Source organism: Uranotaenia lowii, chromosome 2 (assembly GCF_029784155.1).
Source record: "Uranotaenia lowii strain MFRU-FL chromosome 2, ASM2978415v1, whole genome shotgun sequence".
Lineage (NCBI taxonomy): Eukaryota > Metazoa > Arthropoda > Insecta > Diptera > Culicidae > Uranotaenia > Uranotaenia lowii.
Window position 1 is genome coordinate 336,233,680 of NC_073692.1, and position 144,179 is coordinate 336,377,858.

A 144,179-nucleotide genomic window follows, 5' to 3' on the forward strand; every position below is an offset into this window, starting at 1 on the left:
AAAAAAAGAAATGTTCAATTTAAAAAAACTTTTTCCGATCTTTTACACACCGGAAAATTTTCGTAAATGCAACGAAATTTTCATATGTATTTGCTTTCAATATATCGTATTTGTTAAACTGTTCTGAATGTACACCCCTTTCAGAGAAGAATCTTAACCTCAAAGAAAATGACAAAGGTTTAAGAAAAAATACAAAGCAATTTTTTGCTTCGAAACAAAATAAGCGTTTATGGTTCACTTTACGAGTTTTCGTTGGATCGGGAGGACCAACATGAGGAGTGTTCTGAAGGTTCACTTTATGAGTTTTCGTTGGATCGGGAGGACCAACATGAAGAGTGTTCTGAAGGTTCACTTTATGAGTTTTCGTTGGATCGGGAGGACCAACATGAAGAGTGTTCTGAAGGTTCACTTTATGAGTTTTCGTTGGATCGGGAGGACCAACATGAAGAGTGTTCTGAAGGTTCACTTTATGAGTTTTCGTTGGACCGGGAGGACCAACATGAAGAGTGTTCTGAAGGTTCACTTTGTGAGTTTTCGTTGGATCGGGAGGGCCAACATGAAGAGTGTTCTGAAGGTTCACTTTATGAGTTTTCGTTGGATCGGGAGGACCAACATGAAGAGTGTTCTGAAGGTTCACTTTACGAGTTTTCGTTGGATCGGGAAGACCAACATGAAGAGTGTTCTGAAGGTTCACTTTATGAGTTTTCGTTGGATCGGGAGGACCAACATGAAGAGTGTTCTGAAGGTTCACTTTATGAGTTTTCGTTGGATCGGGAGGACCAACATGAAGAGTGTTCTGAAGGTTCACTTTATGAGTTTTCGTTGGATCGGGAGGACCAACATGAAAAGTGTTCTGAAGGTTCACTTTACGAGTTTTCGTTGGATCGGGAGGTCCAACATGAAGAGTGTTCTGAAGGTTCACTTTATGAGTTTTCGTTGGATCGGGAGGACCAACATGAAGAGTGTTCTGAAGGTGAGTTTTCGTTTGATTGGAAGGATCAATTTAAAAAATGTTGAGAAGGGTTCACTCGAAGAATTCACTGAGATGAACAGTAATTTCTTTCTGTTTGTAACAAGATGTCTTATGCTAAAAGTCGTCGCCAAAGTTCCAGGTCGGTCATTTCTTTCGGATTCCGTAACAATTTCAAGATGTCTTATACCGGAGGAAGTAAAGAATCAGCAAATGTCTTTTGTCAAAGGTACAGAATGATGGAGAGGACAGCTCTTGCAGCTTGGTTGGTTTGACGAAAATACGTTTCGTTAGTATTAATCCCTGATGAAAATAGCGATTTGGAATAAAAAAAACTCGTTGAATAGAGTTCACGAATGCCAAGATAATTAAAATTACGAAGATATTTGAGTATTAATGCTGTGCCATTAATCAAACATTGGAACGGAAGGTTAAACAGAAAGAGTTTAACCGGAAGGTCCAGCAAAAAAAGTTACGACGGAAGGTCCAGTATAGGCAAGTTGAGAAGGAATGTTCAGAAATAAAATATTCAGTTCATATAGAAGTAAGTTGGACGAAATAGTTGAACCAAGCCAAATAAATAATATAGGTCGAAATTGACCGTGATATTCAGAGAATGGTTAAGGAGACTTTTAAGAATGGAAAAGATGGGGACTGAATAATTTATAAAAAGTAAAAATACTATTGGAAGATGGAGGAATATCCATTGACAAATTATTAGAGGAAATTAATACTTCTTTATCTCATTAAACAAATGAGTCTATAGGGAATGGGTAGAACAGAGGTCAATTTGGGGCCTTCCTTAACCTTTGGAGGTGTCCATGAGAAAATATCCAGACTTTTTCAAACGATTTAGTAAACCGTATGCGTGAACAATCGTACGTGTTTATTTTGCCGATTTGTTATTGTGCATCCTTGGTTATCCTGGCTCAAACATTGTTAGATGACGACTCCAAGAAATTGTGAGAGCTGCAAGACTCCGTCCAAGCTTGCAAAAACCAAACTGTTGGTTTTCATATTTGGAGGTGTAAAGATTAACATTAAGTTCGTCCTGGACCCTGGACTGGTCCCTGGACTAGCGAGACAACTCAATAATTTATTAAAAGAGATACTTCTTGTTTTTGGTGTGGAGGGGAGATGTGTAGCCGATTATTGCGATTGTGACACTATCTCGGCCAATAGGCCTTTCTGAAAGGATAATCTTCCTTTACTGTCCTTTGCACACGCACACACACGACGGCTGAGCTGTCGTGTCGTGAGCGGTCGTCAGTCAAGCTACAATCTTTAGCTAGGAAAGATGCAAGTCTCCCGTTCAGCCAGTGCAGCACGCAGCTTATGTTTGCACAATTGTCAGAGATTTTGGCCTAATAGTTAAAAATTCAGATCATCTACGCAAAAGTTCATGAAATCTATTTTTAAAGTTGTTTTCTTATCTTATTTTGTTCGCCTCAGAGATATTCGGATTCAATTAATAAAATATCGGCAAAGTTATGTACTTTGAAATGGGGCGATACGAGAAAATTTCCGTATTTTTTCTGTCAAATGCTGTTTTCTTAGCAACTGATTTGTTTTAGATGGTGTTTCTGTTGACCTGAATCAAACTTGACCAAAGAAAAAAAGTCGACAACGTTTTTCCTATAATTTTTTAACAGTAACACCCACCCAAGTGGGGTAAACAGGGACAGTTGGTTTTATAGACTTGTGTACTTAGGAACGAAAATAAACAAATTTAAATTCTAAAATATTACTCAAACGCGGTATTGTGGTTTGATAATAGAAACGTTGAATGAAATGAACTTATTTTTCACTTTTCTCATCGATTAGATTAACCCAGATGTTGGTCAGAATTGCTTTGATTTTTTCATTTTTTTGGGAAAGTTTCCCGACTTGAATACTAACTGGACAAATCCAGGAGTGCTAAACCTAACGACAGATTCATTAATGACATACAATGTCACTATGCATTTTGATGTGTTGTTATTTTTGAAAAATTGTTTGAATTATTCACTATGAATTTTTATAGACCATAGATTGCTAGCGAAATACTGCAGTAGTTTTGAGACACATTGTTTTTTTTCCTACAAGTTTTTTCTTCACATCGTAAAAATCTGAAAGAATGGTCTTTAAAATATTGCCCTCATATGAAACCTGTGCATTTAGTCACACTTGAAAAGAATTAAGTTGTCTTTCGATCACCACATGGATAGTGTTTTTTTCAAAATACCTATTTGATGATGTATTTTGTTCAGCGTCCAACACTGATGGTGTATTTGGATCGAAGTTGCATGCCAATAAAAAGAACCAAATTAAATTTAATTTTTCATTTAAGACTTAAAGAAATTTGTCATTATTCAATATACATATACAGTTTTTACAATTGGAGCGCAGCTCTCTCGCTTATGACTATTGTCAGAACGTGCCATAATGGATACAACAGAATGTACGCGTTTCAAATGTCTTTAAAATTTGACAGTTGCACTAGAAAGGTGAGTTTATCTTATAGTATTTTCGTTTATTAGCAGTGGAAACCTAGTTATCCACGAGTTTTGCCCTTACTGATGTTATTGTGTTCGTTTAATTATTCAGAAGTCCACTAGTTTTGCTCGAGATTTGAACCTCAAGCAGACGGTTGCACCCCGTAAAAGTTGTCAGTGTTGGGGGTAAACATAAGGGTGAGTATAGCAACCATATATTTGCATCGTCTCGGGTGACGATTCTGTTTGTTTATTCAGAGAAAGTTTTGCCCCGCGCCAGTGGAGGAAAACGAAAACGGCATTATTTTGATATAGTGATTTCCAACATAATTGCCTTCTATGCAGATCGAAAAAAAAACAACTACTCTAATAAACAATAATAAATCAAAAAATCGGTATGCCAAGTTTTCAAACAATTTTTCCCCTTCGCAATTAAAATGTATACAAAATTGTTGAGCTCAATTTGGATCTGATAACATGAAAAAGCATGTTGACATGTCAAGAAAGGAATCATGCCATCATAGGGCTTACTTAACCTAAACAGCAGATTTCTGCTGGGTGTTCTTGGAAAAGCGCAAAAAAAATCATGCACAAATGATGTACTTTCTCCCACATTTCTTTTACTCATTGGCAAAAATGGAAAAAGTAATCATTGGAACGGTCTAAATTTTGATTGCGAAAGTAGCTTCGTGGACAAAAAATATGGGTAGAAACCGGGTCCGGTGGACTAAACTTAGGACCGGAAAGTCATGCGTGCTTACGCCAGTAAGAAAACTACCTCAATTGAAAATGTGACCAAAAACGTGGAGAACTGTCCATCGTATCAAGGTTGGGTCTAAAGACATATAAGAAGCAGAAGAAGCCGAAATCGAGTCAAAAGAAGCTGCTTCCGTCAATCCAAGGGCTCGTCAATTATATGATCAAGTGCTGTGTTTTGTGAATAAACCTATTGCAAATTTGATTACAAATTACGCTTCCGGGGACCAGTATTACAATGTTCGCGATGGCCGAATCAAGACCGTTCAAACGGGGTTTTTTAGGGGTTTAACTCCACCCCTCACCCCCACCTTCTCCCTTTGGGAAATATTTTCCAAGTAATGTTTTCAGATCATGAAAAGAATTTACTACAGCAAAGAAATTTCTTGAACCCAATGGGTGTCCTAAAATAAGTGTATATAAACATGTCAGAAAATTGGCTCGCCTTCAGTATCTAGTCCTAAATCACTCTAGAGTTAGAGTCTATACCAAAGACATTTCATGTTACGACTCAAAGTATATGACTTTCTGAAAATTAAACTTATTTTTGATTGTAAGTTTAGGATTGCAATTCCGTAAACCTTTTGTATTGAAACTGAAATCTTGACACACAAAAATACAATCTTGAGAATGTTGTTTTATTAAGTGTAACTAAATAAGTTCAGAATTTGATACCAAACAACTTCAAAGTTCATGCATCGAATACAAGTTTTATACATCAACAAATTTGAAGCCATGTGATAGGTGTTAAATACTCACAAAATTACAAAAATAGCAAAAAAATTCTAAATTCTAGTATCCATTACTTTATTCCTAATCTTTAAGATTATAAAAAAATCGTTTTTGTCATAACAAATTGTCATGCAAAGACATGATGCAAGACACGTTAAAATATTTTTGCACAATCGCCTCAGAAATTCTTCAAATGAAAATTAAATAGTCTTCAAGAAACCAATTTTTGCTTGAATTTGAAAGTTTTTCTTGTTCTTCTCAATGCTCAAATTCACATATTGATAAAAGGGTTTTGATAAATTACACAAGGCCACTAAATGCACATTATTTCAAGGTGCAAAGAATTAAAGAACTTATTATAACTAATTAATTTGGTGCACTTAATTCAAATATGCAATTAGTTTTTTTTATCTATCAGCTTTTGTTTTTTAAAAAACTGTTGAAAATAGATGAAAATCATATAAGAAATCTCAGCATTTGTTGAAAAAACCTTAAAAATTTCAAATGAAGGTTTTAGCTAATCATAAAATTTCTTCGACACCGCAAGTACTTTTAACTTGCTAAAAAGCTATAAAAGATTTCTATTTGTTTCCTTTACCTCATTTTTTTCAAAAATTTTTAACAAATAGAAATAAAAGATTTCAGCAAAAACGTGTGAAAAGGGAATAAAAGACAAAGTAAGCAAATGCCGTTTTCAGTGAATTCAAGTAGCCCGTTTTAAGCTCTACTTATCTCAAAATCCGTTTTTAGTTTATCAGTTTCAGTTAACTTTAAATGCAATTTTAGCAAAGGATCTAAAAGAAATATAGCCAAGAGATGACATTTCCCCCACACAAATTGCTTTATAGGGGAAAGGTTTCCTAAATGGGCCTATCGGGTTAAATGACCCTACGGCTGTTTGATGAAATGGCTGACTAGACAGCTTATCTGACCAATGCATTTTGAGGGTGATACGCTTAAAACATAAGGCAAGAAAGAATTTTATGAATTTACAAACTCAAAAAAATTTAAAAAATCATACAAGGTTTTGATACATTTTGATGTAATATTTCGACTTTTAAAAATTATACGGAAAGAAGCTTAAAACAAAAACTAGGATGGTTTTTGTTTCTTACTCAAATGAACTTAAGAAATTAAACATATTTCAGCTTTTGCGGAGGTTTAATAATGATTATATAGCGGAATTACAGAGTGTTTTTGTATGCCCCCATCATGTTTGTAAAATGCCTCCATCCTAAAATAACAGGTTAAATAGAATAAATAAATGATTTTTATCAGTGAACCTTCAAATCTAAGCTCTGAATAACATCTTAAGAGAGAATTGAAGATCTAAAAACAGATTTGATAAAGTTTTTCTCATGGATGGACTGCCTCCATAGTATGGCAGCCCTAACTTTTGTTTTAGTCCATAAAATTATAATATACATAGATTTTTATAAAACTTCAGCTTTGTCGTACGGAAATTGTTACTTTCTAGCAGTTTATACGAAATTATACGGAAATATTGCCCAAAAAACAGAAATTTTGTTCAAAACATAAATAGGCGCATTTTGCCCGCACGGTTTGAGGTTCGGCATTTTAAACAACACTTGCAAAAAAATCGTTTTCTTGGAAACAGAAGAAAATTTTAACATAAGAATTACTCCATTGTATAGAAAACAGATGCCTGCACACGTGTATATAGTTTTTGTACACATATTCGATGTGATATTTGATTAAATCAGTGTTCTGCTTAATAGGCGCATATAGCCCGCTCCTCCCCTACACCCTTTACTCCACGAAAAGCAAACGGTCTAGATGTAAAACATTAAAAGGGGGAAAACGCAAAGGGCTTTTCACTCACTCTTATAGAGAGAACCTTAAGCGTTTGTTTTCGGGATTGTGATATAGCTCAGTGTGCAAGTCAGTTGCTTTCTGAGCAGATGTCCGTGAGTTCGAGCCCAAGAGTAAACATCGATCACAGTTGTACCGGATTAGTTTTTCAATGACTTGTCCGCCAACTTCATCGTTGATATAAGTCGCGAATGACATAAAGATGTTAAAACGACTATAATCGAAACAAAAAAAAAAGTTTGTAAAAAAAAGTGAAATTTTATCTCCATCTCACTCACACACATGAGACATACATTACAAAACAATGAATGGGTGTATAAACCATTTAAACGAAATTAACACTCCAGCAAAGTTCTATAAACAATTGCGAGCTATTCTTTCATGCAAATACCCTCTTATCGATAAAAACGTATAAAGAACGATCCTACGCACCGTTTTGGTTATATAGACTTGAAAGATTTCACGTGAATTCAAATAAGCAGTTTAAAAAAGGTTGCAAAATTCTCAAAGTCGTTTTTCTCAAAACGTCATAAATGAACATAGACCCTTTTCACGTGTTGGTGCTGATATTTTCAAAAGCAAACATAAAATCGTTTTTTTTTGTTTCTTTGAGTAATAAGTTAAATTAATTAAAGAAGTTTTTTGAACGGTAAGATATTTTTATTGAAAAAATTTCCTTCTAAATTGTTAAAAGCTCATTTTTTTCATCTTCATCTTTTGTTTTCAATTTTCAAATAAATCAACCAAATATTATAAAATCGTATCTTTAGTCAAATTTTTAAATTTTTCCACTTTAAATATTTTAATAAGTTTGTCATTGATTTTCAATACTCACAACCAAGTTTGTATACTTTCCAGGATTCAATATTTCAAGAGACGGTGACAAAATATGCACAGCTTGAAATTTTAAATTACAAAACCTGCGCTCGAAAATTAAAAATGTTTCTCTTTTTTTATTATTTCAAATCATTTTTCTTGCATTGATCACATATTTTTAAAATTAATCTATTCCTAGAATTGATACTAAGTAGAGGCTTTGAAGCCAAATTTAAATGGGCAATTTCAACTAAGAAAGTATATTTAAAAACACGATTTAAATACTTACAGCAATACTGGGAATTCATCATTTTTATTTCTATCAGTTTCTTAATGATCATTCAAGAAATCATTCATCAATTATCCAAACTGTACATTGACAGTTTAAGCTTTCTATGATGAATTGATCAATTGAAACTGAAGAAAAGAAATTCAAATTAAACTGTTCATTAATCAACAATGTTTATCATTATGCTGAAATGTGTTTTAATCATTGTTAATTTCTAAAATTTAGTTTTTTAATTGGTGTTAAATTTCATTTTTTCTATTCCTGTGCATTGATTCTTAAGTTCGAAGTTTTAATGTTTTTTACTATTTGAAATTTTAATTCTATTTCTGATGTACTTGAAATATTGATTTCAATGTAAACTAAACTGCTTTAAATTTATTCTAAGTTCAGAATAAAGATCATCTTTTCAAATAATTAATTCACCGAAAACAATAATTCTGATTTTTAATCTTACATTAAAATCCATCATTTTCTAAAGCATGTGTATATGAGTATGAAAATGGTTTAAGAATTAAATTTGCTTGTCTAAAAGTTTCGCTAAAATGGCAAAATAAAACATGATGTCGAATGATTAAAATAGCAAATATAACATAAAAAACTAAAATTCTAAACAAAACAAGAAAAGTACTAGATGCATCAACATGATAAATATTAAAAAAAATGACCAAAAATGCTCGAAAAGAACTTAAAATGACAATAATAACAGTTTTTTGTAGTAATAAGTGAAAAACAATGTTGAGAAAAAAACCGTTCGATTTTGGCAACACAAAAATTCGGGCGTGTTGCCAAAATCGAAAGGGACCTGTATTCATCATTTATTTGGACATGGGCTTTGAAAAAAAGATTTGTTAAGTTAGCAATGACGTTATCTACTTCAGGGTTAATATTCATAATAACCCTTCGTTTTATGAAGTATTAGATTTGAAACAGATTTTGAATGAAAAGTAATAAACCGTTTTTTATTTGAATTTTTTTTCTTGATGTGCACATAATTTTTAGCTGCTTGAAATGATTTGAAAAAAAAAAAAACAAATGATAAAATGGAAGATTAAGGCTACAGCTTTTTAAGGCAAGCAAGTAGAAACTTTGATAGATACATGCTTAAGGAGATAACGAATGAAACTACAAAGCTAATGCAAACAGGTAGCATCAATCAACGCTTTGGTTGTTATCAAGAAAATAACTGTGGCCTTTAACGTATCATTTTCTAAACTGTGTTCCATTCCAGGTCAAGTTTGAATCTTGATTCAAATACATAGACGTTCCCGAGATAATCTGTCTCAAAAAGGTTCTGGCATAAAAAGAAACTTGACAAAAAGCATCCTGTCATTGAAATTTCAACTCCTAGGGACAACCTGCTACTGCATACAGCTACAGTAACCGTGACCTTCCGGCCATAATTTTGGTCCTGTTTATGCATTGGCACCCATAAAACCATTTTTCTGTAACCATATTTCAAATATGGCCGTCAACCAAGAAAGTCTCCAGCTAAATTTCCCGACGATGGTCATCGGATGCTTATCATTCCATTCTATTGAAAGGTAGCCTCCCTTGAGCTGTCCGCGAGCACGTGCCTTCTCTGATATTGATTCGAATCGACGCGACCTTGCCGCTGGGTGATCTGGTGCGCGCAGCGCACGCGTTTGCAACTTCCCAAATCGTCTGCCCCGATCGCGTGCGCCTAATCCCCCTAGAAAGGAAAATACGATCCATCCGAAAGCGGATGGAGATCAGATAGCGGCTAGCCGATGAGCGCCACGCGTCCTACCCAAAATTTATGGTCACATCTTATTTTGAAGCAACGACGATTTGGAAGATGATCCGCGTCGGTCGTCCGCACGCGCCAAGACCAAAAGTTTTGGTCAGAAAGTGCTTCTGGGCTTTGTGGATCGAATCGGGATGGATTGTTTGTTCTTGAATGTTGGATCGGGATGGCTTTGGGAAAGAAGTTTGAGGTTAGTTGAGGAGGGTTGGTAATTTATGCTGAAAATAGGCGTAGCCACACGTTAATGGTAAGTTAACACCTTGCTAGGGGTATGTTGATCACATTTGTCCAGCAGTGGGGCTAACAGATGGAGTACAGTAGATTCAGGTGGAGTATGAGTTGTCTCATTCTCTCTTGGAAGGCTTATGTGAAGATCACTCTTCAGTGGAGCCTTTTGATGGTATTGGGCTCGTAGAAGGAGATCGCTGATCATTTAGCTCTTTTAGTCACTGGTCAAAGGGGGGCTTTTATAAAAACACGCATACAGTGGCAGCTATATTTGGTACGAGCACGTGGATCGTTCATGTTGTATAGATGGGAAGCCGTCTCGTCGTATAGACAATGCGAAACCCGAAGACGCCCGAAGTGAGCGAACATGCGAGCGTGTTGGGGCTCGCGTTTGTGATATCGCCGTTTAGTGTACGCGAAGACACAGCACGATCAAGTACGACGGAACACGAAGCGCACACGCATACACCGAACTCAGCCAGCTAGCTCGCGATCGCCTGGATCGGTTTTATATTATTTTATTTTCGTAATTTTATTATATCGACAGTGGTCAGCTGGAGCCATATGTAGAACGTTCCTCGTGCAAGCGCCAAGAGAGTTTTGTTGGTAGACGCGAATCCTACACGCAGCAAGTCGTTTTCGTGCTTCGCGCGCAGAGTTTTTTCAGAGTTGTGCGATCGCGGCGGCAACGAACGAACGTTCGAAAAAAAAGTAAAACAAAACACCTCAGCTGGAGTCAGTTTTTTTGGAGACGGATCGTCCCCGGGTGACAGCCGAAATTTGAAGGACGTCGTTTGTCCAGAAGGAGCGGCCGGTTGATAAAATCGGTGACGGGAACGTGTTCGAATTACGAGAAAAAAAAAGGTTTTTGTCGAAGTCGGATCGATTTTGGACCTCGACCGGTGAATTACATCAGAAAAGCAACAAGTGGCACGTTGTTTCTGTGGAAAACAAACAAAGTCTGTGTTTTAACAGTTGATGTTGTGAGTTAAGTGATGTCTTAAAACGGAGAATTTGATTGTTCAGTGGATGATTGAAAACCTTGAAAAACCCTAAAAAAAGTGTAACTGTTTCTCGCTAATTTGCAACATTGTAGAACCTTGTGCCAAACGCAACCTGTAGATTAGCAGAAGTTCAACTAACTGTCAAGTCAAGTAGTGCAACAGAAAAAGTCTTGTCTCGTCTTAGAGATCCCAGATCAGCCAATCAGTGGCTGTTTGCAAAATCCTGGGCGCGTAGTTCGATAGAACGCAGTCTGACACAATTGCAAACCCCAACAAATTATCCGTCTAAAAGCTACCGTTTTGGTACGATCAAAATCGAGACTCAGCGTCCGTCCCCCCATCGAAGTTGAAATCTACCGCGCGAGGCGGTGAACAGAAACGACGACGACCAAATTAAAAGATAAAAATAATCTCGAAAAGGGGATCAAAACATTAGAAAAGTCCCAAAAAAAGAAGCAGCTAGCGGCAGCAGAATCTAGGCCGGTGAGCAGAAACGCAACCTGGAGGAAGGCGAAAGCGAAGAACGGGTAGTTGGAGTGTAAAATTTATACCAAAACGTCGGCAGCGTGTTTTTCGACGTTTGCCGTTTCCTGGTGTGGTTTTTTTTGGGAGCAGCAAAACAACGTGGGACTACGAGGGAGTCATCAACCAGCGCACGCATCGGACTACGCTTCGTTCGGATCGAGTGAGTGACCCTTCGAAGGAAGATAAACAGCGTGCTGAAGCAGGGAAGAAGCTGTTGCATATCAGAAGCTGTCGTGTACCGGTAGCAACAACGAGAGTTCATCCATCTGTCAAAACACCCAACCCAAACACCCCATAAGTGAGAGAGCGTGAGTGACCCCCGGCACCATACCAAAATACAAGAATTCCTCAGTTTGCTCGGGCTAGCGTGTTTTGCGGTTGCGAATTTTCCCGGCTCGTGGAAATTCGGTAAGAACGCGGGTGCCAGTGAAAGTGAAAAACACCGAAAAATATACACCAGACACGGCCCTTTTCCCATTAAACTTGTCCGGAAGTTTGAGTGTGTCCCACCGCAAAATCTGTGTGCTACGTAGTGCGATTCCCCCAAGAAGTGCAAAGTGCTCTAGAACCCGAGGTTCCCGTTGAACCTGTCGCCGCGAAACCGCGAGTGTGAATCTTCCTCTGGTTCCGGTTCCGATAAAAGCCGCAAAAATTTGGGAAATAATGGATCCGAATGCGGCGCGTGACTCGCGCTACAATCTGAACTACAGCATGAGTATGATGAGCGAAACGCCGGAAATTTACGGTAATCCGAACGTTTCGCTGGCTCGACCCCCGAGCGGCGGGCTGGTCGGTCAGGTCATGTCCCGCGGGGGCAGCCTGATGAGTGCCGGTAACGGGCCACAGTGCGGTTCTGGTGGCGGTGGAGGCGGCGGCGGAGGTGGTGGTGGCGGTCTATCACGCGGTATCAAACGCACCAACTCGGACTGTTACGACGATGGCCGGCAGCTGGTCGGGTCCCAGGGACTGACCGGCCTCGAAGGTTGCCAAGTGGGGTCCGATGTGGTAGACGAAAGCTACACCTCGTTGCAGCCGAAGAAATCGCCACCGAGCAATGGGAAGAAAACCAAGGGCCGTGTCAAGATTAAGATGGAATACATCGATAATAAGTTGCGACGGTACACGACCTTCTCGAAACGCAAAACCGGAATCATGAAAAAGGTAAGGATTATGCACTTTTCCAGGCCGGGTTCCCGAAAGCATAACAAGTTCAATGTTTTGATTGTGCGGAACTGTCAAAATCATATGGTGAGTGCCTGTCGCTCTTAATTGGCTGGCCGTGTACCATCTGATCAGTTACCCCAAAATATTCGCGTTCCTTCTTGTTCGATTCAAACTCCCGCAAAGATAATTATATCTGTTGGCCAAAACGCTTGTAAAATGGTTGACCAGTTGTGATAAGAAATGTATTTTATTCAAAATCCAAACGAAAAGTGTAGCACTCACCATTTATACGAGGAATCAGTGTTGCTAGTGTTCAGTTCAAGCACCTCATTATCTTATCGGTGTTTTCGGTATCTGTTATCTAAAATTGCGCAGCATTTGTTGGCGATAAGATGTGCGCCTTCGGTTGTGATTCATGTGTGCGACAAATTTTAGTTTTTTTTTTGCCTTTTATGGCTTACCTTCGAGAAAAGTTGGCATTATTGAAACTTTAGCTTGACTGATGCAATCCTGTGAAAAAGTTTTGTTTTGGTTTCGTGCATTTTCATCATCAAACACATAACTTCCCGAACCACTATTGAAAATCGAAACTAAGCATGAGCAAGCAATTTCAATCTTGGGATAACATCTACACAAAATAAAACAACCAATTTTCAATCAACAGAACCTGGCAACCCTGCTACAATGTTTTGGTTCACTCGTCAACCCGAATGCCGCTCAATACTCTCAACTTGCATGCAAGCCGGCAAGCTTCTCTCATTCCGGGTGCTCTCATTCTCATTTTAAGGGATCTCACCGCAGCGAGTTCCCTCTCGATTCGAGAGTTCCCCATCCCGATTAGTTCATTTTCATGCTTCTGTACCGATGATGGTCCGAATCGGTGGACCAAGTGCGGGATGATGGGATGCATCTTTTTATTATTATGCTTCGAATTTTGCTTCAATTTTCTTTACGTGCTTTTGCTTATTCCCGTTCGCTCTTTGGTCATGTGGACCCAGATATTGACGACCCGGATGGGACACCAAGGGGAGAGTGCAGTGCAATGTTTTGAATTCTTTGTGTGATTTTATTTCTCGTTGGCTGCTGACTGTGTCGGCCCAGGTTGCCTACACATCGTAGCAGCGAATCATCTGCTCATGTGGCTGGCTACCGAACTGTGGAGCTTCGGAGTCGATCCGGTGCAATGGCAACCGACTGAACGCTCTTCTTGTTTCAACTCAATGAGCACCGGCTATGCAGGTTCGGTTTGACTTTAATTTTTTTTCGGTGGAGTTTTATTTTTTTTTGGTTTACCTACTACCTTTTCCCGTTTTTTTTCGTATGGTGTGTGCGTTTATGGGTGCCCTTCGTTTTTATTTTATTCGGGTACCCTCTACCATGCGTTCTTTTTTCCGTTTTTTTTTTTACCGGGAAGCAAAATGCAGCTTATTTAAAAAATTAACCACAAATTGGAAAGCACGAAAATCGTTTGGTTGATATTATTTTTCACAATACTACGTGATACTGATGCTACGTATGTGCGACCAACCTTGCCGTTTTCTACCCATATCCAACAGAGAGGTCATGAACAGAAATTTCAACAGAACATTATAAGTGTCGAATGTTTATGGCCATCAGTGTAAATAGCTATTTTGATAATGTGAAGTTCAAGACAATCAATTGCTCAAAATTTAACAAATGCGTTTTGATAAGTGGTCGGCAGTGTATCTTTAATTGATCCGAAAGAAAAACCAATGGATCAAAGCGAGCTTTTGTTCGTCGATATTCGCACGTGTGTTCCAAACTTTTTTGTTATTATGCTTTGAACTTTACCTTCATTTTGCGTGCGCTAAGATATTTTCGACATATACAATAAAAATTTGAGCGTATTCGTTTAGTTGCTCAATAACTTTAGAGCTATACATTTGCAAGTTCAACTAGGGCTTGGCTCTATCACTTTGCGATTGTGTAGCAATGCCTAGTGGGTCGGCGCTTGAGATGGCGCTTATTTGATTTATTCGTTGCAGTGTTTAGGGGTCAGGGCTGACTAAAGCTTTGTTCTTTTAGAAATGAGACACTTTCTTTTGCTGATAGCTCATTTACTAGTAATCGAACATTGACGAAACCGTTGATTATTCAAAGAGTTACTGTGTGTGAGTGGTGGGAAAGTATGCAAACACTATCAAAAATGCATACAAAGTTCAAATCAAGCATTGGAGTGATGCACATGATCAGCAACTACGGTTACTGGTCATCAGGGAAGTCAAGTATCATACCAGAATTTCAAATTCTTAATAAGCGAAAAACTAAGTGTCTAAATCGCTGGAAAGTCCAACATTTTTCTCCAATAAGCTGAAAGTGTTGCCTAGCTGTGATAAGTCATTTAAACCTAACCTCGAACAACACATTTTTGCTAGTTCCTGAGCTCGTAAGCTGAATATCCGGTACCAAGCCTAAGAAACAAATGATTTCTGAGGGACAACAAAACTTATGAAAAACCCTATTTCAAACAAATTTAGCGTTTGAATCCTATAACATGTCTGCTCGTGGCAAGGTCCCTAGCATAATAAAATATGTATTTGCTGGTTTTTCCATTTAAAACGCTGGCTCAAAAATAATCAAGTTTTGTTATTTCGAAATAGCTGTATTCACTAAATTGGCTGCTGTGTCTTTTAAAAGAGAAATATTGGACCGAAAAGTAACTAAAATTGAAGGAGGAGGTTTCAGCCTCCTAAAATACAGATTGGACGAAGTGTAAATTGGAAAAAACTGATCAATATTATAACTGAAAAAAGTGTGCGCTGGCCGATGGAAGATACCAAGAATCAACAAAGAAGTTTTCTAACAAAAATCGATAAGTTATTTTTTCCAATTTTTTCATGAATTATCATAAGATTACCTTCATTTCCTTCATAAAAAGTATTTCGATCAAATGAATGATTTTTGAGATACACGCATTCGTAACTGTCCCATTTCAAAATTAACTAAGCTTTAGAAACGGCACAAGCTATAACAAGAAAAAATATAAAAGTCAAAATTATTCAAATTAAAAAAGTTCATAAGAATAATTTATTAAGATTTTGTGAAATGGAAAATGATGCCATAATTCTACGTAAATCTTGTGGCTGTGTATGATATACAACCTTTTAAAACTTTGTACGTAAAAATTATGTTTTTCATCCGCATGCATTGAAAATACTTTGGTTAACATTTCTATATTTTTTGCACAATTTTAAAATCAGTAGTTTTTCTAAAAAACAAATATTTTAAAAATTTCCATACATTTCTGTGGAATTGGCATACTTATACATATGCAAGCAACGAAGTAGTATACCTAAGGAATCTAGCTATCCTGTAATGGAAATTGCAATTTCTGATTCATCTGCATTTTCAGTCCAACTTCTGAATACATGATTCCAGACTTAACACAGAAGACTCGATTCGACATTTTTAACCTTCTTCTGAATCAAATCTGGATGTATTCAGAATCTCAATTTAAAATATCATTTTGAGCCTGAATTTTTAATCAAATTTTTCTATATCAATTCTGAATCCAAAAAACTTTTTAGCGCATTTTCGGCACACAGATTTGCTAAATAGGCATTGGATTTTTGCAACCCTTTCTATGGGTGTATGAGAAGTTTAATATTGTATGCGAAGTGATTGTTCTATTCTTCAATTTCATCATGTTTTCACATTTTACTGCAAAAAAGGAATGAAAGATTCCTTCTTCTCAACGAAATTTGTACTACGTTTTTAAAAATATCTTCAAGAAAACAAAATATACTAATCACATATGTTTTGTTTTTGTTTAAACCCTACAAAAACGAACCAAAATTGACATAATAAAAGTTCTAATTTTGATTCATCATGCCGTAGAGTAACGAACCAATCAATGTCCCACTTCAGCGATCGCAACGAAACCCTCCCGTTTAATCCCAATCGAAGACGACGGCAGACGCTCCAATCAATTAATTGAAAAAGTGTTAATTATGTCCGCCAAGTTGGACCAACTAACATGAATTAGATAGATGGGGAGGCAGGGTTCAGTCTCGTGCGAAAATGAAGTTATGCCCACTCGTTTTTCTCTACTTATTTTGTTTTCGGGGGACCATCTTCTATTAAAAGATTCGGCAGCAACACCAAAGCTTTTCGGCAACTGACGTCTGATCTGTTTTAAAGATGCCTGAATCTGAAGATAAGAGTCTGCCCTATGCGTTAAACTGTTTCCATTCGCTTTTCCTCTTATGCCGGCACCATGAGTCGCAGAGTGTTCCAGCTTTTGGACTGATCGCGATTGGAGCCCCCTTTTCTTTTTCGTATAAAATTCACTCTCATTTAACGCCTGTTCCAATAGGTTTTTGTCCGGTTGACTTAAGCCGGGATGGGGCAGAGATCTCCTCGATAGATCAATTGGATAGTTGAGGAGCTCGATTGGATTTTCTTCATTATTGCCGTGAGGGGACCCGAAAACGATTCAAAGTGGGCCCCACTCTTGATCGATTGATGGCTATCTCTCCGCTGCTCTACGCTTCTTTTAGACCAATGATCCGCACGGTATTGACAGTTGTTTCGAGTCAATCGAAAATTTATTGTTATAATTTTATGGTCAGTTTGATAAATTGGTAAAAAACAGAGGAGTTTGAGGGGTGAAAGACACACAAATCATAACTACAGTTTCCCGCATTGAAAGCTCCTAAAAACATAAATTCCTGAAATTTTAATCTAAGATTTTCCAATGAGAGTAGGAAAAGGACAGAAACACAGCAACTTGCTCTCGTTTGGCAGTGCACTAATTAATTTAAATTTCAACATCACATATACACTCATATCAATTAAGTGGACCGCAAAAAGTCCCACCTTCACCTCATTTCCTGTTTGCGGTTTCCGAAAAGCTCGCTCGCGCCAATGCGTTGTGATCATGCCGCGTTATGTTTGCTGCGCCCGGTTAATGTTTGTTATCACTTACTCCCGGGAGAATCGGAGTGAACTAAATGCAATAAAAAATAAGACGATTTAAGGCTCGCGCGCCACATGCCAAAACAGATAATTAACGCAAAACGTGGTGGCGAAATTTTGTTCACCGCTTGTTGCCATTTTTTTTGTTGTGGTTTCTCCTGTCCAGAGATCGTCAGACAGTGGTGAAGAAAAACTTAAATTTTCGGCTAATTTTGGGCTCCCGCTGTTCCGTTTTGTGTATGGGTCATAAAGATTTTACGTTTATGTTCTTGGTCTGCTGGCGCATCGGAGCTGACCCATCAAAAGGAACCTGACGCCGGCCGCCACCTACATAAGGGTCAAACCTTCGAGTTTTGGGTAACAAATTGATTTTTTCTTCTCCTGGACGTATATTATCGCAGGTTGTGAGTGAGCAACTTTTAATTTAAATTGTAAAATGAGCCAATTACTGTTCCTTTCTCTTTTTAAACTTTTTTTTTTCTCAAAAGAAATACTACTGAAGCCCTTATGAGATTGTTAGGGTTAATAACAGTATTTTACAAATTAATTGAGAATTTCAGTAAGTACACCCATAGGAGATGTTGCCAAAATCCAATGCCTATTTAGCTAAACTCTGTGCCGAAAATGCGCTGAAAAGTGTACTGTACCAAAGATTATATGATTAGAAAAGCACTTATAAAGATTCGAGCTTCCGAGTAAAATGATGTATGATCACTTCATTTAAGCGAAACAAGAAAAATATTGTACGAGATTGTCAACCTTTTGAATAATTCATCAAAAAAAATAGTGAGAATCGAACTCACTGCACATCTCGGCTTGCCAATCCGGTATGTTACCCATTGCTCCATCTGAGTCGGTTAGCAATCGGAAATTTATTGGCATAGTGTGCCACCGCCGATTACCTAGAAAAGGCGGCTGCCGTTCGGCCGGTGTATTTTTTTCATCCTCCTTTGTCTTGTGATAAGATATGGGATATGTTTTATTTTGTTTCTTTCAGAAATTTGCGCTAAGAGAACCATGTCTAATATTGGAAGGCTTGTTTATGCCGGTCCGGCATATAATCTTATACCGATAATTCCACCTCCAAGGAAGTTAATAATTGGAGTAGAGTTTGAGTTGTAGGTGAAGATAAATAGAATAATCAAAAAATGCCATCCAAACCTATTACAAAACCAAAAACTCTTCAAGAACTTTTAATTTTTTGTGTTTTTGAGGTTTTTATCGAAAACGTAAAGCGAAGATTCTTTTAGCAAGTTGATAAGCCATTTCAAACATCTCCAAATATCCCATTAAAATTTTGAATACAGGAAAAAAACTAAATGGTGAGCTCAATTCAAAAATATGATTCCACATATGAGGAAATATTTCTAAGTTGGGGTATTTAAATAAATGTTACTAACCTCTTACTTAAGCTTCTCTATGCAACAAAACCCGACTGGATTCCCACAGTCTAAGCTCACTTAATCGCGATTGATAAAGTTTTAAACATCAAACAAGAATATCTTGATAAATTGTCTTTTTCGGAAATCAGAGGTCCAATGTAAACTAGTTTTTTTTCCTTCTCCATCTCTCTCCTTCTCATTTCATCTTTTCAAATACCGCCCAGGGGACTTTCTTCATCAATTATCAAGATTCGTGTCTATTTGGTGATACGAAACCGATTAGCCATTCAATAAAAGCGGGAGAAGAGATTGATCTGTTGAATCACTTGAACCTTTGGATCGAATCGACCAAACAGAAAAAAAAAAACTAGCCCCAAAATACACCGGTTTAATTCCGCTGAATCGCAACCTCACAGCAGGGATTCACAGGTTGTTCAACATTTGTGGATTGATACAAAACATTCAAATCTATTGTAATCCCCCCCCCCCCCCCCCCCATTCCATTTGAATTTGAACGGCGCAGCACCATGAGCTGTTCGGTTTTGTGACTGTAAACAAAGATTATGATGATCGAACTGAGATGGCTGATGGTTTTTTTTTCTCAATTCATTCCCTCTTTTAATTTGTTGATCGTTGTTGTTTGCCTTTACGCAGCAATGGGGCGAAGTGCGTATCGCATGCAAACAAAAATACCGATGTAATGCTGATCTCAGGGATTTGCTCTTTTCTAGCCAGTCATTCGGTCAAGCCGAAACCGACCCACTTTGATTTCCCTGTGTTCAGTATTAAAAGATTTAGAATAAAAAAAACAGGATAGTCTATTTTTTTATAAGCTTTACAAATTGCATTAAATTTTCTAATTTCATACAAGACCAAAATAAGACTCTTCAAAGTAGACGCCTTAATATGGCCTTCTTACGAAGGAAAGAATACAAATTCGTTACTATTTACTGAAGAAACCCATTTGATGATGTTTACAACCATAGGATGTTTTATTTTGTCGCTAAAACCTTGTTTAGGTATAATATGTTCAAAAAAGATTTTTTTCATCACCTTCATATTTTTTTAAAAGTATTTTTTAACAATTTTTGAAAAGTTTGATAATACAACATTCAGTTCTGATCAAGGACAAAAAGTATGAATATAATATGGACATTAGAGTGCCCCAAATGACCCAACATTTGAAAAAGTTATGCGCTGCAGGCTTAAATTGATCCTAGGCCTAGAACAAGGTCCCATACCAAATTTGGACCAGATCGGATCACGGGAAAGGGTCGCTCAACGAGCCTAAAGTTTGTATGAGGTTTTGAGACATTTTGTTCGGGAGGAACATGAAAATTCAGTTTTTCATTGATAACTTTTGTCCCCTTCGGCCGATTTCTTTTGAAAATGGTTTTTCTTAAAGCCTAAACTATGACCAATATTTCACCCGAAGACTGCATTTCGATGAGAGTTAAGGATACAAAAGTTATTAGGCTTCAAAAAATAGCTATCTTTTTTTAAGAGTGATGTTCATCACTATTAATTAAAGACACTGCTTCAAACATTTTGACGCAGCAGTAACAGTGATGAATATCACTCTGAAAAAAGTTACCCCATTTTTGAAGTCTAATAACTTTTTTATCATAAGTCGAATTGGATGCAGTCTTGGGATGAAATATTTGTCATAGTTTAGGCTTTCAGAAAAACCGTTTTCAAAAGAAATCAGCCGAAGAGGACCAAAGTTATTCATGAAAAACTGGATTTTCATGATCCTACAATTTTTAGGCTCGTTGAGCGACCCCTTCCCGTGGTCCGATCTGGCCCAAATTTGGCATGAGATCTTGTACTAGGCATAGGATCTATTTAAGCCTGCAGCGCACAACATTTCACAAGCTTGAAATTTCCCAAACAAGTTTGGGGCAGTCTAATAGACATCTATTAGGCGAAAGCAATTGAGATACAAGTATTGATTTATTCAAACTTGTCATAAAACAAAATAAACACAACCAAGTTGTTCCAATGTGTTGGTTGTTTAAAAAAAAAATATTGTTAAGATAGTAAACCATACTTCACAATGTGCTTGAGATATAATTCAGCCCATTCGCTTTTCACTTTAGAAATTGGTACCTAATATTTATTCTTCAAAGATGAGAAACTCCATAGCAATTAAGTTCAATTGAGCCAATTCTCATCATGAAATCTTAAAAAACATGATTTTATCATATATGATAGAATAGGGTGCCAGATTTTTTCCCGCACTTATCCAGGCCGGACAAATCCGGGAAATTTTATCTTAAAACCAGGCAAAAACCGGGCATTTGCTTCCAAAATTTTCAATTCTAAATTCTGGCAATATCTGGGCAAATTTAACCGAAACCCAGCAATCATTCAACAAAAGACAAAAAAAAACACTTTAAACTTTTTTGTTTTCATCGAAACGGATCAGCGGAGTTTGCATGAAAAATTTCATTTTTAGCCGAAAATATAAAAAATTATGATAACCCAATATAAATTTTTTGTTTTTTTTGCCAATAAAGAGTATAAATCCGGGCAAATACGGGCATTTCTCCATGAAATACGAGCAACTGGGACAGACCGTATCTTTCCCTTATTTAGAACATCCGGGCAAGTCCGGTTAAATCCGCGCAATCAGGCAAGCTTATGATAGAATATTAAAGATTGAGAATAACTTGCATTAACACTTTTACTGAATACCTAGAATCAATTATGCTTGCGATGATGAACCTTAAACTGTTGTATATTTTACCTATGTATGTATAATATTTGAAAAAAAAAATCAGTTTAGTTTGGTGAAAGTCAGTTTGAATTAACTCGACAGCATGAAAAATGAATGTTGACAAACACATCAAGAATGAATTCAATTTCTAGTATGGCATTTTTAAACTTATAATACAAATTTTTTTGTTCCTTCAGTCGCAGTACAGAGTTTTTTTTTTATTCTCCTCGAGATGTTCTGCGGGAATCATCAGAAAAAAAGCACAACATGAAATTTTGAAGTTTGAAATATCTTGTATTTCAAATGAAAAAAATTTCTCTTTGCAATATTGAAAAATAATGTAGTTTAAAGTGATTTTACGGAACATTGTACAGTTTTGACAAAAATTGAAATTAAAATACTTGTATTATTAAAATGTGTTAAATTCCATCCGATTCATTTTAAGTTGAAAACAGATTAACTTAAAAAAGTTCAGTCGCTTTGTTAAAAACATCTAAAGAACATTTCAACATATCTCTTGATGCAGAGTGGATAAAAATCTATGATTTTTTTCAAAAAAAAAAATCTGATTTTTCTTATTCAATTTTTTTTTATTTATATCACTTTTTTTTATTTCAATTGGATTTTTTCTAAAAAATTGCACTTAAGGGAAATATTTTAGCATCCGAAGGTTCTTCCATCATGTGATAAAGATGAGTCGCTTAACTCAGCTTTATAAAGGCTGTATAAGTGTGACATTCATGATTCATGATTTTTAACATTCATCAGAGACCAATGCTTTTCAAACTAAATTTACATCGATTCGACTTTGTATCTAACGACTCGAAACGATTGACGTTTTTCTTGGAAAATTTCCCTGTTCCCTGTCTAATTTAATAATTTGAATACATTTTTTTATTTTTTTTAAATTTATATGGCTTATGGCTGAAAGAAAAAATTATCGAAATTCACCAAACACTTTTTATAGACGGACCACGAGTTGGCTTTTATGACTCAATCAGCCTTCTTCTTATCTTGTTTCAGAGAAATAAAAAGATCAAACATATAGGATAAATTCTATTTCACAACTTTTAAACACTTTTTTTTTGTTTCGATTATAGTCGTTTTACCATCTTTATGGCATTCGCGACTTTATCAACGGTGCAGTTGGCGGATCGTTATGGAAAAGCTCTCCGGTACAACTGTGTTCGATGTTTGCTCTTGGGCTCGAACTCGCGGACATCGGCTCAGGAGACAACAGACTTGCCAACTGAGCTATATCACAAGCCCACTTTTAAAAACGTTAATACGATTTTTGCACTGCTGCTGTGATTCGATGATATCTTTAAATTTTAAGTATTTTTTCTTTTTTCTTTAGTATGTTTGACAATAATTGCTTGTTTCTGTTAAGATTTGCCTTTTTTTAAAAGTTTTTTCAAAAAATCTTCCAGACTCGGCCGTGTGGATAAATGTGGTAGAATGTGATGTATACCTACTTAGGGTTAAAGATTTTCTGACAGCGTGTTATTTCAAGTTTAAGGTTGGCCACTCAATTCCAATTTGGAATTTCCCGCATTTTCCCGACTTTTTTCCGCATGGACTTACGGAATACACGATTCTCATGAACTGAAAGAAATCCATTACAAGAGCTTTATTTTACCTTTCTCTTTTTAATTTTAAATTAGTGATTTTATTATCTGGCCAAAAATCATAGCTCATTTAAAAACTCTTAAATATGCTTTGATACAAAGGTCTAGTGAAGGAATTGTCATAAAATACTAAGATTTCATATATTAAACCCCACAGTGACCGGCTCCAATTCTGCGCATATTTATATCTTCACAATTAAACGAGTTCCTAAATCATTCAAAAAAGCCAATCCAAAATAAGAAAATGCACAAATTTTGGAATCAATAAGAATTTACAGAGATTTCTCAAAGCAGTGATAGAATTAGATACAAATAGGTCATTTCCCATCTGATGCTTATTGTTTTTTTTAATAACTAAGTTATTAAAACAAAGCAGAAAGAAGAAAAGATACATGGTAGTAATATTGGTTCTATTAAAATGGCACATTTCTAATAAAGAATGTATAACGATTCAAAACATTCGCAAATAAGTGAATTTAAGCGACAAACAAAGGTGAATTGAGTAGTGTGTTTCTCGTTGATTTGATTCATACAAACACAATGATACCAACATTTGGAATGCTTTCCCATCATATGCCATCTAAAAATGTATCCTTACTTTATATTTTATACCGCATACAAATATGTGTGAAAAAGTTCACTGAAGTTCAAAATATTAAATTCAAACATAAATTTAAGTATTCAAAGCCCCAAAACTTAATGCGCATTTTTTGAAAGTACTTAATAGTGAACAGTCTTATTAAAGATTCAACGATTCAAGAAATCTGCGTCAGAAAAATTTTATTAGATAAAATGTAAACTGAACCTACTTAACCGTGAATTTTTCATACTCCAAAATAGTCCAATGTCGATTTTGCATCACTATTTTGCTATAATGAAAACATAAAGGGTGATACGGTCAAAGTTTGGTCAATATCAACTTGACGTATTTTTTTCAATTTTGCATTTATAAAACCTGAACACCCCTCATTTTGAAGGTGTGTGTAGAATGTTGCTCCTAGTTTGATTTTGGAATTCACTCTTCAGTTGTCAAAATGCCGTTCAAGGAAGAAGAGTAGCGTATCAAAATCTTGCTCGTGCTTCGCGAAAATCCAAGCAACTCGCAAGAAAAGCTGGCAAAATCGCTAAAAGTTACCAAATCAACCGTTACAAATGTAATTAAAGTGTTTGGGGAACTTTTGTCGACAGCCAGGAGGTCTGGATCCGGGGGAAATCGAAAACCGGAAGCCGCTGAGACGACAAAGAGAGTTGCTGGTAGTTTCAAGCGAAACCCTAACCTCTCTCTCCGAGATGCCGCAAATAAGCTGGGTGTATCGTCTACAACCGTGCATCGAGCCAAATAACGAGCCAGACTATCGACTTACAAGAAGGTAGTGACTCCAAATCGCGATGACAAACAAAATACGACGGCCAAAGCGCGATCCCGGAGGCTGTACACGACGATGCTGACGAAGTTTGACTGCGTGGTAATGGACGACGAATCCTACGTCAAAGCCGACTACAAGCAGCTTCCGGGACAGGAGTTTTATTCGGCAAAAGGAAGGGGAAAGGTAGCAGATACTTTTAAGCACATGAAACTGTCAAAGTTCGCGAAGAAATATTTGGTTTGGCAAGCCATCTGTACCTGTGGCTTGAAAAGCAGCATTTTCATAGCTGCCGGGACTGTCAACCAAGGAATTTACGTGAAAGAGTATTTGAATAAACGTCTACTGCCTTTCCTGAAAAAACACGGTTGTTCCGTACTGTTTTGGCCGGATTTGGTATTTTGCCATTACGGTAAAAAGACCATGGAGTGGTACGCCGCCAGCAATGTGCAGGCGGTTCCCAAGGACAAGAACCCTCCCAACACGCCAGAGCTCCGCAAAATTAAAAAATACTGAGCTATTGTCAAGCGGAACCTAAAGAAAACCAAAAAAACTGCTAAGGACGAGCCGCAGTTTAAGGCGAACTGGCTTTCTGCGGCAAAGAAGGTGGACAAGGTGGCTGTACAAAATCTGATGGCAGGGGTTAAGCGTAAGGCCCGGCAATTCGGATTTGGGAAAGCGGAAGCCTAACTGAATATTTTTCCTGAATTTTATACTAATTAAACTTGAAAAATAAATTTAATTTGATTTTTTAAATAAACGATTTCACCGATTTACACACGTTTTCCCTTTACCAAATTTTGACCGTATCACCCTTTATGAGCTTTCCTTTTACAAATTTCTCCTAAGTTAACGACGAACCTCTCGGAGTCAAGTACTATTTTTAAATATTGACCCGTAATCAGAGTTACAATTCTTAATACTATATCAATTGTATGTAACTTGTAATATCAAAAAGGACAAACAAAAAGGAGATTCAAGCTGAACAGGATTCAACATATTTGAGATCGCAAAAAATCCAGGCAAATTTTCTTGTTTCTACCTGCTATTTAACAGAAATAACTGGACTGAATTTGAAAGTATTTTTTAAATCGTAATTTCGAGTTTAATTTTTAAAACAAAGGTTGATTGTAAATTTTAAATTTTTCCAGTTTGTCTGGAGCATTTCAAGGCTGTGAGAAAAATATTCCTGATTTCTTGGAGGAATTTCCGACTTTTTCCCGCATTTTTCCAATGGATTTGAAATCCTGTCTTTTTCCCGCATTTCCCGAATAAGCGGCCACCCTGAAGTTTAAAAGGCTCCGAAAGTTAGAACGATATATGAACTTATAGATGAAATAGAAGTGTTTTCGTGGGACGAAAAATTGTGATATTTTGAATGTTTAAGGAATTTTGATCCTTTATTCAGAGTGCCCTAATCTTTGGCAAAAATAAAGCAAAATCTAAAGAAGAATGGTTCATTGCTCATTACTACTTTTTAGAGTGAACGTATTTTATAATATACGACCAATGTATAATAAACACCAAGAAGGTTTAACACTGAATTTAACGTTCTAGATCTAGATTTTCTACAAATTATTTTTTTTTTCAAACTTTGATTTTGTAAGCATGGAAAAATTTGACTATTGAGGACTTTTTCAATCACAAATCCACCAATTTATTGCCACTATGTTTCACTTTGAGACGAAATTTGATGCGAAACTAGGCTAACAATTTTAAAATTTTTGTTTGTTTTGCTTATATCGTTTTCTTATATCAAGGGTGTACATAGTTCCACCCACAACTCCTCCGTTGTAGATTCTCCATTGATCTAACTGCTGCTGTTTAAGATGTTGGACCTATTAGCTGCCATGAAATGATAGCAACCGTATAATATAGACTAACTAGTTGCCTAGTAGTAAAGCGAACTTGCCTACTAGATTGACGTTACAATAGCCCCCGGGATGGCAAAAAGGCAAAATAATAAAAATAAATTAAATTATTCAAACCCGATTGGGCGGCAGATGACTGTGTGTATCTGTTAGTTTGGTTTGGTTTCAGTTTGCTTCAGATTTCGTTTGGCGGTGGTCTCAGCAGGGTAAAACCCCCTTTTTCCACCATCGGCAAACGCAAATCGAAAATGTCATTTCAATAGTTTCTCTATGGTTTTTTTTTCTCAATGTAATGGATGTGCGTAGGATTTCGTTATAAAAGAAGTTACAATTGCAAATGAATGGGCTTTGAGGTGGATCCCGCATTGATGGCGGAATGGCGGCTCTAATGAACGACGGATCAGCTAAAAAGCGTTTCCAAAGCCTTTGCCCGGGGTTTATCACTTGCCGGGCGATTAAATCTTTACCACGAAACCTAGGGAGGAAATATCACACACAGAAAACTTCACGGGACTGTGTAATTTTGCTCCCATTATCGTGACCCGCAGCTTCACGGGTTCGAGTTAGAGGGAATCGGATCATGCAGGTTGTTTGGCCACCGACAATCAGACAGAGCTTTGATAGATGACTGTCCTTGCTGTGGCGCGTCGAGAAAGAGCCAAAATTGACGAGGGCGGCGGGGAAATTACCGGTCTTGGGAAGGCTGCCTGACACAAGTTCATCATCAGCAGGTACGGAGCGCCCAGGTCGGTCAAGATGGCACCCGAGGGCAGAGACCCGGTGATGAAGACATCGATTCAGAGGAGGAAAAATTATTCAAACTGAATGACTCTCGAATGAAAGGCTTTGCGTCAGAGCAGCCGTCTCGATATGGACAAAATGTGACTGGGGCAATGTTTTTCTTGTTAATTATAGATTAATTAAAGAAGTTGGGCATTTTGCTAGGCAAGCTCTAGCAACGGCTCCGAGGGTCGATTTGAATCTTGATTGATCGTCAATTATTGCGAGATTGAAGCACTTTGCACCTGTACCTTCTGTAGGCGTCTATGCTGCATTTTGCGATTTAAAAACCTTCGAATGATTTCTGAAGATGTCATTTCGTGTCTGAGTGAGAGTACATTTTTTCAGTATCTTCAACGACCGTCTTTAATATGTTTCAAGCTGAGAACTTTCTTAGTTTTTCAATTTTAACACTTGTATTTTTCAGTCTTCTGAGAGAAGACGATGAATACATCACAAATTTGAATGGAACTAAAATGCTTTAAATTTTTTTAAAAATATAAAAAACATTTCTGTAATACTTGGATGGCTCCAAAAAAAAACAGCCAAATAACTTTTCACTCTTACTAACGATTTCATTATTTTTCATACATTTTTTTCAAACTCAAAAACGGAAATCAACTTAAAACAATACCATCTGCAGTTTTTTTTTCTGAACTCCATTGGAAAAAGAAATTACCCAATGATTATTCGACTATACATTCCTCGACTTTTTTTGCAACATAAACTAAAGGCTTACCAAAAAGCCCTTGGGCTTTATAAGTGAATTTAAGGGGGGGGGGGGGTGGTTGGGGGCCGTTCGTTGCTAGGTCATCAAGAGGTGGCTCGCACAGGTCTAAGGGTGGTGTTTGCTTGACTGGCAATAAATTGTAGACCGTTTGACCACCATGCGTTAGCGTTTTTTGTATCAGTAAACCTGTATGTTTGGCTGAAGTTATTAAATTGGGCTGTGTTGAGGTAACCGAAAGTAATGTTTTACCTTTAATTTCATACCGGATCGTGACTCGGGCGTTTCCCACGAATTGTCACTTTCAAACTGTCATTGTGAATATCACGACGAATAGCTGGTTTAATTAAAAAAAAACTCAGAATCTGCATTTGACAAATCAACCTTTTTTTTAAAGAATTTTGACCAAACAGTGATACTCAAAAGTTTAAACAAGTCTGATAAAACTTTTACCATTTCTGGATTTCTGGATTTCTGGAACAATCCGCAACGTCATTCATCTTTTTTTCTAAATTCCAATAAGGTCGGAACCAATTTGATTTTTGAAAATTTAATCCAAGTTTTTAAGAAATTGTAACGAACCTGACACAATCTTGCATGCAACATACTTGTATACAATCTACCATGCAGAAAGTCGAAAGTTATTTTAGAACGAAATATTGAAAAAGCCTCTAGGTGATACAAGTCCCATCTTCAAAAATTTAACTTTTGCTATTTAAAATGTTTCAGTTTCCGAATAATTTATCAAATTTTGTGATAAAATACTTTAAATTAATTTATTTTCTCCTTGAGGATTTTTTAAAAATCGAAGGGAGGGGGTTGGGAGGAAGGGTTTGACAAAAGAAGAATTTTCCGGCCTAAATTTATCCAACAAATTGTTATCAAAAACTCGTTCCGTAAAAAAGCTATGTTTAAACGTATTTGGCATGCTTAAGAAATCAAATAAAAATTACAAATTCTTGAAACTTTCATGATATTTCTGTCATTATCCGTAAAAACAACTTTTAACGAAACCCTAATTACGCTGATTTTATTTGGGATATATCTAGTCAAATTTCATAATTGAAAAGAATCTTTTCAACTCGTGAAGTTTCGAAATTCCTGAACAAGGTTACAAACCGAAATACTTTTTTCATCAAATTACTCAGAATTTGTTGTTAAAGTCCTTTTCAATCGTCTTCTTGTGAAATCTTATATGAAGTTTACAGTATAAAAATATGAAGGATCTAGTTTGAGCTTGTTAGCTTGTCCGATTGTCCGGTTTCACCCGGAATTGTCCGGATATTTAATTCAAAACTTGAGAGGTTTGAGAGGACTAAAAAAGAATGTTTTTGAGGAAGTTTTATCAATATACTAATGAACGGCAAGCCTAATATACGATTCAAAATGTGGTGATGTGTTAGAAAAAAACAAAAATGTGTCAAGTGTTTTTTTTTCTAAATTGTTGTTGAATAATTCTTACATTTTGACAAAATTTGCCCGGAATTTGCTGGATTTTAGATTAAGGATTTTAAAATCAAAGTCCATATTTTTCCAGATTTTGGATAAATTGGTTCAGATTTGCCACATCCGAATACGTGCGAAAGAAAATCTTGCAACCTTAGTTTGGGGTTAAATATAAGGATGCCAGATATCCCGGGTTTATCCGGGTTTGCTCTGATATTTAGTACAAAATTTCGGAAAAGTCTGGCCCGGCCCGGTTGATCAGGGGCGAGATTATGGAACTCGAAACAATCGAGTTTTGTTCGAATCGACCGACTTCGGAATTACCGATCTTGAACGAGCTCGATTCGAATGGAACGTTTCGAGATGATCTACTACCCGGTTTACTCGAAATCTAGTACGTTAAAATTTAGAACTCGAACAGATACGTAAAACGATTCTAATTCGATTCGAGTCGAAACTCGAAAAAAAGTGTCTTCAAATCTTCGGAGTTGTCAATTCGTATTCGAAATATCTTCAAAATTATCTCGTTATAAGTGACCAAGCTAAGGTAGAATTTTCCCGGGAATTTTGATCGGGGTTTTTTTTAAAGTCCTCAAATTTTGAATACTAACTTTTTGAAAAATATATTGTGAACTTTGACAACTTTTACAAAATAAATAATTAGAAATATATCAATTGAAACCAACAATTACTGCTATATTGCGTAGAAAAAGAGAATTTGTTTATATTCAATGGAGTCGTTTTAAAAACCGATCAAAACAGTCGCAAATGTGTGAATTTATGTAAAACAATAAAAAACTTTTCAATTTTGCGTGGAAACTTTTACATAGAAACAAGAATAAAGATCTTCTTTGAAAATGACGCGACGATTCAGAAACACCAAATTTTATAGAAATATAGCTGAGTTACAACAAAGCGATTGAGTGAATGCCAAAAAAATTGATTTTTGTTACAAATTTCTATGGTAAAAATGCTCTGAAAGCTGTCTTGAATCTGCTGATGGTCGGATATTTACAAATCAAACATATTAGGTAATCTTTTTTGAATAATTTATAGTTTATTAAAAATCAAATTTATTGGGAAAAATAAAAAAACTGAATTGATATGTGAATTTTTAAATGTAGATTGTGACAATCAGTTGTAATTTTAACGCATGATTCCTCAATATGTTGATGATGATGATTCCTCAATAATGTTGTTAGTGCGAGTCAAAATAGGAAAAAGTAAAAAAAAAATACTTAAAATAATAACATTATATCAATTTAAGAGTGTACACAAAATTTGAAGCCTGTAAAAAATGGTTCAGAACAACATTAAATTTCGATACGTGGATTCAGTTCACAACCCTAATGTGTTTGAACTGAGTGAATTCACATCACAATTTAAAAAAAGGCATAACTTTGTTTGTTGTTGTTCAACCAGGAAGCTAAGTATATCAAATTCGTTTTCAACTTCTCCTAAGACATGAACATTCTATTTCTTTAGGAAGAACAAACGGGATTGTTTTGGCTTGATCAGCTCTCGAGTTGTGTAAAAAATTGTATGAGGCCCCCTTCCTTTTTTCCATTCTCCCAATGGAAGATTGGTAGAGGGGAGAACAAACATCCATAAAATCATTGCTCGTTTTCAAATCTTTACCGTTCCATTGCAAATTTGGTTTATTTTACAATTTTTTTTCGAGGACTTTCATCCGGTTGATTTATTAATCAAGTTATGCATAAAAATACATGAGAGTTCATCTCCTCCCCTATTCCTATCTCCTTTTAGAAGAAGGGAGGTATCTCACATCAACAAAGAAATATTTCTCGTATGCATATAATATCCTTTGTCGAGTGATATAAAGATAAAGAAATAAAGAAGAAAATTTGCAGGTGTGTTAACTCTATTATTAATCAAACTGATGAGAAATAGAGGCTATTGAGAATGCAATTTTTCGGTGAAAACAGGTGGAAATCGGATGTTCTCTACACTCATTTTTGGATGCTTGATTTTTTGGGAAACTGTCTAGACATTGCCGAATTGTATTGGAACAAAGCTAAATAATCGAAATGGGTCATGATAAACTTTGAGTTTTGATTCCGAAATCGGTTTTTAAAAGTTATTTTATTCTTAAATACAATGCATTTGCAACTTTAAATATGGTTTTTGTAACTAATATTTATGTGCTTAGTGTAGTTGGAAGCAGTTTTCATTCAACTTTCCCTTGGCTTTTTTTCTAATAAGGTTTGAATCTGTTTAGATTTGCTCAGATACTGTCCGGATATTGCGTGGTGGTTGAATTTCAAAATTCATAATCAAAGGTTCGGTTTGGTCAGATTCAAAAAGAAATCTCTCGACCAAGAAACTTACAAGATAAATTGTGAAATGTTGATGCTAGATGAATGGTTTAAAAACACATGAGAGTAGAGCTACTCAAGCTTTTTTCCCGTTTTCTAAAGTGTCAGTAATATCTTAGATTTTGGGTTGAAAAGATTAAGCTCATGGTATTGATTGATCGAATTGTTTAATTTTTTTAAGAACCTTTGGTTGCTAAGGTTATACTTCCAATGTTGCCGAAATCACAGAAAAATTCTATAATTTCGAAGAATTTGAGCTCATTTTCATCACAGATTCTGTGTTACAGAACACAGAAGTTTGTAAATATTTACATATTTCACAGATTTTTTCAATTTTGTATGTTTTTCCAAAATTGTTATTTTTATGTCAACAGGAATTTTGGATTTTTCACTTAGTTCAGGAAAAACATAATAAGATTGATGTTTATGAATTTATCCCAAGTAAAATTAAAAAAAAGGTTAGTTTTTCATGTCTTTTCAAGCTATTTCCATTACAGAATACCGTCACATAATTTTGGAAAAAATCACAGAAAGTCATATTTTTTTTGGCAACTTTGGATACTACTTGTCTGTAACTTTCAACCGCACGTTCTAGTGGCTCTTAAATAGTTTAACATAAGGTTGCTAGATTGCCCCATTTTATTCGAGTTTGCCCAGAAATTTAGGAACAGTCCGATCCGGCCTGGATTGCCCGGATTTCATTGGAAAAGACCGGATTTCCCCGGGTTTATTCTCATTTTAACTCTCAAATCAAAGTTAAGAAAAAATTCAAACAAATTGTGTTGCAATTTATTTTTCGTAAAAATAATCATGTAAAGTTTTTTTAAAAGCCCAAGCTGTTGATAAATTTTGATGAAATTTTTTTTCATGATTTTTTGAGTGTAATTCCTAGGCTTTGATCAAATTTGACCTGCATATTCCCCGGATTTTGGTGGAAAATTTTGAAATAAAATGCTCGGATTATGCCAGGTTTTTAAATAAAATAGCCCGGATTATGCAACCTTAGTCTATTACTTCAAAAGATGATTTGTTGTACTAACTTTTTTAACTCAGATATAAGATGTGTTTGTGTGTTTTTTTTATTTTATGGCTGTCAACAAGTATTCTACCAAAAGAAGATTAACGATTAACTTAAATGTTGCAAATTTGAACACGAAAACCATACTACCAAATTAAACATAAAAACATATTTAAAAATAATACGTTTGTTGTCCAGTCGATGTCGAGATCTCCGAATGTTGAAGTCAACTTTGAATAGTCCTGGATGATTTTTCTAGTGCTTTCTTTTGAACTGGATGATGAATATTACCTAATCAAACTTTAAATTAAAGGTAACTAAACTAAATATCCAAACTACAGAGCTTTCAATAGTCTCCGTCGCAGGTAAAAAGACCAAACTGCTGCACCAAAATTGAGTATTTTGACCAAGCTTTATTGCGACTTTTCAAAACACAAGGACATTTTGTAACCATTTTTAAGGCAGTCCACTTTTAAGCATGAGTGTTATATTTTTTTGAGAAAATAGTTTCTTGAATTGGCTTTTTATTAAAAGAAATGTAAAAAATGTACATTTTAACTTTCAAAGAAAGCTCATTTTCATCAATTATGAGCACCTCTTGTTTGGAGAAAGTTCCCAAATTAGAATCTGTAGAGTGAACTTTTACCATACCTCCGTCAAGTTCGGCTACCAGAAATCCATTTCATTTGGAACAATTTAAAACGTTTTCTCGTGAACCCCTAGGAGGGAGAGAGTAGCCTTTTGTCGCCATAGCTACTGCTAAGCCCCATGTGGACAACAAACATCCCGAACGATTAAGGCTCATTTGTGACCAAACCGTACATACGTCGTCGTCGTCCATTGCCGGCTGCCCGGTTGCCTTAAGCTAGTGTCCTCTCCCGAGGGCAATTGGCCACCGTTGCTTGCTTTGGTTGTCGCGGTTTGGCAGCAGCGCTTGTTTTTACTTTATTATGTCCGCTTAATGGGCTTTGAACTTTTCGATTCAAACCTCCGACTTCCCTCCGCTCCTTTTGAACATCCTAAAAGCACAATTTACCGACAATTGCCACATATGCGGCCGATTGAGGAGCGACGCGCCGCTAGAGTTTGCTTGTACCCGTTTTTCCTTCGGACAAACGGACCTGTTCTCCCCACGGGGTCTCGTCCCTCGACCTACTGTCGTCGTCATCGTCGTAGTCGGTCGTGTGCCCTATACAAATGAGCTCGGGCGTGTGCTTTTCCCATTAGCCACTCTTTTAAATCCGAAACGACCGTCGTCGTTGTCGCGTTCCACAAAAACCCTGCCGCCGCCATTTGCTCGGTGCCAACGATTTTCGCAACTTTTAACAAACTTAAATATCGGCTGCTTTTCGGAAGCCGAAATGCTTTTATTGTCTCATTGTAAGAAGTGTTTCGTTTTTTCGTCGTTAAACTTCGTGGTCGTCGCCTCAAAGGCGTTCTGCGGAAGCCGGAATTTTGGGGGGAGGGCTGCGGCGCGTGTAGCTTGTCAACATTTTGTGTGTGCAAATGTCGGCTTAAATTGGGCAAATTCCGACGGACTATTCGAGGATTTTTTTTCTTCCAGGGACTACCAGCTTGCGTTAAACTCCAATCGGCATGTGAATGCGTCCCCCATTATCAAGGAATTGAACGATTAGTGCTTTCCCTGGTTCAGAGGCTTAATGGTTGAGTTGTATTGTTAGTGAAATGGAAGTTCTTTTCGTATGAAATTCAATTAGGTTGTTTTGTTTTCAAGTCTAACAATAATTTTTTTTAATATTCAGATCGTTTTAATATTACAGCATGTATTAAATACAACGAATCATAATTTTAAATATTGAAGACCAAAAATCAGAGGTTTTATTTCATGATTTTTAATATGCTTTCTAATTATCTTCAAAATTCCATAATGGTTGATGAAATATAGTAAATTTATAAAGTGACTATCATGGTTGGTCGGCTCCTCTCAAACAACAAAGAGTCGGGAGAAAACAATACTATTTTCAATTCGGCTACCGAGTGTAATCCTCTTTCGCTGATCGTGCTTTACTCGTTTTCCGAGTTTACACGAGCTGTAAGCGACTCGGGCGGCAAGTGTGAGAGTTTTCGCATCTAAGTGAGAGAAAGACAGTTCTAGCCAAGATCGCCCAGTGTTTCAGTCATACACATACAAATTCAATTATAATTTATATTTTTTTAATCAGGACAAATCATGATATTCTTAAGACCCATTTTCAAAAATCAGAAGAATTCGAGAGGTTTTGAATAATCAGGACTGCCTCTCGAAAGTCAGGACAAATTCTGAAAAATCAGTACACGTCTGTCACCTTTGGTTCGGAGAGCAACGTCTCTTTTCATAAACGTACCAATAAAAAACTGTATTAGCTCTTAGATTTCTCCTCAACACCATGCGGAATTTTCTTCATCAGTGGATGTGAATGCTCTCGCTCATTTTTATGAGTTGACAACAGTGTTACCACATCTAAATCTGTACTTTCAAGCAAAAAAATCTTTTTATTTGTACTTTTTTGACAAAAATCTGTACCAAAATCTGTACCAAAATCTGTACCAACAATATATGAAAACTCAGTGCAATCAACACATTTTTCCAATTTTACAACTCCATTGTTTCTTATAGATACAATTTCGAATATTTTTACCATTTATAGTCTCTGAAACCAATCTTTATAATAAACTATGAATATTTCATTAAGTCAGTATCACTTACATGGTTTATTTAAAGCTGCACTGCTATACATTACATTAAATGCCAAAAATCTGTTCAAATCTGTACCAAATTAAAAAAAAATGTCATCTGCACGTACAGAATCTGTACCAAAAATGAGTCCAAAAATCAAATTTCTAGATAAATATGTACATGTGGCAACCATGGTTGACAATCCTACTCTCGATCGCAGTGCGATTTATCTCTTCTCGGGGCTGCAGCTTGCGGGGTGCAGACGAAAAAAAATGGCACTCTTTCACTGGGCTAGCCGATCTGAGGAGTTTTGCCATCCTTCATGACCACTTGTTTGAAAATCAACGTTTTTTTCTAGTCTAAATTTTTTAAAAAAATGCTTCTTAATATTTTACAAACTATTCAATTAAATATAATCAAATTTGGCATGAGAGGGTTTTTGAATACGTGAACTTCTCCCTTCTTTAATTAGAAAAAAGGAAAGGGAGGAATGGACTCGAGAACTATTCGAGCAAATGGAATCAAATTTGGCATGCAAGTACGAAAAAGGTTTTTGTTGCTATCTGGTACCACTCCCGGCTTCCTATCCAATGTTTTTGCACAACCCTAGAATTTATATAATTATCATTTGGTTGTATAGCTTCTCAACTTATCAACCAATGGAACCAAATTTTCAATAAGAAGCTTTATGGATACAAAAAAAGAATGATTTATTAGAAACGTCTACCGCCTTCAAGCAGTGAAGGATGGATAGGAGAAAAAGGAAGGGGACTCCCATATATCTATGTTTTATTTTGCATAAATTGATAACTTATCAACCGAAAGGTAACATAACTCGGAAAATTTTCAAACAAATAAAGCTAAATGGGACATGTGACGTTAATTAGATACAAAAATTTTTATGGTAGTTCGTGAGCCCTTTCCCCTTAGGAAAAGGAGAGTGTGAAAAATTCATAGCTCATGATGCTTTAACACAGAGTAAAAATTTTATATCTTGGAAAACGAATTCAGATATCAAGTATCACAAAATAACATGATATCATCTTTGAATTAAAATTCGAAACTCCAGCTGCAACCCTCATTTTAATGTTGTTGCTTCTGAGTAGTGTTAAATTTTGATTGAAATAATGCAAACAAAAAATCAAAATTCAAATTATTTTTTAAATTTCATTTATTTTTGAAATGTGTAGCAAAGAACACCGGATCAACTAGTCTATATATATAAAAATGAATGTTTGTCTGTCTGTCTGTTCCCTATAGACTCGGGACAGATGGTGTGGGGGTGCATTTCTTGGGGTGGGGTTGGCAATTTGGTAAAAATTGACGAAATCATGACAGCTGAGTCATATTGCAACATCCTGCGGGAAAACCTCGAGGTATCCCTCATCAACACGGGCCTCGAAGAGCGCTTCGTTTTACAGCAGGATAACGATCCGTAGCATACGGCCAATCTGACGAAGTTATTTTTCCATTTCTGCCGCATCAAACCCCTTGAATGGTCCTCACAAAGTTCTGAACTGAACCCCATCGAAAATCTGTGGGCCATCCTCGATGCTCTGATTGATAAGACTGGTGTGACAAATAAAAGTACTTGTTTTGATGCCCTGGAGCATGCGTGGGAAGAACTCGACCCACAACACTTACACAACCTTGTTGAAAGTGTGCCGAAGCGCTTGCAGGAGGTGTTGGAGGCTGAAGGAGGCAATACCCATTATTAAATCGTTCTTGTTTGCCTTCAGTTTGAATTATTTGAAGCTGTACTGATCTGGACACTTTATTTTGCCCCGGTTTTTTTTTGGAATATCAACTGTTATTTATCTATCAGAAAAACTTTCTTTTTTTTCCAGCGCAACAATAACAAAAATTGAAAAGAACATAATAAACAATATTTAAAAAATGATAACGATGTGTTTTCGTTGAATTTTAACCAGAAAAATAAAAGAAATTGAAAAAAAATAATTTGGACACTTTATTTTGCCCCTCACTGTATGTACATTCTGAAATTGAAAAGTCATGATATCCATTTTAAGAGATTTTCTTTTCTTTGAAGGGTTTGTTTTTCGTCTCTATAGTCAAGCAAACGTTATCGCAAGTGGATAGTAACCAAAGCATACTGTTCATTGATCGCTGGAAAAATTTAACAATCAGGCGCCTGTTTCTCAACCAAGTCCCTATATTTCGTATGCACGTGGGGGCGATATGCACCTAGGTTTTTTTCTTTTTTAATTGTACACAGCACGTGGAAATAAATTACGCCTAGATGTGACACGGATTTTATCAATCGAATCAAAAGCAATTGAAAGATTTGCAAAAATACTTCCATATTTGTTGTCTATATAGCATTTGTTGTCTAAAAAATATAAATTTAGTTCTGATGCTAATAAAATAATGGTATGACACTTTGCGGACAATTGAAAAAAAAGTAAAGAATTTACACACAATTTTTCAACCCATTTTGCCTTCAAGGGTAAAATGTTTTCTACAAAGGTAGATCGTAAACATTTTGTTGAACATGTAAAAATATACTTAACTGAAAAAGAAGATCAAAATATGCGATCCGACACATGAACTGATCAAGAGCCTTTTCTTTAAATTAGATAAGATAGGACTGACGTGTTCATTAGTGAAAGGTATAATTGAAATAAACTGATTTTTATTGACCAAAAATGAGGGAATTCATTTTCTGAAAGAATTTTCATTCAAGGAACACTAGAGCATGTTCAAACGTTCAACTTTTCTCTGTAACAAAAAAATAAAAAAAAATGTTTTCTTCCAAAAACTGTTACTTCGGCCCAAATACACAACTGAAACGAATTTAGAAATAAATTATTCTGAAAAAAACATCGTACTTTTTGCTTACATACCAATTCAAGTACGTACTTAACATGAATAGCGTTTTTGTGTTACATGGCTGCATAAAAGAGACTTTTGATCCGCTTCTTTTTTGAAACGTGAGACTTTAAAACTGATTAAAGTGTTAAAAACAATATTCCCTACTGTCAACTTACACGGCGGGGCAAGGGCAAACGTCGAACTTTTAATAAATTAATCATCAAAATGATTCAATATGTTGGAAAGACCAGAAGGAGTATTCCGAATGTTGAAACTGAAGCGGATATTTAAAATTCTTAAATATCTTTGTAAATGAAGGTCATTTGCTTTGAACAGCATTCGTTAAAAGTGGAGAAACAAACATAAATTTACACTGTTGGAATACTGCAGATCAATGATATCATGAAACTTGATAAAACATACTTGAAACTTGATAAAACAAACAAACAGATATACGTATTAAATTCATTTTGAAGCCATTACTTTGACGCATCTAAAAATAAGCTTTGCATTTACACTTGCCCCAATGTACAAAACAAATGTTAACTTAGAAATTTTTTTTGCCAACATTTTTAAATATTTGACTTTCAAAGAGAAAATTAAAAGAACAAGGAGAAATTATTGAGTGATGCAAGTGATATTTTTTGCTTTAATAAATTTATTCAAAAAAATAAATTTGCACTGTATAAATTCGATAATTTTCATACCATGATAAGGGTTGTTAACTCAAAAATAGATGTGACAAATGTTTTTATGGAAGTTCGTAGCTTCCCACTTTGGGGAAAAAGGTGGAAAATCCATAAATATTGACAATATTTGATTCATCATGAAGCTTTAAGAACAGGGTACAAATTTTAGATCTTAAAAAACAAGTTTAGAGATCAAGCTTCAGTAAATAATATACACCATCTTTGAATTACAATTCGGAACTCCAGCTGCAGCTCTCATTTCAAAGTTGTTGGTTCTTAACCATGATGAGGTTTGATTTAAAAAAAATTCTTACAGAAATGTAAATTTGAATATTTTTTTATAAATAACATTTATTTTTGCAAGGTGTAGCATTGCACACCGGGTCAGCTAGTTTCAAATAAAAATGTAATCGTCTGTTTTCTTGAAGAAAAAAAAATACAGAACCAGGATAATTTATGAACCAGTTCATTCAAAAAGGTTTTTTTTCGAACGATCTTCAATTCATTACATTTTAATTCTAAACGCTCATAGAATACTGCTGTTTGTATCTTATGTAAGGTTGCCAGAATTTTATTCAGCACGTCTCCGGGTCGGACAAATCCGGTCAATTTTACATAAAAACCTAGCAAAATCCGGACATTTGATTTCAAAATTGACGACCGAAAATGCGGGCAATATCCGGGAAAATTTTGTCGAAATCCAGAAATTACTCAGCAAAAATCAAAAAAAAAAATTTAGCGAAATTCATCGACAGATTTCAAACCGTATTTTAAATTTTGGAAAAACCTTTCATGATTATTTTTTTTTAAACTTGCTCAGAAAATTTCTTTTTGAGGCATGAATAAAAAAAAATTTACAACACAATTGATTTTTTTTGTTAGATTTCCTAATGAGAATAAATCCGGCAAAATCCAGGATTTTTTTAAATTAAATTCGGGCAACCGGGCTTGGCTGAACTGTACCCAAACTTTATATTAAATATCCGGGCAAACTCGGATAAAACCGGACAATCTGGCAACTTTCATTTTATGTCACATCCAGCAAGCTTACAGGTGAAATTCACTAGCTTTTAAAAAGGTATTGAATGTAGGAGAAGGTGGTCCAAAAACCAAAAACTTTATGGGCGAAGCCGTATAAAATTTTGATCTTAAAAAATGGCAAGATTTTTACGTTAACCTTCATACTTCCCAGCAATTTTTACCCGGGACAGTCCATGGAGTGTCAATTTGACACTTCTGACTAATACCAATATATCAAGCAATTTTTACGAAACTTATAGTTTCAGAAATCTTGTTATGTAACTCAAATATATTCTCAGACAATTTTCAGTTACAACTCTTCAGTTTTCCGTTATTCAAAGTTCAAAAAAATCAGATAAAATGCTTTGGAAAAAAGACTGTAGTAGATCAGCTACGGAATTCTAAAAAAAATCACTTAGTGTCCGCTGAGCTGAAGATAGAAGCTAAACGTTGCACAAAAGGACATTTTTTTTTGAATTTTTTTAAAAATAATGACAAAAAAAGTAAAAAAAAAGAGGTGAAAAACCGTAATATTCAATCAATGATACGTCAAATTTGTTTAAGTAACACAAGATAAATTCTGAAAACGGGATTGAAAAAATGACGTATTTTGACACATTTTTGCATTTTTTAATTGTCAAAATACGAAACACAGAACTTTTGAAGAATTTTCAATGGTAGTTGTGTTTCAAACTTTTTGTCATTTTGCAAATTCTAAGATTTTCTAAGACAATCGTAGTTGTAGCTGAACAATGTCTGAGACATATATTTGAGTTACGTAACAAGGTTTCTATAAATTTGTTGAGAAACGAGAGAGATAAAGTAGTTTTAAGCGAGAAGTGTCAATTTAAACTCAAGGTCTTATTAGGAAGTGGTTTTTCCTGAGCTCTCAACGTACGTCCAAAAAAAAAAAGGAAAGATACAAAATTGATGATTCGATGAATTCATTGAGGGTTATCGAAGAAATATTTTAATTTGGATGCACCCGAATAAAGTTACAAGCCGTCAAACTTCCGAAGTGTCATACTGACACTCAAGAGCGGATGAAAACTTCAAACTTTGAAAAGCTTATTTCAAGAGAAATTCTAAATGATGTCCATAATAAATACTGCTACTGCTGTTTTTCATCCATTTTTTTGTTGGGCTGAGAAATTCTCCGAAGAAAGCAAAGAATTATTACTTGTATGAGTTTGTTTTTGCCCCACCAGTTTTTTTTCTGACTAGAAAACCTCGATGCGCCTCAAATTTTTCGAACAGTTTTCACAAAAATAATTAATAAGATATGCACTTCAGATAAATTCCATGATTTGAGGTTTCTGCCCTATAGAAGGACTAAAAAAGGTTCTTGATGAACAGTCATTTTCTCTGCTAGCATGTTAAGATAATGTGTTGTGAAAAGATTTCGGGCAATTTGGTCAGTATGAGGAACATTGTCGATTGAAATGTTATGTCAAAAAACTAAATAAGGAACGTCCAAACTTGAAAGCCTATAATAAAATATAAAATCTGGAATCTGAAATAATACCGCGATATCGAACCCAGAACTGATTCTGAAATTAAGTCGATGATTTTTCACCAGCATTCAGTAATCACAATCCTTAGGTGATGCAATATTAATTTCGATTTAGTCTTATAACACGTTTTATAAAGTTCAATCCATGTTTGTAAGTATTTTTTTCTTTATTTGAGAGGTTTTCAGCCGCTGGCTGGTTAGCCTCTGAACTTTTTTTGTAAGTAAAAACAAAAAAAGCATATTTCCAATGTGATAAATTAAGTTATAACTTTCAGTTTAGTAAATTAAAAATTTCATGTGTCTTAGAATGTCTGTCATATCTTAAGATTTGGAACAATCTCTTTAAACTATTTTAATCTTGGTATAAGGTTGAGTTTGTTGAAGCAAATCTAGACTACTCACGAGAAAATTGTCACATTAGAGCAAAATTTTCCTTCATCACGTTCTAAATTTATGAAACCTCAAGCTTAGGGAAAGCCCTATATTATACTCTTAACAGCTCTGAATTGCTAAAGAGAAGCTCGCCACAATACATTCATTCTTCCGAGATCCCAACTTTTGCCGCCAAACACAGGCATCATTTGTACCGGGTCTGATCAGACACGTCGTTGCTTCGATAAAAATCACCGCCACCAAAAATCTGATACCACCTTCGCTGTCGTTGGATTACCGGACTCAACAATTCCGGGCCCATGACAGGGCCAAGAATCTTCCACCGGGAACACTTCACGGAATCACTCCTCGCAGCTTGCTGTAGGATCAATGTAGTCAATTTACACCTAAAAACTGAGATGGTTGAGAAAATTGAAGCTTTCAATAGTTTTAAATTAGAAACAAAAATTCCCGTTAAAGAAATTTAGTATGTATAAAATAATTAAGGATTTCGGGATATTTGAAAAAAAAAGTTCATACTTCCTTCAAGAAAACTATAGCATAAAAACTTGTTTCGCTTGTTTCTGAATTTTGAGTGCATCTGCTAAAGTTAACAGGCTTGAGGTCCTAAACCTGGAAGCAAATCGGTACCTTCTCGGTAACGACCCCTGGATCGAAACAAGTCAACGACGAACGACAAAACGAGCAGCAACCAGGTGACAATTATCACGATCTCTATCTGAACATAAATATCGAATTGGGTCCAAACTTGTAAGCGGGACGACAACGACTTCTGGTGGCGTAAGATGCTGCTTCGTATCCTCTACCCCTTTTCCGATTCTTTGAGGACTGTTTTCCAATTCGAATCAATGTTAATCCTCGGAACCCAAAGGTCTCGAGGATGAAGAATAGCTTTCGGACCCAGTGTCGCCCCTCTTCGAAAACGAAGCGAAAGATTCTCATTCACGCCTTCTAGATCTCGATTCACCGAGTGCCGCAGATTCAGTGGTTTCTCCTTCTTGTTGTTATCGTTGTTGTTGTTTGTCGCCCGGGCCTCGTGCGGCGGTAATTGATCAATTGTTTGCTTGTCCAAGTCGAATGCAAACAACGTCGAATGAATTCGAATCGAAAAAGCCCGAACCCGGGGAATAGGGATAATGGATGGGTACACGTGATTGCGGCTGAATGTTGACTGGGGCTGATGTTCGATTTTGTTCCATTCGATTGGAATGCAATTGGTTCTGCAGATGAGTTGTCCGGCCGGAGGTTTTCCATGAATAATACAAGAACGAACCCGCGCCGCAGACGACCTGTGGGAACACCTGCAGCTTTTTTGAATCTGGAAAATCTTTTTCTTAATGCTCTGAATTGAATGCTAGAAATTCTATGAGAGAGATTCTATGGTTTGGTTAGACAATCGAAAACGAAGTTTTTGAATTGGAATGGATTCGTGCTGTTTAAAATTATTTTATTTTATACAGAAAGTTGTGAAAAGTGGATGTTTTCAGCTCGAGTCGTACGGATTACTGAAGATTACCACGCTTATTCTTGTTTACGGCGTATCTGTCGTTCGTTCGAACGGATACTTTCGATCGAATTCGAAAAAGGTATTCTTGTTTTCGTTCGAACGCAATACGTTCGATGTTGGTGTTACCAGATGAATTTCTAGATTTCGAAGTCCAGAGATCTGTCAAATTCACGTGCCAGTCATGTAAACAACTGTTGATTTGATTTTGTAATGTAGTGAAAATTGGACTTGTCGAATCGGGGCACATGAAAGACCGAAATTTGTGCCATGACCGGACCGGAACAGGTGGAAAGACAACGTCGGCACCGCTTCAAGTTCCGGCTAGTCGGATTCATCGGCTCCTGAGAAAAGGCATATATGTAGAACGAGTCGGAACGGTGTCCTGGTGAGTGAAGTGCTGGAGTTGGTCGGCAACGCCGTGACCACGTAGCAATGTAGCATCCAGAATCATCACAACAGGGACAACAAGCATATCAGCCCAATAAAAAATTTCCAGCAGCAGCAGCAGCTGCGACCGGTTGAGATTGGGGCTGTTTCGATTCTTCAAAGAGGCGAAGCCGATGCCAATCGATGGTGAGAAAGCTGCTTCTTCTCAAAGGCTGCCCCGACGAAGGCAAGAAGTTTCAGAACTAATTGCAGAACTCCGATAAAAAAATAAATCCTACCTAGTTGCAATAAAAATAATTTCTTCAAATCTTACATTTTATTTTGCGAAATTTCTCATGAAACATTAAAAAAAAACTCCTTTTGAATCCATCAGTTATATCATACACTGGCAAACATGTCCTCAACAATCGGGTCAATTTGATCAAATCTAAGAATTTAGAATCACACAAAAAGGTATTCTTATGCCAGCCAGTGATAATGAAGGCGCTGGTGCTATTGAAAGGATAGAAAAAGCGCATAGTTCTGACGAGTTTAATTTGTGCATTTTGAATAAAATAATTCGTTTTTTATTATAAACCACACAATTTTGCTTTTTGATACTTAAAATAAAGTATTTTACATCACAACACAAAATTTATTTTGAATCAAAACTGTTCTCAACTTGACAAACGCCTCCTGTTCGCAGCATCAGACTCGCGTTTGTCGGCCCATAGAGGAAAAACGTTCGAACGAAAACGGGAATACAAAGTTTTGTTCGAACGAACTATGTTCGAAAGATCGAACTGTTCTCATTCGTTCGAACGAAAACAGGAATACAAAATTGCATTACTTTCGAACGAATGTCATTCGATCGAAAACGAGAATAAGGGTGTACGAGTTACTTAAATAACTATGAATAACACATGTGTAGAATGATGTGCTACTATGATTTGGACTCACACTCTTCAGTTGTCAAAATGGGCTCCGCGCAAGAGGAACGGCGTTATTATGTGTATAGCACCAAACCGAATAGCGACAGCAGGACTAGCGACGCTTTTTTACTAGCGAAATTCCTGTCATTCGCAGGTTTGTTATTCTTTTTTCAGTCGAGTAGGCGATTTCAATGTAGTACTCGAACATTGTTTATGTTATTTACTGTACATTTTCCCTAGGTCATCAATCGCATGCTTCAAGTTTCCTAGGAAACTCGCAATGCGTCGTTATTAATTTCAACGTCGCGACGTATGCTACGTGTCGCTAGTAGGCAAAGCTGCTTTGATTACTAGCGCTCATATTTTGAATTTTGTCTGCATGCATAATACTAACAAAATAACGCTTCGTTGAAGCTAAGCACTTTTTGGTCATTCCACATTAGGCTGGAACAAATATCAATTTCTTCTTTTGTCTCCCCCCCCTTCGAAATTCCCAAAAATCCGAAGGGGGAAATAAATAAAGTTTTAAGTATTTCATGGTAATTTTGATAAAAAATTCAAGTATCCGAAAGATTACAAGCCCAAAAAAGAAATTTTGGAAGATGGAAGTTATTTCACCATGTGTCTTCTTGATTTTATTGAATTTTTCAATAAAAAATTTCATTATTTTATAGGTTTTGTGCAATGATATAGCATGTAATTTTTTGCATGCAAGATTTTGTGCAATTTATTCCAATTTATTTGTTTTTCGCATTATTTTTTATTGTCCCCCCCCTCGCGATGTTCCAACTCTGAGTGACAAAAGAAGGATTTGAAATTTGTTCCGGCCTTATAGCTGATATACTAGGTTCTTAAAAAAATTTATAGACTTTTCCTAGCTCCCTTGATAAAGGTAAAATAAATATGCCGAAACGTGGGATGTAGTTTTTAAACATCGTTTCATAATAATTTGGACTGAAATTCTCCATTTTTTTTTGCAAAATATTCGAATAAGGAAGTGTGCGGAATTTAGGGTTCCTTTTTGGGTCTATAACTTCTATTCGAATAAATACATAAAAAAACAAACGTTATTTTTGAAATCGCAGGTTTCAGTGGTCGTGTTCATCAAATCCTTAAACATCTACCCATTACATTAGCGATAGCTATTTGTCACTTTCACTTCTCATAATCACTCCCTGAACGAGAAAGTACTCATTTCTCAATGAGTGCGTTGATGAATACTTTACCCAGAATATCTGGCAACACTATTGCGTCACCACAAAGCTAACTTGAGTAGTTTTGATTAGCCGTGTAAATATTTGTCCGTGTTTGATTATCACCTGTAGTGTAAACAGTAGATTCCTTCTGCTGCAGAAGTAAGGATCTTCCGAATCCCATCCGAACCATTAGTATCGAAACCTCCCCCAATTCGCAAATTGAGAATGCTGAACAGCTTCGCATGCCTCGCCTTCGTTAATGTCTTCCTGAACGCATCAGCTGGCTGGTCCTCAGAAGAGATATTACGCAAAGATAACTCACTGCTTTCTAGAATCTCTCGGATGAATGCACACTTAAAGTCCAGATGCTTTATCCAGATGTAAGGGATGTTGTCCTCTATTAACGTGAAAGAAATGCTAATCACACCCAATTCACACAGGAAGTTTGTTAACCTTGACTGCATGCCAAAGGGCTCTTATCTCAGCTTCGGTCGACGACAGACTGGACGACTGCTCCCGTTTCGTTGACCAAGAAATAAGATTCCCTAAGATCATGTATGCGTAGCCCGATACAGATCTTCGATCATCGAAGTCGTTTGCAAAATCTGCATCAGCATATACGATGAGTGTTTCGCGGTTGAGCGAAATTCTAACGCCGTATCGGTCGTACCTCGAAGGTATCGCAGAATAAGCTTCAGGTCTTGTCAATGACTATCAGCTGGGCTGGCCTGGTATTAGCTCAGTGCGCTAACCTCTTCACAAGATACTGCAAACAACCCATCAACTCCTTGAACGGCTGTTCGGTGATAACCTCGCCATCGTTCAGCTTCGCCTAGCGTACGTTCGTGTCAAGCGGTGTTCCTACGGGTTTGCAACCGGCCATACAAAATCGCTGTAGTACCTTCTCAACGTATCCAGCTTGCAAAATCTCGATGATACTCTTGGTAAAGTCTCGTTTGGTGGTCATTACCAAGAAAGTCTTGACCTCCAGTAGATTTTCATCTGGAATAGCCTTCCAAGTTCGGTATTGATCCAGATAACCTCTAAAACGTCCTGTCCAGCTAATAGGATATCATCCACGAACAGGATAAAAGTGAGCCCTCGTTTGCATGATTAGTAAACGCAGCAGTCACTCTTCAACGGATAGAACCCAAGCTTTCGTATCCCGTCGTCGAACCGCTAGTTCCACGCACGACCCGTTTGCTTCAAGCCGTACCTTCGATTTGTCGTCGTCATTGTTTTTTTATTAGTTGACTACCCAGGTGGTAAATCATCAGATGATTACCCAGGTGGTAAATCATGGTTTACGAATTGTATTCTAAGGCACGGCGAGCCACCGCGTCCCCCAATTTGCTACTTTGGGTCCATGGGTACAATGGAAAGACTCATGATATACTCCGTGTATACTCCCTACTCCCTAAACTCAAACTGGGGCCGCAGACCTGGTTCCCACCTCGAACAGTTTAGCACACTATACTTCAATAGTGGGAGGTTTATTCGCGCTAGTGCGCTCCAAGGCAATACTTATTAACGAGACCACTTCCAGCAAAACCTCTCATCCTTACGACTCGATGCCCGAACTCTCCTCTAACGACTTGAGAACTGACATCTCCTTGCAATGACTCGAGATTCCCACACAAACCTCTCCTCTTCGCGACTTGAGGCCTGATCTGATCGATCACTCCTCGCATCGACTCGAGGTTTATCTCTCCTCTGCACGATTCAAGGCTCGATCTCTCCTCTAACAACTTGAGATCTGATCTCTCCTCGTAATTACTCGAGGTGACCACTAGTACCTCGCCTCTTGTTGATTTAGGGCCTGATCCCTTCTCTAACGACTCGAGACCCGACCTCTTATCGTAAAGACTCAGGGTTTACCACACAAACCCCTCCTCCTGATGATTCAAGGCATGACCTCTTCTTTAACGACTCGAAGCCCGACCTCTTATCTCCAGGATTCGAGGTTTTCCTTTATGCCCGTCGTGTGCCGATCGAGAGCAGGTATTGTCTAATCCCCGCAGATTCCCCCTTAGGAAGCGACACTACTCAGATACTTCCCAGCGGTGTGGTATCCCATTTACAGACGTTCGCGGTGCACCCATGGCTACGCAGAACATGATGTAGATCTTAGTAGTTTCGATCAAGGGACCGGATGCACTCTAAATACTCAGATGCTCCCCGGCGATGGAGTCATCCTACACCGTTCGCGGACAGCCGTTGACTCGAGCTCCTCTGCAGGGTAGTTATAATCCGGGTGAACCCATCGCTGATTGCATGCCAAGTGTTGGAGTACGTATACATCCTCTGCACCATATGTTGCTACGTACCGTTGCAAACCTCGGGCATGCAAACACCACATGTTCGGGTGTTTCCTCTTCGTCACCACAAGCTGGGCTATATAGCGGTAGCACATGTCCAAACCGGTAGTGGTACTTTATGAAGCATTTATGTCGTGAAGTTCACCGTGTCTTTTCCTGATCCAGCTCCCGATATGCGGGATCAGACGATGGGTCCACCTTCCTCTCGCTGAGCTGTCCCACAGCTCATTGACAGGACATTGACATTGGAGTCCTCATTGGCAAGATCTCGTACGTTGGGTGTGTCTTTGTTGTCGTAGCAATAGACATCCTCCTCTAGCAAAACCGAGATGGGCATAACGCCTGCCACTACGCAGGTATCTACTGATATACCCCAGAGTTCATAAGCCGCTAAACGCTGCTAAGTCCCTGCCGGTTAAATTAACTTCCCAGGGCCTGCCTCCAGGTCGCTGCTTCGTACCGCAAGATTGACGTGGTCACGCTTGACAGTATCCCCCTCGTGCTACTGTGGATTGCCGAGGAGTTTGCCATCATCCGTGTGAGTGCGACCGTGGCCATTGCCGCTCTCTCACACACGTTATCAACATGACTCGTTAAGCTGAGTTAGCCTTCGATCATCACCTCTAGGTACTTAGTTGCATGTTTGGACACGATATCACATGTTCCAACTGCAATGGTATCTGTTTGGGGTGAGATCAGGTTGATAATCAGCACCAGTTAGACGCAGACACTTGGAGTGCATCCAGCTGTCCATTGCCTGGATAGCTACTGTGGCAAGTAGCTGTACGCGTCTGTACCTCCGCTATCGAAGAGCCTCTCGCCAAGAGGACTACATCATCCGCAAATCCTATGAGTTCAGCTCCCGATGGAAGGCTCATTAGTAGGAGCTCGTCGTACATGATGTTCCACAGGACCGAGCCAAGTATTGACCCCCGTGGCACACCCATCGTAACCTCCTGTGTCCGTATGTCCTCGACGGTTATGTACTGTAGTTGGCTATTGTGGACATAACTTGCTGGGACCCTCATTTGGATGGGCAATGACGCAATCGCTGTCTAACTGACCCTGTTGAAGGTGTTCTTCACGTCCAGAGTAACCACCGCAAAAGCGGAGCCCTCTCCTCTTTGTCAGCCTGGATCTGTTTGCTATCTCAATGACAGAGCGGGTGGCATGGTTCTGCGTCCCCTACGGAAACCAAACTGTTTCTCCGAGAGTCCGCCCTCACTTTCAGTATACCTATGGAGTCATTTTAGAATCACCTTCTCCCGGACCTTACCCGCTGTGTCCAGTAAACAGATCGGCAGGTACGCCGATGGGTTTCCTGGAGGCTTACCAGGTTTTGGCGGAAGGACTAGTTTCTGGCACTTCCACGTGTCAAAAAAACACCCGTTTCGTCACATATTGTTGAAATGATGACCGGTACATTTCGGGGATCTCCCTGATCGCGGCCTTCACTGCGACTTTCAAAATACCGTCCGGTCCGAGTGCCCTCCTTGATTGGAGAAACTTGGCGATTTTGCGAAGTTCATCCACCGTAATCGTCTCTTCTAGCCTGGTGTCCCAGTCGTACGACACTATTGGCCAGCGGGTAAAATCGTGCTGTGGGAACAGCCTAGTCGCTTTACGCTTGATTCTTCTCTTCATTGCAGCATCGCAAGCGCGAGCTAGTACCCTCGTCAGTTGTTCAGCGAAGAGGTTATCCAGGTCTCTCTTCCAATGCAACACCTTGACAAAGACGTTGTGGTCGCACTGTGTTGTCTTCCAGAGGCGTTCACTGTCTTAGACTCACGTCTACTTGTCCGCGCCCAACCGATAGCGGATCGTGAAGTGATCGCTATGTGTGTAGGCCTCGCTCGTACACCGACCCCGGGCTACCGAAGGTGACATCTATGGTTGACTCGTTTCCGTTCCTGTGGTAGGTTCTGGTGTTACCTATGTTTGCCAGGTCTACATTCAGCCTTTCCAGGGTTTCTAAAAGGATTTGACCTCTGGAGTTTGTGAGACGGCTATCCCATTCCTCGGCCAACGCGTTAAAGTCGTCAGCTATAACGATGGGGCTTTCCCCCGTAACCAACTCTACAATCTTGTCAACTGTAGTGCCAAACCTGTCCAAGGACCATCTTAGTGTATCATAACAACTACAGAAGTAGATCCCGTCAACTTTGGTTATCACCATGCCTTGGTTTTCTGTCGCCACCACTTCGTGTTTGGGGAAACTACCTGTCACCCAATAAATGCCATCCAAAGCTCTACGATCGTCAGGGAACTCCGCGCTGCTCTCGCAGTCGCTCTTGCCTTTAAAGTAAACAACCGCTCAGATGAGTTTTCTGTTGTTGGCACATCGGCTGACCGCTCAAATGTGTTTTCGGGTGCTCGCACATCGACTGGCTGCTCGGATGTGGGCTGGAATGACGCCTCTGGTGGGTCTTTGACAGGCTTCTCGATAACCTTCTTTGGAACAGCAAAGTCTCGCACTGGCTCCTAATCGCTGGTTTCATCAAAGACCATGTTGCGGTGAATCTCTATGGAACGGATCGAACCATTTCAATGCCGTGACCAGTTATTCGTGTAATTCACAAATACCAGACGATTGTCTTAGACGTTTTTTTTCGAGCTTCTACCGATTTTCCTTCGGAATCTGTGTTTTCCAAAAATTACTCTGCTTTGACCTTCGACCGAACCACATTCCAAATGGCGTCTAGTTAGTCACAAAACCCCGTGTTTGTGACTGTTTCGTCAGATACGCAGCGTACAAAGCGGTTTGTATAGAGCTGAATTATTTATTTAGAATTCATTTACATCTCTGTCTGTTAGTGGTATATTTTTTATCAGGATCAATTAACTAAAATACTATAATAATAAATTAATTCAAATAAATGCCTACTACTAAGACTTCTCAGCATCCCACAAAAAATTATCAAATTCAAACTTAGTTATTGAGCTTTTTTCGACATAACTCTTATTACATATAGTTCGTCATTATTTTTTTTTAACATAAAGCATTACAATAAAAAGCATTAAAAAAACTTCACAAAGAAAGTGAATGCAAATGCCACACCAGAGACAACACCCAGAAGATCATTCAAAAGTGTGAATTCATGTTGGAACATATGTTTTTCATTTGCACATAATTTTGCTCTCATGTCTCCTAGATGGTTTCGATCTTTCCGCAGCCGCAGCAAATAAACCGTTTCGGATTGCCACTACAACAGTGTACAGAAGTAACATCGGTAGCAACTTGCCGCCAAAGACGTGTCTCCCCAAAGTGAGGCTGCAAAACACCTCGAGAAGGTCAGAAAGCCGCAGCAAAGTGCTAAAGATTTGGAACAAGTCAAAATATACCAAACTTCAGGGGGAAAAGTGTAAGGATTGCAGCCGAAGAGCTGATCCATGTTCACACCTCTGCCTCCGAATTGATCCAAATAAAAGTAAAACACCGAGCGATCGCGAGCGACACCTTAAGCCACCTTCTTCTTCTGGAGGTTCCATTTTCTCAATTGTGTCCTCCTGAATCGCTAGGCCCCTTGGAGGTTTATGCTGATTCGTTGAGAAATTTTATTCAGGTTTTTTTTCCCTCATCTTTCGCATAACAATCTTGCCTCCTTGAATACGATTTCTTTTGTTCCATGCCGGCATTCTTGGCATACATGTTTGAGAATTGCCGCGTGCCGCCCCATAAAAGCAATCCAAAGCAGCAGCAACAACAGCTAGCAGCAGATCCCGAAAAGTGCAAAAGTGCAACTGCATTACCCGAGATCCTTCCGCTGGGTCACTTTGAGGAAAGAGGTGAGCACACAGAGGAAAACTGCAGGTATTAAGGTGTCGAATACTTAAATGCAGCGGCATCAGCCGATGGGAGATGCGAGGGGTGAAAATCTGCAGCAACCTTTTGAAATACGCGCGCAATGTTGCAGAAAATTAGCATAACCCACCAGCAGCTATGTCGATCGAGGATTGCATCGTTGGAGGGATATGTGAAGATCGGAAGAAGGGAAAAGCGGAGAAACTGGGAATTTAAACGAAACCAGAACAGCTTTCTCGAGGTGCAAAATAAATAATGAAGAAGATTCATGGCCGTTTCGTTAGGATGAATGGAATTTAGGAATGAGGAAAAAAAGGAAAAAATCAGAATTGGTTACACAGCATACAAAAGAATACGAAATACGAAAAAAATATTTTGCTATGACTTCTAACATTTAAATGAAAATATTTGAATATTCTTAATTGTATGTATGAACACTGGTATAAAGTTAATTGCCATCTAGGATGGTATAAATTGGAACAGATTCGGACTTTTTTCGTGAAACTTCTGTCAAATGCATCTCTCTAATCTCCTGACAGCGCTCTAGATTAAGTATTTTGTAGACCTGTACAAAATTTAATGAAATTAAAAAGAAATTGTTATAACATAAAAAAAATCGACAGCTGATTTTTCTTTTCAACCCTAGAGTAGAGTTCATGTATGGATGCCAGAAATTTTAGCCCGCGCAACCGGGGGCAAATCTGGTCCATTTAATCTAACTATCTGACAAAATCCGGGCATTCGATTCCATAACTTTCAACCCAAAATCAGGGAAAATTTAACGGAACCCAAGAATGAACCTACTACTCTACTCATTGAAAACCAATAAAAAATTATAATGTTTTGTTAAAATGTGTCACTGTTAAGCAGTTAATTCCGACGGAAACCACCAGCTTAAATGAGCTATGCATGTCTTTGCAAACCGGTCGGCAGTAGAAAACAGTTTCTAGTTTCCCATTACCCTCCTATTCTCATCCCTTTCTCAAAGAAGAATGAAAAAATATGAAACCGTCCAAACGGCAGACGACCAATGCAGTGCGATTTTTTGAGATGTTGCAGTGAGTTCGATTCTCGCTTTATTTTTTTTTTAAGGAATTATCCAATAGGATGACAATTCGATAAAATATTTTTATTGTAGTGGTATTGAATGTAGTGGTCATGCATCATTTTGTTCAGGAGCTCGAATCTTTATGCCAAGTGCTTTTCCAATCATATCATCTTTGGTACAGTACACTTTTCAGCGCTTTTTCCGCACAGAGTTTTGCTAATTAGGCATTGGATTTTTGCAACCTCTTATAGGGGTATACAAAATTGTGTATGTGTATGTGTGGATTAAGAACATCATTATTTCAAGTGTTTACAAAAAAACTGGGATGGTTTCAAATTTTGCGATGTTTAATGAGTATTTTTGAAGTAAATATCACTATGTAAACTGAATTTATATTTGCTTTCAAAGGTATGAATAAGGGAATTTTTCTCTTCTTTATTATAAAATTATGAAAATTAATAGCAAAAAGATTTATCCATTCGATTGATATTTTCTAGCATAAAAAAATTAACTTTTCGTGTAAGTTGGTAAGTTCAATTATATCAGTTACACTAAGGTGTTTTTACGCGTTTTCATTTTTCTCAGATTTTTTAACCAGGTTTTTTACACGATTTTTTGCCTTGCACACGTATTTTCTACACGGCCCTCAGGAACACACTTGTTTGCTAACTGTTGCTATGTGTCAGTCTTAAAATATTTCCAAATTTTGAAAAAAAAAATGGCCGATGTGTGTAAAAATTGTACTGATAAAAGTCATGTTCCTTAGCCTAAAGTTGCCTGATTTTTTTCAGCACGTATCCGGGATGTTGAAATCCGGGAAATTTTATACAAAAACCGGGCAAAATCCAGGCATTTGATTTCCAAATTTGTCGACCAAAACTCCGGGCAATATCCGGGCAAACTTGGTCAAAATCCAGGAATTACTCAACAAAAATAAAAAAAAAAATACTTTAAATATCTTTTTTTCATCAATCTCGTCAGCAGATTTTTGATCTTGTATTAGGCTTCCAGAAAACCTTTCATAATTGTTTTTATTAAAACTTGCTTAAAATGTTCGTTTTATACACATGAATTTAAAAAAAACAATACATTTTTTTTGTTCGATTTCCCAAGTAAAGTGAGATAATCCAGAAAATATTCTGAGTTTTTCAATGAAATCCGGGCAATACGGGCCAAACTTTTCCAATATTTTGTATTAAATATCCAGACAAACCCGGATGAAATTGGGCAATATGGCTTACCTTAGCCCCTGTCGTTATGCAAATTGCAAATTTAAAAAAATGTCAAACCATTTTCCTTGAAATCTAAAAAGCTAAGCTAATTTTTCAGTGAAAAAAAGTGCTTTTAGATGGTTAATTTCACAAAAAAAAAAATAATGGAAACAGGAAACGGTGGTAAAATTATTCAACTCTCTCCTCATTTCCGCCTTAACTACTTTCCAAACTTTCATGTGAATTTAATCCAAAACGAAATTTTCGAAAAATATAAATATTCCGGCCTCGGATGAAATATTCGTCATAATAAGAGGTTTAAGAAAAACTTTATTCAAAAGAAGTCGGCCGAAGACGACCAAAGTAATTTATGAAACATTTGGTTTTGTTGGTGTTCCTACAGAGCAATCCCTTCCCTTGGTCCCACCTGGCTCAAATTTGGAATGGGACCTTGTATTAGATCAAGGATCTTTTTCAGCTTGCAGCCCATAACATTTTCAAAAGATGGGCCATTTGGGGCACTCTAATGGACATGGAGTTTAATCTGAAACCTTTGCCATTAAATAAATATAACATCCATTTTTCAACAATGGATGTTGCACAGTACCAAGATTTGTTAAATAGATATTTTTTACTATTTTTTTCAAACTAACTTGTAGGCCTTGATGGACTTTTCAAAACCTTATTTTAATGATTATTTCAATCATTCTTTCTCTCCTTTCCAAGATGATATTGAAAAAAAGAAGTCATTTTCAGCTTTTTGGTTGAGCTTCTTCTTGCGCTGATAATATTTTGAGCACCCGTTCACAAATGCAAAACCATTCAATAACCAATTCCATTATATTAATCTTTTTTTTTATATTACACAGACATAAAGGGTGATTGACCCTGATTTGGACCTAAAGCCAACTTAAGTCCTTAAACGCCAATTAAGGACATAGCTCAATTAAAAAAAAAAAAAAACAAAATTAAAGGCAGAGCAGCACTTCAAAAATTTAAATTTCTTAAAAAAAAAGGCAGTCAAGATACTCAAAATTTTAGCACATAAATACTAGCAAATAAAATTCAAGCTAACATAAGATTTTTACAGAATTTCTCAAGAGGAGCTAAGCAAATCGATTTGGTTGAGGTTTCAGTAACTGTGTTAGAAATAATCCTCATTTATCACAGCCCTACAGTACTACTAAAAAATTCAAAAATCAGTAGACATTTGTTTGCAGTGCTCCATATAGAATACTTCCAGATAATTTTTTATTAGTTCATCAAGGAATTTAAAAAAAAAAACAAATATTTTCGTAAATTTGAACAAATTAAAAACTTTTAGAAAACAAAATTAAACATCATATGAATTTAAGCTCAGTTCACCAACTAAAAGTGAATATAGAATATTTTTTTCAAAAATTGCATTAAATTAAATCAACCACTTAAAAATTTTTGAGTAAGAATTGGTTATCGTCTTTTACCATTTGTCAAAAAAAAAAAAAATACGACAGGCACGTGTAACATAAATAAACAATGTTGAATTTTTTCCAAAAAAATGTAAGTAAACTCAAATGAAATTAAGGAGTGTATAACTTTTGAATGCATTTATAAAAATTGATGAAATATTCAGTGAAGTTACCTAGTAATGTATAGGTTCGTGTACAAAATTTTATAAGAATCTGTCAAGTGGTTTTTGAGATAGCGTCCAATACTAAAGTTCATTTACAAAACTTTTTGGGCAGGATGATGAAAAATCCAGAGAAGTCGCATTGAGAGACCCAAAAACACCTGGAAATAAACTATTCGACCAAAGTTCACATGATTAATCGTTTAAGAAGTCCTGGAGCATCCAATAAATATTGAATAAAAGTAAAGATGATTGATTCCATAAAGTTAAGAAATGTTAGAGGATTTGTCAAGCTTAATCCGAAATTATCAATAGACGAAGTGATAAAAAAAGATGAATTTTTATGACTGGTTCGTCTAGCTGACTTATAAACAGGCCTGTCTTAATTTCTACCAGGTATAGAAGAAGGCCACCGGTTAAAAAAAAACAAAATACAATGGTCAAATCTATCGCAAAGTATTTGGACTGCTAGTGGGAAAATATTTTGACAAGTTCCGTAATGGACAGCAAAACGAACTTTTTAGCGGCCTCTTGGTAAACAGTCGAAAATCGTCAAATTGGATGAAAGATTTTCAACAAAGATATTTCGTTTTGAGATGGGTGGATAAATTTGGGTTAAAATGTAACATGAAATTTCAATTTGTTTAGCCCTTAGTATTTGTTCATTCCTCATACAAATTTAGCTCAAAATTTTTAAGATAACTAGAAGATTTTGTTTCCATAATAGAACCCCGTGATAAGTGCTCTTTCTTTGAGATTTTTCTGATTTAATTAATGTAAAAGATGTCATGTGTTTTTTATGTCAATAAACCATCCTGAACATTCAAACACTCTACAATCAATAACTAAGTCGTCATGACACTATTTCTAGTCTTGGTATAATCAGCGATGAGAACATTAGTTAGATTTTTCATTTGAAGTGATAATCAACCTGATCAACCTTATAATGTCGCAAACATTACATTTTTTTTCTCTTAATTTGTATCAATTTAAAGTCTTGGATTGAGTTGTAGCCGGTTTATTTTCCTATGAGATCATGTTTTTTTTACAAATGGAGTTCAAATAACGCAGAAGCTAAGATATTAGTATGATTTTGCCATTGAAAAAACCATTAAAAAGGTTAAAAAAAAATAAAAAAAAAAATGAAATGCCTAGACCCCCGAATCATTATTTCGAATTTGGACTCAAATAAAAGGGAGAAGACCCAGCTTTTGAATGGTGCACACATTAGCGATGCTTATTTAAAAAAAAAAGTTTTCAGAGACGCCGTGAAAAATGTCGTGCACAAATGGTGTACTTTACCGAACATTTTGCTGAGTCAGTTTGCGAAAATGAAAGAAGTAGGAGAGAAAAGGGCATAATGGCCACCTTAAGGGGGGGGGGGGGGTAGGGTCTAACGGGTATAAAAAAACACCATTTTCACGATTTTTTTCTAGAGCTATCGTTCAAACAAATGTATTCAAATTTTTTGCATTATCCAAAGCATTGTTAAAAGAACATTTAGTAATTTTTTCGTAGAAAAATATTGAAAAATGAGCCGGTGACGGAGCATTTTCGAGGATGCCTTTTCGAAAACAGGATTTGCGGTGGACACTGTATCTCAGCGCAGAATCATCTGAAGTCAAAAAATCGGAGCAAAATATTTTTAATAGATGTTTTTCTAAACCCCAACGTTTTTGTTTAACTTAAAAATATTTTTATGAAATTTTTGTGGCTGTTTGAAGTAAAAACTACGATTTTTCACTTAAAAATCCGCCATTTTTCACCTCTAAAATCTCCCCAAAGTAAAAAAATCAAAAAAGAAAAACGTTGGGGTCTGGTATTTGATATGTAGAATATATGTTCCAAATTTGAAAAGAATCGGAAAAGTAGTTTTCAAATGACGATGTCCACGGACTTTAAAAATGTGCTTTCGAGAAAAACGCGTTTGAAGTTTCTGCTCTTGCATTCTTGCAGTATTAGATAGGAGGGGATAAAGGCCTATAACTTCTACAGTTTTGCTTCAATTGACTTGAAAATTTGACACAACATTCTTGAAATGTTTTACAATAAGAAAATAAAAAAAATCGATTTTTTGAAAGTGTTAGACCCTACCCCCCCCTTAAGGAGGACGCTATTTCAATCATAGAACACAGCTATAATATGTAAGTTACAACATTGTTTCGTGTTCAGACACTAAAAAAGTCTTTTTTTTCAACTAGCTGAAACATGAAAAAGTACATAAAAGCGGCTAAAGCTGCCTAAAGCTGAAAATCAATCACTATATTCAGGGGCATAATGAGAACTCCATATGGGTTAGTAAAAGCACCATTAATCGGGGCACGATGAGCATTTACTGCCGAAGAATCTAGCAGCAAACTTACCTCGTTGAAGTCAACTGAACTATAGAGCTACAGCTTGACTAGTTTTATCTAACGATTTAGCCTATTGGTGAGGTGTCGGCGAGTTAATCAGAGGACTCAAGTTCGATTCTTGGTCGTGGCGAGTTTTTTTCCCTTACCATTCATGATTGCATATTACACAAAACGGTGAGTCGTAGATCCATCAAACAAAGCAATAACAAAAAAATGTATGTCTGTTTGTAGAATAAAAACAATTCACACTCACTCGCACATTATGTTTCCGGTGCTTTGTTTGACGGATGATGCTTCAAGCCGTATATTATAACAATCAAAGTAATCGATCATGAATAGTAAATGAAAAAAAAAAACGTCTCGACCAAGAATCGAACTCCAATCTTCTGATAACCTCTAAGACACCTTACCATTAGGCTAATTCGTCAGATGGAAATAAGTCAAGCTATAGCTCTATAATTCAGTTGACTTCATCAAGTTGTATTCGCTGCTAGATTCTACGGTCGAAAATGCTCATCGTACCCCGATCCATGGTGCTCTGTTCGTCCCGAATTGAAAAGTTTTAGTAAAAAGTTGTTTTAAAATTGATAACAGTGAAAGTTATAAAATTCAATGATGGTGATGATTGAGGAACCATGTGTACATCAGGTTGCAGGGCGTACATTATCGATTAAGATGATTTAACGATCATAAGAGCTTATTTCCGGTGCTCAAAAATTACATTTATTTTTTCATTTGAGAACCTAGTTGGTTTATTTTAATATATCTGTAAAAGTGATAAGGAGATTTCTTTTTTGCAGAAAAAATCATGTTTAAAGAACTAAATATCTGTTCCTGGTGAAAAATTATTGAGAATACGTATTTCCTTAAAAAAGACGAGTACTTACTATGCCCCGGGTGCTCTTTATGTCCTTATCTCCTCTACTTTCTAAAATGTTTGCTGGGTTCAAGCTGTCTAACATTTGCTTCTTCAACCAAATCACGTTGTCAACCCGATTCATTGATTTCAAACCGATTGATTCGATTAAAAAATCTGAATCTTCAATACAATTACGATGGCGCGGGCATGATTCTTTCAATCCTTCAAGGTAAGGACCCATCAGAAAGGCCACAGCATCAGCCGCCAACAGCCAACGCGTCGCATCAGGTCCAATGTTTTATTTATGCTGCCCGACGTCGGAAGATGATAATTCTTTTGCTGAATTTTACACCCAAGTGCTGATTTAAATTGCAAACCAGAGGAGGCACATTTTTGCAACGGGTGCAGCTGAACAAGACGTGTTTCTTTCAACAAAATCCAGAAGAGTGTTTCTATGAGCAAGTTGTACATAAATTTCGATAAATCAACAACTCCCGCTTCGTTTGTGTTTTGAAAGTAAAAAACAGCAAACAAAAAAAAACGCAACTAAGGAAAAGATTCCTCAAGTTAAGCCATTCCAGTATCGATTCCACCCGGGTAGGTGGAGATTGTTATCAACGTAACACATCAATTTAACGATCCGTCGTCGTCTCGTGTGGTTTCGTACCGGGGGAGGATTTCTCTTTCCCGTTCTTTTTTTTTTATTGAACATTTTTGATAAGATAAAATTGAGATTGAACCCACCTCTTCAAAGCTTCTCCACCTTAGCTCACTTAACGCATGCATGCAACCCTTTGAAAATATGAATGTATTTATGAAACGGTTAGGACTTGTCGAGATTTTGAAACACTTGTTGTTTTTTCCAAACCTTCTCCTTTAGGGAATATACTGGGGTTTTGATTTATAGTTAATAGTGGGACTTAAAATAATTGAAGTTTTTTTTTTAAATACATTACTCAGTTATTTTATACCCTTACATTTTTTCATCCATTTAACCAAAATTTCCTTCGACATAACGTACGTGTTTTCAAGGTTCCATATTGGCTGAATAAAGCTCTCTTAGAGCAATATCAATTTGACTCTCTTGTGAGCTCAATACCGAACTTTAAAACAGGAGATGGTAACTTTTAATTGCGTTTAACGTGAGTTTGAAAGAAAGCATAATTGTTTTATTCGGGAGTATCTTAACTTTCTCTTCATTCTAGGTTGAGACCCTGGAAGCACCAATCTAAATCTGAAGCTTCTGCAAAGCGTTCGCAAAACCTCAACAAGCCCTAGTAAAAATCCGCGAAAAATAATCCAAAAAAGTGAACGGTTCCTGTTTCAAGTTCCTGCCTTCGGGCAAAAATGTGCGAAAACGATAACGATCTCCGAAGGCACTTGCGAAACACAGCCTGTGCCTCAGATAGCAGGCGCAAACTGCCAACCAAACGATTCCCTTTGAATGTATTTATTTTTTTTGGTGGATACGTCCAGCAGTGTCTTTAAAGCTGCTCCATTTTGTATGGGCCTCAAAAAAAAAGAGAATAGGGACCTTGAGATTGACAATTTTATCGGCAAGCTCGTTGCCGAACCGACGAAGGCACCTCGTGAAATTCTACATCGGTAATCGGCAGATAATTTTCACGACCTTCGGTTATCTTATCAAACTAAATGGCCAGGGAGTGGACCAGATGATTGGCTTGGCCCGGTGTGCGGTCCCTGGCGTTCCCTGGAGACCAGCTTGATTTATTCGATGTTTACTTCTTCGAAAGCTTATCATTTGCGAGTTTACTTTTCTCGGCCGGACGATAATGTGCGAAATTCAGCTGGCTTGATTCGGTGACTCAGTTGAAATTTATTTATTGGTCATTTACCTATGCATTTTTTTTAAAGCTACCATACATTTTTGTGAGGTAACCTTTTGGAAAGAAGTAAACCCTCAAGGCAAGACCCACGTAGGAAAAATTTCTCTCGTATCTGTTCCGGATTCCTTGCCCAGAAAACTACTTTCTAGCGTTCCATTGAGCCCAGAGAGCGCGAAAGGTTAACACACATTCTAACAAAGTCAATAAATTCCCCGAATGCGTTACAATCCTCCGGCGGACTTTACGTATCTAAGACGCGTAAATGTACTGGCGCATTCCGGTATGCTGGCGAGCAAAAACTTGCATCCCAGTCATCCCGAATGAAACGAATAAAATCCAGAAGCAGTTTGCACTTTTACGATTATCCGATCCCTCTGCCGTTCAAATCTAGAAAGCAAAAAAAAATCCCACCTTTTCCGAACACATTCAATTTAAATCCAATCCTGCCAGAGCCCCCAGAAAGGCGGTTTGTTTGCTTCGAGGAATTTCCACCTTCCCTCACTAATCCTCTCTTCATTCAGACCAAACCTAACAAGAAATAAAACAAAAAAGCAACCGCTTCTGAATCACAAATGCATCATGAAACGTGCAATGTGCGGATGTGGTTTTTGAATTTGCTACCCGTCTTGAATCATTGCTGCGGCGCGCATATTTTCCAGGTTGGCACCTTTCGAGCGAGTTTTCGCTTCTTTGGCGCGCAATTATTTCTCAGTCGGGTGCTATCTGCCTTGAGGTATTTTGTGACTGCGACTGCTAACTTCTGAAGTGGCTGATGATTTTCACACCTTTCAATGGATTTTAGGCGATGTTGGTTTCTTTTTTCTCTCTGTCTCTCTGTGTTTGCTCTGCTTTGCGCCGAGGTTTTTTTACGAACAAGAAATCTGGTTTGAATTAACGATGTCACCAAATATTTGAGATTGAACGAAAAGAATGAGCTGCGTTTTATGTTTTCTGACCAATCAAATCTACACAATTGAAATCGAAATGTTTACGATCGACTGAAAACAATAAAAAAAAGAAAATTCAACGTTGCAATATTTGCATGGTAACGTGATGGACAAATTAAAATTTTCTTAGAGCAAGTTCACCAGTGTGGGGAAAAAGTTGTAGAAATTTAGTCACTTGCCATGCAAAAACATTTTCAAGATCTGTGGCCTTCAAACTTCAAAACATCACGTGTTATAGTTTCGCATGCTGTGATGCAAAAAATAGCAATATTTCTATCACATACGGCTGAAATAGAAACAGTGCTGTAAAAAATTACAACGCCCAAAGATCTTGAAAACATTTTTGCATGGTAAAATTTTCAGAATGTAAAAATTTCTACCACTTTTTCCCAACACCAGCGAACAAACCTCAAACAAACAATTTATATCTCTTAGACTAAAATTTAACCAATCTAAAGTTGAAAAGATGTTTGGATGTCTAAAACTTTTTTTGCAAATTTTAGCATCTCGTCGTCCTTTACATATTCCGGAAGAATATAACTTCAAGTTTTTAGGAGTTTGAATGTAACTTCAAGGGAGGTTTAAGGAGTTTAACCCCCCTTCCCCATGAAATTTTTTTCCTTGAAAATTTTCAACGTAGTAAAGGGAAATTACTTGATCTTAAAAGGTGTTAAATAAGTGTTTACTAGAAAATCAAAATTTTGATTAATCTTAAGTAACCCTAGGCTTGAATAATTTCATTTTACAACATTACACACATACATGCCTTTCACGAATTGAAACTAGATTATAATTTTAAATTTCGATTTGCAATTCAATCAACCTTTTGTATTGAAATTCTAAACGTGACTTACAAAACCATACCTCGTCTTTAGAATGGGTTTGTATTAAGAAGTTTAACCAAACAAATACAGAATTTGAAAAGAATTCAAACTTCAAAATTAGTAAATCGAAAACTAATTTTATACATCAACAAGTTGGAAGCCATATTTCATGACTCGAGATGGTCAAATTGTTCCTTTTAAATATTGTTCCTTAATTTAATTAAATAGGTATAAAAAACAAATTCAGACAAAATTTGACGAAAGATTCGAGTTTAAGACGCTTAAATTTTCCAAATCATTCATTCAATCATAGGCACCAAAATTATGTTCTTTCGAGTTATTATTTAAAATCTATTAGAAAGTTTCTAAAGTGGTGAGACGAGTTTATTGAAAAAATAATTTCAATTAGTTTTAAAGATTATTTTTTTCTTCTTTATATTTTGTTTTTATTTTCAAATAAACCGAATTTATCAAATTTTTAAGTCATACTTTTTTAAATTATTTTATATTTTTTATTAGTTTGCCTTTGTTTTTAATTCTGAATTGCAAACATAATCTTTCAGTCCTCGAAACTAAATTTTAAGAAGAAAAACATAGTTTCCACCTTCTGTACTTTTCAGGACCCAATTTTCCAATTGAGAGCTTAGAACTTGAATTTTACTGTGCAATGTTAACTAAATTTGTATTATCTTTGTGCTTTCAATATTTACAGAAAAACTTGGAATTCATTATTTAATTTCTATTTTATTAGTTTCTTTTTTCCAATCAGTATACTTGTAAATGTTGTACAATAAATATGTAAAGTTATTATTTTGAGCTTCAGAACTTTTTTAAGCCTTTTATTTTAATATCTGGTAATATTTTAATATAGAAAAGGGTTCTATCTTTGATTTTGACTTTATTGGCAGTTTTGAAATAATATTGAATTTTTTTATTAAAGTAAATTCAATAATAAACTATTGAATATATTCTAAAAAGATTTTTTTTTTCCTACTCGAAAAGTCACATTTGACATCGCGATTAATTTTTATTCTTCAAATTCAAGTTACTACAGTGAAATTTTTCAATAAATTCTTTCAATGAAAATGAAGAAATGGAATGTAAAATAAGATGAATAATAAATAACAATGATTATCATTTTTCTAACAATTTTTAATTATGGGTAATTTTTAACCCAAACAGCATTTATTTGATAATTCAGATTTTTTTTTCAAACTTGGTGTGATATTCTATGTAATCTATTACTGTGCATTGATTCTTCTGTCCAAAGCTCTTCTCGAAATTTTGATTTGCATTATTTTTCTGATGTTTCGAAAATATTGATTTCAAATTTGAAAATTAGCCAACTTTTTTTCAAAAAAGTTTCGAGTTCATTTTGAATAATTTATCAATGACTTACCGGAAACAGCATTGATTTGAAACATTCATTCTGATCGTTTTTAAATTTTTATTTATTTTATCAGTAAAATTTATTATTTTTTGAGATTGTGTGATTATCATAAATAAGAAAATGGTTAAGAAATTCAAGCAATGTCGATAGATAAAAGGTAGATTGATCTTTTTCTGGCTACATTTCTATTTATTTCTTAGTTTTTTAGTCTTAAATAAACAGAATTAAAAAAAAATCTATAACCCTGAAGGTTCCCAAAATGACAGAAAAATCCCTAAATTTAACAGAATTGTGAGCGAATTTTCATCACAAAATCTGTGTCACAGAAACCAAAATTTTTGGAAATATTCACAGATTTCAACATTTTTATGACATCATAAACTTTGGATTTATTACTTGGATTTGTATAAAATGATGGTGAAGTTGATAATTTTTCTCTAGTGAAATGTTAAAAAAACCAATTTTTCATAACTATTTAAAAAAAATTAATGCTTTTTCTACCACAGAAACCATCACGTAGTCTTTGGGTTAAATCACAGAAAATCAGTTTTTTTTATACAAAAACTAAGAAGCCCTAAAGTCATTGCTTACTTTAAGGTGAAAATTTCAATTTTTAAGTCAAAATCAATCTTTTTTGTCTTTTTTACCACGAAATCATTAAAAAACGCATGTTATTTGATTGATTTCAGTAATTTTGTTCTAGACATTGATCATTTATTTTTCAAATTTTTTGTAGTATCGCAGCGCTTATGCAACTACACCACTAGAATCGGCATGAAATTGGTTTTCTGGTAATTATAAATAAATTGCGGGAATCTTGCGTTAATATACTCAATTTTTAGTACAAAGTTAAATTTAAGTGCAATAAAAATGGATAAGAATTGCAAATTGACAAAAAGTTAAAAAAAACAACTAACTTTGAAAATTCGTCAAAAATTCTTTGTTTTGTATTTTGAAAATCTAAAAATGCAAAAATAGTCCAAATAACGTAAACTTTCCAATTAAGACAATTGAGACGGTTGATTGAATAAAAAATACGGTTTTTACATCACTTTTTCACATTTTTTGCGTTCATGATAATATAAATCCTTATGTGCAATGTATAGCTTCTAATTTCAGCTTTCGTGAACACTAAGTGAAATTTTTTACGAAGCATCTTTTGACGGTTTTTTTTCTTAGACTTTGAACAACGGAAATATGAAGTGTTGTAGGTGAATAATGTCTGTGTTTGAGTTACACTGTAAGGGTTCTTAAACTAAATATAAATGTTATAAAACATGTCTAAGAAGCGATATAACGGTGTCAAGCGAAGGGTGTCAAAGTTACACTCAAGGCCTGAGTGGATCGTTTGTTCTTGGGCTTTCAGGGTGCGTTTATAACAATGTAATGATACAAAATTTAAGATTTCAATAATTCATTTAGGGTCCCCTAGGTTTTTTTTTATTTGGATGCACCCGAATAAAGTCAAGAGCCACCAAACTTTCAATAGTGCCATTTTGAAACTCAAGAGCAAACTAGGGTTAATAAGAAAGCCAGATAAATTTTTTTTTAACGACCCCCCCCCCCCCTCTCCAAATTTTCTAAAATCTCGAAGGAAACGAATAAATAAAGTTTGAAAATGTTATGGAAACTTAGAAAAAATTATCAAATAATCGAAACATTACAAGAGCAAAAAAAAAAAGTTTGTCTTGAGTCTAAACATAACTTGAAAGTTTGATGGTTGAAGAAGCCACAATCAAGGTTTCTTTGAATTTCCTTTGAAAAGTAATGAATAATTGAGTTTTTAAACATTTTACTTGAGCAAAATCAATGAGCATTACCAATCTTATCATGTTTTTCTAAAACAAGGTTGAAAAATTCAAAGTTTATGTTGTCATATAAATTTTAATTTTGAAAAAAATAAGTAAAAAACACCTTTTTAAAACTAAATAAATTCCAAATTTTTCAATTCTTAATGTTTTGAAACATGAAATATCAAAGGAAGAAAGATCATAAGCCACAAATATAAGAAATTTCTCGCAAAAAATACAACGGCGCACCGACAGGACATGATCCCACAATTTTCGCTTCAGTATAACGGCGCGTTAGCAAACTACACCAAAGTGAACGTGACAAAATAGGCTCCAGCATGCGTACAGGAAGGTTGCAGAAAAGAATTCTGCGTATTTGACATAAAAAGTTCTGTTATTCTGTGATTTGATCCGAAAATTCTTTGATGGGTGTCTGTGATGTTGTTTCTAACGTTTTTTTTTTTATTAAAAAGTCATGTTAAACATTAACAAATTTGGTGATTTTTACGTTTAATAATAAAAATAAAGTTAGGTAAATAAAGTTACATATGTACATAGATTTCCATGAATTTGAGTCAGCAAAAGTCAATAGTTACATAAAATTTATTATTTTTTCAAAGTATTCAAAATTTTAAAAAATCTGTGAAATCAGTTAAAATTAAAAATTCTGAGTTCTGTGACACAGGTTCTGTGATTTTGGCAACTTTAGCCACAAAAGGATGGATCTCCACTACAATAAATAATCCCTTTATATTTACGAACAAAATCGTCCCTTTTTAAAGTGGGATGAGTTTTAAATACAGGCAAATTTGCACATGATCAAAAAGTGTGCCAAACTTTATAAAAAACACCAAGACACCGGTTGTGTTTAAAATATGTTTTTTTATTAACCATACTTTACCATCCTTTGGAATTCGTATTTGCTCAATAACATTTATTTTACATTTGTTAAATATGAGAATCTTTATTCAATAAAAAAAGCGTCTATCAATACGATATATCCCAAGAAACCAAAAGTTCCTTAAAACAAGTACAAAAATCCCCATCATTGATATGAAGTACGTTCCATGCAGCTCAAAATTTAAGTTCTTATTGATACTTTCAAATTCCAAAACTAGTGTGAATGATCTTCTAATCAGCTTCCAGCGGCCTTTTAATTCAGCTTCCAAAAAATCGTAAAATGATCAAAAAATCTCTCTCTATCTCAACTGCACCCTTAGCATCGGTTTATATAACCTCTTTTGATTATTAACTATGTTCTGTACATGATGCCGGATTCCAAACTCGACAAATTGCTCAATTGCTTCTTTCCTACATTTCCTACATATATCGCATCAGAATGATAACTCAATTATCAAATTACTTATTGAAAAAAAAACTTGCCCGGCTTGGGAATCGAACCCCGACCTTCGTGGTGAGAATCGAACACGCTTCCACAAGACCACGACTAGATGTTGTTCTAAAAGAAACTAAAACTCAAAGTGGTGATTTGATTTTGAAAGTACCTCAATGCACTTTTTGTGACTTACCAATTCCCGTTTTGAGCACTTTTGTGCTCTTTATGTGACTTTAGTCCCGTAAACGTACGTATAAATCACTTTTGCAACTTTCAAGTTCATTAATGAGTACATAAAGTTCACTAAAGGGAATTGGGCAGTTGATTCTCTTTGTCAGCCAATAGGTAACTTTTAATACCATCATTCAAGTAAATTTGTGACTTTTGGTGCTTGGGTATCTTCTAATTTTGTAAAAAAATATTTGTCAAATCAATAAATCTTTGTCAATTATGTGCAAACGCTAGCGTTTAACAATTTTTATGAAAAATTCCAGCGAGAATTTCATCATATTTTTATTAATTTTGTTATGGGAACTCCCGATTTTTGGATGTTGATGGTTTTGAAATTTAAGTATTATAGAAACCATTCCCAATCTCAAAATGGCTGCAAGGCAAATTTCCAGTTGATCGGTTCAGTAGTTTGAAATTGTTTAAATATGTTATATTTTTATTTATTTTCTATGGGGGACCCCCCCTTCATTTGGAGGGGTTTAAAAATAATATAGAAACCATTGCTGGTCGTGACGGATGTGACGGATACTTACACTTCAAATTTCACGTTGGTCGATTCAGTAGTTTCGAAACATTGTTTGTATTGTATATTTTTATCAAATTTGTATGGGAATAACCCCTCCTCTCCCTAAATTTAGATGTATTGGAGCATGGCCGTAGGAACGGGGGGGGGGGGGGGGGTTTTGGGGGTTAAACCCCCCCCATGAGGGTCCAAAAATGTCAAGCAATATGTTCTTCTCTATACTCAAAATTACGAATTCCCAATAATATTTTGATGATCGACTAAAATTATACAAGAGTAACAATATCTGTTCAGAAATAAAGACAAAACCTAAAAGTTCTCTCCCAGGTCAATCATTCTACTTCAGTTTTTCTGAAAATTTCTAACTTGTTGATAGAAATTTCATCCCGAATATCCTATTCAAATGGGATAAGACTAAACTTGCCAAATCACTCAGATTTCGCCGGATTTTTTACACTTGATTTGCAAAATAAAACAAAAAATTAAAATAAAGTCAAGAAAATTATGTATTTTGCATCTTGAGTTTTTGAGTAAATTTTAACAAAATTATATGAACGTTTTTTGAAAGCTCAATATGTGATTTGAAATAGACTGATGTATTTCGATAAACAAAAGTTAAGTGTTTTTCTTCATGATCTTTGATTAAAAATTTTGATATTGGCGGATATTGGCAAAAATATTCTGGATTTGCACGACCCGGATACTAGCGGAAAAATAATTTAAATTAAAACTCAATGTATGTGATGAGAGTTCGGATTCTGTATCCGGTTTATTATTACTGAACTTCAGTTTGGATCATCATTGCGCAAAAATCCTGATTCGAATCTCGATTTTGGATTTCATACTTCTATATTCGAAACTCATCATTTCGGAATATTAAGAGAAAGTATTTAAAATTACAAATCATTTTTGAGATTTGAAATTTTTACTTTATTTCTTATGCAGAATTCCAACTAAAGAAAGTTTCATAATGATGATCCATAATTGAAAAATCTCAAACAGGCATCATTCGCAATTTTCATTCAGATTCACAAGTGCAATTTCGAATAAATAACTGAAGAAAGAATTCTCATTTAAAGTCAAAAATTTAGAATTAAAAAAAAAAATCTGGTTGAAAATTCTGAACAAAATTTTCGCTTTTTGGCTCATAATTGGTGACAATTATTATTTAGAGTTTAAATTTCAAAAACCTTTTTCAAATTCGCAATCTAGATTTCGAACTCATGTTTAAAAGGCAGTACTCAGATTCGTAATCAAAATTAAAAAGTCAGATTTAACTCGAAGTTAAGTTTTAAAATCAAAATTACAATATTAATGTGAGCATTTCATTGAGGATTCAAATTACAGGCGATCGCCGTTTCAAAATTTTAATTATGGATTCAAAATAAAAAAATTATATTAAATCAGAGTCAATTTTGAAAACAAACCAGAAGATATCATAAAATAAAAATACAATTTTGGATTTTTTATTTCACAGGATTATAATCACGAAATAAATTATCAATGGTAATTTAATGAGGCCAAAGAACTTGTATTGTAACATATTTGCAGATTTTTCTTTAAAAAGGTTCAAACTAAAATCTTTCATTTTGATCAAGAAGAAAATAAATCTGATTCAAACCGCAAACTTAATCTCTTACTTTTATTTCTAAATATTTGATAATTTTTTACCAATGCCTCAAATGATCATACTCGAAAAGAATTAGCTTACTACTTTCTAATTTAAGTAAATATAAATTTTTTTTCTTGAAATGAATCTTCAAATCCCTAATTTTAACTTCTTGGCAAATCAGCAACTTCTAGAACTTGTTTTCGAAAATAAGAATCAATTCCTTACTTTGAATGTAAAAAACTCAAACCTAAAAAAAAATTCTAATTTTTTTAAACTATTCCTTATGTGTGCATTGTTCAAGCAAAAATGTTTTAGGAACAATTTTGTCACCAAAAACCCCCCCCATGAGCCAGTTTTTCCTACGGCCCTGTATTGGAGTATTATAGAAACCATTTTCGGTCTTGAAAACGGCTATACACAAAACTTCACGTTGATCGGTTCAGTAGTTTCCGGAAATTTTTCGAATTGTACAATTCACGTGTCATATTTTTAATTGATTTTGTATGGAAGCCCCCCCTCCTTTAAGTCGTAGCAGTTATTTTTAGGAGCAGAGAATTTTAGAAACCATCTCCGACCCCAAACACTCTTATACACCTAATTTTAAATTGATCGGTTTTGTTGTTTTCAAGTGAGTCTTTCTTCATATACTGGATAATTTAACCATCAGATAGTAAGACTGCTTGTGATTAAATTTTCTTCGGTTGAAACGACGTTTTTGAAAAAAATACTGTTGAACTATATCGTCTACCAGAGGTCTATAAATAAAAAAAAAATAATTTTGTAAAACCTTTGGAAGATCCTCAATCAATGAATTTTGTTTCAAATCTAATGCTCCTGAATCATAACTAATTTGTTTCATCCTCTTTCTTCCTTTCCAGGCCTACGAGTTATCGACTCTGACCGGTACCCAGGTGATGCTGCTGGTGGCCTCCGAGACCGGTCACGTGTACACGTTCGCAACGCGGAAGCTGCAACCGATGATCACATCGGAAGCGGGTAAAGCCCTGATCCAGACCTGCCTGAACTCGCCGGATCCGCCCAATGGGCCGACCGGAGATCAGCGGATGTCTGCGACCGGGTTCGAGGAAACGGAACTCAGCTACAACATCGGGGACGAAGATTCAAAAGTAAGACAGCTAGTCTATGGGCACGGGCACCACGGGCATGCTCATCTGGCTGCGCATCCCCAGGCCGGGCACTACGGCCTGGATCAGAGCCTGATGCAGCAACCCTACCCGACCCAGGGATCGCCACTGTCCCATGCGCAAAGCTACCCGCCTCATTCGGGCCATTCGCACCATTCACACATCCCGCATCACTCCCACACTGCCCACATGACGCACGCCCATGCGCAGCGGTAGTTTCGTTTTTAAGTTTCGCGGGAATTCTGCTTTTGCTTTACTGTATCTCTCCCTTCGAGTGGGCATCATTAGAAGTTTTTGTTTTGTAATATTAATTTAAGATGTTGAAATTTTAATTCGAGAAGACGCGAGACAGCTTCGTTTCGCGGGTCACTTGTGAGGCGCGCGTTTTTTTTTCTTCTTTATTGTTATGATAATTAATATAAGCGTACCCACACGGCTGGCTTCATTCGGAACAGCTGATGAATTCGGTGTCCATTCCAAAGACTTCTGAAGAAACACGTATAAAAGCTTAGAGGTTTAGCGCGTAAACTCTGGTTCAGAGAGTAAATCTTTTTTTTTCTGATCTAGACTTGATCAGAGCGTAGCATTATTAAAAAAATTATTTAGTAATTGGTCAATGATCTATTAACAAATGCATACAGATCATACAAAGTTAAAGGGTCGAACAATAACTTTGTGGAGGAAAGAATCAAGTAAATCATTAAATTTTTCTGCTTTTTCTGTTACTTTTAAAAAGTCAATTTTATTTGAAATTTGGTAAAAACTCTAGAAAAACCCTATTTAGTTATGAAATTACGAAAAATGAGAACGTACAATACAAGATTGCGAAGGGGTGATTACAATTGCACATCAAGCTTTATAGAATAATAGGAATAGTTAAACTATTCAGGAATCTTCGTCAGATGAACAGACAATTTAATTCGAAGTTGTATGCAAAACAAACATAAAGTTTTAAATCAATAACATAGAATCCAGTTATGAGAAGTGCTCAAATCATACATAAACTAAAACAAGTTTTTGAATGGAAAATTATTTAAACTTCCGGTTTCATTTAAAGCTTTAATATTTTCGCTTTTTTGCCAATCTTTGGACAGTAAAAAAGGAACTTTCGGAACCTACATCGAAGATTGTTATTTGATTACCATCAATTAGCCGTCACCACACATAAAAGTAGGTACGGTACAACACTTGTACCTTTTTTTACTTATTCAATAATCCTCCGCAAACCAAAATCCCATCCGAAGCGCTACGCAATTAACGAATGAAAACTGTTAAAGATGACGGAAGATAAAATTTTGTTGTTGTAACAACCTTGAGCCAATATTTACTGTCTACTTGAAGAAAGAAACAAGAAAGTACAACGAATATCCATCGTTGACTTACGAGCGATCACTTGCTAAGAAACTTTAAATTTTATTGAATTTTGTTGCAACAATACAGCAAAACTGAAAATTTGTTTGTTCGAAAAAAAAAAACTTTTATTAATGAGGCTTTTTATGACATCATTGACACTGTCAATCAAATTTATGAGCAATTGTGAAAGTAAAAATTATTTTGTGTGGATTCGTCTCTTTACTCTAATCCGCTTTTGAGTATACATTTGACATTATTGGAAGTTGGGCGGCTTGTAACTTTATTCTGATGAATCCAAATGAAACAAATTCTTCAATCAATTCTTGAAATCTTTAATTTTACATCTTTTTTTATGGACGCATCCTGAAAGCCCAGGAAAAAACTCCCTAATTTGACAATCATCGCGTAAAAATTCGATATTTGTCTTGTTTCTCGATCTATTTTTACAAAATTTGAAGTTGTGGATACTTCGTAATGTAACTCATATATGTTGTTCCTCATACAATATTCAGTACAAACACTTCAGTTTTCCGTTATTAAAAGTTTAAGAAATAAAAAATCCGAAAAAAAACATGCTTCGGAAAGAGACTGTAGATCAGCTACGGAATTCTCAAAAATAAATTCATTTAGTGCCCAAGAAAGCTGAAGTTAGAGTTTTTGTAAAATACCGCAGCGTAAGTTTTATTTAAGACAACTAGAATCGGCATGAAATAATTTTTCTGGTAAATATAATTTTTTTTACGGAAATCTTGCGTTAATATGCTCAAAATCCAGTGCAATGTTGAATTTAAGAACAAGAAAATTTGAGAAATTGCAAATTGATAAAAAGTTGGAAAACCAGCTACCTTCGATATTTCGTCTTAAATTCTGTATTATGTTTTTTGAAAATCTAAAAAAAAAACAATTTGCCAAATAATGTAAACTTTTCAATCCTCTTTTCAAATTTTATCTGGTTTGACCTGAACAATGTTGACGATTTATTGATTGAAATGTACGGTTTACATCACTTTTATTTACATTTTTTGAGGTCATAATCTTAAAAAAAAAAAAATCAAAACATTATATCCTTTTGTGCTCTTAACTTCAGCTTTCTTTTTTTTTTAGCATGCCGTAGCTGATCTACAGTCTTCTTTTCGAAGCATGTTTTTACGGATTTTTTTTCTAAGTCTTTGAATAACGGTAAACTGAAGTGTTGTCGCTGAATCAATTGGTTGTCTGAAAAACATGCACACTTGAATTACATCACGAGGTTTCCAAAACTATAAATTTTGAAAAAAAAATCGGTTGGGAAACAAGAGATATATATTGGTTTTAGTCAGAAGTGTCAAATTGACACTTCAGGGACTGTAACGGATAAAAATTTTAGGGACAGATGAGGGTAAAAATAAGTTTAAACTTGTGCCTTCCTAGGTAAAATTTTTCGTTCCGATGGCGTGCTGCTCTTATACCAACCTCTTTTCTGATACCTTTTGCTGTTTCACAAAGAAATGAACACTGTATTCTTACCTTCCAAATTATTGGTTACGGGATAAATTCAGAGAGAATAGCTAACCTCGAAATTGAAATCAGAACTCAGAACTCAGATCCATAAATTCAAAATAAAGAACACAACATTCATGAACTCAGAGTTCAGAATCCAGAATTAGCAACTCAGAGTACAGAGTTTTCAGAGGTTGAATTTCAAAACACAGAACCAAGGCTGTATTAAGAGGAGGCAATGCGGGAGATTGCGGGGTGGCGAGTAAAAAAATTAACATTTCTTTAATCATACCAAGTACTTGAAATCTTGGAAAGGAGATGGAAACTAGAAAATCTGTATTAAAACGATAAATATAAAAGCCAAGGCGCCCTTGAAATAATATCTCAAATAGCTTAACTCGAATATAAGCTAGAGGACCTCTAAATTGAATATTGCAGAATTTTTCCACATTGATGAAGGCTGAGCAAATCAGGACCATTATTTTTCTAAACTTGGTCAAATATGAGCATATATTTTGGAATTATTTTAAATCAAAATCTAGGCAGAATTTTGTGATTATTCTCAAGATTTAAGTGAGGAATAATACTACAAATTTCATAATTTTTATCGAAACACGTCAGCAACGTTAAAATCGTTTTCCAAACTTCCTAAGTTCCCAAGTTTTCTGGTTTGTATCCGTGTATAAATCCAGGAAAATAAAGACTTGTTTTTACAATATTATGGCAACCAGACAGACCGTAGTTTGCTTTACTAGTTCATTTTACTTTGAAAAGTTGTGTTTTCCCGAGAAAATTTATAAAATTTTGAAGGTCAATGAATTACTATCACGTTCTCTTTTTTATTGAATAAAGAACATATTTTAGGTGTAAGCAGCGAATAAAGCATTATGTTTTGAATATGAAATTTTTTCTCAACAGTTTTAAACGATAAGACATTTATGGCGACTGGAATTACTTTTTAATTGCTTTGTTGAGATTTCAACGATTTACAGTAGTCATTATCAGGTTTTGAATGAAGACTGGCTGCACAAAACAGATAAATAAAAAAAACATCTCCCATTTTAATTAAGATCGAATGTTTTGCATGATTGCAAGGTAAATTACTTTCAATTTGAACATTAGTGATATTTTCGAGGAATTTATAATTCATGTTTAACTAAATTGATTCAAAAACTTTACAAAAAAAAATCCCGAATTTCATCCGGACAATATAAGTGCAAATACCGGGAACTATTGAAATTTATAAAAAATGTGGAGAACTTGAAGGAATACATTGAAAATCAGTGGGAATAAAATTTAGAATAACGGGGAATCTAAAATGCTCACTTAATAAGCATAAGAATATGAATAATGCAAAATTATTGATGGCTTTTTGATGATTATTTAAATTTGCAAAAATTTATGTAAAAAAATTCTCCAGTTGCCTAAATTGGTCCAATCTTCCATATCGGGATTTTTTTTATTGAAATTTCATTCCAATTTCGATCTTAGAAAAGAAGTTAAAATTGAAGCTTTTCCAACTTTAGTTTTCTGCTATTGATTCTGATGTGTTTTTGTTTTAAAAATTTTCAAAATGTAGTAAATATCCTGAATTCAGCACACATTTTCTTATGGATGATTCCTCAATTGTGATTTTTTAAATACAAAAAGAGATTCAATTTATTGACATTTTCAAGTCTTTTTTTGTTTTTGAGTTTCATGGTTTTCTAAATTTTGGGACATCAAGATCTTTGTAGAAACTTCTAAACTCATCTGAATTTATTGATTGCTGATAATGCGTTTTTTCTGTTTTCAATTTTTTTTGTCGCATTTGGAATAATTATTTGTTATTTTTTTTTTGTTTCTTATATTTGATGTGAAATTTTAAATCCACATCATATGAAATTAAAGTAAAATTTATATTTTGAGTTTAAAATTTGTAATTTCTTCTTTGGGTCTGATTGTTACTTTGTTTCTTGAAGTTGTAGGTAAATGAATTGCGTTTATAATTTGTTTATCAAATTTTGATTTGAAGATATTATTTCAATTTAAGACACTGAACTGTGGTTCTAAATAAAATCGGATTTCAGAGTTCGAATAAGACTCTTGAACTCTTAAATCTGTATCTTCATAGAATTTGAATTGATTTCATTTTTTTTTAATCAACGGATAAATTAATAAAATAAAATTCATTTTAATATCTATCGATGAATTTTTCTTACCTAGAAAATTGATATGTGATAGAGTTATTATATAATACAATGTTGAAATTAACAGCTCTTTTTAGAGCTTTAATTTTTGATTAGATGGCATATTTAAAAACATGATCGGTGGTGGTCCCTTAAGCAAAATAGCTAAGGGCCCTCGATATTTTAATCATGCTCTTAAATTTATAAATGAAAATTCATTAATAAATATCAAAACTTTTAACTTGGCCTGAATTTTCAATTGATAATAAAGAATTAGGAAATCACAATCAGGAACGAGAAAATTTGATTTTCGAAAGAGATTCTTCAAATCAGATTGAAAACTGCATATAAAAACCAAAATCCAAAATCAAGATCCTAAAACATTCAGAATTTACAATTTCAAAGCACAAATTTCAAAAAAAAAATAATTCCAAAATTTATAAAAAAAATTCCAAATTTCAGAACTCAGTTTCCAGAACTAATAATTGAGAACACAGAATTCAGATTCAGCAATCAAAAGATCCCACGTAAAATACATTAGTCAGAAGGCATAACTTGGAACTCAAAATCTTCATCCTAGAACACACATTACAGAACATAGATTTCATATCTAGAAACTGGCATCTAAGAACCTGAGTACTCAAGATTCAGAAATCCAACTTTATTACTTAAATCGTTGTGCATTCAGAATACAAATCACTGGAATCATTTTCTTCATTGTTTGATTTCTTTTTTTTTATAAATGCAAAATTGTATGCTTTTATTTTCATGATACATGAATTTGAACCTGAATTTCAAAGTTTTTTTTTAATTTTATGTCTTTGATTAAGTTTTTTTGTCTCAATTATTTGGGGACCGATGATGAACGTTTTAAGATTCAAACCAAATTCTATATATTTAAGGTTATGGCTGTTGAAACAAAATTCGTTCGGGTTTTCTTGCTGTTCTATTATTTCGAGTTTCGATCCAGATGCTTGATTTTGAAATTAGTCGAATGAACTTTTATTCGTTTTATTATACTTTTCATTTTCAATTTTCAAATTAGAAGTGGCTGGAAAATATCTGGTTGGATTCAGTATGATAAGTAATTTCTTAGAATTAAATTATCATAATCATTTTTAATAAAGAAATAACTTAACAAAAAACGTGCATGAAAACAAGAAAAGTGACAGTTAACTCAGCATTATTTCAAATGTTTTATTTTTTTTCTCTTGTGTATGAATTCAAGATGAAAAAAAAACAATTATGTTATCTGAAAACGGCACTTTAAAATTACTATCATTTTTTTTTTAACTTGGATTATGTTATTGTTTTGTTTTTTTAATTCAAATATTTTATATTCAATCTTTCCCCATTTCCATTACAAAATATCCTATGTCAAAATCCAAATAGAAGCATCATTCTCAATACATACACACATCCCTACAAAATGAGAGATGTTCAGATTTCTTTTTATTAGAACTATTAAAAAAGAATCAGTGAATTTAAGTTGATCATTTTTTTATCGGTTTAAGATAAGATCAGAAAAAATATATATTTTTGTGGCTGAAAAAGTAATACTTTTCTTTTATTAAATTTGAATTCGATCATGAGAAATAGAAAGCTCCGGAGCAGTCATTTTAAGCGTTGATTTTTTTTTTATAAATTTGTCTCCAAGGAAGGTTTCGAATAATTAAATTAAGTAAAAGCAATTATTTTGAGTAGGTGCAGACGGTGTGAATTGAAAATTATTTGTATAGTTCAAATCAAAATTTTTTTGAAAAATTTAATTGTCAGCATTATTTTTTCCAATTTTTTTTTCTTTATTCGACTTTTTTTGTAATGGGCTACAATTTTAGAAAATTTTGTCTTATTTTTTCAATTCCGTATTTTTTTTCCTCTCGTTCTCTCTTATCTTTGGCGCATGGGACAGTGAATCAACTGAAACTGAAAAAGAACAGATGAGCACGCCTGGTGGTACTTTTGTCGAAGTTTTTCCCGATTATTGAATCAAAATTTGCATTGTTGTGACGTTTTGCTTTCGGTGTTGTTGTTTTTTTTTATTGCGTTGTTTTGTGTGAATTATCGTAAAAAATTCCCCATTAAATAGAAAGCTGTACTTCTCGAAAAAGATGATTTCTTAGGTTTTTAAACTGTTTTTACAGAAGTGTTTCAAAGATAAAATGTACAGTAAGTCTAGCCGAATAAAATCCAGTTTCCCTTAAAGACAAATGTTCAATAGGTAGCAACGCGAAGTTCGTATTCGATATCAAAGAATGTTGCAAGAAGCTGTCGTTTTCTCATGCTGGAGAAAACCTTTAAAATCTGTAATAGTAAAAACCGATAAATAAAACAAACAAATGTAATCCATCTTCCCTAGGGAATGTAAAATGCGTGAATGTGCTTGTGTGCCTTATTAGCTTGTAATGGAAAAAAATCTCTTCCAAAATAGAAGAAAAGCATCGGATTGCCGAAGCTCTTCTTCCCCTTAGTCTTTAGCCTCTAGAGCTTAGCTTCCAGTTTTTAAGCGATAGTTGTTGTTATTTTAGTGTTTTGTTTTTTTTATTTATTAACAAATTCCAGTTTTGTAGCAGTATTTTTGTGTAATTTTAACGTTAGCGCTCGTTGTACTTTAATTTTCTGTAAATAGAAATATCTTTTAAAAGTAGATCTACGAAGCAATTGAATCTTCGATTTAGTTCAATAAAGGAAATAAGTTAAAAATGAAAGTATAACTAATTGTAACAAAAAATGACAGTTTCATTTAAGGTTATGAATAAAATATTAACTTATTTTGTCAAGAAACAATTTGAAAAATATAATTTAAATAAAATTAAACGAACTATCGATTAGAATGTAATTATTTCAGCAGAAACAAAATGACAAATCACAATCAAAGTCAGTATACTCATACTAATGAAGCATAATCCTATGATTAGGAAGTAAGGGAACTCCCGAGTGCTCTTTATTATACGATATAGTGAAATTTTAAACAAGATGAAAAAACGAACTTTAATAATAAATGTTAATGAAAGAATTTGCCGCTTGTGTGTTGTGTTGTTTCATTTTTAATGTCTTGAGACTTATTTTAAGCTTGTTGTGTTTTGGATTTTGTTGTCTACTAACAAAAAACAAATAAAAAAGTTGTACGCTGGTAAGTACCCTTTAAAACTAAATTTAAAATTTGAATTCATATCACAAATGTTAACCTCTCCACAACTGACGAAAGTATTACAACTGGTGTTCCACTGAAAAGCATCTCGCAGACGATTACGTCAGCAAGTCAGTCGGACTTTGCCGGACAGTTAAAAACAATTCGCTGTAAAAGGGAAACTGTAAAGTCTGAACGTAAACATGATGTGAATGCGTCTTTACAACAACAGCGTCAGAAAACTGACGACGATCAACAAACTAGTTCGAACTCGTCAAACACCCTCGTGAAATGTTTTCGTTCTATAGTTTGGTGTTTACGTTTTTTTTTCAAATTTTTCAGTACATTTTTTGGTCTTTGGGGTTTGAACGGTTTCAGATATTGAATTTTAATTTATTATGTAGAATTATTTTCCTTTTATTGCCTGCTGAATGATTTGACAAAACAAAAATTATCCGAAATTTCAACACAATAACAATAATAAGTAAAACTTCAAACTGGTCTCTTTTTCGCCTAGCAGCCGGTGTGGGAGACATGACCAAATCCATTAATTCAAACATCCTACACACCCCCACACTTTGAATCTCACGCACATGTCTTTGAGGCTCAGCGTCCGTTCATCGTTACGATTCAGGGCACATCTTAGAGTTGGAAGTTGTTGTTTTCATTGAGACAAGCAAAAAAAAAAAAATGCTGCGGTGCCAGAACAGATCTGGTTCGAAAATGTTTAGTATTTTTTTACTTTTTGACCAAAAGAAACTGCTAACGAGAATGGACAGTTCTGAATGAATCATCTGTTGGGATCACCTTTAGGCTGCCGAAAGAACGAGTTGTCGGAATGAAAGATTATATTCAAGAAAGTTCCCTGCTGCCTGTCGTATATGTTTTCTGATTTTTAATAGATAATTATTACGATATTGCCATAAGAAACTTGTTCACGCAGCTACCTGGTTACATTTCCCAATTTCAATGCTTTTATTGAAATAAAATCCATGTCTGCCGATAAATTTGAGTTGAAATTAAGCTTGCTTATCTATATTTTGTTGATGTGTTTTCGAAAATTTCGGCATCATCTATTGAGTTAATGCATGAAGAAATCTAACAATCACCGTTTTTAAAGAAATCCCTTTGTAACCGTTACTAGGATTTTTTAAACTCATTTGAAAATCAAATTAGCTGAGAACAAATGTTGGGTAAGTGTTCATAAAATTGCAGGTTATCCTTTTTGCCATATCGTTTGATTTTGACTATTTTTAATGTTATGTTTCACTTATCACACGAAAAATGTGATTGTGTGACGAAACATTTGAACTTAAATGAATAATACAATTTAGTCTTTTAAATTTCCTTAAAAATCTGAATTAAAAATTAATCTCCTCCGAAATTAACCAAAACGATTCAAATGATATTATTTTTAGAATATTCTGTAGGCATGCGAATCGGTTAATATCGAATAAAACAACACAAAGTCACATCCATTGTCCGTAATAATTACATTTGTAATAATTGGGATCAAATTAAAGTCATGGCCTCCATTTTTTCAAGATTTTCTTTCCTTTGGGCGGTTTGTTTTTCGTCTCCATGGTCAAGGCGTCGCGAGCAAACGTCGCAAAAGAATAGTAACCATGGCATAGCATACTGGTTAAATAGTAGGAACATTTGGGCGCGTATTTCTAAACCAAGCATATTTTCAATGCACGTGGTGGTTTATAAAGAATAACTTTTTTGATTACCAATAGATAGCTTCATATGCAGGGCTGGTAGCGAGTCACATTTTAGTGACTTGGTCACTTTTTTTGGGTCAGTCACTAAAAAGTCACTTTTTTCATCATTTGGTCACTAAAGTCACTTTTTCCTAAAAATGGTCACTTCTATCACCAAAAGTCACTTTTTTCACCGAAAATAAACCAAAGAAAGAGTAATTTGAATTGCGCGTGTTAGTATTGACATGAGGCGAAAATTGATTTGAAAATCCGCATTTAATTCCCCCATGTTTGGGTTGGTCCTAATAAATGGATGTTTTTATATAGGTTTCTTCCAGAGAGAAGAACCACTCATTCACCTAATGTATTCAGAACTCGAGAGGTTAGTCCTACTATAGTAACCAGAGTGTGCAAAGTGGATGTTTGGCCTGCCGATGTGATACTACCACAGGATATTTTTGATAACGTTGAGAACCTTTTTTCACCTGAAAACATCGTTGTTGAAAATTGTACCCAAATAGAATAACTTTGATATTTTTATATTCTTTAGATTTTTTTTAGAAGCAAACACACGACTAAAAAAGGCCATCGAAACCCGTAATATGGCAGAAGTCGAGCTAGCTAAAGCGATGCTAGAGGGAGTTTCGACTGTTACAGGGTTGCTAGCGAACCGGGAAAACCAGAAAAAAAATTGGAATTTGATCACGTCACCAGGAAACCGGGAAAAAACCGGGGAATTCGGCAATTCCAGAAAAATTGACATTTTTGGATTTTCAAAAAGTTTCAAAAATATTTTTAGAATTTTTTAAGATAAGTTAACCACCGTTAATTAAGTTTTGTAAATTATTTTTCGGCATATCGGTGAAATGTATATTCTTGGAGAAAGAATATCAGAAATGAAATTTTATAGGGAAGCTTTCTGGAGCTTAACGTACGCCATATTTTGCCCGTCCGGGGTATACGTGTTCACCACATGTAGACTTCGGACCAACCAGATTTCATTGTATAGGTTAAGGTAGTGCCACCTCTATCCCGGTACTACTTCTCCTAAATAATGAAATGTTGCGGGGTAAAGTATGGTGTACGTTAATAAGTTTTCCTCGCAAAAATGCTCTTTCGCTCTTTTCAACATCTGTCAAATTTTCTTCTCACTTTTCTATCCATCTTCATAAAATTTCATTTCTGATATTCTTTCTCCAAGAATATACATTTCACCGATATGCCGAAAAATAATTTACAAATATTTTTAGAATTATTTCTAAATTTAAGAGTATTTTTTAAAGTCTCGATATAGATTTATCTCATAACCGCTTATTTTCGTTCATTAGTAAAATAAGCGTTTATGTTAGCACATTTTTAACTAATTGCGGAGAAATACGAGTTATCTCATATTTTCGGTCTCCGCAAGTGTGCTTCACTTACAAGCATAACTCAAATGGTATAAATTTAATAATGAAACTATTAACGACAAAGCTAAACACAAAACTGAACTTTTTTCCTCTCTTAAAGAGGTCTCTAACTTAACCAACCAGGTTCTCTTTTATAGAGGGTCAGCAACATACAAATGAATTAAAGTGATCTAGAAATTCAACTGTATTTGATGAAAATCCACCTGACACCAGTTGATGCATCAGTTCGAAGTTTTCGGAGTAAGTTTTAACATGGTACAAAAGTGTTATTTTCTCTAACTTCCTTGGTCTAGTCAGGAAAACGATTCTAGTTCATGGAGGTATTACACTCTCACTTGAAAAGGTTTTGTGTTTTGCAAATCTTGAGACTCGTTGTTTTCTCTCACTATGGAGGTTTCTCGCACATCCAAGTACAAGACTGTACAAGTTTTAGTTTCGACGTTAAATTATTCAGTATGCGATCTACATATTTCATTGAATTATTTTGGCAGCGTGAGTCGATTTTAAGCAGAGTTTTTTTTTATCAAAAACTCATCAGAAATTTCAATGTAGTTGTTGTTGTATATTTCGTTTCAATTGGTCTGAGGAAGTAAACATTACATCGCAAGTGTTAAGTTTTTAATTCATTCTACGTTAAGCTGTTGCTTATAGTTTCCGAAATCTAAGGTCTTAACCCTGATAAAAAATAATATCTTAAACTCAAACAATTAAACCTCAGCCCTGTTTTATGCACGGTTTCTATATTTTCACGAATCTTCAAAGTCAATCAAAGTCATTTGAACATGACTGTTACTATAGTTATTTATTGGGCTTGTGATATAGTTCAGTTGGCAAGTCTGTAGTCTCCTGAGCCGATGTCCGCGAGTTCGAGCCCAAGAGTAAACATCGAACACAGTTGTACCGGATAAGTTTTTCAATAACGATCCGCCAACTGTAACGTTGATAAAGTCGCGAATGCCATAAAGATGGTAAAACGAATATAATCGAAACAAAAAAAAAAAAGTTATTTATTGTTTTGTTTTAAAAAACATGTTTTTCAAAACATTTCTTTGGATTTGTACAAAAAAATATAACTGGATTTAGAAAACAACTAAATATTTTCCGGCAATACGATGATTTTAAGTTTTGTAATCCCCATTCAAGTTGATTTTATAGTATGTTTCGATGTATTGTTAACATATTTCTATATAAATTATACTTTTTTTTCTAGAACTCTATAGAAATTCTTGAAAATTTATATTGGCTGAAAAGTACTTTCCAGCATTCCAGCGACTTTTCTAAAACGCTATATATCACATATGCTGACTCCTATAAAACGAATCTTCCAATTATCGCTCACGGAATCCACGTTCCCTTTAATTTGGAAAGAGGCTTACATGTTTCCGGTCTACAAAAAAGGTGACAGGAGGAACGTTAACAATTATCGCGGTATTTCTGCCCTATGTGCGATCGCCAAACTGTTTGAGCTGGTTGTATTAGATCCATTTTTCTCGTATTGCAATTTTTACTTCTCTAACGAACAACATGGATTCATGCCCAAACGTTCTACGACTACAAACTTGTTGACGTTTACATCTTTCGTGCAAGACAGTTTTGCCAAGGGATCTCAAACCGACGTAATCTACACCGACCTGACCGCAGCTTTCGACAAGGTAAACCACAAAATAGCCATAGCCAAACTAGATCGTATCGGTATTTGCGGCTCCTTACTGGAATGGTTCCATAGCTACCTGGTAGGACGGAAACTTATTGTACGATCAGGTGAATCATTTTCCAATCAATTCCCTGCCTCTTCTGGAGTACCTCAAGGGAGCCACCTTGGACCCATCATATTCCTGATCTACTTCAACGACGTGCTGCTGCTTCTCGATGGACCAAAACTGGCGACGACTTGAAATTGTTTCAATCTATCAACAGCCCCGAAGATGTCAACGTCTTGCAGAGCCAGTTTAACATCTTCACCGCCTGGTGTGATGTTAATTGCCTTCCCTTGAACCGCAACAAATGTTCGGTAATTTCGTTTTCACGCAAGCGGCTACCGCTATCGGCTGATTATTTTCTGGGAAATGAGGCAGTTGCACGAGTTGAGCATGTGAAAGACCTTGGTGTGATCCTGGACAAACGACTGGATTTCAAGATCCACACAAACTACATCGTCGATAAAGCTTCCAGATGCCTGGGTCTTTTATTCCGCATGACAAAAGACTTTAAGGACATTTATTGTCTTAAAAGTCTCTACTGCAGCTTGGTTCGATCGACCCTCGAATATGCCTCGGCTGTATGGTGCCCCTACTACCAAAATGGCTCGGAGCGTATCGAGGCCATCCAGAGGCGTTTTTTGCGCTTTGCTCTCCGGAACCTGAACTGGCAAGACCCGTTCCGACTTCCCAGCTACGAAAGCCGCTGCCGCCTTATCGACATCGACACGCTGCAGGCCCGCCGGACCGCAACACGGGCCTCTATTTTTGCTGATCTGCTTTCGTCGAGAACCGACTGCCCTGCACTGCTAGAAACACTCCAACTCAGCGTACGATCCCGAGGCTTGAGGAATCGTAATCTTCAGCTCTTTGCTCCTCTCCGACAGAATAATTACAGAGCTAATACAGCGGCAATTGGTGCAATAAGGACGTTTAACCGCTTCTCCGATCATTTTGATTTTGACGTTTCGAGGGAATTATTCCGAAGAAGAATCCTCAGTGCTTTAAGAATAGTATAGGGTAAATTCCGTGTAATTGTAGTTTGTCTTTAATTTTTAATTTTTAACCTATCTTTTGGATCAATATGTGATCTGTTGATGAAATAGTTTCAAGATCAATTTAACCGGACTTTTTTTTTGCAAAATTGTTGAAATTGTGGAGCAAACCAACGAACATATGCCCAGTTCGTTAGATTTGTTTTAAAAAAAATCATGAAAGCCTGTAAATTTGAAACGAAAAGACTTCGTGTTACAAGACGCCGAAGTGTTTGTCATGATTTCTAATCGGTAAACAAGTTTTGGGATACAATTATTATAAATTTGAAGCCTTTTGTTTTAATTTTTTTTATTCGTCATGATTTTAAATCGAAAACGAGTATAAAAAATATCGGATAGTATAAAAAAAATCATCATTTATAACCTGGAAAAAAACCTGGGAAAAACCGGGAAAAACTTTGGAATTCCAAAACGAAAAATCGCTAGCAACCCTGCTGTTAGGAAACAGCAGTCTTCAAGAAAAGGAACTGCTGACGAAGTTCAAGATACCGTAGAGAAGAAAAAAGCGCGTTTGATAACTGGCTTCTTCGCCAAAAAGCCGAAGAATTACCGAAGACGGTGGACTTAAATTCGTTTTTCATGATACAAAAAGTAATAAATTTGTAATCCAATGAACATTTAACACTTGGCAGATCAAAAATCATCTTTAGTAAACTTGATAACTACAGAATTATCTTTGGCTAACTATTTTAATTGCTTCAAAATCTATTTGGTCACATTTTTTGTACTTCAAAGTTACTTTTTTCGTTCTACATAGTCACAATTTGGTCACTTTTTTCGGTCTTCAAAGTCACTATTTGGTCACTTTTTTTTTCAAATTTTGGTCACTAAAGTCACTACTATTTCATTGTCAAACCGCTACCAGCCCTGCATATGATTGATTTCTAAAAATTTATACAAAACAAATATTACAGCTGAAGAAAGCATAACGATTGAAGTCACCTACAAAAAAATTTAGTTAAATGATTTTATTTCGGCCTCACATTCTTGTATCGCTTTACATACATCAAATTATCTGACCCTTAAGAATTCATACCGTTCAACCGATTTTTTAATTTATTTTTCGGATTCAGTGCCAGATTTTACATTACAAGTTATGTTCAATTTATCTAGATCAAAAATCAAGGTGGTAAAAGTCTATTGACCCTCTACTGCATAGACTATGAATCCGTTGAGAAAAAAAGACAGCAGAAATAACTTTATTGACCTCTAACTAAGCTATTTGTGTTATTTTTCAAAAGTTTGAATTGTTGTGTGAGAAATTAGTTATACATGATTTGTAGGTTCAATAATTGCTCATTGCCAATGTTTGCAATAAACATTGAAATGTTAATGGTCTGAGGCTATCTGAGCTATTAAAGCTTGTAAGCCCTGTTTTACATCTGATTTTAAAAACTGTACATAAATGTTATCAAATTTAATAAGTACCATTGGGTTATTCTCTGGGATAGTGATTCCTAGATTATGTTAGATCTTACAAAACGAATTAACATGAACTGCTTACAATCTAGTTATAAAATTCCTCATATGAGCTTGACCGTCCCAACGAAGTGTGAACCAAATGTCGGTAATAAGTCTATATTTAGACATTTTCTTTACGACGAAAACAACGCACCGTACCAAAACCCCGTAGGAAAACAAATTTTCCATATTTGCCACCAACTCGATCGCGCCGTCCGCAATTTTCTTTACGAAACCCTTGTTCTACTGACTCGTGAAATGTTATTTATATTCCTAAAATGGTTTACTCGAGAACTAGGTTGGCTCACTTCCGGGGAAAAATGTGGGTATTTATCAAATCTCGTTTCGCCTTCACCTGCTGTTCTTCGATCATTCCGCAACAGTGTTTGGTCGATTGGTGGGAGAGCATTTCGCTTTTGGGAAGAAAACTAGACGATCCCTAAGGGAAATTTTCGATCATTTACTATTTTCTAAACAGATGATGACGTTGATCGTTACTGGCAACAGAAGCCATGGTAGTCCCTTCTTGGGAGACGAAACCGGGAAATGCTTGTCGTCTTTGCTGCTCGTAAGCCGGGTGTGTGTCATTCATTTTATTTTGGAAGACCGTTATGTTGGACTTAGTCCTCTTATTTACCAAACCACATGGTGATGTTTTCCTTACTTGACCTACTCCGTCTTGCCACCCATCAAATTGCATCATCAATTTTCCCTCCCGCTGAGCGGTAAGAAAATTGTAAATAGTTCATTTCAGTTCGTGTGTTTTAATGTATGCGTTGATGGGGATTTGTTTGGTGCAATTAGCTTCCGTAATATAATAGGGTTTCGGAATACGTTTTGTTTTTTGGCACTGCCAAGTTTTATTATTAGGCTTTTGGAAACACATGCTTTTCATAAACATGTTAGTTTGATTTGTGTTTTTCTCAAGAGAACAACAATTATTAGTTTAAACAATCAGCTAAGACTTAACTTCTTCAAATTTGAATGCTCATAAATCCATCCATATTTTCAAAAATAAATTTAAAAAAAAATCATTTAATTCGACTGTAGAACTGGAATTTACTCTACATAGTGTTGAAAATCTCAATTTTCCTAATAACTTAACTTTGAAAGTAAAATATATGAGATTCAGCAAACAGTGTGAATTAAAAACGAGGAGACAAACATTCAAATTTTTATTCAAATGTAATCCGAAGATAATTGAGGCCTTGGTGCCAAAGGGGTATGAATGTGAAAAAAAAACTAGATTCCAGGAAACATGCTTCCAAGTTTTTCATTTTCCGTTTTTTGTTTCGAAAAATTGTTTTTTTTCCTTCGAACGTAAATGTAAGTAAATAGAATTTTAACATTTTGTTAAAATCACAAAATAAAGTTTGAAATGTGAATAATCCTTTTGCATTATTTACTCAAACCCGATCATCTTTGCATTTTCACCCGTTTGGCTCTGGGGTTTCAATTTCAACATTTCTGCTACTACTGCATTGAAGGTATAATTTTAACAACAATGATCAGAATTCTGATCTTATCCTACAATTAACTTTTTTGATCAAAAGTTTTTCAAGTCTAAATTTTAGACAAATTTTAATTATTCGATTGAGACATTGTTCAATTGAATTTCACGTCATAATCATAGTTTAAAATGGTATTAGTGATTGTTAAGTTGATGATCTACAAGTTAAACAGAATTTCTTTTTTTTTTAGAGATAATTTCAGAACTATTACTTTTTACTTGTAAAATCTGGGTGACACTCTTCTTGGCTAAAATTGAAATCATATTTGAAGAACCTTATTTTATGTTTTGTAATTTGGCAGGCATGAAACTTGGCAGGTGGGGGTATTGAAAGCCAAGAAAGGTTCCTTTTATGGTTTGAGATCCCTTCCTCTCACAGGAAGGGGACCTCCAAACAAAAGACAAATGTTTACATAACTCAAGTACCGATCAACCAAATGGTAACAAATTTGTCTTGGGAGGGTATTTGGTTACGAGAAATATTTCTAAGATTATTTGAGATCTGTTCCTTTTTCCAATATGGAGATAGGAAGGAGAGAGGGGCCACTCATACATTTTTTTTTACAGAACTCAAAAAGTAATCAAGCAACGGAAATCAAATTGGATGATATTATGGTACGAGAAATGGTTAAATGAGTATTTGGCAGCCATCCCCTCTCTCGATAGGGAAATAGAAAGTGGAAGCGAGGGCTCCCTAACTAATTTTGCATAACTGGAGAACTAATCGAGTAAAAGGAACTAAATTTAGCATGGGAGGATGTTTTGGAACGATGAATGTTTTTATGATTATTTGGAATCCTTCCTTCTTCAAACGGGGAAAAAGAAGAGGGGGAGGAGGGCTTCCATACAAATTTTTGTATAACTGAAGAACAAATCAAGTAAATGGGATCAAATTTTGCATGGGATGGTATTCGGGTATTAAAAATGTTTCCCTGAATCTTCGGTATCCTTTACCCTTCCAGTGAGGTGAAAGGGAAAGGGAGGGAGGCTTCTGTAGAAAAATTGTATATAACTGGAAAACAAAAACAATTCGATAAGTATTTCTATGAATATTTGAAACCCCTCCCTTCTTCCTCGGGAAGACAAGAAGGGAGGAGGGAGGCTCCTTTACAATTTTTGCCCAACTCGAGAACTTATCTAAGAAATTGAGAGTTTTTTGGTATCGAGAAAATGGGTATGATTATTAGAAAAGTCTACTTCCTACAATAAGTAGAGTATGGGATCAAGCCAGTGGAGGGGGCTCTCATACAACTATTTTTAGCATGAATCGAACACTCATCAATAAAAATAATCTTTTATAAGAGACTTTGTTTGCTTACAAATTATTTTGGACCCTTGCTTTCGTAGGGTGAAGTGGGTAAGGAGACAAGTTTTTCTTCTCATAATTTATTTGGCATGACTTGAAAATTTATCAAATAAGTGCAGCCAAAATGTGGCATGTGACGTTATTTAGATAAAGTTTTAATAAAAAATTCATGAGCCACCCTAGCCAACAAAAGCCAAACAAAATATTTTTCCTTGGAACCTTCCCACTTTTGAAAGGGAAGAGGGAGTGAATTCATGCTAACAAAACACACATAATGGCATAAATAAAGAACTCATAAAGCTAGCAAAACCAAAATTAAAATTTCAGATCATAAATAACAAATTTTATGATCAAGTTTGAAATAATCTCCAGCCGCAGTGCTCATTTAAAAATAAATGTTTACTGAGAAAAAAACATTTAAGATTTAATAAAATTTTTATTGATATTGAAAGATGCAGCAAATTTCACCGGGTCAACTAGTGATATAATGAATAATTAAAACTATTTAATTGAAAAATTTTAGAATTTCATTTGTTCTATTCTATTCTTTTCTTTTTTATTTTGTTTATATATTAAGGGTTTTAACCAGCTTGGTCATTCTTTTTTTTTCATTCAATTTGTTTTTTTTGTTTACTACACACTACATACATGATTTTTTAAATTTGTACATTCAAATGTTTGAGATAAAAATTTAAAAAAAAATTTTTTATTATCCAAAACAGATTTTAATTTCAAAATTCTGACGACATAACATTTGGCTTTGTTGATAATGGAATAATAATTTTAAAAGAAAGTCAACTGCCTTTTGAAATAAAAAAAAAAATTTCATATTCTGATGCTTTGAAATTCAAAATTTTGCATTCTAAGCTGTTTACCTTGGACTTGCAATTCAAATTCTGTATATTTAGCACAACTTGATAGGAACAAAATGATTGATTTGGAACAATCATTTTCTGAAAATTTGCGAACAAAATTCACGAGCGTAATTTTCAGGTTTTTGCTAATATTTTTTCCTCAGAACTTCAAGTTTTACATTTTTGATGTTGCGATCGCTAAAAAAATGAAAAGTTACTTAATATATTTTAATCGAAAGTATTTTTTCGGCAAAAATGTATAGATTTTTAAGAAAATTCTTAAAATAAACAACTAAATTATCTAGTTTTAGCCTTAAAATTAACTGACAACTTAACAAGAGCACGGTAATAAAGATGTATTTTCTATAATAATTTTAATCGCGATTTGAATTGTGAATTATTGATTTGGAAAAAAAAAATTTTGAACTTAAGAGAATTGATTGAAATCATATATCTGCTTGATGGTCAAATTAAATTTTATTAAAAGAAGAAAAACAATTTCATTTCAAGAGTTCCAGTGTTCAAAATCAAAGTTAAAGCCATTCTTTATATTCCAATTCTTCCAGTTATCAACATAAAAGGCTAAAAAAGTTCATTTTCGAAGTTCACAATAATAACTTCCTATATTTGTAAAAAAAAAACAATTTCAATTCATCATTGAAAACTTTCACTACCAAAATACAAGTAATTTCTGGAATGATCAATAAAAACTAATAAAAATGAAAATAAAATTACTCATAGTAATGTAGTTCATATTCAAAGCACCAAGCAAATGCTAATCAAATTTACGTATGCGCTACGTTTAGCTTTAAAGTTGTTATTTCGAATAATTTTTCGATTTTCTCATAGGTGAGAAAAATTATGAACAAATCAAAACATTTTTAAATGCAATAAGAATAAGTAAATTGTTTATAAGTTTTTAAATATAGTATAAAATGTAAAGCTCTGTATAATTTGTAGCCGTCATTTGAAATACTGGGTCCTAGAAAGAACAAAAGGTAGAAACTATTTGAAAATTTAGATTTGTAGGCTCATTATGTTTTTAGAAAAACTGCAGGGCGATAAAAACAATGAGAAACTTATTGGATTTTAAAAAAAAATAAATTTTATTTTAAAATTCGATAAATTCCATCTTTATAAGAACAAAATAAGAAGATTAAAAATATAAGTATCTAGTTTTGATTACCACGTAGTTTGAAAGTTTAAAAATGAATCTTTAAACTGATGAATCAATCAATGAAATCAATCAGTAAAAACTGAAGTCAAACAAATACATAAAAATTAAAAAATGTATTCTAATTTGTTGTATTTCCTTTAATAATCATAACAAGGAATAATGACGATAATGATGATGATAAATGATCTTAAAAAAATCTTAAGTTTTAAAAAACTAGGAAAAATATCATTAAACGCATTTCCGAATCTACTTAAAAAAAAGATTTTATTTGATTCAACGAATATGTTGAACCCTGCCTTTGTTTCTGGCTTTAAAATATCTGAAATTCAATTTGGTTTAAATGGAGAAAAGTGGATCAAAACCAGCTCATAAATTCTATGCACCTAAGAAAAATGAGAAATTTGAGGCTTCAAGTGATTTATCAAAACCATTTTCAATATGGAGTTTAGGATTAAGAAGAATGGGAAACACAAAAAATTAAGGCGAAAATTGGTTTCTTGAGGAATATTTCATATCATGATAAAATTTGGAATGGCTTTTAGCCTTTTTTTACAATCAAAGTTATTAGTTATAAATTAACCGATACTAGGTTTTGATTTTTGTTTTCACTAATTCTGACTACCGTGAGTGTTCAACACCTGTCTAATGGCTGCTAACTTGTGATGTGTAAAAGTAGTATTCTATGAATAAATTTGCAAGTTCAATCGGTTGGTTTAAAATTTTGAATTTGTTTAGTAACACTGCCCATTTTAAACTCGAGGTAAGGTTTTTGTGTGTCAAGATTTAAGTTTCAATTAATTTCAAATTAGTTATTCGTGAAAGTCATAAAGAGCCGTTAAATGATATGTTTCAGGCCTAGAAAGTGATTTATGACTGAATTTCAGCCAATATTCTAACATGTTTGTTTACACTTATTTTTAGATAGGACTTAAGATTAAATGATTTCCCGGTGAATTAATTTCTGGTATTAAAAATTTTAATAGGAAAAATTCTCCATTGGGGAGGGTAAGGGGGGCAGGAGATTGAACCCCTAAAGTGTAAATCTAATTAATACAAAGGAATTTTTGCAATAATTTCCAACAGAAACTTTTTAAACCACAGGGATATTGAAATACGAAAAAATTGACAAGAAGACACATCTTAGTATTAATACTACTGCATCATTATTACTGCATGATCTTCAATTTAAAAATTACCTAGTACCTATTTTTATTGTACAAACTATCAAAGGACCTTATATGTATTAAATGAATATCATGACTTTTATTAAAGAGATATGATAAGGGATTATCATTTGCAAACTGTTTGTATTTCTGCTGGAAATCACAAATCAGGAAAAGATTTATGCTTAAAATGTAATTGAATTGATAGATTCTTATGGCACAATGTCATATTTAAATTGAAAATTAGAAAGTTTCGATTTTAGAGCTTAGCTTGAAAATTCAATACCTATTTATCTCTTGATAATAATTATTGTTCTTGAAATAAGTACTACGCCAGTCAAGATTCCATTTTTTTAAACTTATTTTGAAAATAAACCTCGTATTCAAGTTGTTGAGCTGAAACTATGAAAAAGAAATTAATTCATCAACTGTAAATCAGTTTTTGAATATTTTGTTAGAAGAACTGAGTGTTTTTTTAATTGTTGGTTTGAACTTAGTGCAAAACATCCATAAAATATAGTGGAAAAACTGCCAACTACATATTACAGTATTTGAAATAATATTTTGACCTAAAATACATGAAAATTTAAATTTTCTAAAATTGAGTTGAATATATGTTGAAATCTGTAATTTATTGAAATTTTTTTTTCATAATTGAGATTGATTTCCTAGAAAAACTCAGAACATTATGGTACGTGGCTTTTCAATGGTGTTTGTTCAGTGTCAAAAACTTGAAATTTCTATAAATTTGCGTTATGTGATCGTAATTCTGGTTTAAAAAAATCAAAATTATCGTGATTGTTTAACCAGTTTCCCTACGTTTAGGCTCTATGAATTTTTCCACTCAATTTTATACGGATACTGTGCCGGTCCCCGTAAACCGTCCCGAAATCTGTTCTCGGTGTTTTATGCTAAATTTTAAAGTGATCATCTCCAGTAGGTTGACCAATTGCTCAAGAAATAAAACAAAAATATATCCCAGGCTGCACCATCATTAAGCGCGAGCCCACATGGAATGGCCAATCTTCATGAGGCCATCCGACGGCGACATTCACAAAGATTGAGCTGGGACAGGAGGAAAAAAAACCATGAAATTCAAGCAAAACGGAAACCATTGGTCTTCGGAGATGAGCTTCAAGACCGATGATGGTTTTAGCTTCGCTTGGCTTTTCCCCCCTTGTTGTTGTGAACGTTTGGCGCGTGAATTGTACCTTTAATTCGAGAGTAAAGATGCGTGTAATTCTGCGCCGAAACACCTCCAATGATCCGGTCGTCTCAGGACGAGTGGGCCGAAAGATGAAACTGGCTGGATCGAAAGCTTTGACATTACATCATCCGCGTGTGAATTTGCATAAACTTGAACGGTTCATTCATACGATGGTGGGCTGGCTAAGTTGAATTTAAATACGACCAGTTTTATTGGACCATATCGTTGCCAAAAATTAAACATCAACAAGCTGACTTCAATTTAATAAATTTTTCTTAAATTTTATTGAAACTACTCAAGTTGATTGATATCCATCTAGCATTAACTGCCACAACTTGAAGCATTAATTAACGATTCCACCCCTGCTACCGGAATTTGAAAATTCCATCACTAAAAATCCATTATCACCCGGCCGGTCGCCACGCCGCCGGTTGGCCAATATGGTGTTCCTCTGAATTTTTCAATTGACTCGAAGTGAACCCAAAATGGCAGCCGAACAAAAATGGCGACGTCGGATTCCGGATTTGGCCTAACTATGCGGATAGGAACGTGCCTCCGAAAGCTCCTTCCATTTTCAGAACCCTAGCCGGCGCGGTTTCCGGTGAATTTGAACGGGGGAAGATAACTTCCACGATATGGAACTGCAGAGGTGGGGTAAATGGTGGACAGAATGGTGGACAGAAGAATCAATTGAAACGTGCGTAAAATTTCGACATGTCAATCAATTGGATGAAAGCATGCCAGGAATACGAATATGAATGCAGAGATAAATTCCTTTTTATTAGAATCCTCACTTTTTAAATGGTTTAAATAAATAAAAAATCCTTTATACTTTAAATTTTATGATTCTAAATATTAGGATTTTTTTAAAACCATAGAAGGTGTTAACGAGTTTGGTTAATAAATTTGTATTTTTTTTTAAGTTTAAACAAACAGCCCATATGACAATTTTAAGTGTTTTCGCAGCCAGGAAAACTACTTTAAGGCTATAGTATTAATCTTTATAAAATGCCAAAACTCACTTTGTGCCTCATCAGATCTCTCATAAAACCACTATTAGAACAATTTAGCCTTGTTTAAAGAAGCTATCAAGAACAAATTAATGCACTCTATCACCAAAAAAAAAAAATAAGGAAAATATTACTTTTTAGTGCAAAGCGAAGAATTCCGAAAACCAGCGTGGAATTTGTTTTTAATATACAAATACTAGCTGACCCGATGTGCTTTGCAGCACCTTAGAAAATAACTGACAGTCATGACATTTTTTAAAAATGTTTAAATTTTTAAATTTGTAGTTGATTTTAGATTAAATCACAATATCAATGATAAATTTTGTACAGGAGCCCTTGCCCTTCCCTCGTTCAATTCCACCGTAATAAAATTCTTGTTACTGATTTCATTTGCGTGTTGAGCTCTTGAGTTATGTCAAATGCATCCCTTCATATAAACCCACTGGAAAAAGGGAGATATTTCAAATAATTATAGAGTAATTTTGTTCCATTTGCTGGATAACTCAATCTCCTATCCATACCAAATTGCTAGTTTAGTTTTTGAGTTATGCAAAACAAAATTATTGTCGCACTTGAATAATTATGGAAACATTTCTCGTTCCCCGTTATTTTCCTCGCCAAATTTGAATCCATTTGCTTGATAGTTTCTCGAGATATTCAACAAAAATTGTATGGAATTCCCCGTCCTTCCTTCCCGACGAATAAAAGGAGATGCATCAAACTTTTCTCGTTTCACAAACACCCTTCAATGCCAAATTTAGTTCCATTTACTCTATTATTTCTCGAGATATGCAAAATTATATGAAAACTCCCTCTCTCATTTATATCTTCTAACGGGAAAGTGGAAAGCATTAAACTTTAAGTTGAAATGCTGCAGCAATCATTTTTGTAGATATATTTTTCAACCAATTTTGTTATACGTTTCATATACGTTATCATATACGGATCATCGCATAAAACTCGATAAAACAGCATTTATCTACCATAGTGGAGGCAACATACATACATACATACATATTTTAAACTTCTGGCTTGAGCGATAAAAATTATACAAGTTGGACGATATTCAACACCTTATTCGTACATCCTGAAAGTATGCGAGAGAACGCAAGTTTTGCTCTTAATGCATGCAAACCGTTGGCAGCGATAGTATTTGCTGCTTCTCATTTTTCCCCAAATCAATCATTTGGTTTTTAGCAATCTGTTTGCACTGCTTATCGCAGAGAGAACAACAAGCTTATATTCCGACTTATATTTACCGACCGATTTATACCGACTTTAAGAAACAATTTTTGCGATTATTTATTTATTCGGTAGAAATTGCGATTCACATTAGCATTGTTAACGATTTGAGCTATCATTACTAATGTGATTCTATGTTTGCTGGAACAAGTTTGTTGATTTCCTTTTCAAATTTGTTATTTGAAAACAGATTTTTCCGATGTCATGATATAAAAAAATGAAATTTCTTTTCACGCCGAAGAAGTCTAGATTTAGTTTGACATTGATAATATTTTTCATTGAAATAGTTGCACCCCAGACAACCATTTGGAGGGTATATCAAATTCGCAACACAAATATACGTGCAAATATTCGTATAAACATATCGTATATAAAAAAAACAGCAAAACCAGTATATACGTTTCATTTTGGAGGCCATATAGGTACATTAGCACACGTATTCTTGATTTGGATTGTATTGGCATAATAGAATCATGCAATGTGTTTAAATACGATAAAGAATATGCATGGGCCGCACATTGTAGGTACAGATATACTAAAATGAGTTTAAATAACATTCATACGACATAATTTGTAAAATAATATACGACTTCTGGTTTTCTGGGACTTGCTTAGTCCAAAATTGATGAAAACATCGTTTGAAATTGCCTTTCTTTTTTAATTAACACCGTCGACAATCCTCAAGCATCAGACACACCTCGGACCACCATCGGACTTTGTACCTGCTCGGTGGCTTGCAACCCTCAGTGGCCTATAACTTTTGAAGACTCCTGCCAATCAGGGACCTAAGAACCCTCAGAGTTTTACTATAATTACAACCAGAAAACCTTTAGAACCCTGACGTCCACTAGATCTGATTAGCCCTAACAGTTAGAAAAACCTCTAGGGCCTGACGCCTTTAAGGAGCTTGACGATCTTAAGGATCTGACAACTCCTCAGGTGCCAAATAACCTCTAGTAGACCCTGAAAACCTGAAGATTTTCAAGAGCTTGATGACTTTCAAGAGCCTGAAGATTCTCATGAACCTGATGACTCTCAGGAGTCTGATGGCTCTTATAAGTCTGATCACTATCGAGACCTGATTGTAGACCACACCCGACGGCTTGTCAACAGCCCGACAATCTTTGGGAGTTTAATGACCCTCCGGAACCTGTAGACCTGAAGAGATTTGACGATTTAGAGCCTGCCGACCCACGGTATCTTGAACACTCTAGCCAATCAGGGACCTAAGAAGAATTTATGAATATTGACAGGTCAGATAATCTCGAGGACACTGAAATCCACTAAATATAATGAGCTCTGAAAGTTTTAAAAACCTTTGAGGCCTGATGCCTTTTAGGAGCTTGACGATCTTAAGGGTCTAACAACTTCTCAGGTACCAAATGACCTTTAGTAGACCCTGTAATCCTGAAGGTTTTCCAGAGCCTGACGACTTTCCAAAAGCTGAAGACTTTCAAGAGTCTGACGAATCTCAGAAGCCTGATGTCTCTCAGGAGCCTGAAGACTCTCAGGAGTCTGATGACTCTCAGGAGCCTGAAGACTATCAGGAGACTGAAGACTCTCAGGAGTTTAATCACTATCAACACCTGACTGTAGACCTGGCCTGATAACTTCAAAAGAGCCTGACGATCTTCGGGTGTCTAATGACCAAAAGGGGCCTGTAGACCTGCAGAGATTTGACGATTTAGAGCTTGACGTTTCTTAGAGAATTGTCAGTGATCATGGTAAAATGTTATTCGACCATCCTAGGGGAGCCTACAACCATCTGTATTTTATCTGACGACCTTTGGAAGCTTGACGGACCTCAGGTCCTGACATTTTCTTGAAAAAATTGATAACCTTCAAAAGTCTGACGAATTTCAGCGGCCTGTCTGACGTTTTATAGAGGCCTGAAGACCATCAAAACAATAACACGACAATTTTCAGAACATGAGGACTCTTAAAAAGCCCAAAAAGACCCTCAGGATCTTGGCAACCTTCTGATGCCTGAAGACATTTTTAGGCCTCACACTCCACAGAGCCTGAAAACTTTTCCGGAGTTTGACAGAGCAATCAGAAATCGACCTGATGTCCTACGTAAACAATACTTCTTGCACTAGTTTGAAGACCCTCAAGGTCTTGAACTTCAGGCCAAATACTCCTCGAAGCCTGGAGACTTTCCAGTAGCCTGACAACCATCAAAAATCGACTTGACAACTTCTCAGGAGCCTGACATCTTTGAGGGTTCTAATGAACCTCAGGGTCTTGACAATCTTGACATGCCTGACGACTTTCCAGGGCCTGAAAACTTTCAAGACCTGACTGTAGATCGACGACTTCTCCAGAACCCGACAATCTTCGGGAGTCTTATGACCCTCAGGGGCTTGCAGATTTTTGGCGATTTAGAGCTTGACATCTTTTATAGGCTTGTCGGTGGTCAGAGGCCTCGAATTTTCTACTGCCAAACGATTCTTCAGGGACAAGACGATCTTCGGGAGTCAGATGGCCTTCAAAATCTAGCCGGAATTTTATCTGGCGACCTTCGGAAGCATGACAATTGACAGGACCTGACGTTTTCTTAGGAATTTTATGACCTTTAGGAGTCTGACGACTTTCAGAGGGCTGACAACTATCAGCTGTCTGACGATTTGTAGAGCCCTGACGACCATCAGAATTTGACCATGAAAACTTTCAGAAACCTTTAAATCTTCAGGGTTCTAGCGATTCTCATAAGTCCGATAACCCCGACGATCAACACTCACAATTTCATTATATTTCCATGAATTTATAAATTCTGTAACACTTGTGAAAATTATCAATACTAAGTGATCAGTACACAGATTCTGTGAAAAAATTTACTCATAAATATTCTATTATCACACTGTTAGCAATAAAAGGCTGATTAAGGCTGACGATTTTCAGAACCGAAGGACTCCTCGGAAGCCCCTCGTCTTTCAGAAGCTAAATGACCTTCAAGATCTTGGCAACATTCACATGCTTGACGACTTGAGGCCGCATACTCCTCAGAGCCTGAAGACTTTTCCAGGGGCCTTCGAAAATAATACTTCTTGCAAGAGTCTGGAGACGCTCAGGGTCTTTATGTCCTTCATATAACTGAAAATCTTCGGAAGCCAAATACTCCTCGAAGTCTGATGACTTTCCAGAGGCCTGACAACCACCAGAGATTAACTTGCCAACTTCTCAGAAGCCTGATATCTTCGAAGGTTCTAACAAACCTCAGGGTCTTGACGACCTTCACATGCCTGACGTCTTTCGTGGTCCAATACTCTTCAGAGCCAGATGACTTTCCGAGGCCAGGAGATTATCAGTAATCGAACTAAAGATCCTCAGAAGCCTGACAATTTCTCAGGAGCTCGACTTTTCACAGGAATCTGGAGATGTTTTATCTCCGCTCGCCATCGATTCCAAATTATAGAGCTCGTGTCGTAAACAATCATTGTGATAATGGAGCTGTCTTTTTGAAGTTTTTTCTCTCCCTCTTTTAAGAGTGCAAGGAAGTTGTTCGAATAGGGTAGGGACATTAATGTTACAGGTGAAAATAATCCCACCAGGATGCGTTGGTGAAATATACTCAAATTGTGGAACGAATGAGTTAAGCAATGGCCGTTGTTCATAGTAGAAGTGAAAATAAGTGGTCCTAAAATACATACCTCTGGAACGCTTTATGTTCTTGTTTGGTTTCTTTGAATGATCAGTTCTTTAGCTACGTAAAAAAATTATCAAAACCCCCTTTTCTCATTCCTTTTACCGCACTGGAAACAGGGAGGAGTCTTAAACTCACATAGAATCATATTTTGGATACAAATAACTTCCCATGCCCAATTTCGTTACATTTGCTCATGTTACATGTGAAATTTAAAAAACTTTCCTTCAAACATCAATTGAAAACATCTTTGAGCGCTAAAGTGGTCTAGCACTGGCGCTAGTCTGATATGCCAGTATCGGCAAGGAAACTTTTCAAATTGTAACTCTAAGAGTACATCTTTCGAGGATATGATGGCTAGTATCTTACAAATGCTAAAACTCCCAACCCACAGAAAAAGGAACCATGTATGCCGTGACCGGGATTTGATCTCATGACCGTTGGCTTAGAAAAAATTGAAGTCTATCCCCACGAACTGCGAGCGTATCTTAAGTTTGAAATGAAGACGAAGCTTTCTCAAATATTTTATGAGGCCAACGTTTTCGTCGGTGAGACGAGTTCCGTTTTCTTTAAATTTGGTCTCTAAATCCACACCCACTTACACCAAAAGTCAATGTCTTCTAAATTCGCGTTATGTGAAACAGAAAGAAAAATCTTCCTTCGACAGCACCATCAGCATTTTTCACCCACATGTAAAATTTACAGAGTCCGTCCCGAAACTCTGCTTTTGTTCTCAAACTTGTTTGACCCAAAACTTGAGTGGGCTTCAATTACATGTTATATTTTTTGTCATAGGATCTATCCTACTTTTTGCCTCTTCAACATTCAGTCCAAGATCCCACGAATCTCAAGATGAGCGAACCATTAAGAATGGCAAAAAAACTACAGTGACTGGCGTCATTTCTGCGCGTCGTCGTTGTCTACTAACAGCCCCGAAAGAGTTACTTCAAGGAGGCCAGTTCTTAGACGCCTAATGAATTGGAGAAATTAAAACCGCACACTTTAAGCTCCACTGGAAGTCAGCCAGCAGCAGCAGTGATCCTCATCGAGCGTCAAGCTGGAAACAAAGTAACACCCACCTATCCTTGGGACCGGTTTTTCAAATTTATTTTTGCGCACTTTCCCTCCCCTTCACCGCAAAGTTAAGCCCCTCCCCTCTAAAAACCCTCGGGCAAACCACTTTTCCCAAATACTCGTATACTGACTAACTGCTTCTCGAAGATTTGAATTTCCAAGCAGCTACTAGCTGTGCCGGGGTGGAATACTAATTATTTATTTATGTAAATACACTTTAATCAGCCATCAATCGATAATTACCGATTCGCGCTACGCGCTTGCTGCAAATGCAGAATGATTTAATTCACCTGTCGTATACGCAAAAAAAATCACAAATGGCGACTGCCAGCTCTAAACAAAATCATGATAAATTTGGCTTACCCCTTTCGCAAACCGAAGAAGGGCCAGAAGGGGAAGGAAAATGCTGCCAGAAAATTGAGGCGAAATGGGCAATAAATTATTTCTTTTATGTTTGGTTTCCTTCCGATTTGGAAGTGAACGATCATACGGACGGGTATTGAATGCCAAGGGAAATCAATCGGTCGATGTTTAACCCTCCAAAGCCGTTCGGGTCAATATGACCCGAAGCGCACATTTCAAACATCTTTATCATCATTCCAATATACTGATGAACTGGTAGTTTTGACAGACCAAGTATGTTCTATGAAAATAATTATCAAATTAACGCCAAAAAACTAAAATTTGAGTTTTCAAAATCGGTTCATTGAGAAATGAAATACAGCTAAGCAAAGCCAAATCTGGATGTCATTTTTTTAAAGTAAGACTTATTTCTACCGGAAGATCTGTCATAGCGGTAAAAACTTTCATTGGACCCCAACATATCTATACATTGTCGGATAGATGGATTCTTGACAATTTCAAACATCAATGAAATAATTAAATACAAAAAAGCTGTCAGAAGTAATGAGTATTTTAAAAATAAAATTGATTTTTCGGACTTTTAACTTTCTGAACCAGTTTCTGAAAACCTGGTAATATATATCGACTTTATTTTGAAATGTTGAGTAATTAGAATAAATTACCTACACAATGAATATAATATCATCAAAATCGGTTAACATTTACAGCCAGGAGAACGAAATCAAATTACAACTCATATTCCCCCGAAACGGATATTTAGCGAACGGCTTTGGAAGGTTAATGAATCGTAATAATCCGCTTTTCGGAATGAGTCAACTTGAAATGGGGTCTCTTTTACATTCGCTTCAAGAATTTAAATAAAGAAGAAAAACTTTTAACTGCACATCTTCAACACCTTTTGCAGTCTTATATGTTTCAAAATATTTTGAAATTTAATCAAAGAATTTTAATATAAGTTTGTTCGTAGAAAGATAACTTCGATTGGATATTGACATTTTAAAGAAACTTTAGACACAGTCAAGTTTCAGAGCTAATTTTGATGATTCCATCTTTAGATATTAGAATTGACTTCTGTGTTCTTTAAAATGTTGCTAAATTTTAAGTGAGGTACATTTTACAGAGTACTCGTTGATTGGAAATAAACCATTGAAATAAGCTGGAACATTTTTTCCAAGTTCGTGCTGTCTCATTGAAAAAAATATCAATAATTAAAATAGGAAATTGAATGTACTCGATATAAAGTTTTTAAAAGAAACAGTAAGTTTAAAATCACGGTGGATATTAAAGACAATAACTTCATGCCTACCTTGCAAGGTTGCCGAAATATGTATAGTTTAACAGATTTTCCTCCAAAATGGAGGACCATCTGGAGTTCTTGGAAAGAATCACTGGAATTTCTGAGGATAATCACTGGAGCAAATAAAAGGGGACTTACTCGACTCTCTGAGGGGACTCTCTAGAGTTCCTGAGAGGACTCTCTAGAGTTCCTGAGAGGACTCTCTAGAGTTCCTGAGGGGACTCTCTAGAGTTCCTGAGGGGACTCTCTGGAGTTCCTGAGGGGACTCTCTGGAGTTCCTGAGGGGACTCTCTGGAGTTCCTGAGGGGACTCTCTGGAGTTCCTGAGGGGACTCTCTGGAGTTCCTGAGGGACACTCTCTAGAGTTCCTGAGGGGACTCTCTAGAGTTCCTGAGGGGACTCTCTAGAGTTCCTGAGGGGACTCTCTAGAGTTCCTGAGGGGACTCTCTAGAGTTCCTGAGGGGACTCTCTAGAGTTCCTGAGGGGACTCTCTAGAGTTCCTGAGGGGACTCTCTAGAGTTCCTGAGGGGACTCTCTAGAGTTCCTGAGGGGACTCTCTAGAGTTCCTGAGGGGACTCTCTAGAGTTCCTGAGGGGACTCTCTAGAGTTCCTGAGGGGACTCTCTAGAGTTCCTGAGGGGACTCTCTAGAGTTCCTGAGGGGACTCTCTAGAGTTCCTGAGGGGACTCTCTAGAGTTCCTGAGGGGACTCTCTAGAGTTCCTGAGGGGACTCTCTAGAGTTCCTGAGGGGACTCTCTAGAGTTCCTGAGGGGACTCTCTAGAGTTCCTGAGGGGACTCTCTAGAGTTCCTGAGGGGACTCTCTAGAGTTCCTGAGGGGACTCTCTAGAGTTCCTGAGGGGACTCTCTAGAGTTCCTGAGGGGACTCTCTAGAGTTCCTGAGGGGACTCTCTAGAGTTCCTGAGGGGACTCTCTAGAGTTCCTGAGGGGACTCTCTAGAGTTCCTGAGGGGACTCTCTAGAGTTCCTGAGGGGACTCTCTAGAGTTCCTGAGGGGACTCTCTAGAGTTCCTGAGGGGACTCTCTAGAGTTCCTGAGGGGACTCTCTAGAGTTCCTGAGGGGACTCTCTAGAGTTCCTGAGGGGACTCTCTAGAGTTCCTGAGGGGACTCTCTAGAGTTCCTGAGGGGACTCTCTAGAGTTCCTGAGGGGACTCTCTAGAGTTCCTGAGGGGACTCTCTAGAGTTCCTGAGGGGACTCTCTAGAGTTCCTGAGGGGACTCTCTAGAGTTCCTGAGGGGACTCTCTAGAGTTCCTGAGGGGACTCTCTAGAGTTCCTGAGGGGACTCTCTAGAGTTCCTGAGGGGACTCTCTAGAGTTCCTGAGGGGACTCTCTAGAGTTCCTGAGGGGACTCTCTAGAGTTCCTGAGGGGACTCTCTAGAGTTCCTGAGGGAACTCTCTAGAGTTCCTGAGGGGACTCTCTAGAGTTCCTGAGGGGACTCTCTAGAGTTCCTGAGGGGACTCTCTAGAGTTCCTGAGGGGACTCTCTAGAGTTCCTGAGGGGACTCTCTAGAGTTCCTGAGGGGACTCTCTAGAGTTCCTGAGGGGACTCTCTAGAGTTCCTGAGGGGACTCTCTAGAGTTCCTGAGGGGACTCTCTAGAGTTCCTGAGGGGACTCTCTAGAGTTCCTGAGGGGACTCTCTAGAGTTCCTGAGGGGACTCTCTAGAGTTCCTGAGGGGACTCTCTAGAGTTCCTGAGGGGACTCTCTAGAGTTCCTGAGGGGACTCTCTAGAGTTCCTGAGGGGACTCTCTAGAGTTCCTGAGGGGACTCTCTAGAGTTCCTGAGGGGACTCTCTAGAGTTCCTGAGGGGACTCTCTAGAGTTCCTGAGGGGACTCTCTAGAGTTCCTGAGGGGACTCTCTAGAGTTCCTGAGGGGACTCTCTAGAGTTCCTGAGGGGACTCTCTAGAGTTCCTGAGGGGACTCTCTAGAGTTCCTGAGGGGACTCTCTAGAGTTCCTGAGGGGACTCTCTAGAGTTCCTGAGGGGACTCTCTAGAGTTCCTGAGGGGACTCTCTAGAGTTCCTGAGGGGACTCTCTAGAGTTCCTGAGGGGACTCTCTAGAGTTCCTGAGGGGACTCTCTAGAGTTCCTGAGGGGACTCTCTAGAGTTCCTGAGGGGACTCTCTAGAGTTCCTGAGGGGACTCTCTAGAGTTCCTGAGGGGACTCTCTAGAGTTCCTGAGGGGACTCTCTAGAGTTCCTGAGGGGACTCTCTAGAGTTCCTGAGGGGACTCTCTAGAGTTCCTGAGGGGACTCTCTAGAGTTCCTGAGGGGACTCTCTAGAGTTCCTGAGGGGACTCTCTAGAGTTCCTGAGGGGACTCTCTAGAGTTCCTGAGGGGACTCTCTAGAGTTCCTGAGGGGACTCTCTAGAGTTCCTGAGGGGACTCTCTAGAGTTCCTGAGGGGACTCTCTAGAGTTCCTGAGGGGACTCTCTAGAGTTCCTGAGGGGACTCTCTAGAGTTCCTGAGGGGACTCTCTAGAGTTCCTGAGGGGACTCTCTAGAGTTCCTGAGGGGACTCTCTAGAGTTCCTGAGGGGACTCTCTAGAGTTCCTGAGGGGACTCTCTAGAGTTCCTGAGGGGACTCTCTAGAGTTCCTGAGGGGACTCTCTAGAGTTCCTGAGGGGACTCTCTAGAGTTCCTGAGGGGACTCTCTAGAGTTCCTGAGGGGACTCTCTAGAGTTCCTGAGGGGACTCTCTAGAGTTCCTGAGGGGACTCTCTAGAGTTCCTGAGGGGACTCTCTAGAGTTCCTGAGGGGACTCTCTAGAGTTCCTGAGGGGACTCTCTAGAGTTCCTGAGGGGACTCTCTAGAGTTCCTGAGGGGACTCTCTAGAGTTCCTGAGGGGACTCTCTAGAGTTCCTGAGGGGACTCTCTAGAGTTCCTGAGGGGACTCTCTAGAGTTCCTGAGGGGACTCTCTAGAGTTCCTGAGGGGACTCTCTAGAGTTCCTGAGGGGACTCTCTAGAGTTCCTGAGGGGACTCTCTAGAGTTCCTGAGGGGACTCTCTAGAGTTCCTGAGGGGACTCTCTAGAGTTCCTGAGGGGACTCTCTAGAGTTCCTGAGGGGACTCTCTAGAGTTCCTGAGGGGACTCTCTAGAGTTCCTGAGGGGACTCTCTAGAGTTCCTGAGGGGACTCTCTAGAGTTCCTGAGGGGACTCTCTAGAGTTCCTGAGGGGACTCTCTAGAGTTCCTGAGGGGACTCTCTAGAGTTCCTGAGGGGACTCTCTAGAGTTCCTGAGGGGACTCTCTAGAGTTCCTGAGGGGACTCCCTAGAGTTCCTGAGGGGACTCTCTAGAGTTCCTGAGGGGACTCTCTAGAGTTCCTGAGGGGACTCTCTAGAGTTCCTGAGGGGACTCTCTAGAGTTCCTGAGGGGACTCTCTAGAGTTCCTGAGGGGACTCTCTAGAGTTCCTGAGGGGACTCTCTAGAGTTCCTGAGGGGACTCTCTAGAGTTCCTGAGGGGACTCTCTAGAGTTCCTGAGGGGACTCTCTAGAGTTCCTGAGGGGACTCTCTAGAGTTCCTGAGGGGACTCTCTAGAGTTCCTGAGGGGACTCTCTAGAGTTCCTGAGGGGACTCTCTAGAGTTCCTGAGGGGACTCTCTAGAGTTCCTGAGGGGACTCTCTAGAGTTCCTGAGGGGACTCTCTAGAGTTCCTGAGGGGACTCTCTAGAGTTCCTGAGGGGACTCTCTAGAGTTCCTGAGGGGACTCTCTAGAGCTCCTGAGGGGACTCAATTCAGACATATAAAAATCATTCAGATAGTTTTAAGTTCTACGCAAAGCAAATCCATAACTCAAACATTTATCGATTAAAGTTCCTTATGAGCTGAAAAATGGCATGGTGTCATTTGTTAGGTAAAGTAACAAATTGAGCCTCCAATGTTTAAAAAAATATATATCAGCTATCCAAACAGAAGCATTTGACTAAAATTTATCAACAATCCACACTTGATAGGTTCAGACTCATTCATGATACACGCATCAGCGGATTGAACTCGGAACGCAACAAACTGTCCGTCCATGTACCGCTATCGATCGCGTAGGTGGAAAACCTGCTGAAGTACCGCAAAATCCGCTCCCAATCGTTCGGTAGCCTTTGAGCTGCTATGGTGGAGATTGAAGTGCGTGGCGGCAAAATAACAAAGTGCTCAAATGTGCTGTTTTCTACCTGATCCCCTCTATATATCTGTTCACTGCTTCTCCGCTAGACTATACCTTCCAAGATGGGGTGTTAAAGTCCATGAATTATGACACCTTTCGGGTGCTACCAAATAGCTGGTCTGGACTATGCGTTTATTGGAAGTTACCGATCGTCAATGGACCCCAAATATCATACCTTTCGCGGCTGGCTATCTGGGGTAATAGTTCACACTTCTTGGGATCCCACTCGTTTCGAACAAGTTGCGCTTCGGAGAGCCACCTTGAGGAACCAATTTCTGCACCAGGGCCGGATAATGATATAATTTACACCGATCCAAGCGATAAATTACGATCTCTGGTCGGCGCGCAGATTGTACAAACTGATACATTTAACCATAGGCATACACAGACCCGCATTCAGACAGTGAGCTGTCATCCTGCTGCTTGTCGTTCTAATTTGCGAGGTTAGCCGCCCATTGGTAGAGATGTGTCACCACATGGCCCCATACGCATGAGGATCGTGCTCCAAGGTCCGGTGCGCCTAAGACAATTGGACCATTTAAAACGAAGTCGAGACAACCTAAACGTCACGGAACCGCATCGGGATCGAAAATAAATAAAATAAAGAGCATATAATTCAACATTAATTTACTTTTAAGAAGATTTATTAGCATTATTATCGGGGAAGGTTTGTGTTTTATGTTTGCGCGAAAAGAGTCAAGTCCTCGTCCGTCGTCGAGGTTCTGTTAAAATGGTTCCCTGCTGGGAACAGAAAGTCACCTTTTGTTGAGAAGCTTCTCCCGACGACGGGCATTTCGCAAGTTTCGTAAGATTAACTAGCATCTTCTTTGGGGTTCAATCTTGAGCAGAAGAAAGATCTTCAAATGGTTTTTATGTTTTGTCCTCTCTTGTTTGACTCAATTTAAGCTTTCTGTTGGGTATGCAAAGAAATTCAATTCACTGGTTCAAACAGTTCTGAAGACAGGATTTCAAAGTAATGTTTGACAATCGGTTGACTGATGAACCAACTCAGTAAACTGGAAGGGCTGTGCCTTCGACTCAGCGGATCAATTTATTGAGACAATCTCCTAACATCGTTATCTGTGTGATGGCGTTATTGAAAGTGGATGTGCGCCTTTGACGACATTATACGGTGTAAGAATAAAATAAAAGTTTACTGATATCCAATTATTGCAGTTGAGCAAAAAAAAAAAATACTGTAATAGCGAAGTGAAAATCTAAATTAAAAAACAACGTAAAACGTAGTTCAAACATTAATATTTTAACACACATTTTTTATTTTTGCAGAAAAGTTTAAATTTTGTTTACTATTTTAATTCTAATATAATAAGCTCAATTGAATTAAAAATAATGTATTTTAATTGACTATGAAAAACTTAAAAGTAAGAATGCTTCGGGAAAAGGTAACATGGAAAATTTTTCTAAATGTACTTCGATGTTTTAGTTGAAATTCTCAACAATAGAGGAAAAAAGCAAATGGTTATCCAATCAAATATACATGTATCTTCTTTTCTATAGTACCTATTTCACGCCATTCGTGTTGATCTCAAGCCCAAGCCCACGTTAAAATTATTCAAAAATTGAAGAACTTTCTTATGCTGGGTTCTTAATTGCTTATTCGTATGTTTCTGAAATTCCTTTTTTTATATTTGGAAATGTGAATCTGCTTGTAAAATGAAATAAATCCTTTCACATAGCATTTAAAAATTGTTACAAAAATATATTTGAATAGTGATTGAATTTTGAGAAAACGGCGTGACCTCAGGAAACATCAGAAATAAAAATAATTTCAAGGAAATGTAAGATTTTCATAAATTAAAAATTTTAATCAACAACAAAACCTGCAAATACGCGCGTTGAATGGTTGAAGTTTTCGAATCCAGCTGCAGGGTGTGGGAGTATTTCCCGACCCATCCAACGCTCACATCGCTTTCAGGGTTGTTTAATTTATGGTCAACTCTGTCCAAGCAGTACCTTGACCGAAGTTTCGAACGAACGCCAGCTTCAACCAGCAATATAAAATAATAAAAAGTTGTGAAGCTTTCTTTTTCACAATTTTTTTTACAACTTCCATCCAGACAGCTGATGGTTTTTTGTTGTTGTTGTTGTGTGAATAAAAAATAACCTCAACCAACATTCTGAGTCACCAGCGACCGGCGAAGGAGCGGAAAACCTTTCGAATTTAAGCCAATCATCTTGGGGATTGACGGCTTGGATTGGTAATCTCCGTGACAACTTGTTCCGGACTCAGCACCTTGAGTATCTGACTGGCCAAATCTGCCCAATCTGCGCACCGAGTGATTTATGAATTTTTTCGCTCCGGGAGCTGATTGTCCATTTGCGGGTTCCCCGGGAAGGAAGCTTGCATAACCAAATATAACGAAAAAATAAAATTAAACGATAAGGCAAACCGTCTCGGACAAACCGTTAATCTGGGGCTTAAAAATGTCGAGAATCTCAACTGTTCTGTCGGAAGCAGAAAGAGTGGCAACGAGAAAAAAAATCTCGTAAATTCCTTCCATATTGGTTCTGCACGACTTACTGACACAGTGAGCCCGAACAAATCGGCCAGACTGCCAGGGGTCCCCTATAAACGGGGCGAGCTTCGATCGGGTTTGGGTTGACATTAGCGCTGCCATATTTGCGTACGCAGCCCAAAAATGAAGTGGCGCACGTCTTGGTCGGCGGCTGCTTTAGCTTTTGGCTTGCCGTAACTGTTTTCCTACAGCCAGCCTCCCCGACGTCAACATACCGGCACGGGCGACAACAAGTTAAGATGGTGCGTAACCAAATCTGGACCAGGCTCCGTGTTTTGGTGAATGAACTTTTGGGCTAAATGCATAAAAAACCGAGTTCAACGGTCAGAAGAGTGCCAATAAAGGTATGGGATAGATTACCCCTGCCCCAGACATAGATTATATGGGTACGGTGACGATGATGATGATGAAGATGGCGATCGGAACCCATAGTGGGAAATGTAAACAAACGCCTTAACTGGGCAGGACGATGTTTTGGAGTTCAGGTGGAATGGAATGATCGACCGTCACAACAGAAACAGTTCTAAGCTTTAACGGTGTGTTCTATCGAGTGTTAATCGTAAAATATTTATGAAAACAATTAAAAAACATAAAATTTGTGTCAAAGCTACAGATATACATTCAAAGTTATCTTGAAACTTAAATTATGACATAGACACATAGGTACTCTCAATAGTTCTTAAAATTATCTCGTTTTAAGTTGACTATTTTGTCGGCCACTAGGAAATCGCTCTAGTTGAAATTTTTAATGATAATGGTGAAATTCTTGATTATCACTACTGAACTTTAAGATTTGAACCGATCATACCGCTGGTACAGTTTTCTTTATATTTACACACAGAGGTTGCAAAAATGCCTTTTTAACAAATCTCTGTGCCAAAAATGGGTTGAAAAGTGTACTGTATATCATTACTGGCATAAAGACTCGAGCTTCCAAGTAAAATGATGCAAGACCACTACATTCAAGCGAAAAAAGAGGAAAAATGTATGGGATTTTCGTCCTATTGGATAATTCATCAAGAAAAAAAACACAGCTTGGCTGGTGGTTTTATGCCGTCGGTTGGAAACAAATAATGTTTTTGTTTCTAAGTAATGTCGGTTTACTTTCACCCACAGCACTCGGTACATAATTCAACAATATCCTTTCCTTCAGATTGTTTCCATCCTGCTTTTTCTTGTGATAGTTTTTTTGGTTTCTTTCTGATATATGCAATGCGGTTGCGCTGTGAGGACAATGCCAGTTATAAGATAGCTTGAAAATGTCAGTCCGGCATAGAATCTTGTACCGATAATTCCACCTCCAAGGAAGTTCATTTTTGTAGTAGAATCTGATTTATGTGTGTGAAGTGTACGTTCCTCCTGATAGTTGTACTCCAGTCACTGTCGAGTCGAGCGAAATGTCGTATTACGGTAGTCAAGTAAAACCGATCGAATTAATTTGAGCGCCGGCTATCATGTTTCAATTTTTCGCAGTCGACTCAGTCGAGCTACTCGATTGAAGTTCGACTTGACTCGACTACTGAAATATCAAATGGTTCACTCGAGTAAAATAACTCGTACTCGCCTTATGTATAGGGCCCATAAATTCGTTATCGTGTAAATTGAAAATACTCCAAAAAATGAGGTATAACTAGTGAGTTTTTGCATAGATGATGTGAAAATATGATATCGAACTTAAACTGGAGTTTTGACGAAGATAGTATTTGTTATCTGCCAGTAAACGCCTCAACTGAATAGGAAGCTTGTAACAATTATTTCTGCTTTGGTAGAATATACTTAGAAAATCATGCATAAAAAAAAACATTGTGCAGGATCGTAAAATCCACCAGCCACTGTATCGCTAAAATTGCACCACAATTATATACCGCTAAAATCAGCCAAGCCACTCTCATATGATACGGAACCTTCTGTCAAAAGCAGTTCCGCTTCGAGGCGAGATCGACGAATCCTGTGGAAACACAACACCACGGTAAGTGGCCACCGAAATATTAACAACACCCTCCTCGTAATAAAGGGTTCTACGTTACAGGTGTGCTGCAATACGAGGCAGTAAGCGTGCCTTGCACGAAGAATCATTTTGACCACGTATCAGCTCAGCAAGCTTTAGAAGTCAGCAGGCATCACAGCAACCGTTGGTCTGAATACGCCCAGTCGGTCGGTAGAGCATGAGGCTCTCAATCTCAGGGTCGTGTGTTCGGGTCCCACGTTGGGCGCCAGGTGGTTCCTGTGGTCATCTCATCACACCACACAAGCTGACATTGGTTAAGCCAAAAAGGAAAGTCCAAGCAATCCAAGAAAGGTCCTCATATGAGGGCTTTCAAAATAGCTGCTGACTGTATAAGAAAACGCCTGAAGGGCGGCAATAGAAATCATACTTACCCAAGCTAAAGCAAACGAGTTGACCAGCTGGAGTAAAATCTCATCGGTGAAAGGAATGCACCTTGAAGACTCGAAAGGACAATACTGCCAAGAAAATAATATGGAACGCAGGTAAAAGTGGGAGCTGCAGCGGAGCGATACAGTTGTGAAATTGTGAAAGGGTGCTAGACTGAGAGGGGTGGCATACGCAACTGCGGTGGCGCAATTTAAATAAACGCGTTTCAAGACGCATTGCATGTTTCGAACATTGTCCAGCGAGTGTGAGTGTAGGCTGACACACTAGGACGACACGGCCGTTTATTTTGTATGCGAGTAGCCAACGAATTTGGAGAGACCGATGAAGTGTGAGTGCTGATACGGGACAAATAAGTGCATGCGTCCTTGAATACAGTATCACACTTAATTGTATGTGAGCTGAATGTATGCATATTGAGAACGAGTAAATGAGTCCGGGGCCCCGCCGAGTTGCAGCTGAGGGAGCAGATTCGATTACAGCAATAGCAATAGCAATAGAGTTTTAGCATGGCAATTACTGTTATACGTTGACCAACTCGATGTGCTTTGTCAGTGAACTGCATGCTGCGACCGATGAAAATCTGCAAGTGAACTCATACGTCGACTTTGCCAAGGCCTTCACTGTTTTGAATATGCCGTCTGGTGTTCCGCAAGGTAGTCCCTTGGGACCATTTATCTTCGTGATTTTCATAAACGACTTAGCAACCTTCCTCCAATCCCAAAACTATAGTTTGCAGATGATTTGAAAATCTATCGGATCGTTGACTCAAGAATGGACTGCACTGCGCTTCAAGAAGACATTATCATGGAATGGAAGTGAACGCCGATAAGTGTTAGTGCATCAGCTTTCTTAGAACCAGAACCATTTGTCTCCGATTACGCTTCTGGTAGCACTACGCTTGAAAGAGTTATCACCATTAAGGATCACCTTTGATCAAAAGCTATCGTTTAATCTGCAGATTGCGACAACAACAGATAAAACCTTCGATTTTTTTTTGGATTTCGGCGACGAAATACTTTAAGCTTTGAGGATTCATAAGCTCACAAGACAATGCTCTGCTCTTTGGTGCGAAGTGTCTTGGAATATGCGACACTAGTTTGAGCACCCTACCATTTTTTCCATATCGAACGATACGATATCCTGACTAACTCTGTTGACTGACCACAATTGCTCCAATGCTTTAGTTTGCACGCCCAGCACGTCGTTTGCGTAACAAAACCATCTTTTGGCTACCTAGAAGCAGAACAGTTTTTGGACAAACCCACCCGCTTAATCAATGTTGTCAAGTCTCCATCGATGTGTCACACTTGATTGACTTAAATGTATCCAAGTCAATGTTTTAATGTGCTATCCACAGCAACGTTAGTTATTGTTCACTTGATTTCATGCGCAAATGTGGAATTATTAATGGTCGTACTTTTACTCCGCATCATTCGGACTTTTGCCAGAGAGCACAGTGGTTTAAAACTCGAAAAACGTCTTCATGGGCTTTATGAAAGCTTAAATGTCAAAATAGGTTGATGGTGTGTTCTGCAATGTTTCATTATTTTAAAATGCGCTTTTTTTTGATGAAATTGTTTTCCTTATCAATTCATCTAAAAGTAAGATATATTTTCTATTTTTTGTATTTAACATTCAATCACAATAGCGTCTTGATAAAAGTTACAGATTGTTAAATTTTATAAAACCTTTGTTGAAGACATTAAAGCTTTAGCTTTTGAAACAACATGTTTTAAAGACATTGGTTTAGAAACTAACCTTAAAAAACGAAAAATTCGCTGAACTTTTTTCGTAGCTAGTTTTGAGGCCTACTTTGTATGAAAGAGTTGTGACAAATGTAAAGTGGTATAGAAGTACGTTTCGATCAAGGTGTGTATAGGAGGTGTTATCGTATATCAAATTCCCGATTCAGCTATTTTGGGGGGGGGGGGGGGTCGGTACAAAACGAAGAAATCGAAATTTTTCCCGGCCTAATTAAGTGTTCAAATTATTCATAAATATATTTCTTTCCAGCTTTCTGGTTTTGGTCACAGTCTCTGCCATGCACTTCCGTGATCATTAAATTTTATCGTGAAACCCGGAGACGATAATCTTGTTGACCATCTGGGACACTGTTTAAAAAAAATCTAGGCCCCGCTTTTCTACTGGATCCGGATTAATTATATAGGGCCAGGGCTAGAAGTTGGCCACTTATTAGTAACTTTGTCACTTTTTTCAGACTGGTCACTCAGATGTTACTTATTTTGAAATTTGGTCACTAAAGTCACATTTTTTAATAATCACTTTACAACTGAGCTTATTTTTAAACATTTTTTTCAATTTCTTAAAATTCCGTTTTGTGTCACTTGTTTCAATACACGCAGTCAGTAGTTATCAAGTTTAACACTATATTTACGTCAATTTGACGTGTTCCTCTTATTTCCTTTGGATTGTGGAAAAAATCACACGATCTATATTGGATAAATGACTCAGCAAGGAAGTTAATTGTTTTGCCTTGATATTCCTGAAATAATTGATAATTCCTGAAATTCTGAGCTTTCTAGCATACTGGAAACATATTTCAGAACACAAAGAGTAAAACTATGTCGATTTGTCATACATTTTGCCGAAAATCTCCATACAAATTTCAAGTCCTTTTCGCCAGCTCGTGCTTCTGCCAAATGACCTGAAACCTTCAAAAAGTCATTTTTTTACCTAAAGGTTTCAATCTAGGGGGTGCCGCTGATAAGGATTTTTGTTTGTTATGGGCCAGTCTAATGTATATGTCATATACTATTCATGATAAAATCGAGTGCTCTATTGGAAAATTGCAAAAAGGTATAAGAACTTTAAAAATTGGCATGGCGGGTAACATTTGCCATGCTATTAATGGTTTCGATTGAATGGAATGTGAGTTAAACCTGTGAAAAGTGACTCCATCGAATCGAAAAAATACTTTATTTTTTCAAAATTCGCATAGACATTACCCTTTAAAATATATCTTGGTATCAATAAACCTATTTCAGATATCTCTTCACATTATTGCAGGTTGGCTTATGAAATTTCTTCAGTGTTCTGAGGAACTTCTGAAATATTTCCAAAAAAAACTTTATCAAACTTCATAATACCTTTTAATTTTTTTAACATTTTTTTTTAAATTCTGCTTAATGTTTCATTAACTAAAATTCATATTAATGAACATTTGCTAATTTCTTCTGTTAGTCTTTTGTTATTGTTCAATCTTTCAATGTGTTGTTACTTTTTTATAAGGATCTTTCAATTGTTGCGTCATGACTTTATTTAGTTGTCTTTTTTTTTCAAAATTGAGTAAAACTTAACCTCGAATCTATTCTCTAAACCTTTCGTCAAACATTCTTATTTCCGAAAATTAGTGAAATTTTCAAAGGTTTTTTCAACTGTGTTAGTGGCTTTGAAAAAAATCTAATTTGGGTGTAGGGTGAACTTGGAAAATATTTAGGTTTGTTTTTTTCAAAGAAAATTGAGAAACTCGAAGTTTCCTTCGGGCTCATTTGTCGTAGTCCTTCGGGTGTGATCTTTCTGTTCTCTCTCACTGGTGTTTTAGTACTGAAGGATTCTGTAGTCGCCATTCCTTAATCATCATAACTTATTTAGGTAAAATGTTCCTTTTCTTCCAACATATGCTTTTCTATTAGTGATGCCAAAAGCCTTTTAAAAACTTATTTTCAAGAAGCTAAATTGTCTTGGAATCATTATATATGATTTTTTTAAATCACCATTGAGTAACTTTTCGACTTGACCTGGTCACTATTTTTACCCTAATTTTCCCTAAAAGTAACTATTTTGCCCTACTTTTTTGCCTCATGGTCGCTTCTAGCCCTCTTAGAGCCTACCGCGTAAGCTGAGAACCTAATACTATTTATTTCTGAATAGAATTGGATAAGAGAAATTCTTTATCTGGCTGTGGAATGTATCTCTAAGTTCTTTTGATAATTTTTGTCTTCTAAGCCTACCGAAACTGCATTGTTACGGAAAAAATAGAAAAAAAAATCAAATTTTCAAACTTATATTAAGTTATTCGTAAATTTTCTGAACATAAAAACTAAATTTACAAAACTAAAGAATATAAACCAAAAACACATAGGAGTTAGAAAAAAAAATCAGGTTCACTGGTTTGGAAACATTGCGAACTTTAATCCATGTTGGAAAACAGATGAGGAAATCCCGCCGTTGAAAACTATCGTACAGCATAACCTTTTGTAAGTCCTATGTTATCGGATTCTGGTTTGTTTTACAATAATGTTACCAACAATTTAAGATTCATGACTTTGAGTCAACTCGAACGGCTACAAAGTCGGAAGTACGTAAGTCCTATTTGCTGCCAGTTCACCAGCGACGTTTCGAAAAATTTGATTTAAATTCACAATAATAAATTGTTTATTAACTCTTGAAATGTTAAATGTCAAGAACTCATGGCTCCCATGGTCGTTTCGGTGGTTTTGGGAATGGCGGGGTAATGTCGATATCAGATTGAAGTGCAATCACTTTTGCGAAAAATTGAAGATAGTTTTGTATGGAGAGTCATGTCTGTATTTGTCTGTGTTTTAACCACAATTTTCCCAACCCACTCTACTTGTATTGTAAGTCACCGATCAAATATTTCATTTTTTGGTGAAATTGCATTGGAAAAAGCTTTCCTTGTGCCCATGCGATAAACGTTACTGTAATTTTAACTTAAGTGCTTCTACGAAACACACCGTGAATATCTTTCTTGTTTCCAATTTAAAAAAATGGTTCAAAATAAATCCTTCATTTTTTTTGGCCAAGCTGTGATGTCCATATATTTATATTTGAGAGTGTATGATTAAATTAAATCAGACGAATTATTTGTATGTTTCAGTTGTTTAGCTATATATTTTTGATGCCACAAATTTGTTTCCTACAATAAGCTTGTGGAACAGCAGGTTAAAGTTGAAGTGCGACCATAGAAAATCGAATGAAAGATTCCCAATTTTCACCAATTGAAATAAAAAATTGACAATAAAAAAGGACAGTTAGTTTTCTTGAGAAATACCACCAAAAGAGGTCGAAGCGATATGCATTTCAAAAGCTAAGTTGATTGATTGAGTCCCTAGACCAAAAAATACCCAAATAAAAATTATTACAAAAAGTATTTTTACTATATTTCTCTCAAGTCTCCAGCTACACTTGAACAATACAACTAATTCCTATTATTTACGACGGAGAAACTCCCAGTAGTGACGCAAGTGCAAAAAGTTCGATTCAGCTTTTCCAAACAACTACGCCTCGTCGTCAGAAGAGATCCTCCCACATGCAGCTTCAGATATCGGAACCTACTAGCACCGGCAACTACAGATCGGATTCGATCGGATCAGCTGGATGTTCTCTGCTCAGCCTTTTGTAATATTTATTTTACACCCTCCTCCTACTCTACTACACATAGTGGAACCATTTCGGATGACTGACAACAAATGTTTCCACTTGGAGTGCTCCCCTGAGATTGTCCTACAAGATGTGGCGATACTTAGCCCACAAGTAACAACAACATACTCCCTCGCGCGCGTCACTCGCGCCACACGCCTTACGCCACTGGAAGAATGGATACAGGAAAAGTTAAAACCTTGATAATGAATTAAAGAAATCGTTGTTGTTTCATTTTTCTACTTTTGCCTCAGCCGCCCATCAGCTGAGTAAGAAACTCTCAAGCAGCGGGTCGTATTTCATAGAACTTACACCGCGCCGAGCTGAACTGCTCTGCTAGAGGGGCCAAAGCGTTTATTTATGGAACCCCCTCATTGGAGCGCGCCCCCTCAAAACTGGAACCAGAAAACAGCTCACACTTGCTGCGGGGGCGATCGAACCAGCAGTGTGAAGAGAAGCGGCTTCACTAGCTCGCTATTTATCCGGTGCAAACACAATTCCGAACTCCCCTCGAGCTGAGGTCGAGGCGTGAAAATACAAAACTCATGAATGAATCCGAACCTGGGGCGCACGAAAATTGTGAGGTTATGTATTCAGCGGCACACACGTGCCATTTGACTTGGCAAACTTAAACCTAAAACCTGAATCGGCCCGACAGTGTATGTCAGCAGCAGCAAAGATTGAGGAAGCATCAAGTGTCGAACCGTAGCGAAATCCTCCTCCGCAAAATTTGAACTTCTCCACGCCGCGCGCATGCAAATGTCGACTCACGCGCAGGCAGGAATACTAACTAAGTAACAGTTCTATCGGAGCGCTTCGTCATCAGCTGAGCTGAGGCTTACCGGAGGATTCGTGGGTTGATATAGGAGAGTAACTGAATTGATTCAAGAGCCAGTCCTACGGACTCACGAGGAGGCAGGTTAACAGCGGAAAATGTTCCTCAAGTTCCAAGGTCGCTGCCGTGATGGGTCGATCTGTGGTTGTTTGCCGCTCGAGCGAGCAAGTTTGCCCACACTATTTAGCTACCCAAATGGGCCCGGTTTCGAGCTTCATTCATGATATAACTGGAAGTTATTTTATTGACTAAAAATCGTAGGAGAAAATACGTTACCAACTGTAATGAATCGATTTAGGTACCCATATGCCCATATGATGGATGGGCTCTTTGAACTTGGAATGACGATCAAAGTTCAAAAACATCTGATCAGATAGATATGCGCTCAACTCTGACTCAAGCAACATTTTGGGCTCCGTTTAGTTTTAAAATGCAATTTTCTGTAAAAGATTTTAGAAGCTTAGGGAAAGCTGTTATGTTTAGTAACCCTCCAAATATTTTTGAGAAAGATAAAAAAAATTCAAAAAATAAATAAATATTCAGTGAATAAAACTTTACAAAATCAGGAAACAATGAATTGTATTTAGCGAACTTAATTTAAAAAATCGTGCAAAATATCACCGAAACATTTTCATTTTCAACGATGGAGGAATTTATCTAACTTCTAAAAAATTCCTGGATTCGATTTTTTTTACAAAAGATTATTGCACAACAGATGCACATTTGATTCCTGCTGTAAATGTTATAACCATCAATTGAAATCAGCTTGTCATTCTTACTAATTGAAACCGTTCAAAGCATAACTTTTATAAATGAGAATTAATAGCAAAGTTGATAATTTTATTTTTTATTTCAGTAAGAAATCTGAAAATATCTAACATTGTAATATTGAGTCTAATGAAATTTACCATGTGAAATGTGAAAAATATTTTTGAAATGATTAGTCTATTTCGATATGGTTAAACAATACTTATGCAAACATTGTTTACTCATCGCCTAAGAATGTTTGCAACAGAGATTTAAGATTTTGTTAGTTTTGCCAAACCAATAGAAATATCTGTTATTATCCAAAAAGCACATTTTCACAGTTTTACATATTTTCTCTTATATCTCACACATTAATGACAAATTACTTAAGAAAATACAACGAGTGCCAGAACGTTGATAAAGTGTTACAAATAAAACTAACAAAAAACTGAAAATACCATGAATCATTTTTAAGCTTCAAAAATATAATATTATTAAAAAGTATTTGTTGTCGATACCTACATCCACAAATCAGTCTCTACTCCGATAATGAATTTTCTTGGAGGTGGAATTATCGACATAAAATTCTATGCCGGACCGGCACTAACAGGCTTTCTCAACGCTGGCATTGGTTTGATGGCCTTTTTTTCAATGATATATTTGTTAAAATAATGCACGAATAAAAAAATCAAAGGAACATTTCTTATTAATTTTTGTTCAAACCACGTACGTTGTTCTTTTACATAAATAGTTTTATGTGTTACATATAAATTTTTGAAAATACATAAAATTTAGAAATTTTGAAAATCTGTAAAATGGTTAAACTATATTTGTATAAGGAATCCTTCAGTAGCAAGTTAGAACACTTACTTTCATCGATCGTTAAAATCTTTTAATTTGCTTTTATTTATCTATTATTTACATGGATTTCTCGATTTTTATGAGATATTACATGTTTCTTTATCCGCAAGTACTTTTCGTGAAAATAAATTCCTTAAAAAAAATTCTGTGGATATATTTTTTTTTCTAAAATAAAAACTGACTTATTTTGGCTGCAAATTTAAAATTAAGATTTGAAATATCAATAAAAATAATAAGTCCACGATCTCTTGTAATTTAAAACCCTCAACGAAACACAAAACTTGATAAATATTACCATTATAACTAACTTATAAGCTAAATCTGAATTTTGAATATTAATTTTGTATCTGAATTCTTATCCTGAATTTTAATTCAAGTTCAGAATCCAGATACAGCAATAATATCAAAAATTGAGATTAAGCTCATGAATTAATTAAAATTGTCAAGTTTTCTTATTTTGAAATTTGAATTTTGTATCTTTTTCCGATTTTCAATATGGTTTCTGAAATTTAAAAAATGAAAGCGATTTCTGAATTAAGATTTCTGATCAAATTTTGATATGCGCCAAGAAATCTTGGGTATCAATCTTAATTCATTTTTTTTTAATCTGAATAAAAATATGAATTTTGAATGATAAACCTAATTTTGAGTTTTCAATTCTGGATTGTCATTTTGATGTTATTCATTTTGCAAAAGAATTAAGTTTAAGGACTTCGCATCTGAATATGAATCAAAAATTTAGGATGATTTCTAAAGCTATGATCATTTAGATAGAGTCCGTGCGCTTTATTTCAGTGATAGCTACATTTCTACCATGCTTATTTTCCATATGTCTAAGTATAAGTGTTTTCGAGAAATAAACGATGAAAATAGACATGGTTAAAATATTTTAGCACAATGATCTCAGAAATCTATGATTGTCGACTAGAAAGCTCATGAACTGTTGATTTTTTTGAATTTGGTGAAAATTAGAACGGGACTCACTAGAACGCTCACGTTTTTCGATCGAACGGAAAGTCTTGAAAATACACGCATTCGAAACTGCACAGATTCAAAATATTGTGTTTTTTCATATTTGGGAAACAATTATTCTGATGCATAAGAGTTTCGAAAATTATACAATAAAATTTAGAATGAAATGCTGAACCAAATTTGAATAACAATCCCAACACCTTTCGAAGAACTGTAAATCAAAAATCCAAAAATACATAATGCGAAATATGATAACAGAAATACAATTTAGATTCAGATGAACCCTGAAATAAAATTAATGTATTGAAATTTAGTATACAGAAATGAATTTCTATCATTAAGTAAGAAAATTTGAAAATCCTTAGTAGAATTCTGAACCTAGTATTAGTTTTCGAGGTTTTGGCATCAATTCTGAGTGAATCTGAGTTAATGTTAATCTTGAATAACCTTACACAATCATCGGAATTTGATTAAGAATTTTCGAATTTGAGTATAGACACCTCGCTTGCTTTGTCTGGACCCTAACTACACAAATGCTTCCAAGACCACACGTTCCAAAGAGCTATCAAAAAAGCCAACCTAAGTTCAAACTTAAGCTTTTTATAAAAACTTTTCAACAAAAATAACTTTATTGACCTCTAACTATTTATGCCAAAAAACATAATTGTTTTTTCAATAGTTCTTATTGTTTTAAAACAAGATAAAAATTTTAAAGGAAATTCAGGTATACAAATTTCTGATTGCATTTTTGATGCATTTTTTTTCAATTTCTATTTTGTTATGTGTTTGTACTGATTAATCAATTATTCTAAAAAATGTGAAAAAAAAAACTTCGAGGACATACAGTGATAGGCAAAGATTAAGTCAACTCATCGTTGTAATCTTATTTTCAGTTTCTCAAATTCATTTCAAATATCAAAGAGTGCGTTCAATACCTGGTAATTTCAAGATAATTTAAAATTAGAATTTTTCTTTTACCAATCAGTTAACTAAATTGCATACTTTGTGGATATGGCATTAAAAATCCTTTTTATGATTTATTTGAGAAAAAATATAAAAACAAATAACCATTAGTTTAAAAACTACCGTCATTCGCCTTGATAGCTTACTGACTATGTTTAATTTTTTTTAATATGCCATCTTATAGAATAAATCATATTTGAAACATTCAAAGGATTTGGGAATGAGTTCAGTAGTTTACCTTCAAACGACCATTATAGCTGCTAGAAGGTAGTTTCTGACATCTTCAAACATTAATTCTAACACATCATAAATGAAAACTTTGATAACAGCTATCAACTGCAAAATTCTATTCGTAATTTGTTCTTTAACTCAATCACCAACAGAAATTCTCTGTTTTAAAAATATTCAAAGATCGATATTAACAAGTATTTTATTTCACCATTGATCGCTTTGTGTAATTCATGGAAAGCAGAAAGAATTTTCCCTGTTTTGACAATAAGGTGGTAACATTAGGATTTAGGACTTAGAATCCGAGATCAGTTCAGTACCTTAAACAAAGATTACGAATTTTCAGAGAAACCATGAAACTTGAGAAATAACACTAGAATTGCAAGTCTCAATAAATTGAATTTCTATGCTCAAACCTGGAAAAGATTAAATTAGAAATATAGAAATACGCATGTTTAGAGAATCACTCAAATAAATTAGCAATTCAACTATGAAAATATTTGTACGATGAAAACAATTTGAAAATGGTCAATAGTAAAACGATAAGCTAAATTCAGGATGTTTACTTGAACTAAAAGTACCTTTAAATAAAAGCATACAACTTCGGTTGAATCACAACTTACATACATTCAAATTTCGAATCGAAAACGGATCTGGTATGAAAAATTTATAGAAAAACTCAGTATGGCAGATTGGTTTAATTTCAGCAACTATATTATTTTTTTTGAAAATTGATTTTCGGAAAACGGGCAAAAAATGGTTAAAAAACTAAGGCAAATTTCATTAATGACCGAAAACTTTTTCTAGATTGTTTGTTTTTTTTACCTTAAAAATTCTCGGATATTTAAAACAAAATTTTGTAAAAGTCCAGCCCGGTTGCCCGGATTTTATTGAAAAAGCCCGAAATTGGCCCGGATTTATTCACTTTATTTGTAAAAACAAACAAACAAAAATCAATTGTGTTGTAAAATTTTTTATTTATGCGTTCAAAGCGAAATTTTCATAAAAAATAGCCATGAGAAGTTTTTTGAAAGCCTATAATACAATTTTTTTCAAGTTTTTTGGTTTTGATTTGTGTTTCCTGGATTTTGACCAAATTTGCCCAGATATCGGCGAATTTTTAGTCGACATTTTGGATTCAAATGCCTGGATTTTGCCAGGTTTTTAGATCAAATAGCTCGGATTTGTCCAGTCTGGGTACTTGCTGAAAAAAATCTGACATCCTCATTCAAGTTAACATGAATTTATACATTGATTGCATATTTACAAAATTCCTTACAAATAAGTAAAAACTAAAAGTAATAGCGATATGAACTTAATGCGAGAAATTTGTGCCTTATGAAATTGGGAGAAGTTTTTCTATATTCCACCTATTCTGTACTGCAAATGTTCTTTCAAAAAGTCATTATTTCTTACAATTATTAATGCTGGTTTATACAAAGCTTTGAAAGGTTGTTCTGGCCGCCAGTAAAAAGCCATAACGTTTTTATTTTAATGGGATTCATATTCAAAACATAACGTTTGATTCACTGGAAATCCCCAAAATACGTTCCTTTTTAAATTGTTTAGAGAAAATCATATTTTGTAGGGTAAGCATTCTAGATTCCCCGAGTTTATTTGGACATGTCCAGGTTTTCGAAGTAAAGTGGATAAGTAAACCAAACTATGTCCTTGTCTGTGTCCAGAATATTTATTGTAAAATCAAGTCCGTATTCTGTTGGATTTATTTAAATAATTTAAAAAAAATCTATTGAATTCAAGTTGGTTACTTTTTAGAGTTAAATGGTTATTTGGGAGTTTGAAAAACGATTTGAACGCTGGTGACGTGTTTCGATTGATAAAAAAGTGTTTACCCTCACTTTCAAGGTGATTTTTGAAATTATCACTGGATTCTGCTTTTTCCGGATTTTTTGTTAAAAAGTTTCAAATGTCCCGATTTTGCCAGGTTTCTGGAAAAAATTCTCCTGATTTACTCAGCCCACATAAATGCAAGAAAATTCTGCAATTCATACTCTAAGGACCCCTTTCCCTTGACTTGTATTAAAGTGAAACTATTCAAGACATTATTTCACGGGGGAGGGGGGAGCCCCTTGAGCCGACCCCTCCCTTAATATGGCTTTGGAGGTAAGGGTATATTTCGGGTGTGGGGGTCCATCCAGATCCGAAAACAGTAAAACAAGCTCTTTTGAATCTAAAACATATTTCTTGTTTACCTTTTTGTTCAAAAACGCCCACTTCATTACCATATTCACCATACACTTCCACTACAGTTTTGTTTTAAATTCAATGAAATATGACAGTATCAGATGCCTGGAGACACCCTCTCCCCTCACTTTGATTTTTTTTTTCTTGTTATACAATTAAAATCGATGCAAACGTACAGAATAGAACTGATAGAAGAGATAATGTAGCTCCTAAGGAGGTGGGAGGTGGGAGAATCCGTGCTTAAAAAAGGGAAGAAAGACAAATACATTCCTAAGAAAAAAATACACAATCCAAAAGTGTAGAAAACAGCAGTATTCTTTTGATCTACATGGTCCAAACCAATCGTGTGGCCGTCCCTCTCCAAAACAAATCCTTTTGAGCGTTTGTGGAAGTTTTTGAAAAAAAAGGTAAACAAGTTTAGAATAAAAAAGAAAGGTATTTTTTTTTCGGATCTGGATGGACCCCCCACTGCCGAAATATCACTAAACCTTACAAACCTTTATATGTCAAACCCGCAAAGAATGCAATTCAGTAAACTGATTGCTACTGAATTAAAAAATTAAAAATTAAAATTTCTAAGAATACATTGGTTTGCGGCGATTTCAGTCACGAAAAAATCTCGAAACGATTTTTATTTCTTCATCCGACGTTTCGGCATTGAAAAAGGCAAAATAAATGCCGAAACGTCGGATAATGATATCATTAATTCATTACCTAACCAGTCGATAAATTTTTTCCAGTAAAATTTTTAATTTTAAAATTCCAATGAACTCATTCAAATTATAAAAAAGTTTGAGAAACTGAAAATATCGGCATTTTAAGGTTAAAGCGAGTAGTAGATTTATATTTGTGCCGGTCACTGTAAATGTATGGATATTAGTCGCATCGACATCAAAATGACACTTCGCTGTTACTGAAAAATTTCTCGACCAGTTGAAAGCTTTATGAAAAACTTACAAAATGATGTCAAAAATTTAGAATCAACAAAAATAGATGTTCGTCACCTCGTCGTTTCACGGCAGAGTAGGCACAATTTTCCCAATTGTTTTGATAACGTGCCGATGTTAAGCCTACTCCCATTCTGGTAGAGTTACATTTTTTTTAAACTTTGAGCATTAAAATCGAATAGTTCAACCAATTTTTGAAAATGTGTATTGGGACATTAAAATGGGTCATTTCTTTCATCATAAATCAAACTGTGTATAGAGTTCCAACGTAATTTGTCCAATTTCATCAAACTTTGACCTGCATAATGAAAGGGAAACCCCCCATACAAAGAAGTGTGACTAGCCAAACACCCAGCAGCAGCAGCACCAACAGCTGATGATAATGGCTGGTTTAGAGGTGACGATAATTTGTAGTGTCTCAGGGGAGGAAAAAACGTGTTACGGATTTAATTGAATGACCAACTGCTCGGATTTCCCTCAGAGCTCGGGCACTAGGTAGTTGGTCTGTTTCGATCGATTGGTGGAGGTCTAAGCGAGCGTTCATCGATTGAGAACACCTAACGCTCGCTCGAAAGCCTCAGCGAACTGCATAACGAGATACCCCTAAGAAGCAGAGGAAGAAAGTGACCCAATGCTAAGTTCCAGCGATTAGTCCTCGCTAGCAAGCGATTGGCCTCCGATAGAGTGCGATAGGAAACCGATTAATCTATGATTGATTGTTGATTGCGTGTCCGCTCCGTGGAATGTCGATTGGGCGTTTTGCCTGAGCCCCCTGCATTGGGTCCGTGAAGCCATTCGATGACAATCTTGATGGCCAACCACGTAGTTGTCTGAAACCTAACCTAACTGTTAGGCGGGTGCCCTGCCTCGGTTATCTCTTATGCAAGGAACGCGCGCGAGCTGCCTGACGGATGGCAATTATGTTGTTTTCGCGTTGATTTGCAGCCTCCAACCCTCCAACTCTTTGGTACCCTTCCTAGTTTGCCACGTTTCCACGTTGCTAGGGGTCATCCGGATATTACTTGACACGTGCGATTGGCAATGAGCAGTTTGAGCCGGGGCGATGGAGGAATGTGTATAATAAAGATACTACGACTGCCATTATTGGTTGTAGAAAGTAATCAAAAGGCGACCGGGAGAAAAACGTTCGAGATTTGCCTTTGAGATTTGATATCGGATTATAATGGGTTAATAATAGGAAGGGTATTTTATTGAATGTTCTGGAAAAAAGCAGCAACTTCCGTTCGATCGGACTTTGTTAAGGATACTCACAAATAGCTCAAATTTTGAACCCTCAAAAATCACATAAACAAACATGTCGGCTCTGGTGATCCAAGAAAGAAGAATGTTTCCGATGTCAAACCTTAGGAGGCTCAAATTGTTTGCTCCTCGTATGTCATGCAATCATCCACATCACCATCTCTCATGTTGGTCGATCTCATCCAACATAAATTCATGAAGTGAACCCTTAGAACACTCATCATGTTGGTCTTCCCGACCCGACCTGAATTCATAGGATGAACCTTCAGAACGCTCATCATGGTGGTTCTTCCGATCCATTGTAAGTTAATTAAGTGAACCTTCAGAACACTCTTCATGCAATTCCTCCCGATCCAACGTAGGTTAGAGAAGTGAACCTCCACAGGTTGGTCCTTCCGATCCAACGTAAATTCATGCATATGAACCTTCAGAACACCCTCAAGTTGGTTCACCCGATCCAACTAAAAATCATGAAGATAAATCTTCAAAACACTCCTCATGTTGGTTCTCTCGATCCAAAGTTAATACATGAAGACGAACCTTCAGAACACTCTTCATGTTGGTCCTCTCGATCCAACCTTAATTCATAATGTGAACCTCCAGAACACCCCTCATATCCTTCCGACTCAACGAAAATGGTCAAAATAAACCTTCATCACGCTTTTCATGTTGGTCCTCTCGATTCAACCTAAATTCATGAAGTGAACCTTCAGAACACTCCTCATGTTGGTTCTCTCAATCAATCGCAATTCATGAAGTGAACCTTCAGAATACTCCTAATGTTGGTCCTTTCAATCTAACGTTAGTTGATAAAATGAACCTTCAACACTTTTCATGTTGGTCCTCTCGATTCAACCTAAACTCATGTAGTTACTCTTTATAATACTCCTAATGTTGGTCCTCTCGATCAAACGTAAATTCATGAAGTGAACCTTCAGAACATTTCTCATGTTGGTACTTCCCATCCAACGTAAGTTAATGAAGTGAACCTTCAAAACACTCCTTATTTACGTCCTCCCAATTCGATGTAAAATGATAAAGTGAGCCTTCAAACACTCTTCATGTTCGTCATTCCGTTCAAACGCAAATTCATGAAGTGATCCTCCAGAACCAATACTATAGTAAATTCTGATATGCTTCTCAATCTAATTTAATTGTATGGATGCGAAGACAAATAAGAGTTGGTAATCGATTTGATGTTCACAGTTGGCACTATCGATTTCACGCACACTAACGATAAGATAGGTCACTACTCGATTTTGTTCGTTTTTGGCTGGGAAAGTGCAACACTTAGCGAGTGCGTTAAACAAAATATGGTTGGTCGGCTCCTCCCAAGCAACAAAGAGTGGTGAGAAATCAACACTGTTTTCAGTTCGGCTTCCGAGTGCAATCCTCTTTCGCTGATCGTGCTCCACTCGTAAACCGAGTTTACAGGAGTAAGTGACTCGGACGGAAAGTGTGAGAGCTTTCGCATCTTAGTGGGAGAAAGAGAATTCTAAACAAAGAGCGTCCTATTGTTTCAGTCATAAACCTCAGTGTAAATGAAGAAAAAACTTGTTTAGACTCCAACCACACAACGTAGAAAAAATAACAACAATTTCTGCCCCGCTACCATGCCCACTGCTGTTTGCTGTTTTGGATTCTTTTTTCTTGCAAAAGGAACCTTACGGAGAAGAGGTGCAAGGTGGTTTCGTCAAAAAATCAGGACACCGCGATGAAAAAAAACAGGATTTTTCAGGACACCAGAAGATTGATGGAAATTAAATGCAGCTTTTCTTAGATTGCATAAATTAAGCTGAAATAACGGTGCTGTATACGCCTTAATTTATGCAACAGAAAAGATAAGAAATTAGCTGGATTGTAGTTTATATTGAAAATCGTCGTTCAAATATCATTTGAACATAAGATTACCATCGGTTTAAGAGGTTAACCTGTTTAATTACAAATTCAATTTGAATTGGATTTTTTTTTTTCATAAATCGGAACCGTTTTTGAAAAATCAGAAACGCTTCTCGGAAATCAGGACACCTCTGGCACCTTAAGTTAGGAGAGCGTCTTTTCTCGAGAACGTACCAAGAATTAACTGTGTCAGCTCTTAGATTCCTCCTCAACACAATGCGCAACGGATTTGTCCGGGTAAGGGTATTCTCTTCTACAGCTGATGTGAATGCTCTCGCTCACTCTTTCACTGGACAAGCCCATCTGAGGAGTGTTGCCATCTATGCTAGATTTTTTCAAACGAACACAAACACATACAGGATCTCAATAAAACTTGATGTTTCCTCGAAGAGATTCCTTTTTCTTAACTCTAAGCGTTCTTTCGAGAATATGATGGCAAGCATCTTACAAATGCTAAAACCACCAACCCAAAGAAAATGTTCTATGTATGCCGTGACCGGGATTCAATCTCATACCCACTGGCTTAGAAGACTTGAAGGCTATCCTCTACGCCACGGGCTGCGGCAAGATTACTTCATGGCACTCGCCCGGCCTGTTTATGATTCTACTGACGATTTGAGTTACCTCTCTGCCGATTAATGTTCACTAATTAGTTCACAAAAAGTCGTTAAAGTACCAGAAAGTCAATTTTTAGCCAGTATATTTGACATAAACTTTAGAATTTGACGTTTTACGCTTTGTAGCCATTTGTATCATTTTCTTGAATTCTTTTTTTAAATCGTTTATTCCTTACGAAACATTAAAGTTTGGTCAGGATGAGCTACGTTACTCACATCGAATGTCTAAAAGTTTTCAATTCTTTATATTTATTTTCATGGTACGACTGAACTGTCAAATCATGCAAAAAAAAATCAAAGGTTGGACTTTAATATTTTTTTAAATTTCAGACACTCAGTGACATCCAACATCGCAACGCCCGCTCAAACAGGGTGTCGCAGCACTATCATAAATCAGCAATAACGTTTAATGGACTTTCGATCACTCTCACTTTGCGACCGGATAATTGCTCATCAATTATATTTAATATCCCTTTCGCTTGCGACTTCACTTGAATCGGCTGAAGGATGGAGGGTTGCTGCTGGTGGTTCAAGATTGAGGTTGGTTGTGTCTGTAATTGATTTCTCGAATTCTGCTGGACGATCCAAACGAACAATCGAGCCCGCCCATCTTTTCCACACCTTTTGCCCTCTTCGATGGTTTTTCTCGGAAAGCTCAATCTGTAGTTTTTTTTTCGCTAACCACCTTCATCCATTGGGATGAGACTTTCGATACCTTATGGATTGAACTAGATGATTTTTTCCATCTTCCTCCGTCAGACCCAGCATATTAACAAATCTATTAACACACTATTTTGCATTTCAATCATAATTATTAGCAGGGTTGTTATTAAACTAAATATACACTCACTTATCTCTGAGCAGCACCTCCGGGATTTGCTTCCTCTCGAGGTGCTCTGGACCCCTAGCCATAACGTTATTAGTTGAGTGGCTGCTTAACGTCACTTTGGATTATGAACCAGGGGGGGATGATTCCTCGCCAGTGTTAGCAGCTATTTTTTTCAAATCCTAAAGATGAGTTTGCAGGTCGTAGTTCTTCAAAATTAAAGAAAGTATAAAAGATTCTACGTACGAATAAACGTTTACATTTATTTTATTTCCATGCATTATTGCTTGCAAATCAATTTCTTCTAAGTTATGAAATTATCTTTCCTATTCAAGATTAAAAGTTATTTTTTGCAAATTAGCATCGTTAATTTTCACCACATTTGAAAGCTGGAATTCACTCCCCATTTTTATTTGAAAGACTGGGTCTAAAAAAGGATTTTTTTTACTTTTCATTAATTTTTTCAGAGTCATATTCATATTTATCCCTGCTAAATCACTTATCTAACCTATCCAAAATTCTTATTCTGTATTCAAGTTGATTTGCAGTGAGTGAAATGCCCATATTGTAAGGATTCTATATGATTATAATAACATTTTGGGTATGTTAAACCTTAATACGCCTCACATAAAAGTTGTTCCGACCACAATCAAAGAAAGATTAGAATTTCTGAAAAAAATTCATACAAGAATGATATTTTTATGAATAATTTTCTCAGACCCTCCTACCACTAAGAATTTTTGAAGTTTTTTGACCAAATATTAAGACCACAGTTTAGATTTCAAGCAAGAGTGCAAGAAGGGTTTCGTGGATCTTCTTTTTCTGAATTCCAAAGATAGTGGAAGTTTTTCGTGTTAAAACTTTACCAAACGCAATCTAAAAATAACGAAAAAAAAAAATCAAAAAACATATCTCACTACAATGTAATTTCTTTTGAATAGGCAACTTTTAGCAACTAAATTTTATTGGCTGGCGTAAGAATGAGATGCGGGTACATTGAGGTAACTTCTTTTTTAGATGTCTGAACATAGTGAATAGTCGTGATTTATTATCACCTTTATTATACACTCGATAACTTAATTTTACTGAAAATTTCAATTCATCAACTTCATGTAATAAAATTTCTAAGAAGATTTCCATACCATTTTTTTTTTCTATTTCCCTTAGAATATTCTGTTTGGAGTGTGTTGAATAAATATTTTGTTTTTTTTTTATATAATTCGCAATATCATTCAACACCAACTTTCCCTTCCTATAGAATTGTAATAACAAACGATTTATCAATTTTGATACATTCATGATCGTTATAATGTCTAGTTTCTGGAAAGCACAACTTTATGATCTTTTTTCAAAATTTCATAAACAGGAAATTTGGCCAAGCCTTCCCTACTGTGTATGCAGTAATAAAGGGTTAAATTTTCTTTGAGCAGAAGAGGATTATTTTTAAGACGATTTCTTTATTTGATTTGGAAGAGATCTAAAAATGTTGGAAACAAAAAAACACCTTTCAAATTGATCACAATTTAATTGAATTAAAGTTCCAATTCTGATAAACACGATAGAAATGCTGTTGTAAAATAACTTATTATTTGAAAACCAGGTTTTCATACATATTTCATGAGTTGTTGTAACCAAAGTTCCTTTTAAAATAAACTTCCCAAATCAATTTTAATCGACTAGCCGAAAAATGAGATATTTCAAGTTGTTTTTCATTTCATACTGATTTTCAGACTCAATATTAGTAGGGGAGAGAGGGCCATGGGGAAACGTGGGCCTCTTTTAATATCTCAGATGTGAGTTGAGATAAAAATCTCAAACCAACTGTCATCGTCGTCGCTTTGCGTGGGCATATATTTCTATATGTTGTTGACTGAAATACGCATCATATGCTTCTTTTATTTTCCAAGCTAAAAAAAGTTAGAAAAATTACATAATTAGAAAAACACCCGCTAATTTCATCGATGGGGAACCTAAAGTGCATAACAAAATTATGCTCATACGCTTATGATCTTAGTTTTTTCATGATCTTTCACGTGGAAAAGGAATTTTTGATGAAACATCCATAAGTCTCACGAACACAACCAATTGGAAAATCATTGCTTGTGGAGAATCATGGGCCACACATCTTGAACCACCTATATTTTTATCTTTTTACACACATTCAGAACTTAAAATACGTTTTTCATATCTGCAAAGTTTTCTTATGCCAAATGAAGAGTTATGAAAAATATTTTGTCCATCCTATATAAGAAATTTTGCCAAACGTTCGCGAGCCAGGTTTTGGAATCCATTCGATCATACACAGCTCTCTTTTTTGTTTTATCATCTGAAATTGCTTTTAAATAACGAAATGAATTAGGAAATCACAGTTTTGGGTCAACTCATTAACTTTGTATGTTATTTGGTCAATTTGGATGTGGTGGCCCACGATTCCCCACCATTTTTCAAAATCCAAAAAATATTGCTTTTTTTTCAAACAGTCAGAATTCGGGGAAAATAACTTATTAATAATTTTAAAAAATACGTTATGATACCTTGAAATTGTAGAAAACTATACCATTTTTTATTTTCATTTTATCTTTTATAATTAAGAAGTTATGGATCAACGAAAAAAAGTGGCCCACGATTCCCCACTCTCCCATATTTAAAAATAACGTCCATGTATGACATAAACTTTAACCGAAAGTCAAAAACAGCCATTGATATTCAGATTCAGTTGATGCACTAAGGATTTGCATTCTGACTTATTTTATAGAAATTTCAATTAACTGTTCAATTTTTCAATTAATTTTTTTTAAGCGATTTTGAATGGTTCATTTAAAAAAAATACTTTTCGTATTTACTAAAATAAACAAACTTATTCTTTCAAACCACAAGCATAACCATTTGAAGCATTGGTTAAAAGGTATCGAATATTCAAAAATACGAGTAAGAAATAAGGTTTACGGTTCAAATAAGGATAATTTTCTATTCTTGTAAAATCGAATAAAATTTAAAATTTTAGTTTGAAGCTTTTTTCAAGAATCTGGAACATAAATAAGGTCAAATGTTAAGTAGTATTTCTAGCTGAATTTCAACTGATGAATAAAAACAATAATTTTATATTTCATAAATTAACCCCAGTGAATAAAGTTTAAGATTTTTTTTTTCGTAAAACAGATTCATTGAAATGAATCTTATTCCTAATTTGTGATTTCCACCAGGTTTGTGTTTTTAAACCAACTATGATTGCATTTAAAAATTTAATTTTGGATTAAAAATCAAAGTTATGAAACTGCGATCTCCTACCATTTGAATCCAAAATGAAATTCTCATATTAATATTTTAATCTTGAATTTGAGCTGAATCTTGAAACAAATTTTAATTTTAATTTCCGAGTCTGAATTTTGTTTTTTGAGAGTAAAATTCAAAATCTGAATCTAAATTCCAGATAAAAATTGCTTTGATTTTAGAACCAAAAAGCGAAATTTGATAAGCACCCTAGGCCAGAAATCTTTTATTTGATTCTGAATTTATAGGATTCAATGTAATTTTTTTAATAATTTATCGTAAATGAACTTGTAAATATGAACGAAATTTCCGAACGATAAAATTGTTTCAAATTTTTCAATTCTGGACTCATTGAACTTTCTTATGGTCAATTCTGCAAATGTATGGAGGATAAAAATTTTAAGTTCAAATCTAAAAAAATATTTGAATTTTAAGTATTTTCTTTTCAGGTTCCTAGATGATGAGTTTTGAATATGAAAAATCTATCTTATTTTAGTTTGACATGCAAAATCAAGATTCAAATCAGGATTCTATCCCAATGATGATCCAAGAAAATAAAAAAATTTAATTAGAAATTTTTCCGCAAGTAACCGGGCTGGGCAAATCCTGGCTTTTTTATGTTGAAACCATGCAAACCATTCCCCAGAAACTTTTTTTGAGTCTTACTTTTGGAATTATATATTCAAGACTATCATTAAGTGAGAAGTTTTTTGAAAAACCGTTGTAAAATTTGGGATGGGGTGAGATTTCGAGGCTTTGAACTGACTTCAAAATCGAGATTGTTACTATTGACTAACCTCAGTTGTCTATCAAAATTTGATAATCATCTCATATGTCAAAACGCTTACACGTATGAATTTCAAACAAAAATCCTTTGTGAACAGTTAAAATTGTGTCAATTCGGTAAAGGTTAAAAAAAACCATTCCCGGTCTTGAAAACGGCTACACAATAAATTTCCCGTTGATTGTTTCTTCGTCTTCGTCTTCGAAAATTGTCCGAATAGTGACATATTTTTTATTTACATATTTTGTATTGGAGCCCCTGTCCCTTAAATTGAAGGGGCTTAAAAGTATTATAGAAACCATTCCTGGTCTTGAAAACGACTACATACCAAAATTTACGTTGATCGGTTCAGAAGTTTCAGAAAACCATTAAAACTTTACCATATTTTAGATAACTTTGTATGGGAGTCACCCGTCTTATAAGTCAGAGTGGTTTGAAAGTAATTTAGATACCATCTCCAGCCCAAAAAACCCTTACATGCCAATTTTTACATTGATTGGTTCAGTAGTTTTCGAGTCTATAGGAAAAGACAGACAGTCAAACAATCATTTTTATATATACAGATGGGAAGGGAAATCAGCTTAGTTAGCTTAGTAGTAGTTTCCAGTCGGACGATCGGAGGTTCAATTCCTCATCCCTTTAACAAAAAGTATGCCTTAATAACAAATTACGGACCAAATACGAGAATTCTCGTTTTATCGCTTGCCGCGAGACAGCTACTTTCAGAAGCATAACTTGAATGTTATAAATAAAAAAAAAAGAAATTTCAATTCTAAAAAAATTAATACCTTCAATATTTTTGATAACCCTTAGTTAAAAAATTTGTAAAATTTGGTCAGCAAGTTTTGCGATATAGTTTCTTGAATTTCGGTGTTTCTTGGCTTGGATGTCTCCGCAGTCTCTAATGTGTTAAGTAATTCATAATTTACTCAAGGTTGAACCAGAATATAGGTCTCTAGACAAAACCACAGTAATAAGAATGTCTTTGGACGAAAAACAAGAACTTCAGCCAGAAGCACGAAATTGTAAACTCTCTTGGAGTATAAACACAGGAGGAGAAATGCCCATCGCCCATAACAACCATGAACCGTGGTACCAAATAACAAAAATTTTAAAGTCCGCGTAGTGATCAGAAGAAGATTGAGTACATAGCCAAAAGGCTACAAAAAACACATACACACGGGTTGTGATATAATACACATAAGGTTGGTAACCAAATAAGTCATGTCGAATTTCGAAAACTGGCAAGCTTGGCCCAAAAAATGAAACTTGAAGTTTTCTCGAAGAGATTTCTTTTTAACTTAACTCTAAGCGTACAACTTTCGAGAATATGATGGCTAGCTTCTTACAAATGCTAAATCCACCAACCTACAAAACGTGTACTATGTATGTTGTGATCGGGATTCGATCTCATTACCGTTGGCTTAGAAGGTTTGAAGGCTATCCTCTACGCCACGGGCTTTGAAATCTCGAGAAAAAATTTGCCCAAAAATCTAGGTTCAAAGTCGGTTTTCTTAAAAAAGTCTCGCACGTTTTATGCGTGTTTTTATTTGGCATGAAGTTTAGAATTTCAATTTTTCCTTTTCCGTGGTCTCCGTTTTGACGATTTTTGAGGATCGAAAAAAAGAAACTTTGAGTGCTTTGAGGCACCCCTAAATAAAATCCGATTGAGTTGAAAATTTACACAAAATGTATATGATCAGTTTTCAAAATATGGCCATGATTTTTTTTTTCATATATCCAATGCCACCCTTTCACACATGTACAGAGCCTTAATTATAAGTCGTGTAATATAGATGCAAAAAAATTTGAAAAATGCATCTTAATTAGAACTAGCAAACCTTTAAAATTTTCAAAAAAAAAAAAAATAATAATTTTATGCCGATTTGAATAAATCTCGTTCTCTTTAAAATAAATCTATCAAAGCAAGTCGGCATCACTGCCCAGCAATTTTAATCAAAGCCCATAAAAAAGGAGGCTCGTGCTGCTGCAGGAGGCTTCAGTCTAGTCCACTTATCCGCTGTTTTTCGCCCATTAGAAGTAGGTATTAAGCTGGCATAACGCCGTCACCGACACAAAATGATTATGATGCCTAACTCTTCAGCAAGCTTGTCTTCTCTCTAGCAAAAGCAACTAAGGAACGAGCAACTAACTTAACACGGTGTAATAATCAGCTTTGCATAGAGACCCATTGCCCCCGTATCGTTGTTGGTCTTGGTCATCGTCTTCTTATTGCCTTCGTCGACCATCAACTAGAGGGTCCATCAGAGTCAAGTCAAGATTGTCGGACGACACTCGGTGTAATAATCTTAGACACGAGCCTTCGTCATCAGCAAGCTTCCTGCAAAGGTTTTGCAAATACTTACCCATAACTTGTTCGTAGTCTAGCGGCCTGTGAGAGAGTTATGATTTTCACTCTTGTTCATTGCTCTTGTTTTCTTGGTTCAATCCAGGGTTGGAGTTTTGGAGAAGGTTTAAGGGATACCCTTAAGGAGTCAGCTTCGACTCTGGAAGTCGATGCCTGGCGCCTCGAGATTAAATATCGCCCATTCAGCTATTTAGAAGGTATAATCAACTCAACGATCGGGACCCACTAGGGACTTGTCCAGACTAGCCAGGCTTCCAAGAAAACGGAGTGAAAACAAAACCAGGTGGGTGTATTCATAAGCCAAGCAAAGAAGCGCGATTTCAACTGAAGCGGTAATAAAAATGAAAATAAAAGTTGCTGAAAGCATAAAAGGGGGGAAATGTTTTGCCATCATCAACATCGGCGGCGCGTCATCATCATTCGCGAGTTTGGCTTTGCAACAAAACAGGAGGCAATCCCAGAGGCGGATCTGCAATAAAATATATTACGACTCTATACACGTATATCTATAATTGGCTAATGATGACATCTTCTATGAGCCGCTGTTGTATCTTGAAGTTGTTGATTTTGCAAAGGAAAGGGAAGCTGTTAGCATAGTTCTCAATCAGCTACTGACCCAGCAGGCCCATTGACCGGCAGTGTGATTGCGTGTGGAGAAATTTGCGATCCGAAGGCGCACGTTCGATTGATTGAGCCCGATTATTCTGGGGAGTCGTGATGAATGAAGTGAAATGTGATCTTGTGGTTGATTCGGAAGCACTTTTCAATTAAAGGGAAAGGAAGGTCGTAGATTGATAACAACATTTACCGGAAATTTATACTTTCTTGATGGATAACAGTTCTTAAGTCAGATGGAACAAACACAACCGATCCAAATTCTAAGTGAAAAACTAAACTAAAAATTTGGCTATTGAAAATTTTTCCATTTGCTTCAAGATTACACGAAAAAAATTTCTTCAATAATAACAGTCTCTATAGCTTACCATAGGAATAAAATCTCTGAATGAGCAACTCATTATCATATATGTACCATTTAAATTTGGTGATCTTTTGCAAAATGACTTTCACAAAAATTTTGAGCTAAACTATATACCTTAGCACGTCGAAAAAATTATGTTTTATATCTAACGATGCCCTAAATAAACTTTGATTCGCATACCTTATTGAATTAATGAAAAATGAAAATTAAAAATTAAATAGGCGTGTTCATAACTTGTTTATGATTTGTTCAAATTTAATTTAGTGTAAAACCGTTTTCAAGTATCAAAAGGCTCTTTGTTCAGAAGTTGTGATGGGAAAACAACTAAAAGGAAGTACATATTCAAATTAAAAATGGATCATTCCATGTCAAGTGTGCACAGTGGGATAAAAATCTTATCCGAAAACCACCAATCTTGGCCGATAGACTCAAAGAGGTCCACAATACAAATCCTGATTATGACCCGCCAACTCCTCGTTCCTGGACCCTCCCTCCTTTTTCACGATTTTCGAAAAGTCGTCATTTTTAAAATGCAATATCTCAGAACTTGAAACTCATTAAAAATTAACAAAATATTTACTGTATTGTAAAGTTTTATGATAATCCTCATAACCTCAAAAACATATTAAATTTTTAATAGGAATTAGAAATATTATAATTGGATTTTGATCGGATCTTACGCGAAATTGTTTCAAAAACACGATGCAGTCATAAAATTGAAAATAAAAGTATACTTTCCTCGAGAAAACTAACGTTCTAATTTTAGATCGATATTTTCACGTTTTAATCATCTTTTTTAATTCATTATAAGTAAAATCAATTTTCTAATTCACTTCTCTAAACATATAAATTGTTCCTGAAAAAGGTTTGGCGGTTGATTCATTCAAAAGTATGGTTTAAACATCACTTTTTAACATTTTTTGAGCCCACGATCTTGAAAAATTTTGATTCTTTTTTTTGAGCACTTGATAACTGACTTGCAGATTTTTCCCAAAACATGTTTTTCGGATTTTTTTTTTAGACTTTGAATAACTTTACAATCAATGATTGTAGCTGAATACAGTTTAAACACTTCATTTGAGTCACGTTACAAGCTTTCCAAAACTATAAATTTTGTAATAATTGGTTGAAAAACAAGAGAGTTTTAGCGGAAAAGGTGTTAGAGTCATTTGACCCCCGGCGTTATAAATAAGTATACCACATACGTTTTTCGAAATCTACACACTTAAAAATATATTTTTATGAAAAAAATACGTGCATTTTCAAAGTAAAACTAGTCAAGGAAAAAAAAATTGCGAAAAAAAAACAATTATAATAGGAGTGACAGTCATTTGAATTTCAAAAAATGTCATTTGACACTCTCCGGTGTGAAAATTGTTAAAGGCTTTCATTTGAACCGTTCAAAATTTAACGCACTAAATTGATCTATGATAAAAATGAGTAAAAAAACATTTTTTTTTTCAAAAGTCAAAAACTTTAAACCCGTTAAAAAAAAGCCCTGCATAGCCCTACACTCTTTTCACTTTCAAGATCTATTTTTGGTTCCTAAAAATACATAGAAAGAGTTTCCATGCACCTTACTAAACCGTGTTTTGCTGTTTAGAGTCATAGTCAAATAAATTTAAAAGTATCATGCAAATGGGTTGTTTTTGCCCATTAATGAGTAGGCATAAATTCAATAAAGTTTTTGCTGATTTGTTAAAAAATTCTTTTCTCATGATTAATCAATCATTTTACTCATTTTCGTCTTGAGTTTCATGAAATGTTTTGATAATATTTATCATTTGATTATAAATTTGTCTAATAAACGGCTTTAAAAGAAATAAAAAGTTGAATCGAAAATTAGTTCAAATAGAAATTTTCATTCTAAGTTACAATTTACAAAAAAGTTCAAAGCACGAAATCAAATTTTTATCCACTTTATTGTATGGAACTTACCCATTGTGCAGTGGTCCAGGAAGGATCTTTATCCTAACAAAATTTCTATGAGCGATAAGACGTTTCGTATGCGAGTTATTATTTATTGAATATTAAAATGTAAGGGTGTGTCGAAAAAAACAGTATTCCGTCTCTAACTTTTGTGATTTTCAAACAAGAAAAATGGCTTCTAAACATCCGTTTGAAAAAAAAATTGCACATTTTTCTCTCAAAACGCAAACTTCAATCTTCGTTCATTCGTTATAAGCGATTTTTTAGCAAAGCTTCTACTTTTCAAACTTTCATATCTCGGATTGGTGCAAACTCAAAAATTATTTTATGACAGCATTGTTAAATTCAAATATCAAATATTCGATTGTGAAATTATAATATAAAGGTTTTCTTTAACTCGAAAAAAAAATTTCAAAGTTTATTAATTTTCAATACAAGCTCACACCAAGGTTGCCGAAATCACAGAAAAAACTGTATTATCACAGATTTTTGAGTAAAAATTCGTAACAGAATCTGTGTCACAGATCACACATTTTATTTAAATTTTTAAAGAGTTTAAAGATTTTCTAAATTTTGTACAGATTTCCAGAATTTTTTTTTGTCATTTTCGACTTATTATTCTTGACTATAATTCATAGAAATATAAAAACAAGGTAATATAAATTGATTTTTTTCAATCAAAAATGTATGAAATTTCCAACTTGCAGATGTTTGACATGATTTTCGACAAATTTCGTAAAAAAAGCGTCTTAGGTTGAAATCACAGAATTCAAAAATTTTTTTTGTCAAATACACAGAATTTTTTTTTTGGCAACCATGGTTCACACATTTAAAGACCCTGTGAAAATGACCATCCCCATTTCTCATGCAAATGTCAAATTTTCAGCGTTAGGTTATTGCCTGAGTCCATTGCGATGCTGAAATAAGCGATTTATTACATTTTTCTCGCCTTAAGTCAAATTTGCAAAAAATTAAAAATTTTAAAATTATATACCTACATATAATCAGTTTCTTGCAACTTTTTTTTAAATTTGACTAAATTTGCTAAATCGCTTATTTTAACATCGCAATGAATTCAGAAAATAGCAAAACGAAGAAAATTCGACTTTTGAATGAGAAATTTTTTCCACAGGGTTTTAAATGGGTGAATTCGTATTGAAAATTAATGAACTTTGTAATTTTTTTTCCTTCATTTTAAAAAAAATTATCTATATCTCATAATTTCACAATCAAATAATTGATACTTGAACAAAATAATGTCGTCATAAAATAATTTTTGGGTTTTCACCAATCTGAGATATGACAGTTTAAAAAGTACAAATTTATGCCAAAAAAATTCTTATAAAAAATTTTTATATAAGAAACAAGTTTGCGCTTTGAGGGAAAATTATTCTTTGAAGCTATTTCAATTGTGTAATTCATTAACGGGAGTTAGAGCCAGAATACTATACATAATAATACAACATTTTAATTTTCAAAAAAGTTATTACTCGCTTACAAAACGTCAAATGTATGAAGTATCTTTGGTAATTTTTCCTCTAAACCGTTGGTCTACCATTTGTCTATGTCTTATAGTGTCTTCGTAATAAATTTTGTCACGATGAATTTCCATCCTGGACCACTGTGCATTGCTTTCAAGTATATATTTTTTCATGAAATTTTCACACAAGCTAATTTACCTTATGGACTCATCATTTACAAAATACCGAGAGATAGAATATTGTACATCCTGTCCTCTTGGTCTTCCTGTTCTATTGAGATTGGTATTTCTATTCTTGTCTTTTTTAAATGCTTTTTTAGGAAGTTTTTTTTTTCCAATAATTCAAAAGCTTTTCGAAAATTTCTATTTCCTTTTATCATGTTTACTTATTGTTTACACTTTATCAATCAAAACTAGATTTTAATGTACAGAAAAATTTGAAAACGCATAATAAAGCTTGAGACTTACCATTGTGAATTTATTTCTTCTACACTCCTATGATTTCATAGAGGAACGGCTTCACTTTTGAGGATAGTGTTTAAATTATGTTCACTGATGCATGCTAAACTATGTTTTTTTTTATAAACGTGTAGAAGAATAAGAGATATGAAAATAAGATACACGAATACAACAACTTGTTTCATTGGACCATTATTGCTTAAACAGGGTGGCCAGCGAACCGGGAAAAAACCGGGATTTGAAAATGGAACAGGGAGAATCGGAAAAAACCTGGAATTTCAAATCAAAACTGGGAAAACCTGGATAATTTTCCCCTTCAATAAACCTATTGCATTCTAAATTTTATTCATAGCATCTGTTGAGATTTGAAGCAACTTAATTTTGCACTTTCGGATCGAACTGAGAAGCACGGATTGACTTAGAATAACACTTCAATTATGTCTTCAATGATTGGTCATTTTATTGCTAAACTTAAACAACGGAACTTAAACGTTTTGACTTAAACTTTATTTGCTGGAGGGAGCTATGTCCGATTGCTTCTATGGTTGCTTAAGACTGATTGGTTGTCAGCTGATCGGGTTTTTTATCAGCTGTGTGTAAACTGAGAGCACACATCAGTTGGTGCTAAAGATACTCTTCAAAGTGGCTCACGCCTTAGCGTGGCTTGTATTTACGCGTTAACAGCATCCTTTTTTTTTTCTCAAAAGTGATATAAAATCGAGATCTTTATTCCATGGAGAAAATGTGGGCAAAAGTATAGAATTTATTGATAAATTAAAATTTTTTTTGCTCAGCGCGTACCTTTTAGTACTCTGAAGCGTTCCAGTTCCAAAATTTGTGATTTTTTTCATTTTTAACTGGGGTTATGAAAGGTACAATTTATAAAAACTACAATATTCAGTGCCCATTTTTAGCATAAACATACTTCAAGTTTTTATTACATTTATATAACGTTCACGGAAAAATAATCTGATGGAACAAAAATTTTCTAGTTTGTGTAAGATGTCGGGAGTTCAAAAGACCTTGCAGAGAAAAATGCAAGAAAATAGAAAAATTAAAAATAAGTGGCCACCATGTTACATGGTTCACTAATAAAATGCGCAAAATATAGAAAGAGATGCCAAATGTTTGTGTGATTCCATTATGCATCTTGCGGTTTATGATGGTATTTGCTTTTATTATTGATTAAAAAATGCAGATCGAAAAAATATATGAGCTACGAATTACATCAACATCACAGTAGAAATGCGAAATTTAAAAGCAAATTCAAGCCACAGAATAATTTTTCAAATTTTGAATTAAGACTTGAAGAAAATTTTTGATGACAATATCAATTTTTCTGGTTGGATTGTAAATTCAGCCTCAGCATTTAGATTAACGTGCCAAGTTGAAATTCGAACACCCAGAGCTCAGGCTCTACTTAAATGTATTTTATAATATTAAATGAAAAACCTCACTCAGTATTCAAGACAAGAATCAAAACAAAATCATAGAATATTAGGAGGAATAGAATTTAGCGTTTTCTATTCTCAAAATTGCAGAAAAAAATTTAATTAGAATATCAATCAGTAGCAGTTAACTAAAGCTATGCATTAGAAATAAAAATTAAGTTTTGAATTATAAATAACGAACTTAAAGTTAAGTTTTGATTCCTAGATCCGTAACTTTGTATGCGATGAAATAATTCTTAATTGGATCATCGTTTTAAGTCAGTCGCAAATTGTTGACAAAATTTTAAAATAAATCAGAGTTTTGCACCGGGATTGAGATATGAAAAACCGATTGGTATAATTTACTTAACTCAAAATTGATTATTTTGGCACCTCATCTCTCTGATTTTAAGCGCCTAAATTATATTCTTAATCTTTTGCAATTAAACCTGCTCAAACTTTTTTCTGTAGAAATCTCAACAAACATCATCGTTATCTGAATTACCATTAGTTCAACATTAAAACAGATGTCTTATTTTGGTTTAAAACCCTGATCATATAAATTTGTGTATATTTAAACTGGGAAGATCATAAAATCTCGATCGAAAAAAAACGGGAAAAACCCGGAATTTGAAAATGTAAACTCGCTGGCCACCCTGTAGGGCATAAAATTTTTAACTTTAAATTCTGCCTTCATTTATTATGTGAGCACTCACAAACCGAAACATTTTAAAGAGGAATGAGAGATTTAATTAATCCAAATAGATATAGAATGTATCACGAGAATGATAAAATGAAAATGTGTCTAGACAATTTTGCATTACAATATATGTCAATTTCTTTAAAAATTTCACCTCATTCTAAGTGAGAATAAAAAAAATAAAAATGTGTCTAGACAATTTTACGTTAGAATATTTGTGTGTCATTTATTAAAAAAAAGTTATGGTTTAGTACGATACGCTCAAAGCCATAAATTAGGAAAAATCTTAATCTTAAAAAATATCACAATTATTAAAAAAGCATTAATAAAGTCTCTGATTGTCTATTGTGTGAGAGATTGCTTTAGTTGGTTTTTACATATTAAAATCTGATACGTATCTTTCGTTCAGGATTTATGGTGAGACACATTTCGAATATTTGCAGAAATGCGAATACTTTTCGATCATCCAATTTTCCCGTTTTATCGTCGATATTTTTTTTTGTTTTGATTTCCATTCCTCGCTTATCCCATTTCCGCCATCGCCGTCTTCAAAACTTTACAGCACAAATTTAACTTTTCAATTGACACAAGTTTTTTTTCATATTTTATTTGGATTATCTCGAAAACTAATCAAATCAATAATGGCGCCAAATGAGGTATATAACAAAATTTAGATAATAACTGTGTTCATGGTAGTTTGTGAGCTCTCCTCACTTTGGAAATAGTGGAGAATCCATACCAATTGAACATAATTTTTAGCATAAAAAAAGAACTCATGATATTTATCAACACGTAATGAAAATTTCAGGACTTGAGAAGCAAATTTCAAAATCAAGTTTACTGAACAAGATGAACTGCTCTTTGCATTAAAATTTGAAAATCCAGCTTCAGTATTTATTTAAAAAAAACTGAAATTGATTCAAAATAATGCCTACAAAAGAAATTGAATTACCTTCACAAATTTCATTTATTTTTAGAAGGTGTAACAAAGCACACCGGGTCAGCTAGTTACTTATAAAATTTTATTAACAAAAACATGAAATTTTGCCTTCATTGAATTTACTAGGCCTTCGCCCTATTAATCCCCTTTTATTTTATTTTTTCAAATTAACCATTTGATAGGGTTTCTAGATATTTTTTCTAGACTGATTTACTCTTTAAACAGGTCAGATGTTTTTAAATTTCAAAAATTTACCTCAAAATACAACAAAAACTACACTAGAACTATAAATTTACAAAGGAAAAAACTTGAACTCTCACATAAATCAACCTGCTGCGTCTAAACGCTTTGATTTCATCAGGAGGGGTATTATTTGCGAGCCTTCGAAAAAATAGATATTTCAACATTTTGAAATTATATTGCTTTAATTTGAAATTTTCAAAATCAAACCAAGTTTGTCCCTATTTGAAACTAAACTTATAAGTTTTTTAACGTAGAAAAATTTTTTGGGATATTTTTACTTAAGACTTAGTTAATGATGATTATGTGGAAAAATTTCATGTTGATCAAAGTTACCCCGGTAATCAATATTACCCCGTTTTACGGTATCTCTTTTTTCACTTGTCGCAAATGTGCTACATTCTAAGGTATAACTCAATTGTTACAAATCTAATCATAAAACTATATTCTACAAAATTGAACACAACACTTTTGGTAACTCAAAGATTTTTAATTTATACAATTTGGACCAGATGTTTCTGAGATATAGAATGTCGAATGTCGGTGTTTTCCGACCAAGATTTCGTCACGATCTGTAATTTATCAATTCTGTTTTGGGCGGATAATAAAATTACATTCCTGACAGTACATCATTGAATTTAAAGAGCTAGAACTGGAAGATAATATTTGGATTTAATGCCCTCAAATTAGAGAAAATC

General features: G+C 35.6%; 1 protein-coding gene across 1 annotated transcript; it reads left to right on the forward strand.

Annotated features, from left to right (window-relative positions):
• The first annotated feature begins 10,286 nt into the window (after positions 1 to 10,286).
• On the forward strand, positions 10,287 to 73,058 carry LOC129745506 (serum response factor homolog). The gene is made up of 2 exons (XM_055738610.1): positions 10,287 to 12,553; positions 70,470 to 73,058. Exons 1-2 carry the CDS (start codon positions 12,056 to 12,058, stop codon positions 70,950 to 70,952), a joined length of 981 nt encoding a protein of 326 aa, XP_055594585.1. The 5' UTR covers positions 10,287 to 12,055; the 3' UTR covers positions 70,953 to 73,058.
• Positions 73,059 to 144,179: the final 71,121 nt, after the last annotated feature.

Coding starts and splice junctions, on each gene's coding strand:
- LOC129745506 (XM_055738610.1), top strand. CDS start 12,056: ATGGATCCGAATGCGGCGCGTGACTCGCGCTACAATCTGAACTACAGC. Junction 12,554..70,469: donor AAACCGGAATCATGAAAAAG/GTAAGGATTATG, acceptor CTTCCTTTCCAG/GCCTACGAGTTATCGACTCT.